The sequence below is a fragment of the Mesocricetus auratus genome, unplaced genomic scaffold, assembly GCF_017639785.1.
Source record: "Mesocricetus auratus isolate SY011 unplaced genomic scaffold, BCM_Maur_2.0 Super-Scaffold_100031, whole genome shotgun sequence".
In the NCBI taxonomy this organism is placed as follows: Eukaryota; Metazoa; Chordata; class Mammalia; order Rodentia; family Cricetidae; genus Mesocricetus; species Mesocricetus auratus.
The window spans coordinates 14,600,345-14,744,523 of NW_024429212.1; the positions used below are offsets into that span (position 1 = coordinate 14,600,345).

The 144,179-nt window shown below is 47.7% G+C and overlaps 1 protein-coding gene and 2 long non-coding RNA genes across 4 annotated transcripts; 1 reads left to right on the forward strand and 2 right to left on the reverse strand.

The window, feature by feature from the left end:
* Positions 1-28,467: 28,467 nt before the first annotated feature.
* On the reverse strand, positions 28,468-33,962 carry LOC121135085. 2 transcript variants are annotated; one of them, XR_005872277.1, is made up of 4 exons: positions 33,622-33,962; positions 33,354-33,402; positions 29,705-32,988; positions 28,468-29,435 (listed from the first exon to the last, which is right to left on the reverse strand). It is a non-coding gene; the product is annotated as an uncharacterized LOC121135085 (long non-coding RNA). The 2 variants fall into 2 exon arrangements; XR_005872276.1 differs by having other exon boundaries at positions 33,354-33,962.
* Positions 33,963-34,061: 99 nt separating this feature from the next.
* Positions 34,062-115,155, forward strand: Lrrc8b (leucine rich repeat containing 8 VRAC subunit B). The gene is given in 6 exon segments (XM_040733377.1): positions 34,062-34,172; positions 82,601-82,655; positions 89,507-89,603; positions 92,607-94,594; positions 94,596-94,772; positions 110,709-115,155. Coding segments are annotated over 3 exon segments (2,415 nt in total). The 5' UTR covers positions 34,062-34,172; positions 82,601-82,655; positions 89,507-89,603; positions 92,607-92,629; the 3' UTR covers positions 110,982-115,155.
* Positions 60,951-68,736, reverse strand: LOC121135084. The gene is made up of 3 exons (XR_005872275.1): positions 68,587-68,736; positions 61,952-62,150; positions 60,951-61,217 (listed from the first exon to the last, which is right to left on the reverse strand). It is a non-coding gene; the product is annotated as an uncharacterized LOC121135084 (long non-coding RNA).
* Positions 115,156-144,179: the final 29,024 nt, after the last annotated feature.

Sequence of the window (144,179 nt, forward strand, 5' to 3'; positions counted from 1 at the left end):
CCACCGCCGCGGTTACTGCTTCGGTTACCGCCTCGGCCCTTGCACTTTCTGCCACTGTGCAGACAACTCAAACCATTAATGAACTATAGGCCACTGTGACCATGGTCCTAGATAAACAGGCCACTGCCAATTCTCAGATACAAGGAGGCCTGATGTTGGTAAACCAACAGATTAATTTGGTTCAGGAACAATTGGATATATTGTGGCAGATGGCCAAATTGGGATGTGAACAAAGTTGCCTGGCCTTTGTGTCACTTAGTACAATATGAGAATTTTACAAGAGCAGCTAACCTGTCAAAAGCTCTGTCTCAACATTTATTACAGAATTGGACTTTTGAGTTTGAGCAGACACTCCGTGAGTTGAGAATGGCGATCCTGCAAGTGAATTCGACGCATCTGGATCTTTCTCTGATGGAAGACCTCTCCCCTGGATTTCATCTGCATTTTCTTATTTTAAGGAATGGGTGGGGGTAGGATCATTTAGCCTAGTTCTCTGCTGTGGAATAGTGTTGATGCTTTGGATGGTGTGTACGCTCAGAGCCCAAACAAAAGGAGAAAGTGGTGGTGGCACAAGCACTTGCTGCCTTAGAACACGGAGCATCCCCTGACATTTGGTTAACCATGTTAAAGCAATAGGTCGCTGGCCTCCCAGCTCTTGCACCCCACGAGGCTAGTCTCATTGCACGGGATAGAGTGGGTAGGCTTCAGCAGCCCAAGGAGTTGCAAGGCTAAGCACTGCACAGGAGAGGTCTGCGGTATAACGACTTTCTCCTGGGAGATAAGTCATCTTGCATGAAGGTTCTATGTCATGATCTCCTTCCCCCAGAAAAAAGACATCGGACTGGTCAGGACCTCCTCTGGGGATAAGACCCTGGAGAGGAGCTTTGTACATGTTCCGAATTTGCACATGGGGATTTGACCTCTATCTCCACTCCAAAGTTGTGGGTGTCCTATTGCTTCAAAAATAAATGAATAGGGGGAGATGTGAGGAGCCGCCCTCGCTATCGCTATTGCCGTTAGAAGATGGCGCTGACATCCACTGTCAGTTGGAGTTAACTGTCGCTGTCAGTTGGAGTTAACTGTCGCTGTCAGTTGGAGTTAACTGTCGCTGTCAGTTGGAGTTAACTGACAGCGACAGTTAACTCCAACTGACAGCGACAGTTAACTCCAACTGACAGCGACAGTTAACTCCAACTGACAGCGACAGTTAACTCCAACTGACAGTGGATGTCAGCGCCATCTTCTAACGGCAATAGCGATAGCGAGGGCGGCTCCTCACATGAGGTGACACGGGTTGAAGTACTTAGGAGTGAGGCATCATGACATCTTAAATTTCTTTTTAAATAGTTCATCAGAAAGAATACTTCAGAAGGTGTCAGGTTCAAACCACACAAATGGCTACAGTGCCTATCAGCATACCAAAGTGTCTGCTGGCCTCCAGGCTCCCCGGGTACCTGTGGATCTTCTCGGTTCTTCTCACCCTGTTCCTACCTAACTTCTCCAGCTCCTGGGCTCCCCTCCCCCAGCTTCTCATTCCTGCTGGCCAAATATTTCGGCCGCCCCTCCCCCACTCTTGTCTTCCCCCTCTCTCCTCTCATGGCCCGTTTCACTCCGCTGGCCCTGTTCAGTCTCCTCTCTTCCTCTCCCTGCTCTGCAGTCTTCCAGATGCCTCTAGCTGTACTCTCCCCTCATACCTACAATAAAAACCTTCCCCCCCAACCACACCTTGGAGCTGCCATGGCTCACCTTACCCAGAAAGTAAGCTTTCAACACACACACACACACACACACACATACACACAATATGTGTGTGTATGCGTATACATAGATATATATATATTAAAGATATGTGAGTGATTATTCTATTTTTTCTACTTTCCTGTATGTTGAAAGCACTTATATTTAAGATGTTGGGAGGAGCAACAGAATTCTTCAAGTGCACAGAGACCTTTCATGTAATGCTAAAAATAGAAAAATGGTTAGGCCTGGTTCTGCTTGCCTTTAATCCCATTAATTGCCTTTAATGCCTTTAAGCACCTGGGATGCAGAGGCAGGCTGGCTTTGCCAGTTCAAGGTCAGCCTGTTCTACATAGTGAGATCCGGGTCAGTCATGGCTACATATTGAAACTCTGTCTAAAAATAAGAAGAAAAGAAAAAGAAAAAAAAAGGATGGTATTGGCTACTGGTAGAGGGAATGTCAGTATTCTTCAGTGGTATAATGGTTGTAGTTGGCTCCCTACGCCCATGTGCCTATGGGTGACACTAAATAGACTCAATGGGTTGTGAAAAAGAAAAAAGGGCTGAAGACATGGGTCACTTGTTTAGGGCTGGTGCCCACAGGGTGGTCAATAACCACCCATAACTCCAGTTCCAGAGAATCCTGTCTCAGAGTTGTCAGTGCAGCCAATAAAGCACAGGCAGGGGTCAGCAATTGTCTGGCTCGGATTAACCATAATTAGTTCTTGGAGGACTTTGCAGGCCAGCTAGAGAGAACAGGAAGAGTCTCAGGAGGAGTTAGGGGGAAGGGATTTCAGGGGCTGGAGGCTCCAGGGAATGTGGAAAGAGGGTCTACCAATCACCCCACTTGGGTTCTTCAGGTCTTATCTCAGTTTCTGACTCTCGAGTTTTTATTGTTCTGGAATAAATTAGGTAATCATTTCATCTGGCAGAAACCAGCGTCCTCTTGTGATTTCTGCAGGAACCGGACGTGTAAGTGGCGAGCATACACACATGCAAGAAAATCACCCATAGACATGAAACAGAAATAAACATGTGAATATACCTATGGCACAAGCGAGACGGTTAATACAAAAATCACTTGAACACAAGCGGTACGTGAGCCAAGCCTTGAGTGGATTCAATCAACTACTGAGCAATTCTCTGTATCAATCCTGTCCCACACTTCTGAGGCCAGAGCGGCAAAGACAGCAAAAGCCCCGATGATTTGGGCCCTGGAAATCATCTTGGAGGAGAACCAAAAGCAAACAAACAAAACAGTGAAGATTAATTTGAGAGTCACTTAAGGCATGAGAGAAATGACAAACAGCAGTGTCTTCCTGATTGAGGTGCTGTGGAAGGTGATCCCTCGATGATGCTGTTGGAGAGAGGTCATGTGTGACAACAGGAACGTAACTGAGTAGTCAAAGCCGTCAAAAGGAGGAACAGGAGCCACGTCTAACGGGTGTGACGTTTCTGTTTGGGTAGAGACAAATTCTTGAGTACGCACAAACAAGGAACAGTAAACAGTTCCAAGGAGCACCCAAACCGTGCCCAACCATTCGGGTGGCCAGGCAATGACTATTTTTGATAGACAACATCTTCTCATAAAAACTGTTAGTAACAATTTTGAAATTCCCCTAGACCCCAGTCAATGAATCCAAAGGTCATCTACTCTTACCCAATCCTGAGCAACCAAGGCACCACGTACCACCCTGCTTCTGGTTTTCTCCTTTATAAACCCCTTGCAATTGAGGCCAAGACCCTTCTCCTGCAGCTGCTGTGCCAGTTTGCTGGACAGGGTCCCTGCCTGCCAAGGCTTGTGACGTCAAACTTTATGCGTTTGCACAGTGAGTCGGCTCCTTGGTGGTCTCTTTTGGGGGGGGGTCTCACGAACTTGGCATAACGGTGTAACATGGTAGAGTCTATGACACATATTTTTTTTTACTACAGTAAAAATCATTATAAAGAGAAAAAGACTCTCACTGAGGTTCTGGGATCTCAGAAGAAAACATTGGAGTTTAGACCTCACTGGGTAGACTGCAAGCTGGTTTGGATCCCTTAGCGTCTGGATGGCCACAAGAGGGCGATGTGCGGTGCCGAGCAGGCTCCGTCCCATTATCTCAGAGGGAAGTCCCTGGCCGGCTCCATCCCTAACTACATCCATTCCCAATTCTCAGCAGTTTTCTGCCCCGGATCACGAGAGGTGAACTGGAAAAATTTCCAGTTAGCAACATGATTTTCCTGTTTGTTGACTCTACTCAATAAACAGATCTCTTTCTGTGTGTTAAGAATTTTGATTGACGTTGAATTGTCAGTTCTAATCAGCCAATGTGGATATATTAGAGAAGCTAGAATGAACTTCTTTCTCCTCTCCCCAGTTATTCAGATGAACCCGAATTCCAAATGGTACAATGTCTGATGGCAGAATTTTTCTAGAACTATTCCAACCTTTCGTAACCATTGTCTGCTACCTACACATACCAGACAATACCACATTATGATACACCCATTATACATGAAAATCAGTGTAGTGGCATCTTGCCTTGCCAGTGAACTTGTAGTGGGGGCCACACCCTTTGGGTGTGGCTTCAGGTGCAGATGTGAACCATTATAAGGTACACGAGGGGCTGGCTGGAGCTGTCTTGGGATTCAGAGAACATCGGAAGGGCAGAGACGGCATCTTCTGGAGCAGGAAGACTGCAGTGGTTATTTACTCTTATCTGTGTAAGTGCTTGCCTAATAAACACCTATTTCTCATTTCTCATTTATCTTGGGTCTGGTGGACTCACCTAAACCCCTTCATCAGATCAATTTAAATCTTGAGACTTTTTAAGGAAAAGCGTGCTTGGCAGGTGTCTTAGTTTGGGTTACCGTTGTGATGAAACACAAAGACCAAAAGCAAGTTGAGGAGGAGAGGGTTTATTTGGCTCACACTTCCACATCCACGGTCCATCAAAGGAAGTCAGGACAGGAAATACATACAGGGCAGGAACCTGGAGGCAGGAGCTGATGCAGAGGCCGTGGAGGAGGCTGCTCACTGGCTTGCCACCCATGGCTTGCTCGGCCTGCTTTCTTACAGAACCCAGGACCAGCAGCCCAGGCAGGCCCCACCCACAATGGGCTGGGCCCTCCCCCTCAATTACTAATTAATAAAATGCTCTGCAGGCTTGCCTACACCCCGGTCTTACAGACGCATTCTCTTTTCAGTTGAGGTTCCTTCCTCTCAGATGACTCTGGCTTGTGTCAAACTGACATAAAATCAGCCAGCACATCAAGGTTCTATAATTACGTGTACTGTGTCGATACACCACATAGGCAATTGTTTCTAATCCTGGGCTTTATGTCATTATATATCTTCCCCCTTAGAATTCACACATTTTCTCCAGAAAAAGAGTTAGCTTGGAATACCTTGAGCCACTCAAAATCAACAGAAGTCAAGAAAGAGGAAGTGTCTGTAATTAGGAAGGTGAGTGACAAAAACCTTTGACCACATATTATCTGGCCACAAATCTCAAGAAGCCACAAGGTGAACCATCTTTGGAGATGTCTGTCTTCACCGGGGTAATGCATGGGCAAGCTCACTGCTGTCAACCGTTTGTTCCGTAGCTTCAGAGACGCAATGCTCCCCTTTCCCTGACTGCCCTCCTGAGGCGCATTGTGAAACGTAGTTAGTGTGACCTAAGCCTTCCCTTGTGCGAGGGCAGGGCTACTTGATCTATATGCCAAGCAGACAGGTCTGCAACTTGTCTATAATAATATTTAAATTCCTTAACCGTCACACAGCTGGAAAGCAGGGGGCCGTGCTCCCTGTGGTCAGGCTGAAAAAAATGCCCACACGTCCTTGCCTTTCCTCCCTTTGGGAGGAAAAGCTTAGTTCCTCTCCTGGTAAGTGTAAGTTTATCAACCCGTCTTAATGATTTAAACACGGTAGGTGCAAGAGAATTCACATCAGTCTTTTCCACTGAGAACACGCTGCCACCCTGGATCCCTGCCTCTGGGAAAGCCCAGGTTCCTGAGCAGCCTGAAGCGATGGCCTAAAGAGGAAGAAGCTGAGCTTCCTGTCCTAGCCGTAGCCACTCCGGTGATTCCAGACACTGTCAGACACCTCAGCTGAAGCCATGAGCCACAGCCACCCCGCTAAGCATCTCCTGGGCTCCTGGCCCACAACCGTTTGGAGGATGGAACCGATGAAAGCCTGTAAGTCTTGAGATGTTTGCACGCCAGCCACGGGTGAGCAGTACCCGGCTGTGTGCCGAAACAATGGAGCGTAACTACAGATCCACGAAGGAACGGCAGGCAGAGCCCACTCTCAGTTCTCCGAGTGCTTAACAAAAAGCAGTTACCAACACAGACCAGGCTACATGCTTTTCCCAACATTGTTTCTGTCCCACTATGGCCTGATGGGGGATGCCCGTGTCCTCCTGTATATGTTTCCCTTGTTGGTTGATGAATAAAACACTGATTATCCAGTAGCCAGGCAGGAAGTCTAGGCGGGGCTACGAGAGGAAGGAGAGAGGGAGCCTCAAGGGAAACACCATGTAGAGGAGAAAGGAGTATCAGGTCCAGACCCTTCTCCAGATAAAACAAGACCATGTGGAAATACTTAGGTTGATAGAAATGGGTTAATAATTAAGAGAGAGCTAGCCAGTAAGAAGCCTAAGCCATGGGCCAGCAGTTTCTAATTAATGAAAGTCTTAATGTGCTTAATTGGGGGCTAAACGGCTGTGGGACCAGGCTGGAAAGAAACTCCAGTTACAACGACCCTTTAAGCTGACAAAACAAAACGTGTGATTTGAAAGTTCTATTAGCAGGGCCTGGAGACATAGCTCAGTGGTTTAGAGCACTGGCTGGTTTTCCAAAGGACCTGGTTCAATTCCCAGCATCCACACAGTGGCTCACAACCATCTGAAAATCTGGAACCAGGGGATCTAAAACTGTCTGCCATGGGCACCAGGCACGCATGTGCTGTACAAATGTACAGGTGGCCAGAACACCCATAAATGTAAGAAAATAATGTGTTTTTTAAATTTAGTTCCCTTAGCCATATGTTTTACTTTGTTATTTTTGAATCAGACTCCCACTATGTAGCCAAGGCTGACTGTGAGCTGGTAATCCTCCTGCCTCCACCTCCAAATCCTGGAATTAAGGATATGCACGTAAACCATGCCTAGCAATGTTTTACTTTGTATATATACACAATGAGGACCTTTTAAGAGCTATAATGTGGGTAAATCCTACAGAGGAGCACAGATGTCACCCCTGAGCTCTATGGGGACAAATAGGATTATAGGGCATTCTAATATTATTAAGATATTTCCAGAAACTGGTATGATAGGATAAGTGACTCATGTATAGGTGACTTTGTTTTCAGGGTCGTTCTTAAATCATGTTCACTGGTTTTGGGCTTTTTAAAAATAGTTAAGTTACCAAAAATAGTGAAGTTTTTATCCCTTTAGTGCTAGCAAGTCAGCAAACAGAAAGGTCATATTCCTAAGCCCTTCTGGTCAGAGTCCAAGAGCTCTATATATCTTTAATTTAGTTTGAAAAACAGTTGTTTCACCGACAGAGAATTCAACACACTATGCTAGACACACACAAAAAAAAATATGAAGAAAATTATGTGTGTCCTCGTTCTCCAAAATAAAGATCCAGTAAGTATTTTACTCGTTTGTTTGCATCTGTGAGCACAACAGAGCATGCGTGGGATCAGAGAACAATCCGGAAAAGCTGGTTCTCTCCATTCGCCTTGCCATGTTTGTCCTCTCCCTCCCATGGGGGTCCATGGATTCTACTCAGGTTGCCAGGCTCAACAACAAGGCCTTCACTTGCTGAGCCCTCTCACCAGCCCCGAATCCAGACATTCTAAATGAAAACTGGTCGCTAAGCACAGTGGCCCACACTAGTGATCCCAGCACTCGGGAAGATGAGTCAGGAGGATCGCAAGTCTGAGGCTAGCCTGGGCTACGTAATGATACCCTACTAGTAGGTGATAGATGATAGATAGATAGATAGATAGATGGATGGATGGATGGATGGATGGATGGATGGACAGACAGACAGACAGACAGACAGACAGATGATATAGATACATAGGTAGGTGGGTAGACAGACAGACAGACAGTGGTACAAAATATGATTGTTGTGATATATCAGTGTCATGATGCTTTATTTTATTTTTCTTTGGTGGTGGCAGGGCTGGGTCTCTTCATACAGCCCTGAATGTCCTGGAACTCTCTAAGTAGATCAGGCTGGCCGCGAACTCACAGAGATAAACTTGCCTCTGCCTCCCAAGTGCTGGGATTGAAGACTTCCACCACCACACCCAACTTGAATTTCTAATGATAAATAAAGAAAAACCCTGATTTTCTTACTATGTATTCCACTGAAGTCTAAAATACTTACCTACTAACCCTCACTCATGAGAGCCTACTTTATTAATGCGGTTTTTGCTATGTGGTGATATATTAAACAATAGACCTCAGTAGACACGCCGCTCCAAACTATCAGCACATTTGCAAATCCTGAGAACCAATCTGGGGACCTTTAAAAGCCCCTCGCCCACGTGGACAGAGTAAACCATTGAGTGCACTTAGGTGGGATTATAAGGGAAAATCTCAGATGTGAGAACTTTGCTTTCAGTGTGCCGAGGTCGTCATCTGGGGGGACGTGGGGACTCCATGCATCCCAGCATTTGCCGAGCACACTGGGGGCCGCTGTGAGGCACAGGTTAAGGACTGTGCTTGGGACGCTGTGACAGGGGGCAAGGGACCAGGCCAGAATCTTGTCAGACTCGGGGACTTTGAGGGCTCTTCCGGTGGAGTCTAAGGAAGAATCTGTGCACAGAGATCCTTTAGGACCAACTGGGCTTTTGGTGAGAGGGCAGGAAGATCCCCAGCAGAGCCCAGGGACCCAGGGGCCGATCTCCGGTCCCAGTGCTGACATCTGGGCCCTTGCCACATGACCCGATTGTGGCGCCTGCTTCTACGGTGTCTCCTCACCGTTTAGTTCTTGGGGAAGTTCCTTCTCAGGACAGTTTGCAGGTCAGCCCCTAAGGGTGGGAGGCCACCTCTAGACGTCAGCCTAGGAAAGCAAGCCTTCCTCAATTCTTCAGTGTGTTTGTTTGTTTGTGTTTAACAAAATGCCAGAACTTGGCAACAGTTTTGTTTCCAACACTTCTTGCGTGGGGCTGACCATAGCCCTGCCAGCCTGAGCCTGTACCCTTCAGTCTCCTGCCAGCCTTCCCCTGTCGGCCAGCCTGAACCTATATCCTACATCACCACCCCCACCCAGCTCTCCTCTGGGGGTCATGACAGAACCTGACCTACCACCTCTTAACAAGCACAACCTGATCAATCTGATGGATGTCGCTAACATACTCTACCAAATCCCAGGACTGATAAGTCGACTTTTATTAACACGGTGTCACGCTCCAGCCCCTGTGTAAAGTGTATTAGTTTACTGAGTTCTCACAGCGTCCCTGAAAGCTAGATTAGGAAGTTGCAGTACACACAGCCGATACAACTCTCCCATTGTTAATTTCCTACGAACGACTGGGGACGGAGCTTGACAAAAGCCATGTAGCAGCTTGGGGACCACTGCTGATTTAATGCATGCACATTCACTAAGGGACAAGCATCAGACTTATCCAGAAATGACACCACCAAGAAACTTAAACCATAGGGGTGAGAAGGGAAGACAGGGGACGTCTGTTACAGAGTTTCCCACCTGGTTCCGCAGCTGCCTTGCCCCAAATGGACACTCAGAGACTTATATTGATTATAATACTGTTGGCTGATGACTAGGGCTTCTCATGGGCTGGCTCTGTCTTAATTATTAACCCATAACTACTCATCTATGCGGGACCCACTTCCCAGCCTTCTCCTCAGCTCCTAGACCCGCCTGTCTTGCTGCCTCATTGGCCTCAGTGTTCTACTCATCCACCAACAGTAGAAGCATATTTACAGAAAGGCATCTCCACCAGATGTCAGCAGAGATTTCAGATCCGCTGAACAGGAGAGAGTAAAGGGGACGTGAAGACTTGGCTGTAGGAGGAAGCCGTGTGTCGCCATTAACCATGTGACTTACTAGAGGCGCATACAGATGAGGTAATAAAAGGGCGGTTTATCGCACAGCTAACCACACCCACTTTAGGCATGACTAAAGACGTATAAGGACGTAGGTGGTGAACTACGTCACTAGCCAGGCCCACTTTTGGGCATGGCTAGGGGCATTACAGAGGAAGGTATATAAGACTGGACAACGGAAGTCTAGCTCTCTTTTTCCGGCCTTCGGCTTCCAGTTCGGCAGTGGAAAACTACTCGGTTCATCTGGGTTACTTGTTTGGTCTCTTGTGAGTAATTTCTACTATAAATACTTATTTTTACTTTCAGTAAGTGTGTCGTTTATCGTTACAGCATCACTTGGAGAGCAGAATTCGGCCAGAGACACAAAGGCAAAGACCTCTGGCTGCCAAAACACTGTGGCGGGGGAAGAGGCTGGACCTGCATCCTAGAGCTGAGCTGCTTAGTACAATGTCAACTAACATTATGATGCAGGATGTTAAGAATTTTCTTGTTTTTTGTATGAATGGGAGTTTAGAAAGGCTTGAGGACCTACCTGGAAGGTACTTCCTACCTACAATGGTGATTATTAGTTTCATAATCAATATAATTTTGCTAAAGAAATGGTTCAAAAATAGAGTGAAACTTATACAGGCCATATGGTCATCGCAGGATGGTTATGAAATCCTAGTACAAAGAATTCAGGAAATGGAAAATTCCTTGCAGTATAGTAAGGAAGGTTTGGTAGAAAATATTCAGGATATTAAAAATGATAATGTAGGTCTGACAAACAGGTTTAAAGAGACAGAACACAAAATTGAATTACTTTCAGGAAAAATGTGTTCAACAGACAGAATAGAAAAAGTGGAACATAATGTTGAAACGTTTAACCAACAAAACTGTTCCATGTTTGATGATTTCACTAGCAAACTACAAAGACTGGAACATAAGATTGAGATGCTAACAGAAAAGATTTGTTCCATGTCTGAGAGCAATGACAAACTAGCTGATAGAATGTCATTTCTGGAAGGCAGTTTACATGCCATTGAGATACTTTCTAAGGATGAGAACACTAAATATTTGGAATCGTGTGTAAATGATGAATGCAAAAAAAATGAAAGATTCCATGATGTCTGTAGAAAATTATTTGTCCCAAGAACTTCAAGAGCTCAGAGAAACAGTGATGAATAGATTGCAGGTCTTAGAAGACGTCTAATCTGATACTTCAGAATCAGACATACAGGCAACATGTCAGGACAAGGGTTTCCCAACACCTCTCAAATACCGGAAAGATCTCCCTAAGGTTGCTATGCATTCACCTATGGTTTTCCCAGTATCTGTAACAGAAAAACTAGCAATGATAAAACAATCAAATGGTCCCATTGCTTATCAATGGGAACCTATACAGATGAAGGACCTAAGTGGAATCAAGGAGGCCATTGTTTCGTATGGTCTTCATTCTCCCTTTGTCAGAGAGCTCCCAACCTCATGGGCTACTGGAAATAAAGTAACCCCAAAAGACTGGGCTCAATTAGCCTCGGCAGTGCATGAACATTCTTGTCATATTCAATGGAGAGCTTTATGGAGGCAAGAGGCGAAAGCCTTAGAGATTCAGGAATTACAGAACGGTCATGAAGTACCCCAAGACAAGATTCTTGGGGAGGGTGCTTACGCTGACCCACAGGTTCAGTCTGCATATGATGAGCACATGTTGTCTTTATGCTGTACAGCTGCTTTGAATGATTTGGATAAGGTTTGTGAAACAGGAGAGATAATGCAACCCTATACCAAGGTAGTACAGGGTCTAAGGGAAAGGATCACTGAATTTTTAGAGAGATTATCCAGAGCAATAGAAATACAAGTAGGATCTAGGCAACTCCTTATAGAATCTTTGCCATATGAGAATGCAAATCCACAGTGCAAATAGGTACTTTGGCCATTAAAAATAAGATCAGCGCCATTGGAGGAATAGATCCTATATACAGCAAACCCTGAATGTAAAAGTCAGGATACAGGAGCTTGGGTAGGTGAAGCTATTTCTACAGGCTTGAGGAGGCACCAGGATGCCAAATACCCTACCAGTGACCATATAGAGGCTGGGTATGGGAGGCAATATCCAAAAATTTTAACAGAAAAAAGATGCCACGTGCTTTAACTGTGGTAAAATAGGACATCTGAGTAGGAACTGTAGACAATGCATTCCTAGAAATAATGCTTTTACCAGGAATGCATCAAACAGAAGGCCTCAGCCTCCTGGTTTCTGCAGGAGGTGGGGAAAGGGGAAACATTAGACCAAGGAATGCTGGTCGATTACAGATAGACAAGGTAGACCTTTACAGCCGGGAAACGTAAGCAGGGGTCTCAGGAAGGCCCCCAAAAGCAAGATTATCCGGTCATTCCCAGTGACAGTGGAGGACAGCCTCTCCCAGGACAATTAGAAGATCCACTGCCCACTGTAAATAATACAGCACTGGATAATACATTAGCTCCAGAGGATGAATCAATTATATCAGGAGGAAATACAAAACGTATATTTTGGCGAACTTCTATACAATATCATAGACCCAAGTTATCAGTTAAAGTAAATAATATGGTGATTAATGGCATTTTAGACACCGGAAGTGACACACCATCATTAATCAGAAGTTTGGCCCCCAATTTGGACTTTAAAAGAGGTTAACTTCAATTCTTAGGGATTGGAACCCTATCTCAAGTTTAACAGAGCGTTAGATGGATTGACTTTATTGGGCCAGAAGGACAGAGAGGAAGTTTGAAGCCATATGTTGCAGACATTGCTATAAACCTCTGGGGTTGTGATCTATTACAGCAATGGGATACACAGATTAACATTCCTCCTGTATCAGCTAGGAATTATAGACAAGCTCTTGGTGGTAAAAAGAATGTAGTATGGCAGTACAGAAAACAGATGCCAAATGTACAGGCTGTACAGAAGCAGGATGCTATTGCCAAACCTACAGAGCAACCAAAAGCTCTACCCTTAAAATGGCTGACAGATGAACCCGTCTGGGTGGGTCAATGGCCTATGACATCTGAGAAGTTAGAGGCTTTGGAGAAGTTAGTTCAGGAACAGCTAGATGCTGGACATATTGAGGAATCAACTAGTGCATGGAATTCACCCTTTTTTGTTGTCAAGAAGAAGTCTGGTAAGTGGAGAATGGTTACTGATCTTAGAGCCATCAACAAGGTAATTCAGCTTATGGGGTCTCTACAACCTGGGATGCTGTTACCTTCTCTAATACCTAAGGATTGGCCAATTATAATTATAGACTTAAAAGATTGCTTCTTCACCATACCATTACAAGAAAACGACAGAGAAAATTTCGCCTTCACAGTACCTACCTATAATAATTCCCAACCAGTACAGAGATTCCAGTGGAAAGTACTACCTCAAGGTATGTTAAATAGCCCAACTTTGTGTCAATATTTTGTGCATAAACCTCTAGAAATAATTCGTAAAAAATTTCCACATTTGTTAATATATCATTATATGGATGACATATTACTGTCTGATTCAAATAAGGATACTTTGGAAAAGATGTTTGAAGCAGTAAAGGAAACTTTGCCTCGCTGGGGATTACAAATTGTCCCAGAAAAAATACAAAGAGGAGATTCTATTAACTAGGTTATAAAATAGATGTTCAGAAAATTAGACCACAGAAAGTACAGATCAGAAGAGATCATTACTGGACTCTTAAGGATCTTCAAAAACTATTAGGAGAAATCTCTCAATTACAGACAATTATTGGTGTAGAAGGGCATGATTTAAAACACCTGAAAATGGCTTTAAAAGGAGATAAAGACCTAAACAGCCCACGAGTACTATCAGCTAAGGCTGAAAAAGAATTAGAATGGGTAGAAAAGAGAATATTAGAAGCACATGTGGACCGTGTGGATCCAAAGCTGGACTGTATTCTGGTTATTTTACCATCTAGAGAATACCCCTCAGGAATACTAATGCAGAGGGAAGACATCATACTAGAATGGGTATTTCTGCCACATAAACAGAATAAAAAATTGAAAACATATATAGAAAAGATCTCCGATTTGATATTAAAAGGTAAGGTTTCATCAACTGACTGGGAAAGACCCAGCTGAAATTATTGTACCTTGAACAAATGAGGAAATTTCCTTCTTATGGAAGGATAATGAGTATTGGCAAATAGCTTGCAGTGACTTTTTGGGAACTATTGGTAACAACTATCCCAAACAGAGAGAATCAAATTCATAAAGAAAACAGTTTGGATTCTTCCGCATATCATGAGACAAACACCTATTTCTGGAGTTCTTACCTTCTACACGGATGCAAACAAATCAGGTAAGGCAGGGTATAAATCAGGACATATAGGTAAAGTAGTTCAAAGCCCTTACAACTCTGTACAAAAGGCAGAGTTATATGCCATTCTCATGGTACTTAAAGACTTTACAGAGCCTCTCAATATAGTCACAGATTCTCAGTATGCAGAAAGAGTTGTATTGCACATTGAGACTGCAGAATTTGTTCCTGATAGTACAGAATTAACCTCATTGTTTTTACAATTACAGGAAACCATCAGAAACAGGACTCATCCTATATATATAACACACATCAGATCCCATACAGGTCTGTCAGGTCCTCTGGCACAAGGCAATGATGAAATTGATCATTTATTAATAGATAATGTGTTAGAAGCTTCAGAATTTCATAAGAAACACCATGTTAACAGCAAAGGTTTAAAGAAAGATTTTTCTATCACCTGGCAACAAGCCAAAGAATAGTAAGAAACTGCCTCAGTTGCTCATTCTACAATCAAGCTCCATTACCTAATGGTATTCCCAGAAATGAACTTTTGCAAATGGATGTATTTCACTTCCCAGAATTTGGCAGTTTGAAATGTATACACCATACCATAGACACGTTCTCAGGCTTCCAATGGGCTACCTTACAATCCCATAGGACAAGCAGTGATTGAAAGATCTAACCAAACCTTAAAAGAGATGCTTCATAAACAACCAGGGAGAACAAAGACCCCTAAACACAGGTTACATAATGCTTTACTAATGTTGAATTTTAATGCTGATGAAAAAGGACAAACTGCAGAAGAAAGGCACTGGACTACAGAGAAGACTTCTGAACTGAACCAACCAGTGTATTTTAAGGATGTTATGACCTCAGTCTGGAAACCAGGATATGTGTTACGTTGGGGAAGGGGTTTTGCTTTTGTTTCCACAGGAGAAGAAAAGCTTTGGGTTCCATCGAAATTAACTAGGATTCAATCAGAACAGAAGACATCTCAGGAGGAGGAAAGATAACAGCTCATCTACAAAATCATATTCTACCATGGGTAAAGTGACCTCCTAAAAGGAAAGAGAAGTGTTTTGTTTTTTGTCTTCACAGGTAAACTCAGCAAAGAATACTGGACATATGGATTCCTGAAGAAGAATGAATAGCTACCCTGAGGACCATCAAACAAACAGTAACTCACTGTGTGGTATCAAAGTCTAAATCTCTCTATATTGTTTTTCATAGTACCCTTTTATCTTTATTTCTTCACATACCTCAGTCCCCATTCATTTAACTGAAGCTGGCTTTGGAGTTGGATTGACTCTCCTACTCTAAATTCAAGCATGTTATTTAAATAAAATTCAGAATTTCTGTATTAGATCAAAGACCCATTGATATAAGACAGAAGAAAATAAAATTAGGGACTGTTATCTGTGGATTTCTTTTTCTGAAAAGTCTAATTTCCTTCAGGTTTACCATGTTCCCTATTGTTACCTCTCCCAGTATGCATACATATAAAAATTAAAATATTTCTTTGTTAACATTAACGTTTGAGTTTTCCAGAGAACAAGGGATTTCCTGACAGCAATCTTCAACTGCTTCAGAAAGAGAATGAGGATCCACTTCCTTGACTTCACCTGATTCCACTGGAGGCATCTGAACTGCCCCACATCATTGACTCCACCTGACAAGCACTATCCTGAAACTGGCTTGAAACTACATCACTCGACACAACTCCTGACCAAGGAACTGAAACAGCACACCTTCTACAATCTGGCCAGAGCTTCAGACGAGAGCTTCAATCAACACTAGAACCCCAGTCAGGAACTTCAAGCAAGCATCTCCTGCCATACAGAGACTGTCTGATCTACTGAGATTTTGTTATACTAACATTTTTCTTCTCACAGGTCCCCATGAGATTGTCATCCTCCCATCTCAGCAGGAAGTAGTTTTGAGAATTCCATGCCCCCTGCCTACTATTGATATTATAGGATAGTTTACACCTGCTAGTGTTAGTTTTCAATTATTTTAGAGTTGGGATTAGAAAGAGGTGTTCAGACTTGGGTGTTTCTTTCAGATAAATTTAGATTTAGATGGGATAGATGTTTGATACATTTGTTCATTGACACAAGTTAGTTGTTTTAAGTTTAAATCCTTTTTGACTAAAAGGGGAATTGTAGGAGGAAACTGTGTGCCGCCATTAGCCATGTGACTTATTAGAGGCACATACAGATGAGGTAATAAAAGAGTGGTTTACCACACCGCTAACCACACCCACTTTAGACATGACTAAAGACGTATAAGGACATAGGTGGTGAACTACGTCACTAGCCAGGCCCACTTTTGGGCATGGCTAGGGGCGTTACAGAGGAAGGTATATAAGACTGGACAACGGAAGTCTAGCTCTCTTTTTCCAGCCTCCGGCTTCCAGTTCGGCAGTGGAAAACTACTCGGTTCATCTGGGTTACTTGTTTGGTCTCTTGTGAGTAATTTCTACAATAAATACTTATTTTTACTTTCAGTAAGTGTGTCGTTTATCGTTACAGCATCACTTGGAGAGCAGAATTCGGCCAGAGACACAGAGGCAAAGACCTCTGGCTGCCAAAACACTGTGGCAGGGGAAGAGGCTGGACCTGCGTCCTAGAGCTGAGCTGCTTCAGAGAATCCAGATCTCTGCCTGGTGAGCAGCTCAGCTCTCTGCAGGAGGCCTCTCCGTTAGCTACAGGAGTGTAGCTTGCCGAGTCCAACCAAAGCTTGGCTCCGTATTCACTTTGAGACATTCAGCTGTTTTATCAGAGGATCCAGGCTAAGTCCCACCAAGGCAACACCCTTGAAATCTTATCAAGCTGTATTAGCTAGCTCTGTGTAGGTAGATCTCTTAAGGGGATGCTTACACCTCAGTGTCTTTACCCGTAAGTACGGTAAGGAGAAGTGCGCAGCCAAGTGACTATGAGAATCTCAGTGTCCTGGCACCGTGTGAAGGCTTGGCAAGTGCTTCACCGTGGTACCACTATGATGGAGGCGTGAGAATGCCATCCTGTGACTCCCCCACCCCAAGGAAAAGGAATGTGTGCTCTTATAGGTAGCTTAAACTTAACTGCCCGGTTCCCAGCTCCTGGCAGACCCTTACACATGGCAGGCAGTCAGCAAACACCTGTTGGATAGATGAAGGAAAGGAAGAAATAGGGCTAGAAAAAGTGCTCATCGGACAAGCGCATTTGCTGTTCTCGAAGAGGACCTAGGCCCAGTCCCCAGCACTCACAATGTAATTCACCACCATCTATATAACTCCAGTTGCAGGGGCTCTGGTGCCCTCTTTTGGCATCGTCTGGTACTGCACACTACATGGAGTGCATCAATAGATTCGAGCAAAACACTCACGTGGAGGGGGTGGGATGAGCTCACCAGACCCAAGATAAATGAATAGGTGTTTATTAGGGACGTGCTTACACAGTTAAGAGTAAATGACCACCGAGGCCTTCCTGCTCCAGGATGCAGTCTCTGCACTTCCGATGCTCTCCGGAACCCAAGAGAGCACGAGCCAGAGCCAGCGCCTCCTCAACCTTGACGGGTCACATCTGCACCTGAAACCATGCCCAAAAGATGTGGCCATTACTACAAGTTCACTGGCAAGGCAAGATGCCGCTACACTCTCGGGTATAAATCAAAAGTAAGTAATTAAAGGAAAACAAACAAATAAACAAAACCCAAATGAATCCTAGCGATGCCGGCTCAGGGTCCAGCGTAAAGTTATTTACAACCACCCACTGGAAGCCAAGAATTCAAACACATGATCCTGGGGTCAAGGTGGGGGTGGGGGTGTCCTCTCATGCAAACCACCACAAGAGGGCACTATATAAAAGCAAACGAAACTGAAGCAAGAGAAGTCCGGCCCTAAATCAAGAGTAAACTAGGGTAGGACTAAATCACGTCAGAAAAAAATGTTTCCGAAAATTCCTTCTCCCCACCCAGAGAGAATGGCGGCATTCATTCCATGTCGGAAAACGACATAAACTCTGCATCAGAACGGACCTCTGGTTTTGAACTCTGTGATCCATTCATAGATAAGAGACAAAAGATTGTTTATACCGATGACATTTGGGGAGTGCTTGAGAGCGGGGAACCATGAGAGCTCACATTGCGATTAATAAAATGCCAGTGGCCGCGATGGGAAGCCTCGTGTTTCCAGAGACCCGCCCTGGGTGCGGGCTGACGCTCGGAGAAGCTAATGCTGGTGCGTACAATGGAGGATGAAACAGATGCCCACATCCATCACGTGCCAGTTGGTGCGAATCCAACTCAAACATCAAGCCAGCCTTCCTACAGGCTGGAACAGAGCGGCAAATCGCCCATCTGTCTGGCTGCGGGCAGCGTTGAGGAGAGGCATCCATTTCCATAAAGGCAGACTTCAATGGCTGAATGAGCGGACACTTGGCAGGGTTCGCTCAGAAAAACCCAGCATTTCCTCTGCCAGGAGGCTGTAATTGATGCAATGAATCACTTTCTTTGTACCCGGTAAAGTTTTTAGCTTTCCAAAGGGCTACATCCATGATTTAAAAGGGACTGAATTGTTTCTACCTTAAAGCCAGATAACTGGAGAAAGAACTTCATCCCAAGCAGCTGCAGAGTAACAAAACCGGCTCATTGTTCTCCAAACAATACTCATTCTTTTCTTCCAAAGTGATGTGCTTTTTTTGTTTGTTTCATTTTTAAAGTTGCCAAAAAATGGTTTTTCTTATAAGAAACATGGAGATGGCTTTGAAGGTGGCTAAGTATGGAGAGCTGGCCACCGGAGCGTGACAGCATTAAGACTGAGCATGGCGTCCCACCACAGGGAAAGGGCTCCAACAAGCTAGCTCATGTATCGGAATTATATCATTGTTCTACCGCCACTGAGCACGGCATCTCACCCTAAGGAGTGGGCTTCAGTGAACTAGCTCATGTACCAGGTTTGTAGTGTGGTTCCGCTGCCAAGGGCCCCTCAGCTAATCCAAGCTTCACAACTGCCTCCCACCCCAGCAGAGAAGGGACCAGGAACAGAGACGCCTCTGCTGCAACCGAGAAGACCCTGGAGAAGGCCACTCAGCTGAGGATCAGATTAGGAATCCTCTATTTGCCATTGGCAAGAGCAGGCTCACAACAGAGGTAGGGGGTCACAAAGGCCAAACGCCACAAAAAATGTCACCGAAGACACAGGCCAGAGGCAGAAGTTTCAAAAGTCTTGGTTCGGCTGATTAAAACAATGTAGCTTTGTGCAAGGAAACCATGAGCTTCTGGAAGCTACAGGTGTGACGGCATGAGGGCGTCCTGTCATCAGGGTGTGGCTAGGTGGGGGGGGGGCTGGAGAACTGCTGGATGAAACATGCGATGGAGTTGGCCGACACTAAAACAAAATGGTGTCACTTTGGGCAGCTCTCATGGAGAAGAAGAGAAACAACTCCTGAAAGTCCTCTGACTTCTGTGCAGGCACCAAGGCACGTGTGCAACTGTGTGCACACACGCATGCATGCACGCACCTCCCTAGAGAAATTAAAAACGTGTGAGCCTTAAAGTCACAGTCACGGAGATGTGGGCTGTACCCTGTTCACTGGCCTCCTGTTAGCCACGACTCCGGATTTGCAAAGCCAATTGAAACCAACCAACCACGAGCTATGCTGAGGCCAAAAGACAGGCTAAGAAAGAATGCTCAGCATAGTAGCTAGAAAGTCAGATTAGCAAGTAAATGTTAGTACCTGTGATGACTTTCTTCTCGCCTCCAACACCCCCTGCTCTGAGAGAATCAGTCGCAATGTTCTCAAGCTTTTTTTCCAAAGAGAATGTGGATGCCTGGGGACACAGTGGGGCAATGGCTGGGTTCCACACAGAGTCCCGAGCCCAGCACTTGCAGGAGTTGCTCTTCTCGCTGCTGCAGTGACCAAATGCCCCAGGAGAAACAACTTAATGGGGGAGGGGCTTGCTTTGGCTCCCAGTTGAGGAGAGACAGCCCCAGCATGGCAGGACAGGCGTGGAGCAGGAGAAAGAGGGGCGTGGCCATGCTGTCTCTACAGTCAGGGAAGAGACTCTGCTACCCACTGAAGAAGAGTGACTTACCTGCTTGGGTGACATGCTGTTTCCTGACGGTTCTGTAATCACCAGATGAGGAACAAGTGGTCACACACATGAACCTGTCGCACCTGCTGAGCAGCCTGCATCCGAGAATGTAGCGAGGTGGTCGGGATAGATGGCACAGAGACCGGTCGGTTGCTTTAAGAAAACTTTATGCTTCCCAAGTCAGCTTAGGAGGAGAGCTCCCCAAGAAAAAAACGCTTCCCTTTTTAAGGACTTCTGCCATCCATCTACATTCAATTCTTCCCAGACTTCTCACCCTCCTGGCTGGTGGTTTAATCTCCGGCCCCAGAATCGGGGAGAAACAGCAGGGGGAACAGGAAGAAGCATCTAGCCATAGGGGTGTCAAAGTCATGGTGTTTCAGTGAGCAAGCCCTTATCTGAGCCCTATCAAGAGCTTTATAGCACTGAATTGTTTTCAGTAAACATTATCTCACAGCTGCCTGCTCCCAGGCCAAAGGGGAAGTGGGTTTCTGCTCAAGGTCTGGTGTCCCCACATGAACCCTTGGGGGACATTTCACAACCAAACCACAACAGCAAAACCAAATTTAGTACTCAACCAAAATGGATGGTTCGCGAAGTGACCCAGATATATATATCTTGGTAGCTGTAATGGCAACCAGCATAGAGCTCAGATTAATGCGCAAGTTCAATTTTAAGATCCATTTATTAGGCCAGTTACATGACTCAGTGGGTGAAGGTGCTCTCTGCCAAGTCTGATGACCTGACTTTGACCCACATAGATGATGGAGCACAGGGACCCAACTCCCTGCAAGTTATCCCCTGACCTCCATCACATATAAATATATATTTAAAGTTAAATAGCTCATGATTTGAAAGAATCCTATGAATTACCTTTGCATAGACTAAATAATCAGTATTAGCTCTCTTCTATAATTCTTGGTTTCTGACTCTTCCATGAATTGTTTCCCCCAAAGGGTCACATGTCTGCATTTCTTGGTAAGCCAATAGCTACATATCATAATGTCAATGGACTTTAAAAGGAAGTGTTGTATAACATTTGTCTTATTTCACACGCAGGACAGCTATTAATAGAAATAAAATGAATTTCACTCATCCAGAGCCATAAGGCCACAATGACATTTTCACTTTCCAGGGACAGCCTTTCTATGGCATAGAGCAATGTGTGTGCGCTTGTATGTGTGCTTGTATGAATAGACATATGTATGCATGCATTTGCAAGTGTGTGGTACACATGTGTGCATTGCATGCATGAGTATGCAGCCGTGTGCCTATGTGAGCACTTGCGTGCATGCATGTGATGTTCTTACATGTCTGCATGCATGTGTATGTGTGCACTTTGTGTGTGCACTTGTTCATGTGAGTCTGTGTGTGTACCTGTACTTCTGTGCGTATGTTTGTAGGGAGTGTGCTTGTGTGCGTACACACACATGTGTTGCTACAACACAGGCTGTAAGCATATAGACTGCCTGGGAGACAGCAGATGTTTGCTGGATTTCCAAGGCTACTTGTCGACTTTTTCAACTATTAAGCAATTTCCAGCGACACTTCTTGAGGTGAGGGAAATGAGTAAAATCCCAGTACATAGCAAAAGGAGGAATAGGAGAAACGGCACAGAAATCTTGATCCATTGACTGTCTGGAGTTATGAGGGCATTGAAGGACAAAGGGGCCATTGAGGACAGACCTGTTGTAAATTAATATACTTGAGGAAAGGCATATACAAATACTAACAGCTGCTATGTGCGTAGTGTAGGTTCTACTTACTGTCTAAGACAACAATAACCCACAGCAACAATAGCGAGCTACAAAGCTAGTGTGGTTTGGTATGCACTGGACGTCCTAGGGTCCTGGAGGACTAGGTGCCAACTAGTAGTATTGTGGCTTCACAGCTGTTCTCAGCCAGCTGTGATTTCTGAATCTATTTTAGTGCTATAGAGCCACCTCCTAAGCCACCCTAGAAACAAAGGTTGAAATGCAAGCTGCTAAAATACATTGTAACGTGACAAAGCTACACAGTGTGAAACCCAGGAGATCAAACTCGGGCTTCAATCACATCGCCATTCTTTGACTCCCACGGAGAAAGCAGGTGGTAGCAGACTTAGTCAGGAAGCCTTCAAATTCCTCCAAATGTCTTAGTTACAATTCCCACAGCATTCACAGGTCAGTGGGGATCTCCGTGACTTTGTAGCTGGAGTTATTAGCTGGTCAACTTACACTGGATCTCTGGGTTTTAGGATGGCAACTCCTGCTTTTAATAGTGGGGTTCTGGTACATGATGAAAACGGACACTTTCCAACACTTCTCTAGCATGCAAATGGCACACCACTTGGAGTGACAATGATGGTCGGTTCTGAGGACTATTTTGAAAATGTTTCTTTCTTGATAATGCCTTTTGAATGAACAAGATAAAGTAAGAAACAATATCTTAAATTGTGTGTGTGTGTGTGAGTGTGTGTATGAGTGTATGTGTGTGTAAGAGAGAGAGAGAGAGTGTGTGTATGAGTGTGTGTGTGTGTGTGTTCATGTGGACATCAGACACAGTTTTCAGTAGCCAGTTCTCTCAATTGTATTATGTAGCTTCCAGGGATGGAACTCAGGTCTCCAGACTTGGCATCCAGCACCTCTGCCCACTGCCCCTAACCTACACATTCCGGATACGACTCCTCAGCAGAGATCTGCCGCGTTTGTTTTTAGCCCTGTCTTTTCCAGTCTTGACATTGACATCTCTGTCCTGTCATCCCGGGCTTATCTACAGAGGATAATAAGGGAAACCTCAGTTGCACAAATGTGCAGAAGCCAACGTTTTGAACACAGGACAGAAAGAGATAAGAGGCAAAGCAATGACCCCTGGCATATAGGCCAGTTCATGTCATATGCCATGCCAGTGAACCACGGCCATGCTGGCAATGTGGAACAATGTGTCTATTTGTCACAACTCGCTCCTAAAATACAGAATTTCTGAACAGAAGTCAAAATCTAACATCTGAAAACCTAACAGGAGAACGTCTGTAGCATACCTGTGTCCACCAGAGGGCGCTGATGCCCTTCACATAGATTGCGTTGGGCCCCACAAAGAAAGGAATTAAGGAAGGAATTGAGGCCCTCTCTCCACACAGCTGGTAAACCCGCGTTTATTCCATTTTAATTAACAGTGTACTGGCCATCCACTGTTTCCACACACCACATTAGGGGACAAGGAAACTCTCGGGGACTTTGTAGTAACCTTGTCAGGAGACAAGGTTACTACACGGGGAGAGGTTTCCCTGTCACCCGGAGGGTGGTGAGGGGTGAGGGGGTGGGGTGAGGGCGGGGTGGGGGTGGAGGTGGGGGTGGGGGGTATAACCTCTCCTCTCTCTCTAATTTACAGGCCCAGAATGGCTGAGTGACTTAGTCAGGAACGCAATCACTTACCTCATTGCCAGAATTTCCCTTATAAGACCCTTCATTTAATTCTCCCTAAAACTCCTTCTTAGACACAGGACAGCTAAGTAACCTGACAAGGGCCAAACATCTCTTTGGGCAAAAGCCCAGACTTTGGTGACTTTGCTGTGGAGCCCAAGTTACCTTTGCATTCCGTCTCTGAAGGTACGAGAAGTTTTGACTTGTGTCTTAGCTTGGCTTAGCTCAAGCTAATCACGTAAGCTTTCAGGGGAGCATTCTAAATCCAGTGCCATCAACGACCAAAGAAAGCTGACGTTTGGAGTCACGAGACGGTCAGCTTGAAAAAGCGATGACATCACGGAGTCATCACACACGGGGTAACGCTGTAGTAAGTCCAATCTTTAGGTCACCCTCAGCAAAGTCAAAGTTAACACCCCCTACACAACTCCTTTCCCCTGCAAGACCTTAGTCTTTGTTTTTAAGGTCTATTTTTTTTCTAATGTGTCTGCGTCAGATCATGGGAAGCTAAAGTTCTGTGCAGGTTGTGGTGATATTTGTTTGTTTGTTTGTAATCCAACAGATGAAACTTGCCTGAGGGTCAGAGTGCAGAGATAAGCCACTAGTTATCCACAGAGGTCAGGCAGTGGTGGCCGCACCTTTAACACCAGCACTTAGGAGGCAGAGGCTGAACTGTGTGAGTTCAAGGCCACCCTGGGCTACATGAGATTGACCCAGTTTAAAAGAGAAAGAGAACCAGGCAGTGGTGGCTCACAGAGATCTGTCTGCCTCTCTGCCTCTGCCTCTGCCTCTGCCTCCTCTGCCTCTGCCTCCTCTGCCTCTGCCTCTTCTGCCTCTGCCTCTGCCTCCCAGAGTGCTGGGATTAAAGGTGTGCACCACCACCGCCTGGCCCGTATAGCTAAGCAGTGTGGCTAGCTCCACACTCTGATCTTTAGGCAAACTATCGGTTAGATCGCAAACAAAATATCACCACAGTAGGTGGCTGTGAGCCATCCTCCACCCCCCCATCCCCCCTTCCCCGAATGGGTGCTGGGACCTGAACTTGAGTCCTCTCTGGAAGACATGCTCTGACCACTGAGCTATCTCTACGACCTGAAAACCCTAATCTTTCATGTGGGCTCGTTCTTCGTTATCTCTCCCAAGTTTGAGGACCACGGCAACTCATGGGGAGGAGAAGCTGGAAGTGTGAGTGTCCCAGTCTCAAATCTCGTTTCAGCCATCCATTCGCCTGTCAGTTCACTGCTGCCTGCTGGGAACAAAACATCAATTTCAAGACTCATGCATCCCGTCCGTCTGACGGCTGTGGCCTTTGGTCTCCTGCGCACAGCTGCACCGCATTCCCCCGGCAGACGTGAGTGCCTGTCTTCCCACCTCACAGGCTGCTCGCTCGCTCGCAGGAGGATCCTTGAGCGGCAGGAGGCTGGAGAGAGTGACTCAGCAAGGCCGGAGGCAGCTGTGGATCCATTGGACCACTCTTAGATACTAGAGCCGGGAGAAGCCACCGTGTGGTGTTCAGGTGTTTGGGGTGAGCCCCACCTTATTCTACCGCAGAAAAGCATTTGCCCGTGGCTGTATTTTGTCGGAGTGTGTCTTTTCTGTCCTCCAGTAACCCAAAGAACAAACAGTCCTGTCGGCTTGCTACGTCGATAAGCAAACTAAATTTTTTGCAAGACTTCCACGTCTCACAATCAAGTCCACCCGACAATAAATATTAAAAAATTAAAGTTTTAAAAAATTGTGACATTTCTACCACCCACATATCTGTTTTCATTCTCCCTACCACTGTTATTCTTCTTGCTTTGTAACCAAGCTGCCTGTAATTTACCTACGCTGACCAAGCCCCCTGACAGCTCCTGAGGAGCTGTCTTCTCTCCAAAGGAGACGGTCCTCTGAGGCTCTCAAGTCTTTAATCACCCTCAGGTTTCAGTTTCTCAAATCTCTCTCTCTCCCTCTCCCTCTCCCCCTCCCTCCCTCTCTCTCTTCCTCTCTCTTCTCTCTCTCTTTTTTCTCTCTCTCTTCTCTCTGTCTCTGTCTCCCCCTCTCCCTCCCTCCCTCCCTCCCTCTCCCTTCCTCCCTCTCTCTCTCTCTCCCTCCCTCCCTCCCTCCCTCTCTCTCTCTCTCTATATCTATCTATCTATCTCAGGCTTACAGTATCTTTCAGGGCTCTGCTACGGGCTGTCCACTCATCCACAGCTCCAGGCTACCGAGGGGCCGCTCCCTTGCGGAACTTTGACGCTTGTGTCTCAGAAGGCTGAATCCCAGATCAAGTCTCGGATGAGCAAGAGGAAGGTGTTATGATGTCATTGAAGGTCTTGACTCACCTCTGCACTTAGAACAGCCCGACTTTCCTGACTCCACGGCTTCCTCAAGGCCTTCGGACTCTGGAGGGTGTTCAAGATGGGAGAACTCCCGGGAGGGGGCGAGCGTTGGACGGGGTAAGAGGCAGGGGGGGTCGGGGACCTTAGGGGGTGCCACGGTTACATCCGCTGCCCTCTTCAACTCTCTCTCCACCTGCACGTTTGTCTCACCCTTCCACATCCCCCCAACCCCCCTCCCCAGTGTGGAGTTCTGTTCCTTCCACCACCTACTGCCCAGCAAGTCTGGCTTCTGCTCCACCCAGAGCCGCAGTCGTCGGTGTGTGGTCCCCATCCCCCCCCCACCCCCGGTCTTCGTCACTGTGCTGAAAAACCCGTCTCGTGGCTCACGCGGCTCCTCGCCGATCAAAGGCATATGATGCACTAGGTCCCGTCAGCCCCAGGACCGAAGGCTCTTCTTCCCCTGGAGGGGAAGCACAGAGGATCAAGGATGCATGGTGTGGTTACCAGAGCAGAGGTCTACAGGCCTCCAAACAGCTCCCATGTCTCGGGACGCCTAACGAGCGAGGGCCTAAACCATCCCTGCCCAGACAAGGGTCCAACGGCTCTTCTATACCCTCTTCCTTAACAATCCGGGAGTCTGGGTTCGAGGTTCCGGCCAGGGTAGATCCCATCCACGGTGGCCCCAGCGTCTGTACCATCGCCTTCACCCACATCGGCTTCCCCGGGCTGGCTGTCCGCAGCGTGGCTGACACTCCGCTTTCCTCTTGCTTTTCGAGGTGAGAGGCTGTCCTCCCCGGAGCAGCCCCGCCAGCCTTCCGGGAGTGGTGAAACGACAGACGGCTTACCCTGGGCACATTCCCAGCTCCCACAGCTGAGTCGAACTCGGTGGTGGTCAGCTTGGCGAGGAAGGAAACCCCTCCAGCTGGCCCAGCTCCAAACTCAGCTGCAAGCGGTCAAGCCTCCTTGGGACGCTTCGTGGACTCGAGCCCTGAGAGCACTTGGGCGTCTCCCACCGTGCCCGCCGTCATCCGCCCCCTTTTTAAGATGTCTTTAACGCTTGTTACACAGGTCAGGCTGGCCTCCAACATGCATCTATCCTCCTGCCCCTGCCTCCTGAGGGCCAGAAGCAGAACAGGCACACCAAAGCCGGACATTTTCTTCTTTTTAGCCTAGTTTTATAATGAGGCAAAGAATATCGTTATTACTCCACCTTTCCCAAAGCATAGCCAGGTCCACGCTGAGTGTTCCTGAAACACGTTTTCTTGTGGAATGATCCAAAACTTGTAAACATCTGCAGGGTCCCCCCTGCAGGTAGAGCGTGGGAAGGGCTGGTCCAGCTGGCCTCTTCTTGGGGGCCGAGCAGGATGGTGAGTGTCGATGACTCAGACCCTCCCCACATTAGTTACCGGGGAGGAAAAACACACACACTGAGTCGGGAGTCTGTTGAAGCAGGAGCTCGATTTATTCCAACAGGCAGGAATTTACATAGGGCTGAGGTAGGGGATGGGAATCTTGGGATAGGATAAGGTGATGTGAGGAGTTAAGGACCAATAGTATTCCACCAAGCAGGCAGGGAGCTAGGCAGGGGGCAGTCTTCTATGAGGCCTTGCTGAGTCATCCCCTCGTGGAGGTTACAGGTTAGAGACAGGTCGCTAAACTCTAGCCAGGCTCAGGAGCCTACACTGGGCCTCGCATCCGAGCCTTTCTCAGGCCCAACAAACATCCTGTTAGAGGATTTCCCAGCCTCTTATATTCGCTTTCATACATTTCCCTCTGCGCTTTTAAGTCCTGAAAACTTCAAGCTTTTTAAAAAGTTGGTGATTGTTTGTTACACAGGGTCTCACTACGTAGACCAGGCCCGCCCCAAACTCACAGAGCCCTGCCTGCCCTGGCCTCCAGAGTACTGAGATTAAGGGTGTGCGTCACCATGCTGCGTAACCTTAAGCTTCTTGAAGGTCAGGGCCGTACTCTCTTATTCTCCAGAAATAGAAAAGACAGTGGGCATAGTGAGCAGACATAAAAACACATGGAAATAAATTAATGCAATTACGATTGCAATTAAATATGTAGGATTCAGAAGCCAAGGTCCAAGGAAATGGTGCTGTGGAACCGTCTAGAAGTTTAGTTGGCTGCAGTGCTTCTTGGTGTATGGAGTCAGTCTCACTGGGTCTGGAACAATGACACCAAACTGAGCTTCTGCAGGGCAAAGGTCATCCTCTAGAAGACCCCAAGCAAGGCTCAGATCTGCCGTTTGTTGTTGATAAATGCGGGAGTCAAATGTTACGGCGTCCGATAATTCTAAAACACGGAGTAAGTCCAGGACAGATAAAACACAATGGAAGAGAGAAACACCCCACTTGTGGTGTCGGCGACTTCTCCCTGAGTCTGGGGACCCAGAGAGCCACCAGGGTGGGTGGGGAGGATGTGATGCACGTATTAAAATTAGCAGACAGTCCGGGCAGTGATGGGGCATGCCTTTGATCCCAGCACTTAGGAAGCAGAGGCAGACTCTCTGAGTTCGAGACCAGCCCGGGGTTCCAAGTGAGTTCTGGGACAGCCAGGACTACACAGAGAAACCCTGTCTCCAATATAAATAAGAATAAATAAATACAGATGGTCTTTTATTGGGCCATAAAACCATGACACAGTTACTGGGGGGAGGGGGATACTAAAGTCCAGCTGAGGCAGAAGTGTCCAGGGCAAGGCCGCTTTCCCAGCACCAGGAAACCTCTTGCCTAGATGTCAGAAATGCTAATGGAGACGGGAATGAATCCCCACAGGGCTCCCAGCAAGAACCACTGTCTCTGGCACAAAGTGCCTTCATGGCGGCAGGGGAGGGCCACTGCTCTGTCTGTAGGCTTTCCGCCTGGCTCCACTCACCGGAATTTCCTTAGGTACCAGCTCCTTTTTTATGGACCAGAGTCAACAAGGGCCTGGCTGCCCCGGTGGACTCAACGCGTGACCCAGATGTCAGCGTCTTTTCTTTAAACGGGATGCATGGGAAACTTAGAGAGGAACATTTGGACAAGTTCCCAGAGGACAGATCAGCGGAGGACATCGGGGCTCTTCCTGCAGGAACTGCGTTTTCTTCCTGGGGAGAGGCCTCGGAGGAGAAGCCGCCATCAAGGCACTGTTCTGAGAAGCACGCAGTTTGGCTGAGGCAGATGGGGCACGCAGCACTGTGGGTGGTGAGCACTCAGAATGGCTGTGACTGTTTTAGGCCGGGGCTACCCTAGGTGACCGGCTCACATGGAAGCGCACAGCCGGCCCCGCACAATGGTGGTCTGGCTTTCTGGGTCAAGCTACCTTATTGCAAGTGCAAATAAGGTAGCCCATTCTCCCTGCCAGGCTGGGGAGTCCTCCCCACGGAACTCACTCTCAAGGCCATTCTCTGAATGCGTGCTACGCGCAAGGAAAGTTCGTCTCTAAACCAGGGTCGCTGAGAGCCTGGAGGAGGTCAGAGTGCCCCTTCAGCCGTGGCAGCATGCTCAGTCCCGTGGAGTTAACCTGGGGGATCCAGCCAGCTTCAGACGTGACACATGACACGATGACACAGCTACCGACGATGCTGTCCCACAGAGGGAATCGTTAGGCTTGTGACTTAAGAGGTTGACTCCGTTTCCCATTCACCTTGGATCCAGATGCTGCAGACGATGGTTAGCAGCTTACAGAGGTACTGATCCACCCCCTTCCCCCTAAAAGGTCCCGTGCAAAGATTCGAAAGTAGGGTGTAGTGCCAGAGCCCTGATTTATATGAGAACCCCTTGCTATGACAGGTGATCTCTAAGTTAACTTGATTAGATCAGTTCACTGAGGGAGGGCATGTAAGCACCATACCTTTGGGTGTGTGCACAGAGAGGGCTTTTCCAGACTAGATTAACTAGGGGGGAAGAGGCCAATCCGGAAGGCTACGCCGTCCCGTGTGCTAGGGTCTGAAATGAATAAAGCAGGCAAAGGGAAAAGCCAGTTGACAACTGAATATTTCTCTTCCTCTCCTTCTTCATCTGCCTGGGTATAGGAAGCTACACGCTCCACCATGCAGCCTCGTAAACTGTGCCTGCCTGTGCTCTCCAGCCTCCATGAGTCAGAACACACCTTCTGTTAAATTACTTGCTGTCAGGTCTCGGTCACTGTGGTGAGTAAAAACAAGTAATAGACCCGACCCGCTGGGCCCTACAGTGCCAATAGTGATGGACAAGCAGGGACAGACAGATAGGGCTCCACTCACAGATGTTCACAAACGGCCCTGCACCGTTCCAGCCTGGATTTCTAGGTAAAGCCGTGTGTGTGTGTGTGTGTGTGTGTGTGTGTGTGTGTGTGCAGCTCACATCTATTTTAGAAGGCAATAAGCTAGCTGGGCATGGTGGTGTATGCTTTTAATCCCAGTGCTCAGGAGGCAGGGTCCAGGTGGAGCTCTGTGAGTTCAAGGCCAACCTGGTCTATGTACTGAGTTGTAGGCCACCCAGGGCTGCATGGTTGAGAGCCGGTGTGGAAGAGGAGTGGGGGGAAGGGGAGAAGACATAGAAATGTCATGCTTTCTGAATATGCCTTCTCCACAGGAGAGTCTCTACAGTTTTAAGGAAATTAATTGCTATAGCTGTCTTGGATCTATGATTAGTACAAAGAGATTTCCCATTATCATAGAGAATCTGAAGAATCACTGTGATGAAAAGACCGATTTTCTAAGGTTTATTAATTTTAAATTATGTGTGTGGGGGGTGAGCACATGAGCACAGGCGTTTGAGAAACTGGGGTTACAAGGTAGTCGCCAGTCAAGTGACACTGGTGCTGGGAGCGTCCCTGTGGGAGAACAGCCACTCTCTTAACCACTGAGCCATCTCTCCAGCCCCTAGAAAAAGAACTGTTACTGTTGCATGTTATCCTGTCTCATAGGTCACAGAAAGTTTGCCCGAGAGCAGAGAAAACTCACCTCAACAAATAATATGGCACTCAGAGAGAGCTTTCTGTTCCATTTGAGGAAATTCACACCAGAGAGAACTGCCAGTCCCTCAAGTTAGGAAATTCCTTCATGGGGGGTCACAGAGTTCGCCTCTGAGACGGCAAACTTGTAGCAATTTACTTATTTTCTAACATTTCTAGCGTTTGTGACTTTGCTTGTGGCACTCGTACAGAGGAACTGACCACACTCCAGGGGCTTCTTCCCTCTGTCACATGACTGTAAAGACCAACCGCCAGCAGGACTTTGAGGCATGGTAGAAATATATATATATATATTTCTCTAATCCACAGCTTTCCAGAGAGAGCCGTCAAGATGAGCCTCCATTTTAAGACAACGTTTGGATAGATAAGACAAAAGGAAGGCAGCCTGCAGTCCACTGATGGGAACTGAGTTTCAACCTCTCTCTCCTTGAGGCTTTGTCTGACCTTCTCTTCAGCTGAGTACACACAGGGTGTGGTTTTCTATGTTAACCTAAATTGTGGCCTGCTGTGGTCACAGACCGAGTTTTGGCTTCTTTGACATCTCCCTTGGTGTCTACCATGCTGCTAGGCACATAGCAAGGGCTTCATATCCATAAAACAGCTTTTATCCTTCTTTTTTTTCTTTTAACACTTGGGCATATTAGGATGTGGAAATCATGGGTGGGTGTTTGAGTTTTCTCTTATGGAAATAAAACCATCAGAAAAATCCCAGAGAGAACCACAAATGCTCTAAACGCATCCCACAGCTCCACAGGTTCTGTTCTCCGGGATTGCTGATTAAACACCAGCGGCACACAAACCAGCCAGTATTTAGATTTCTCATTGCAAACCTACCCCAGGGTGTCAAAAATCTCCAGACACCAAATGTGCTGTTTTCATGGGGCCCAGATGACTTGGACCTGCATGGTATCTAACCCCCCCCCCCAGCAGCAGTGAGGCCAATCGTCTTTCTCCTTACCACGATGCACACAGGGCGCGAACCGGAGAAAGAAGAAAGACCTGAGTGGCCTCCATGCTTCAGCCCAAGTGCGTAGGACACCGTCCATCTTGTTCCTCCACCGTCAGCCGCACTGACGGCCATCGCAAGGGGGCGACTTTGCTGATGGAAATTAGGGTGTACGGATAGTAATCACATTAACGACGGCATCTGTGGGTTTGCCAGCGTTAAACCATTTTTAAAAATGAACTCGGTGCCCGTTGCTTCCTGCTAATAGGTTTGGGCTACCAGACAAGGAAGTCAGCTGGACTGGTATTCGAACTGACCTTCAAGTCTATAATTTCTAGCCGTGGATATGAGGACACTAAGGGGTTAAGTAGCTGTCCCCAAGACACACAAGCAACCTTGTTGCTGTGGCAGAAAGACATAATGTGTTCACAGTCTTGGAAGAGGAAACATCGCTTCTGAAACATTCAGACAAGGTTGTGAAATCAGAGACTTCCAGCTTAAAATGTCCTGATCTTATACCCTGGATCTCTTACAGCACTTAATTTTTATTCAGAATTATATTTAAAAAAGACACTTTGTCCAGTTGGTAACAATTTGAGGGTCATACTTAAGTCTGGAACAGCAGGTGTGTGCATACGAACCTCACACACACAATGTAGTAACAGTATGCTGAGTGTTCAGATGAAGGAACTAAAAAAAAAGGTTGTGTGTGTGCGCCGCACTGTGTATCACATTCGCATGTTACATGCGTGCATGTTACATGTGTGTGTGCCACTTGTGTGGGTGCCATATGTATGGGTGCCACATGTATGGTGTCACAAGTGTGTGTGGGCCATGTGAGGGGGCACATGTGTGTGTGGCCATGTGTGGAGGGCCATGGGTGTGTGGGTGCCTTCAGGGGCCAGGAAAGGGTGTCAGATGGCTTGGAGCTGTCGAGGTGGGCAGTTGTGAGCCACAACGAAACCCTGATCTTCAGCTAGAGCAGTGCTCGCAACTGCTGGGCCGTCAGCCCTCACGGTGATTTCCACACTTACCTGCAGACTCCACTCAACTGCCCCCAGTACAGATTGGATAGGAGCAGAGCAGAGCGGTGACTTGTGGGGTGAACCGGTCTCTGTTGGACATAGTGCAGCCTTATATAACTCAGTCGTGTGTATGGGTATTTGGTGCCCAGCTTGATCCGGTGATCCAAATGCTGTCTTCATCTTACTCCTCTGGGAGTGTCTTGTTACCCCTTTTTGTTAAAATAGGGATGTGAATACCATAGCAACTAAGAGATACAAATCTTGCTGAATTGAATCACCGTGCTAGAGATGACCTGGACAAAGCCTGACCTTTTTGTGTTTGTTGTTTTTCTTTTCTTTTTTCTTTCTGTTTTTAAGGAGTAGGGGTGTGTGGGCAAATTAAGGATTCGAGGAGGACGAAAGGATTAAATCACCCAATTTTCTGGATTCGGATTAGAGTTTTGCTTAACTTGTAAATGATCCCGTTACTCTTCAAATGCCAGGGCCACCTCACAGGGGAGGGAGGAGGGTGGGGCAGGTGGCCATCAACAACGAAATGCTATCACTAGGTGTAGCCACCCTGCCATATTGTTACCTCAAGCCGAAGACAAGGCCACTGGTACCTCATGTGGAAGATAAAGACGCTGGAAATAAAAGCAAGGTTTTGGAGGCCCAGAAGCCAGCTCAAGTAGCCGCTTAGTTTGGCGCTAGTGGAAATCTCCCTCCCAGGAGCCCTGCAACCTTCCCAGTGCCGGGAGGTAAAGAGCTTTGAAGGACTTCACTGAGGCGGGCCCTGCACCGCGCACCCCACCCTTCCTGGTGGCCCAAGTTACGCCAGTAACAAGTTTCTCCGGGGTGCGCACGTGAGCAGGCCGGGGTCCTCTGCTGGGGCAGGGCGCCTGGGGACCAGCCCAGGGCGCCGGTTCCCGGGTTCTTGGCACGCAGCCCCGGCTCCCGGCAACGCGTGTGGCTGCCATGCACGCGTGTGGCCGCATGGCGCTGGCTCGGGGAGGTGGCCGCTGCGCTTTGTCTGCAGCAGGAGGGTGAGTCACGGGGCCCCGCGGTCCGTCCCAAGGCCGGGCGGACGTTCGGGCCCGGCGGCGGCGGCGGCGGAGCGATCTGGGCAGGGGCGGCTCGGAGGCGGCGCTGCGCGTCCCCGGCTCCCGCCCGCGCCGCCGCCCGCCCGCGCGCTCCGCTCCTCCTCCGCCCGGGAACTAAGTCAGCGGTTCGCGCCGCCGCTCGCCCATTGGCCGGCTGCGCGCGCCGCGTCACAATGGAGCGGCTCTGGGGCGGCGAGCCCGGCAGCGCCGGGGCTTCCCGCTGAGCCGCAGTCGCGGGCGGAGTGCGAGCGCCGGCCGCTCGGCGCGCCCCGGCCGGCGGGGCAGCGCGGGTCCCGGGGGCTCTGGGCGCGAAGGTAGGTGGGGGACGGCGGGGCCGGGCGGGGGAAGGGGACGCGGCGGCAGCAGCAGGTGGGGGCCGCAGGGCAGGTGCGGTTACCTGGCCGCGCCTCACCTGGGAGTCCCGCCGCGGGCAGGTGGCACAGTCCCCGGCCGAGCGGCGGCCGCGCGGCTCCCACGCCCCCGAGAGAGGGAGGGCCGGGTCCCCACGCGCCACCGCTCCTGGATGCTGGGGGTCATTCGGGGCGAGAGGAGGGGGCGGCCGCGCCCAGGCGGTGCCTCCGCTGCTCCCGAGGCTGAGCGCGCACCTGTGTGTGTCCTGGGGACCGCAGGGCGAGGACCCTCCTCCTCCACCCGGGGGTCTCGCCGCAGGTGAGTGCGGCTCACCCGAGGGGGTCACATTGGGTCGCCGACGTTTGCCCCCTGCCCTGGCTCCTCCTGTCGACATTTTATGCGCTTGGGTATGTACCGGCCTGCCACTGAGACTTTAGAGTTTGAGCTCGAAGGGGTCAACTAATTTCCATTTGAAGACTTCGGAGGTTCCTCCTCCTGGGCTGCAGGTGCTGACAGGTTAGAAGGGAAGAGGCTCGTTAATCCGTGTCCTCGACTGACTTCCCAAAGTCCGTAGGTTGCCTGAACTGTGTATGACATTTGTGGAAGACTTTGGTGTGTGGTCATGAAAACCACCCCTGGGACCCCTTGCCGCCCCCCCCCAAGAACAAACCTAAATTTGAAAGTCAGTTCCAATGCGTGGATTTCCTTGAATACATCCTACCTTGCCTGAAAACTTAACAGAAAAAAAAGTGCTATGTAAAGATAAGAGTGAAAGTTTATTTCTATTTTATTTGCATTGGTGTTTTTCGGGCATGTCTGTCTGTGTGAGGGTATCAGATTTGTAGCTACGGACAGTTGTGAGCTGCCATGTGGGTGCTGGGAATTGAACCCAGGTCTTCTGGAAGAGTGGTCCGTGCTCTTAACCTCTGAGCCATCTCTCCAGCCCCAAGAGTGAAAGTTTTAAAAATTGCAAGTATGAAGTCAATTTGGGTAATTTGCACAGTGAGTAGCAGGAAGAAATTAGAGACTGAGAGTGTGGCTCTAGGGGACTTAGCAGAGGCAAGGCTGAGGGTTTGGTGACCCAAGAGTAGCAACAGTAACAGTGTGTAGTTTGACTGGATGGCTATGTTCTGAGTCTAACTCTAAGTGTAATACAACAGTTCCAGTACTGTCACATGTGCAAATTCTGCCTCAGGACCCCAAATGTTGTCTTGGATGCCAAAGTCACTTTCTTTTTCTGGGAGCTTTCCTAGTGAGCAGGTCCACTCTTGAAGAGAATAAGAAATAACAATTAATCCCCCAGGCATTTGGGCCTGTGGGATTTAAAACCTTAAGCCCTAACATGTCTGATGCTGCTATGAGCTAAAAAATCGGGCCTAGGGAGGGCCTTGGGTCATGCCCATTTTCTCATGCCCGGTTTCCAAAGCTGATGCATGGACGGACACACACACACACACACACACACACACACACACAAACACACACACACATGTAGTCTTCGTGTTAGAATTAAGCTGAGTGTCCTTTGAAATGCCTGTTTTTGTTTTTTGTTTTTTTCTGACAAGAAGGTTGTTTCAGTATGAAACCAATACACATGTTCACACTGTGAGCAATTGCATTGGACATGCTGAGATTTGTCTTCAAGCCCACTGGCCACCCCCACGGCTGTTTCCATTTTCAGAATCGTTAGTATGGAAACGCCAACGTGAATTAAAGTAAACAAAGCTCTAGACAATAAATTTGGAAAGGACACCAGGTGACCTCAAGTGTTTTAGATGACCACATGGGTATTTGCCCTCAGTGACCTGACACTTTTCCTTTTGGTTTATGTTCTGAATTTGAAAGGGGAGAGGTCTTTTTAAAACTTAGGACCCATTCTTCAGAAAAATCTAACTTGTAAACTTTTCTTGAAATTTTCGTGTAGGAGTCTTTTGTGTTGATTTTTTGTTGTAACCACCCATGCAAAACCCAATGCCTGGTTTTGGGTTAGTGCCTTTCAAGTTGAATTTCCATCTCATCTTCCTCTCTCCCAGCATCCCTCTGTTGCCCTCGGATCTTATCAGAGGTGGGTGTGTTCTGACTCCGTTGTGCTCCTGCACACTGGGGGGACAGCTGCTTGTCTTGCCAGAGAACAAGCAGTCCAGGGACTGAACCCCAGGGACCTGCAGCTGAATTTATTGTTGTCTCCCTGGCCCTCAACTGTATTATTACCTAAGCTCCCTTCACACCTTCATAGATGTAGCAAAACAATACCTTTACCAGACATGATAGCCTGCTTTTCTTTTTTTCTGGATCACTAAGACTGATCTTCAATAAAATTGGACCAACTCCACTGATGTCGCCATGCTCAAATGGTTGGCTGCTCATTTAGAAACTGAGCAACAAGGTAACAGTTGAAGCCCCTCTTGTGAGATTTCCCTTTCTTAAGACTTCTTCTCACTCGCAACACAGTTTGGGTCCACTCCTCCAGTGCTGTTGTGAAAGAGCAAAGGGAATAAAAATGGGTGTCCAGCTTCAACCGCAAACTTTTCTTTTCCCATTTTGACCTTCATGCTGCCTTTGATGTGGGTCACGTGAGTGAGACTCTTTGTCCCTTTCCAGACCGCCTATCTGAACTGCATCTTTGCTTCTGTGAATACAGACCGCTTTACAGGTCTTTCCTGCCCGACTGAGCCACCTCTCCACGGCGCCTCTCTGGAGTGCCCGCCATTAAACACGGGAGCTGCTCACGTACGGGTGGTTTTCTCGTTTTCAGCTCAGAGGTAACTGAGGTTTTGCTTCGCCCATCTCTGGTGGGGGCTGAATTCTTTAAGGTCACATGTCCTTGTGCCTAATTCTGTGTGCAGGATTAAGAGCACGTCCGAACCTTATTTTCCTTCCTTCAGATCTTTTCTTTTTGGCTTTTTGCAACATTCCTCATCATACACACAAAGTCTCCTGCAAATCTAGTCAGACTTTGCCTGAGAGCGTGAACCTTGCGTGCTGGTACACTTGTGGCTGACCTTTGCCATCGTTTTGGATGAGTTGCTGGCTCAGTTAAGATTAGCTCCTAGTTAGTGGTCACAAAACAATGACCTAAACAAAAGTGATGTTTGTTTCCCTTTCACATTGAAGTGAAAGAGTTGACAGACAGCTAGGCATGATGATAGCTTGTAGTCCCAGTGTTCGGGACACTAGCACAGGAAGATTACTACAAATCCAAGGCAGCCTGGGCTGTATCGTGAGTTCTGATCCAGCCTGGGCTGCATAGTAAGACCTTGTCTCATCCCTGACACCCCCTCCCACACACAAACATTACAGATGGACAAGCAGGAGGTGTGTGATGGCACCATTGTCTTCTGGGAATGTTGGTCCCGTTTACTGGCTCTGCCACACAGAGGTGTGTGATGGCACCATTGTCTTCTGGGAATGTTGGTCCCGTTTACTGGCTCTGCCACACAGAGGTGTGTGATGGCACCATTGTCTTCTGGGAATGTTGGTCCCGTTTACTGGCTCTGCCACACAGAGGTGTGTGATGGCACCATTGTCTTCTGGGAATGTTGGTCCCGTTTACTGGCTCTGCCACACAAGAGGTGTGTGATGGCACCATTGTCTTCTGGGAATGTTGGTCCCGTTTACTGGCTCTGCCACACAAGAGGTGTGTGATGGCACCATTGTCTTCTGGGAATGTTGGTCCCGTTTACTGGCTCTGCCACACAGAGGTGTGTGATGGCACCATTGTCTTCTGGGAATGTTGGTCCCGTTTACTGGCTCTGCCACACAGAGGTGTGTGATGGCACCATTGTCTTCTGGGAATGTTGGTCCCGTTTACTGGCTCTGCCACACAGAGGTGTGTGATGGCACCATTGTCTTCTGGGAATGTTGGTCCCGTTTACTGGCTCTGCCACACAGAGGTGTGTGATGGCACCATTGTCTTCTGGGAATGTTGGTCCCGTTTACTGGCTCTGCCACACAGAGGTGTGTGATGGCACCATTGTCTTCTGGGAATGTTGGTCCCGTTTACTGGCTCTGCCACACAGAGGTGTGTGATGGCACCATTGTCTTCTGGGAATGTTGGTCCCGTTTACTGGCTCTGCCACACAGAGGTGTGTGATGGCACCATTGTCTTCTGGGAATGTTGGTCCCGTTTACTGGCTCTGCCACACAGAGGTGTGTGATGGCACCATTGTCTTCTGGGAATGTTGGTCCCGTTTACTGGCTCTGCCACACAGAGGTGTGTGATGGCACCATTGTCTTCTGGGAATGTTGGTCCCGTTTACTGGCTCTGCCACACAGAGGTGTGTGATGGCACCATTGTCTTCTGGGAATGTTGGTCCCGTTTACTGGCTCTGCCACACAGAGGTGTGTGATGGCACCATTGTCTTCTGGGAATGTTGGTCCCGTTTACTGGCTCTGCCACACAGAGGTGTGTGATGGCACCATTGTCTTCTGGGAATGTTGGTCCCGTTTACTGGCTCTGCCACACAGAGGTGTGTGATGGCACCATTGTCTTCTGGGAATGTTGGTCCCGTTTACTGGCTCTGCCACACAGAGGTGTGTGATGGCACCATTGTCTTCTGGGAATGTTGGTCCCGTTTACTGGCTCTGCCACACAGAGGTGTGTGATGGCACCATTGTCTTCTGGGAATGTTGGTCCCGTTTACTGGCTCTGCCACACAGAGGTGTGTGATGGCACCATTGTCTTCTGGGAATGTTGGTCCCGTTTACTGGCTCTGCCACACAGAGGTGTGTGATGGCACCATTGTCTTCTGGGAATGTTGGTCCCGTTTACTGGCTCTGCCACACAGAGGTGTGTGATGGCACCATTGTCTTCTGGGAATGTTGGTCCCGTTTACTGGCTCTGCCACACAGAGGTGTGTGATGGCACCATTGTCTTCTGGGAATGTTGGTCCCGTTTACTGGCTCTGCCACACAGAGGTGTGTGATGGCACCATTGTCTTCTGGGAATGTTGGTCCCGTTTACTGGCTCTGCCACACAGAGGTGTGTGATGGCACCATTGTCTTCTGGGAATGTTGGTCCCGTTTACTGGCTCTGCCACACAGAGGTGTGTGATGGCACCATTGTCTTCTGGGAATGTTGGTCCCGTTTACTGGCTCTGCCACACAGAGGTGTGTGATGGCACCATTGTCTTCTGGGAATGTTGGTCCCGTTTACTGGCTCTGCCACACAGAGGTGTGTGATGGCACCATTGTCTTCTGGGAATGTTGGTCCCGTTTACTGGCTCTGCCACACAGAGGTGTGTGATGGCACCATTGTCTTCTGGGAATGTTGGTCCCGTTTACTGGCTCTGCCACACAGAGGTGTGTGATGGCACCATTGTCTTCTGGGAATGTTGGTCCCGTTTACTGGCTCTGCCACACAGAGGTGTGTGATGGCACCATTGTCTTCTGGGAATGTTGGTCCCGTTTACTGGCTCTGCCACACAGAGGTGTGTGATGGCACCATTGTCTTCTGGGAATGTTGGTCCCGTTTACTGGCTCTGCCACACAGAGGTGTGTGATGGCACCATTGTCTTCTGGGAATGTTGGTCCCGTTTACTGGCTCTGCCACACAGAGGTGTGTGATGGCACCATTGTCTTCTGGGAATGTTGGTCCCGTTTACTGGCTCTGCCACACAGAGGTGTGTGATGGCACCATTGTCTTCTGGGAATGTTGGTCCCGTTTACTGGCTCTGCCACACAGAGGTGTGTGATGGCACCATTGTCTTCTGGGAATGTTGGTCCCGTTTACTGGCTCTGCCACACAGAGGTGTGTGATGGCACCATTGTCTTCTGGGAATGTTGGTCCCGTTTACTGGCTCTGCCACGCAGAGGTGTGTGATGGCACCATTGTCTTCTGGGAATGTTGGTCCCGTTTACTGGCTCTGCCACGCAGAGGTGTGTGATGGCACCATTGTCTTCTGGGAATGTTGGTCCCGTTTACTGGCTCTGCCACGCAGAGGTGTGTGATGGCACCATTGTCTTCTGGGAATGTTGGTCCCGTTTACTGGCTCTGCCACACAGAGGTGTGTGATGGCACCATTGTCTTCTGGGAATGTTGGTCCCGTTTACTGGCTCTGCCACACAGAGGTGTGTGATGGCACCATTGTCTTCTGGGAATGTTGGTCCCGTTTACTGGCTCTGCCACACAGAGGTGTGTGATGGCACCATTGTCTTCTGGGAATGTTGGTCCCGTTTACTGGCTCTGCCACACAGAGGTGTGTGATGGCACCATTGTCTTCTGGGAATGTTGGTCCCGTTTACTGGCTCTGCCACACAGAGGTGTGTGATGGCACCATTGTCTTCTGGGAATGTTGGTCCCGTTTACTGGCTCTGCCACACAGAGGTGTGTGATGGCACCATTGTCTTCTGGGAATGTTGGTCCCGTTTACTGGCTCTGCCACACAGAGGTGTGTGATGGCACCATTGTCTTCTGGGAATGTTGGTCCCGTTTACTGGCTCTGCCACGCAGAGGTGTGTGATGGCACCATTGTCTTCTGGGAATGTTGGTCCCGTTTACTGGCTCTGCCACGCAGAGGTGTGTGATGGCACCATTGTCTTCTGGGAATGTTGGTCCCGTTTACTGGCTCTGCCACGCAGAGGTGTGTGATGGCACCATTGTCTTCTGGGAATGTTGGTCCCGTTTACTGGCTCTGCCACACAGAGGTGTGTGATGGCACCATTGTCTTCTGGGAATGTTGGTCCCGTTTACTGGCTCTGCCACACAGAGGTGTGTGATGGCACCATTGTCTTCTGGGAATGTTGGTCCCGTTTACTGGCTCTGCCACACAGAGGTGTGTGATGGCACCATTGTCTTCTGGGAATGTTGGTCCCGTTTACTGGCTCTGCCACACAGAGGTGTGTGATGGCACCATTGTCTTCTGGGAATGTTGGTCCCGTTTACTGGCTCTGCCACACAGAGGTGTGTGATGGCACCATTGTCTTCTGGGAATGTTGGTCCCGTTTACTGGCTCTGCCACACAGAGGTGTGTGATGGCACCATTGTCTTCTGGGAATGTTGGTCCCGTTTACTGGCTCTGCCACACAGAGGTGTGTGATGGCACCATTGTCTTCTGGGAATGTTGGTCCCGTTTACTGGCTCTGCCACACAGAGGTGTGTGATGGCACCATTGTCTTCTGGGAATGTTGGTCCCGTTTACTGGCTCTGCCACGCAGAGGTGTGTGATGGCACCATTGTCTTCTGGGAATGTTGGTCCCGTTTACTGGCTCTGCCACGCAGAGGTGTGTGATGGCACCATTGTCTTCTGGGAATGTTGGTCCCGTTTACTGGCTCTGCCACGCAGAGGTGTGGGATGGCACCATTGTCTTCTGGGAATGTTGGTCCCGTTTACTGGCTCTGCCACGCAGAGGTGTGGGATGGCACCATTGTCTTCTGGGAATGTTGGTCCCGTTTACTGGCTCTGCCACGCAGAGGTGTGGGATGGCACCATTGTCTTCTGGGAATGTTGGTCCCGTTTACTGGCTCTGCCACGCAGAGGTGTGGGATGGCACCATTGTCTTCTGGGAATGTTGGTCCCGTTTACTGGCTCTGCCACACAGAGGTGTGGGATGGCACCATTGTCTTCTGGGAATGTTGGTCCCGTTTACTGGCTCTGCCACACAGAGGTGTGGGATGGCACCATTGTCTTCTGGGAATGTTGGTCCCGTTTACTGGCTCTGCCACACAGAGGTGTGTGATGGCACCATTGTCTTCTGGGAATGTTGGTCCCGTTTACTGGCTCTGCCACACAGAGGTGTGGGATGGCACCATTGTCTTCTGGGAATGTTGGTCCCGTTTACTGGCTCTGCCACGCAGAGGTGTGTGATGGCACCATTGTCTTCTGGGAATGTTGGTCCCGTTTACTGGCTCTGCCACGCAGAGGTGTGTGATGGCACCATTGTCTTCTGGGAATGTTGGTCCCGTTTACTGGCTCTGCCACACAGAGGTGTGTGATGGCACCATTGTCTTCTGGGAATGTTGGTCCCGTTTACTGGCTCTGCCACACAGAGGTGTGTGATGGCACCATTGTCTTCTGGGAATGTTGGTCCCGTTTACTGGCTCTGCCACACAGAGGTGTGGGATGGCACCATTGTCTTCTGGGAATGTTGGTCCCGTTTACTGGCTCTGCCACGCAGAGGTGTGTGATGGCACCATTGTCTTCTGGGAATGTTGGTCCCGTTTACTGGCTCTGCCACGCAGAGGTGTGTGATGGCACCATTGTCTTCTGGGAATGTTGGTCCCGTTTACTGGCTCTGCCACGCAGAGGTGTGTGATGGCACCATTGTCTTCTGGGAATGTTGGTCCCGTTTACTGGCTCTGCCACACAGAGGTGTGTGATGGCACCATTGTCTTCTGGGAATGTTGGTCCCGTTTACTGGCTCTGCCACACAGAGGTGTGTGATGGCACCATTGTCTTCTGGGAATGTTGGTCCCGTTTACTGGCTCTGCCACACAGAGGTGTGTGATGGCACCATTGTCTTCTGGGAATGTTGGTCCCGTTTACTGGCTCTGCCACACAGAGGTGTGTGATGGCACCATTGTCTTCTGGGAATGTTGGTCCCGTTTACTGGCTCTGCCACACAGAGGTGTGTGATGGCACCATTGTCTTCTGGGAATGTTGGTCCCGTTTACTGGCTCTGCCACACAGAGGTGTGTGATGGCACCATTGTCTTCTGGGAATGTTGGTCCCGTTTACTGGCTCTGCCACACAGAGGTGTGTGATGGCACCATTGTCTTCTGGGAATGTTGGTCCCGTTTACTGGCTCTGCCACACAGAGGTGTGTGATGGCACCATTGTCTTCTGGGAATGTTGGTCCCGTTTACTGGCTCTGCCACGCAGAGGTGTGTGATGGCACCATTGTCTTCTGGGAATGTTGGTCCCGTTTACTGGCTCTGCCACGCAGAGGTGTGTGATGGCACCATTGTCTTCTGGGAATGTTGGTCCCGTTTACTGGCTCTGCCACGCAGAGGTGTGGGATGGCACCATTGTCTTCTGGGAATGTTGGTCCCGTTTACTGGCTCTGCCACGCAGAGGTGTGGGATGGCACCATTGTCTTCTGGGAATGTTGGTCCCGTTTACTGGCTCTGCCACGCAGAGGTGTGGGATGGCACCATTGTCTTCTGGGAATGTTGGTCCCGTTTACTGGCTCTGCCACGCAGAGGTGTGGGATGGCACCATTGTCTTCTGGGAATGTTGGTCCCGTTTACTGGCTCTGCCACACAGAGGTGTGGGATGGCACCATTGTCTTCTGGGAATGTTGGTCCCGTTTACTGGCTCTGCCACACAGAGGTGTGGGATGGCACCATTGTCTTCTGGGAATGTTGGTCCCGTTTACTGGCTCTGCCACACAGAGGTGTGTGATGGCACCATTGTCTTCTGGGAATGTTGGTCCCGTTTACTGGCTCTGCCACACAGAGGTGTGGGATGGCACCATTGTCTTCTGGGAATGTTGGTCCCGTTTACTGGCTCTGCCACGCAGAGGTGTGTGATGGCACCATTGTCTTCTGGGAATGTTGGTCCCGTTTACTGGCTCTGCCACGCAGAGGTGTGTGATGGCACCATTGTCTTCTGGGAATGTTGGTCCCGTTTACTGGCTCTGCCACGCAGAGGTGTGTGATGGCACCATTGTCTTCTGGGAATGTTGGTCCCGTTTACTGGCTCTGCCACGCAGAGGTGTGTGATGGCACCATTGTCTTCTGGGAATGTTGGTCCCGTTTACTGGCTCTGCCACGCAGAGGTGTGTGATGGCACCATTGTCTTCTGGGAATGTTGGTCCCGTTTACTGGCTCTGCCACGCAGAGGTGTGTGATGGCACCATTGTCTTCTGGGAATGTTGGTCCCGTTTACTGGCTCTGCCACGCAGAGGTGTGTGATGGCACCATTGTCTTCTGGGAATGTTGGTCCCGTTTACTGGCTCTGCCGCGCAGAGGTGTGTGATGGCACCATTGTCTTCTGGGAATGTTGGTCCCGTTTACTGGCTCTGCCGCGCAGAGGTGTGTGATGGCACCATTGTCTTCTGGGAATGTTGGTCCCGTTTACTGGCTCTGCCGCGCAGAGGTGTGGGATGGCACCATTGTCTTCTGGGAATGTTGGTCCCGTTTACTGGCTCTGCCGCACAGAGGTGTGGGATGGCACCATTGTCTTCTGGGAATGTTGGTCCCGTTTACTGGCTCTGCCACACAGAGGTGTGTGATGGCACCATTGTCTTCTGGGAATGTTGGTCCCGTTTACTGGCTCTGCCGCACAGAGGTGTGTGATGGCACCATTGTCTTCTGGGAATGTTGGTCCCGTTTACTGGCTCTGCCACACAGAGGTGTGTGATGGCACCATTGTCTTCTGGGAATGTTGGTCCCGTTTACTGGCTCTGCCACACAGAGGTGTGTGATGGCACCATTGTCTTCTGGGAATGTTGGTCCCGTTTACTGGCTCTGCCACACAGAGGTGTGTGATGGCACCATTGTCTTCTGGGAATGTTGGTCCCGTTTACTGGCTCTGCCACACAGAGGTGTGGGATGGCACCATTGTCTTCTGGGAATGTTGGTCCCGTTTACTGGCTCTGCCACACAGAGGTGTGTGATGGCACCATTGTCTTCTGGGAATGTTGGTCCCGTTTACTGGCTCTGCCACACAGAGGTGTGTGATGGCACCATTGTCTTCTGGGAATGTTGGTCCCGTTTACTGGCTCTGCCACACAGAGGTGTGGGATGGCACCATTGTCTTCTGGGAATGTTGGTCCCGTTTACTGGCTCTGCCGCACAGAGGTGTGTGATGGCACCATTGTCTTCTGGGAATGTTGGTCCCGTTTACTGGCTCTGCCACGCAGAGGTGTGTGATGGCACCATTGTCTTCTGGGAATGTTGGTCCCGTTTACTGGCTCTGCCACGCAGAGGTGTGTGATGGCACCATTGTCTTCTGGGAATGTTGGTCCCGTTTACTGGCTCTGCCACACAGAGGTGTGTGATGGCACCATTGTCTTCTGGGAAGGACGAGGCTTAACCCTTGTGGTTTGTTACCACAGCCTCGTTCCAAGTGGGGGAGAGAAAGGGCTGGGAGAGGAGGGGCGGTGTCAGCCTGCAGTCTCATGAGAACACCTGTTGGGAGCTTCCAAATACCGGATCCCATTGCCAAGAACACAATGCCCATCGTCACCACCATGCTTAACACCCAACGTCTGACAGTAGCCACGCCTTAGACCCTTAGGTCTTATGGCTTTAACCTTGGAAGAGTACGTCTTAGAACTCTCTGACCTTAAGCCAAGATGAAGTGAAGCTGTTTTTATGGGCTCCTGACAAGCTTCCAAGAGCCGGGCTTTCTTATTCCATTTTTTTTTCAGATCGTCTCTTGTCATTTCTGCTGTTGCACAGGTCAGTACTCTTGTCTTCACCTCCCTCTTGCCTGGCAGTAGGCTAGCTGGGGTAGGGTGTCTGCATCTGCAAGGAAACACTTAGGTCACCAGGTTGTCCAGCTAAGGCCGCTGACCACTGTCACCCTTCCCCTCTGGTTCCTTAATAAGAGATTCTTAGGTATCTTAGTTATATTTTTTAAAGACATTATCTCACTGTGTAGGTAGCCGTGATTGGCCTGGAACTTAGTACGTAGATCAGGGTGGCTTTGAATTTTCAGAGACTGGCTTGCTTCTTCCCCAAGTGCTGGGATAAAAGGCATGCGCCACCATAACCTGGACTAACATGTTTAATGTGTATTTTCAATCATGAAAGTTCTATAAAAATTTTATGATCTGCTGGATGGGGTGGCACATGCCTTTATTCCCAGCAGTCAGCACTAGTTGGGTCTCTGCATTCCATGCCCGGCAGGGATAGACACATAGTCTCAACTGCATTCCATGCTGGTCAGGGATGGACACATAGTCTCAAAACAAAAAACAAACATGTTAACATAGTGTGTGTGTGTCAACATGTTTCCAATAAGCGTCTGTATAGCCCTACATATTTCTTCTCTATGAACTAGTCCCAAGATGACACATCATTGGTTTCAAATCCTATTTTAAATATTTGAGCATTTGTCCTAGTTGGTGGTTGTCATATTACTGGATAATACCTTGTCCTGGGGCAGGGGGCGGGATATGGGTGTTTGAGTGGCAGAAGCAATGTTTGTTGTTATTTATTGAGATGGGGGGTCTCTATATATAACCCCTGCTGTCCTGGAACTCTCTGTAGACAAGGCTGGCCTTGTACTCACCGAGGTCCGCCTGCCTGTCTTCCGAGTGCTGGGATTAAAGGCGTGCACCACTATGCCAAGCTTAGCAATGTCAGCACCTATTTCTTAGATTAAAAACACAGCCTCGCCGGGCGTTGGTGGCGCACGCCTTTAATCCCAGCACTCGGGAGGCAGAGGCAGGCGGATCTCTGTGAGTTCGAGGCCAGGCTGGACTGACAGCCTCCGAAACAATACAGAGAAACCCTGTCTCGTAAAACCAAAAAAACAAAAAACAAAAAACAAACAAACAAACAAAAAAACCAAAAACAAAACAAAAACAGCATCAATTAAATGGTGTCTCATGAAATCAAGTGGCAGGAACTCTAACTCTGCCAACTCCCTGGGTATAAAGCCTCTCGCTCACTAGGAATATGTAGCCTCTGACTCAGTGGGTATATACAGCATTTCACTGGGTACATGCAGCCTCACTCACTGAATGTACAACCCCACTCCCTGTATACGCAGATTCTCACTCCCTTGTATACGCAGATTCTCACTCCCTGTATACACAGATTCTCACTCCCTGTATACGCAGATTCTCACTCCCTGTATATGCAGATTCTCACTGGGTATGTAAGCCACCCGAGGCTTCCTTACCTGTCAACTGTGGGTAGTAAGGACACATGGAGAACAAGGGGAAACATTTTATATAGAATATGTGAACAAGGGGAAACATTTTATATAGAATGTTTAATACTGTGTCTGGCAAAGGAAGTGTTAACTTTCCCAATTTAATGTGGCCTAGCTTTTTCCATGAACTCTTCCTACAATGAACTGTTACTCTATTTTAAAAGTTCCACTTTTGTTTGGCTGTTTTGTTTTGTTTAAAGACAAGGTTTCTCTGTGTAGCCTTGGCTGTCCTGGAACACACTCTGTAGGCCAGGCTGGCTTCGAACTCAGAGATCCACCTGCCTCTGCCTCCCAGAGTGTTGGGATCAAAGACATTTGCCACTACCAGGAAAATAGAAGTTTTATATATATATATATATATATATATATACTGATTGTTGTAGGTGTCTAAGTGAAGGTCCTTAACTTCTCAGTCAAACTTAAGGAAATGGTCTTCAAAGTCAGTTTGTAACCCAAAGAGCAACAGAATTATTCCTGTTATCATTTCATCAAAAAACCAGCCAAGCCTTCCTATTCCCCAGCCTTGAGGTGGATAATCTTTTTGGATGATCCACCAACGAATCAGAGGTGTTGCTGAACCTTTCCCCTCTTGATAACGTTTCATGGTATCTTTAAGCAACAATCGGTCACTTGCTGCATGCCAGGTGCTATGCCAGGTCCTGGGGTAGCAATGGCAAGCAAAGCCCGCCTGGTCTCAGTGTTCAGGGAGCTGGTGGGTGACTTGAGTCAGACAAGCAGCTGAAGACAGGAGCCTCTCCATGGTGGCGGCTGTCAGGAGGGACACGGAGAGCACGTCCAATGTGCTGTGGTCAGAGGCGAAATGGTGACTTTAGAGGCAAACGCTGGCCCACAGGCTGCAGTGGTCACCAAAGGGGGCGGTGGTGGTGGCTTGAAATTAGCACAGGAGGCGTGGCACTCTGTTTAGCACTCCCATTCTGTCTGTGGAGATGGAGACGTAGTGGCGTGATAATGTGGTGCTTGGCTGTCACGTACCCACTCCTCACCCCCTGCCCTCCCTCACACACAGAGTGTGAGATGAGCGTGTCCAGCTGCACACCTCCACTGTGTGGTTCCAGAAAGGGGACCCACCACCGAGTTCCGGAATAGTCTCAATCTGTTACTGTTCACTTGTGTTGCATTGGCAAACTCTAAATACAGGCGGGCTTTGTGTGTGTGTGTGTGTGTGTGTGTGTTTGACACATCAAGCAGATCCATTCCTAAAATGCCTACAGCCCAGTGGTTGACAGCCCCCCCCCTTCAAAGCCCAAAGCTCCTATGCTTACGGGAGATGCGGAAAGTGGCCTTCAAGTCAGTTGCAAAGGTTGGAGAGACAGTATTTCCCTGAGTGTTTGCTCCTATTTTTTGACGATGCTGGGCAGGACCAGGATAGTAGGGTAAGATCTTTTCAGGGAGTCAGGACTGGTCTGCAGCATCCTTAGTAAGTAGAATTTAAAGGATATGGGCCATTCGGAGACCGCTGTAGAGAGTCGGCTTCTGCAGCTGCACTCAACACGATTAGAGAGTGGTACCCCGCACGCATGGGCGGGATTCCAGAGGGCTGGCTGGGGTGGCCTGTCTCAGGGCCAGTGGTGTCCCGATGTCCAGTCCCTCTGTGGCGTTCAGGTTTGTTTAGGCAGGAAGCAAGCTTGGCAGGGGATGAGATTGGCAGGGAATGCCGTTTGTCCTTGCCTCGTCTAACAGAGCCAAAAAAAAAAAAAAAAAAGGACAGGCGAGGAAATGTCTCTGCATCTGGCTTGAAGGAAACCCTCTCTCCGTACATCTCCCACCATGGTATAGAAGCGGGAGTGATCCTTGCAGGGAGGGTGGGGGGTAGGGGGTGCCTATCAGCCCCTGGACTGCAGGTTCTTTATTTACTTGTTTCATTTAGAGTGGATGCGCTTAAGGTGAATTCTATTAATCTGAAGATTTCTAAAAGTTTATCTCTCTAGGCAAAAATGAGATGAGTTTGTTGCTGGCCCAGATTCAGTGCCAAGATGGACGGCATCCTCAGGCGAGCTATGACTTGTCTCCCAGCTGTGTCTGTGAGTCATGATGCTGTTTCTCAAAGTACCAGATTTAGGAGCGTGTGTGAGCGCGTGTGTGTGCGCATACGTGTGCGCGTGTTGCTCGAGTTCCCAGGATACCCGACACAGGCGATTTATGCTGTGCCCCTCCTGCTGTTCCCAGGTGCCAGAAGTTTGTCCCCGTCCCCCAAATACCCTTGTGGCTGGGGCTTCTTGCTTTGCCCTTCTCCTGGCACCTGGGGCTCCTCCCGGAGGTCCTCTGAGATCTTTGTTCCGTGGGAACTTGCCAGATGAGGCCATCATTCTTCCCTAACGAGTGTCTCCTCTCAGTTGTGACCTCAGAGGCGGGCTTTCACACGTTGGTTTACGGTGGGTTGGTTTGTGTTCTGTCCCCTGTACACCGATGGCAGGATGTCAACTCTGTGGAAACAGACTTTCTTCTATTCTTTTTTTTTTTTTTTTTGGTTTTTACGAGACAGGGTTTCTCTGTATTGTTTCAGAGGCTATCGGTCCAGCCCAGCCTCGAACTCACAGAGATCCGCCTGCCTCTGTCTCCCGAGTGCTGGGATTAAAGGCGTGCGCCACCACCACCCGGCCAGACTTTCTTCTATTCTTGACTGGCTCTTTAGCTTGGCAAATATCGAGCTTCCCGAACTGGCGCGTACACTAGCGGACAAATAAGTTGATCCTATTGATCATTAAATTGGTGCACGGCACCTGCTTTCACAGAGTAGGCAGGCCAGGAGTTAGTGCGCCAATGATTCCCCCCCCCGACAGAACGCATTTACTTTTAGATCCCCCTTTTTTAATATTCCCTCAAAATAGCCAAACATTTCCTGCATTTCTTCATTTCTCTTGCCGTTTCCCCCTCTGTGCTTCCTCTCGTGTCTTCGGCAGCTGGCGTAGTCACTCGGAGACCGTTCCCTTCACCTCCTTCCCCTTCAGCTTCTTCACCGTGAGTCTGCTCTAGGAAGCCCGGTGATGATCTTTCGACCGATAACTGAATCGGAAGCCCTGCCAGTCTCTCCCACCTTCCTGGGGTGCACGCCGCAGGATCTTTCTAAAAGGCTAACCTTGCCGTATCGGGGTGGCTCCTTTTGGCCGGGGTGAGCAGGCGCAGGTGCCCAGGTGTACAGCATCATGAAGCCGTCCTCGGTCTGGCCCTTGCAACTGTTGGGTACCACCCGCTGCCACCCATCCCTGGGGTGCCATGGACATGGTATGGGCACTCCCGCCCCATCTCAAGCTGTTTGTCATACAGGGAGGCTGTCAAGACAGGATGGCCGTGCTCCGCGTTGATGCTTCTCCCTGTCAACTCAGTGCTCTCGATAAACCAAGGCTCATCTTTCAAGCTTGGTTCTTCTGAAGGCCTTGGCTGCCATTTTTCTTCCATCACCCCTGCACCACCCCCTCCCCCATGCTGCCTCTGGGCCTTGTACAGGGTGGATGCGGGGGTGGGGGGTGGGTGTGCGGCCCTACTGTCTGGTTTTACCCACTATCCGGGCTCCTTGAACCAGGCCACAGCCTGACGTACTATGGACATTCCATAAACATCCTCGGGAGAGCCGGGGAAGAAGCCAAGCTTGTGGCACACTCCCCATTCCAGAGACTGACTTCTCGGGCATGCCTTTAAAGGTTAGACGTGCTGTGAGACAACACTGTAGGTGCTGTTCATAGATGTCCTGGTTAGCTTTCTGTTGCTGATATGAAGCAGCTCGGGGGAGAAAAGCGTTTGCTTGGGTTACAGCTGCAGCTCATGTCGAGGGAAGACGGGGCAGGAACCTGGAGGCAGGGGCTGATGCAGGGGCTCTGCAGGGGTACTGCCTTCACTGGCTTGCTCCTGGAGGCTCACTCGGCCTGCTTTCTTAGAGAACCCAGGACCACCTGCCCAGGGGTGGCCCTACCCACAGTGGACTGGGTCCTCCCCCATCGGTCATTAGTCAAGAAAATGCCCACAATCCAGTCGGATAGAGGCATTTCTTCAACTGGGATCTCCTCTTCCCAGGTGACTTGAGTCTGTGTCAGGTGACCAAAATGGCGGCTGGGATGGGTTGTAGGGTCGATGAGCTCACGGTGACTGAACATGAACGTGACTCTCAGGAATGTGACTCGGGGGGTCCCGATTTGGTGACAGGGATACCGTGCACAGCTTTTGTCCCTCTCTTGCACGATCCCAGGCTTTTCTTTCTATGAGAAGTTGGTTTTGGGTGATTTTCCACAGACCTGCGGCTCAGGGGTTTAGGGCGGAGTGCCTTGCTGCCTTTGTCATGTGTGTAAAGATAGAAGCTGACGCTTTCCGTCATTGCTTTATAAGTACAAACATGATATTTCTGGTGACATAAGTGTTGGTTTCTTTTAAAAAGAGGAATAACTTAAATATTCCCGATAGAGGCTAAATCAAATACCAAAATGGCTTGGTGTCCTTCACTGTTTATTTAAAAAAGTATTATTTGCTACAAAAGTCAGGAAATTCATGCAGTTGTTTTGATCATGAAACTCATTTTCTCTGAAGTGGGATCCTGGTGTAACATGCATGTATTTAGAAGTCTTACCTTGGTTAGCATATCGTATTCCTTTTTAGACATACACACAGACGCAAGGGCATCTAATACATATCATATCCTTTTGATGCATACACACAGACACAGTGCATCTAATATGCATCGTATCCTTTTGATGCATACACACAGACGCAGAGCATCTAATACATATTGGCTTCTTTTGACACATGTATGCACAGTACAGCTAATGTATTTCTACAGTTCTTATCACAACTAAGCCTTAATACATAGAATGTTTAAAAGCTGAGTTATTTTACTCATATGCAACTAGCAATCAAGTCTATTAAAACTCTGATGGTCGAGCCGGTGGGATGACTCAGTGGAGAAATGTATCTGCCATCAAGCCTGGAGACCTGAATTTGATCCCTGGAACTGACATGGTAAAAGGAGAGACTCCTAAGTTCTCCTCTGACCTCCACATAGGTGCCCTGGCTATTGGTCAAAAACAGACACACTTTCACACACACCACACATATACACACACTCATACACTCACACTCATTCATATACACCACAAACACACTCATATACTCACACACACTCATATACTCACTCATACCACACATACACAAATACACACACTCATACCACACGTACACACAAACGCACACACACACAGATGAAGTTTTGTTGGAAAACTGTCCCTTCATGAGATAGGTATGTGGGTTTAAAAGCTTATTGTATGTGGTTAAGTATTATTTAATTGACAAAATAAGACTGTGTAATCAAATGCTTAGGAAATTTTGCCACATAGCCGAGAGAAGGGACCAGAGCCATACGGTTCACTCTCTTTTAAAATGGTGAGTGCTTGTCACAAGTTATCCAGTGACTGATGGGGGGTGGAGGGGTTCAAGCCTTGTCTCCCTGCGCTAATAGACTAGGTCCCTCTTCCATACCTGCTCCAAGCCAAGAAATGACAACTTTCCTCCCCCAACTCAGAAGACTCGCTTCTTGGTCAGAGTCTTCATTTCCTCAACACCTGTAACCCTAGGGGAATTTCAAAATGATACCATACTCAGTGACCTGAAAACCGTGCCCCCAAGGCAAGGCACCATGAGCTGACTGCCGAGAACACGGCTTCCCCTTCATTTGTAAGTGGGAAAACGGTGGGTTTGAAAAGGAAATAAAGACAGTAGTTTTGGGGGTGGGGGGGGGAGCCCGCATCAGGCATCAGTGACGGAGACAATTTTAGGCAAAGGTGAACTATCTGGAGATAGAACCTATCAGAATACCTCTCCCTACAAAAATGGCTCCCCAACCTTATACCCACTCTGAAGAGCAGTGGCTTGGATACTTAAAAGCAAAAACCTTCATCACATCAGCTATCACCTCTCAGAGTCAGCTGAAGGGATGGTTTAGAAGTTTGTTCTTGCCCAGCAGAAACTTTCAGTAGGGGCAAGTACAGTCCAGGCTGTTATTCTTTGCAATATTCCCACTGGAACTAAGAGTTGGGTACCAAAGTATTGCTACATCCATTTAAGAACATATGGGAGGCAGAGGCAGGTGGATCTCTGTGAGTTCGGGGCCAGCCTGGTCTACAGAGCGAGTTCCAGGACAGCCTCCAAAACAATACAGAGAAACCCTGTCTCGAAAAACCAAAAAAAAAATAAAAATAAAAATAAAAAAGCATATGGCTAAAATTCATCAGATACTTAGCTGGCAGCCAGCTGGGTCAACAGTTAATTGGTTTCTATAATAATTGGCCCTAAACTCACTGTGTAGACCAGACCAAGCTGGCCTTGAACTTAGCGATGTGCCTGCCTCTGTTTCCTGTTTCCTGAGACCAAAGGCCTTGGTCACCAGGCGGGGTCTCTAAGAATATATCTTAATCCTATTAAAAGGGGGGAAGTTGAACATTTTATCATGAATGTTAACGTATGTTCTCAGGAAGAGGTTCCTAACTACAACATGTGAAAAGGGCGTGGGCCTGCAGGGATCCAGGGCTTTTTCCTTTTGGAGTAATGCAAGCATCGTGGAGAGTCTCGGCGTGAGGGGTGGGGTTTCGGTTGCTGTGAAGAGACCCCATGGCCACGGCAGCTCTTACAGATAAAACATTTACTTGGAATGGTTCACTTACAGTTCAGTCCGTCATCATCATGGCGGGGAGCATGGTGGTGTGCAGGCCGACATGGTACTGGCGGAGTGACTAAGAGCCCTACATCTGGCAGGCGCAGGAAGTTGACTGAGGCACTGGGCAGTATCCTGAGCATAAGAAACCTCAAAGCCCTCCCCCACAGTGACATACTTCCTCCAACAAGGCCATACCCACCCCAATAGTGCCACTTCCTGTGAGATTATGGGGGCCAATTACATTCAAGTTACCACTTGAATGGGGCCTTTCTTGGACCGCCCTCTGGTCCAAGACCCTTGGCAGCTGATCCCAGCCCTCCTTGTCTCAAAAACTTAGAGCAAATCTGTCCTGAATTTCAGGAGCATCACTGATTTTATTTCTGTCACTCCCATTAAAGCATTTACAGCTTGGGTGTGGTGGTGCACTCCTTCAATCCCCGTACTCGGGAGGCAGAGGCAGGTAGATTGTGAGTTCGAGGCCAGCCTGGTCTACAGGGCCAGGGCCAGGACAGCCAGAAGAATGCAGAGAAAGCCTGTCTCAAAAAAAAAAAAAAAAAAAAAAAAGCATTTACCTTCACATTGCTCCTGGTGATCTTGTAATGGCTTTTTTTTTTTTTTTTTGGTCACCTTGATTGCATGAGAAATATCTAAGGTCTTTGACTCCCAGAATTCACAAGTGAGACCCTAACCCCGAAGGTTAGGCTTCTGGGAGATTGGCTCAGGAGGGCAGAGTCCTCAGGAATGGTGTGAGATGAATATCCACACAAGAGAGCTAGTCTGCCCTCCTTCTGTGTCAGGTTACAATGAAACGCCAGTCTTGGGGGACAGGCCCTGGCCAGACCTTCCACCCGACAGCCCTTTCTTAGAGAAATAGAAATAAATCACAACTATTCACATGTCCCAGGAAAGGGTAAGCAGGAACTCAAGATGGCAGCCAGGAAGGAAAAACAAAACAAAACAAAAACACCTCAGGGAGACGGAGTCTTGAGGAAAGAGTGTTGGATTTTGTTTGGTTTGGCTTTTTTGAGACAGTTTTTCTGTGAGGTCTCGGCTGCCCTGGAACTGACTTTGTAGACCAGGCTGGCCTAGAACTCACAGAGATCCGCCTGCCTCTGCCTCCCGAGTGCTGGGATTGAAAGCGTGCGCCAACCACCATTGCTGGCCTGAGAGTGTTTCTTCTGAATGCTGGGCTTTTTGAGGCTTTAAGGGTTAGAAAACCTGAACCCGTAGACGGTAGTAGCAGAGCTGGTGGTGGGGAAAACCACCTCCCTCTTGGGGCAGACACAGGGATTTCCTTCTCATGGTGACACAGAAGTTACCCCCACCCAGGAATTTCCTCTGGGCACATTTTACACGGGAGCTTAGAAGATAAACTTGTCTACAAAGTACTCATCATGCGGCTTATCTTCCTGGCCACGCTTCCTTAGCTGATGCCTCCAGTCTCTCAGCGCTACAAAGTAACCAACAGTTAGAAGTTGCCGTTATCCGCAGCCTTGGATCAGTATGTGATTTCCAAAAGTAGGTAGCAGTTAAAGGTTTTAATTTGCATATTCAAACTTTTAGTAAAACTGTTAGTTTTGTAATCCAAGATGTTTATCATTCTGCCTCCTATAAACAATGGCTTTTACTGAATTTCTTTTTCTTTCTTTCTTTTTTTTTTTTGGAGGCAGTGACTCCACATAGCCCTGACTGTCTTGGAACTCACTATTTAGACCAGACTGGCCTTAGAGATCCAGCTGCCTCTGCCCCCAGAGTGCTAAGGCATGTGCCACCACACCTGGTCTTATATGTAGTTTTGTATTGTTGATTTAGTGGGAACAAAGCCTGCCTTCCCCACTAGACTCACCCTGTAAGGCATAGACCAGTCTGATAGATGAAACTCTACAGCCTTGTTCTCAATGAACCAGGACCTCCTCTCCCATCATCTCCACCCCAAGCGTTTGGAATTTCTAGCCTACTTTTTCATCTGTGTGTGCGCCTCGTTGCCATGGTGATGAGCACAGTCATAATGGAGATCATGGCATATATAATAAGCGTTGTCACGGGTGGCAGAGCTGGATCAACCCACTGGAAGAGATGCTGGGCGATGGGCTGACGCCCTCTGTCCTTTCTCTGCCCAGGAGTGAAGAGGGTGAAGAATGACCCACGGAAGTCTGTGAGGGGTCTTCAGTACAGACATTGGTTAACTCTGCTACTCAGAGAGTCTTTGGGGAAGTTTTCAGTGCTTAACCAGTCATAAACTGTATTGTTTAGCTTCACATTTCCTCAACTCAGCCTTTGAAAGGAGACCTGCCTGCTCTTCAAGGTACTCTGCTTTTATCAGATTTTCTTCTGACTTCATAAAAAGCAGCCCTGGTGACTAATAGTTTATAGTAATTTTCTCCTTCCCCTGAAGTTTTTAAATGCAGTCAACTAATATGCACTTATTTGATGCTTGTTTTAAAATTACAACGAAATAGTTTCTAGGTTTTGTGAAAATTGTGATTTCTGTAAGACCCAGCAACTGTCCACACTTTTGTTTTTAATCTGTGTGCGTAGTCACTCTTTGTACATTGGAATCTTTAAGGATGCTCACAGACTACCCAAATATTAAGCAAAATGACTCAGTTGCTCAGTCCTAAGCAACCCTAGTTGTACATTTATATTTATCATTGTACACGCCATCCAACCAAACAAATATGAACAATACGAAATGTATGTTTTTTGTTTTTTTAGGTGGCAGTGTGCAATGTGAAACAACTCAATTCTGTGTTTTAAGATTATAAAGTCATGGTTCGTCCATTGCAGACCAAGCCACATACACATTTTCATTAGCTTGGCTACAGATGAAAACGAAAGGGCAATGGTAATAAGATAAGCGCTTGTATGCAACAAAAATCAAATACTAGGAAGCAGGAGTGTTAGGAGCACTGAACCTAGAGTGATGCAATAACCCAGTTACGCTTGAGCCACAAAAAACAAAACAGAAAACAAACCAATGAACTGCCGCTCTATGGGCCTGCTGCTCTGTGACGGGAGAACTCGAACCCTTCCAGTCTTGCCTCTTTGCCTTTGGGGCTCCTTCTCACCGGGTGACCTTGGGTTCGTTAGTTGCTTGGATGGTCTAACAAGGCTTGAAGGTGTGTTTGGAGTCCGTGGCACACACAACAGTGCATCCACTTGCCCAAGCCGGCCTGTCCATCCCCCTTTGTAGCTTGACGAGAAGGGAGGCGCTGGGATGGGACCTGGAGTGCCCATGCTGACTGTGGCCCATGCTGACTGTGGCCCAGGCTGACTCTGGCCCAGGCTCGGCCCGAGCCGTGCTTGGAAACACCTTTTTAACTCCGTTGCCCAGCACATGGCTTTCCAAAGAATGGTCCGAGGACAAAAAAAAAGGAGCAGAAGGCGACACCCGGTTTGTTTAGGCAGGTGACTGTGGCAGCCTCGTGGCTGTTCTGGAAGGTAAAGGAAAATCATCCTGAGAGACCCACATGGGATGGAGTAGGAGAGACTAATATCAAAGAAATTTGAGGTGTGTGTGTAAGATAGATTATTCTCTTATATCAGAAGGGTCCTATTTCGATTACTGCCCAATGTGCTGACTGACGTTTAGTATAAGTCCCATGTTTTGTCATCGTTCAGAGGTGGGGTGGCCCAACGCCACGCTGTTCTCCAAGAGGCTCTCTTCTCACAGTCCCGTCGATGGGAAGAGGAGTCGGTTCTCTGGGGGAGAATAAAGAATAGAACTCCCCCCTCCCCCCCCCTGCACAGTGACGTTTGCTGAGACTGGGAAGCTCTGCAGTTGGGATGGCTCGCTGTCTTCCGGGAGCTAGGACACGGTGCACGAGATTGACAGGTTTCATGACCCAGGAGAAAACAGAGGCTGCATTTGTGAGGAGTCTTCCCCTGCCACTGGCCACCGCTCCCTGATACCTTGTGGGTGGAGGGAGATGTCATTGCTTCGATGTTACCGTCGGTGTGGAAGTAGAAGCCAGGCCAGCAGGAATTAATCCTTGTTTGATTAATGATGAAGCTGGCATCCTGAGGCTGCCTATCCTGGCTAATGTTAAGGTGTATAATGGTAGGATGGCTGAGTTCACTTTCAGCCTCCCTGTGGGCATCTGCTGTACTGCGTGTCCAAAGTAGCTCATTTGGGTACTGGTTGAACCAACAGGGTTGGCAGGATGGGAACTCTTTGGAGTTGGTATATAGTAGGGCATGCCTGTAATGCCAACACGTGGGAAGTAAAGGCAGGATTACGGGGTCAAGGTGTTATCTTCAGCTACATCTGGACTTCCAGGCCTGTCTGGGCCACATGAGGCCCCATCTCAAAACAAAACAGGTTGGGAATGTAGGTCAGGTTTTTTTTTTTGTTTTTTTTTGTTTTTGTTTTTGTTGTTGTTTTTACGAGACAGGGTTTCTCTGTATTGTTTTGGAGGCTGTCGGTCCAGCCCAGCCTCGAACTCACAGAGATCCGCCTGTCTCTGCCTCCCGAGTGCTGGGATTAAGGGCGTGTGCCACCACCGCCCGGCTGTAGGTCAGTTTTTACAGAGCCCTGGATCTCTCTCATTCTGTAAGCTGTGGTGCAGCGTGTGCCCACCACTCTTGGAAGATAGGAAGCACAGTTGTCCATTGCTGTCTTCCGGCTATTTGGGGGACTTGGAAAGTAGCCAGGGATAGGCACCTAAATGATAGAGAGAGGTGACTACAGGTAATTTCAGTAACTACTTTCCTGATGTCATCTTTAGTGGTAACCTGTAAAAGAGGCTGGTGTTACAGGGACATGTGAAACTTGGGTGTAGAGCCAGCTGTTGCTGGATACTCAGAGAGGACTGAATGACAATATTGGCTTTGAGCATGCCTTGTTTCATGACTGCCAGGTTGATTCCTGTCCTCGAACCCATGCCCACCTTTAGGTCAGGTTCTAGAGAGAGTCCTCTGCTTCGACACACTAGTGAACTCTGGGGCATGGTCCCTACAGTGGCAAGCCCTTGCCTCCTCTGTAGTGGCTATGCGTCTCAGGGTTACAGAACAGTCCCTCTGCCGGCTGTCCTGCACCTGGGGCTGCGTCTCAGGGTTACAGAACAGTCCCTCTGCCGGCTGTCCTGCACCTGGGGCTGCGTCTCAGGGTTACAGAACAGTCCCTCTGCCGGCTGTCCTGCACCTGGGGCTGTGTCTCAGGGTTACAGAACAGTCCCTCTGCCGGCTGTCCTGCACCTGGGGCTGCGTCTCAGGGTTACAGAACAGTCCCTCTGCCGGCCCTCTGCCTGGAGCTTGGGCTGTCTTGTGCTGATTCTTGCCTTTTCAGTAGTCCCATGGATGTTATACTATGTCATGTTGACTGGTTGTGTTACGTTTTCCTGTAAGGAAACCCCCATGGGGCTGTTGTGAGCGTTCAGTTAATTGCTAGGGAACACAGGGATTCCCACATTTTTATCATCTAATCATAAACTACTCCAGTGCCTTGACTGCACCAAGTTTATCTGCGATTTCTACCTCCCCTCAACGGCTTCTTATTATTGGGTCCTCACACAGGACTTCATTCATCTATCTACCTGGGAGGAGCTAGAAGGGAAATCTCTACCTTGTCTTTTGATCGACATGTCGTCAGTTCAACGAGGCTTTGTCCTTGTCGTTGTGAAAGTAGAACCAAATTACTGCTGTGAAATTAGGCGTGCATACTTGTCAACTGTGGGAAAAATGCAGATACATTGGGTTTGTAAAAGCTTTCAGATTTATTGATTTTATGTGTATGTGTTTTGCCTGCATATAAATGCACTGCGTACATGCCTGGCGCTTGCTGAAATCAGAGTCGGGTGTTGGATCCTCTGGAACTAGAGTCATACATGATTGTAAGCCACCATATGGGTTCTGGGAACCAAACCTGGGTAATTTGCAAGAGTAGCAAATGCTCTTAACTGCTGGGCCGTCTCTCCACAGGCCCCAGGATCAGAGCAGACTAGCCCGTGAATTTCATAGTTGTCTCACAGATGAGGAAGTAAAACATGTTCACTTACTTTCAGTGCATACACTGAGGTGTGGAGATTATAAATAACCTTGAGAAGTATCTGAGGCTAATTGTCTCCATGGGTGTCAGTACTCAGGGTGCTCAAAGAAACATACGACTGGAAGGGTAACATTTTTATTTTCATATTATTTCTTAGATGTCTTAAACTTTGCCTTTTCCCAGTGTGCTTGAGAGGTAGCAAAGTTTTTGAATTGGCCAGTCTCATTACTTAACAGTCTGTGCAAAGAAAGATGGCTATGTGATGTTTGAAATCTGTGTGCTTGTGGAGAATGTGTGTACAGTATGCAGGGACGGTGTGCTGTGGAGTTTGACTAGAAATGTGGAGGAAAGGAAGTTAAGTCCTTGGTACATCTTTTGTCTTTCCTCTCCAGTAAATTATCAGGGTTGTGACATATTATAGTCAAGTCTTTAAAAAATATTTTTAAACAAAATGTTTCCTTCCCTCATAAGGTTTTTATTTTGGTGTTGTATGGGTCCCTGTGCTGGGGTCTGAAAATGTTCTCAGTGTGTTTCTGTGATTTTGACCTGATAATCTCATTTGGATTTACCAGGCTCAACAGCTGTTGTTTTCGTCGACGACTGCAAAGTCGTATTAAGGTCTCAAATTGATAAAAACCCTGCTCAGGGTTGCCCTAGATTATTCAAAGATTTTTTTAAAAAATACAAACCTTGTCTCCAAGCCCTGTAATTGTCATTTTCTTATAATAAAAATTATAATAATGCTAATGATATCCCAGAATATGTATTACATAGGCTAAGCCTCTTTGTTGCTCTCCCATAGAACAGTAGTGTGGTTTGTAAAGTGACATTTTCTGGATAAATCAAGCTTTCCTCCTTTCTCCTGGGGGGTGAAGAGACCTCAGTCTCTTCGTGATGTCAATGGTGTCTGGTGTGGTGTGATGGTGTCTGTGATGTCCGTGGTATCTGGTGTGATGTGGTGTCTGTGATGTCTGTGGTGTCTGGTGGGGTGTGATGTGATGGTGTCTGTGATGTCCGTGGTGTCTGGTGTGATGTCAGTGGTGTCTGTGATGTCTGTGGTGTCTGGTGTGATGTCAGTGGTGTCTGTGATGTCTGTGGTGTCTGGTGTGATGTCAGTGGTGTCTGTGATGTCCGTGATATCTGGTGTGGTGTGATGGGTGTTTGTCGTGAGATCTTAATGATCCTTTGGCTTTAGCAACGGAGAGTCCGATGCTGAGAAGATAGAGCCTTGGTAGTGTCCTGGGGGCGTGTAAGCAGAGTAATAGCATTTCACTAGATTATTCTGCAGCTTTATTGGAAGAAGAAATCAGGTGTTAAGTCTTGCCTTTTAATTTCATTATTTGATGCAACAGGAATGTTTCAGAACTCCTTGGCGATGCCCCTGCCGTCCGTCCTTCAGGTCGCCCAGTTCTAGCATGGTGGAGGGCAGGGCGCTGCCCCGACATTCCTCCTGGTTTGTTTTGTTGGCTATGATACCATCCAGTCTCCGTGCCGTTCCTTTCCCTCTTTTTCCTTTTGAGGGTTTTAATCTGTTCTCCTCCTGTATGCAGGGCCAAAGCAATAGATTTCTTTGTTGTGTGGTGATGCAGCCGGTCATTCCTGCATTTGCAGGGATGGTATGTATGCCTCCGTTTCCGAGCCACCCCCCCCCCCCAGGGACGCAATCACAGTGGGCCATGACAGCTTCGTGAAGGATAATGGCAGCTGCCGCCCTGTTTTTATGGGTAATCTCAGACCCACCGAGTGTACCCTGCACAGCACAAGCCCAGAAGAGAGAGACAGACACATGGCCCCTGAGCTCAGGAGCCCCCTTTCCTTCCCACCATACTGTTTGCCTACCCAAATGGTGTGTGCTTTCCCAAGGCAGTTTTCATACAAGGAATTCAGTCAACATGTTGTGTAAAAATATGCCTAGTGTCAGCAAACTGTAAAAAAAATAATTGTCCACTAATCTCTTCCCTATAATAGTTAAGTCTTGCAATGCATGTATAGTGAGGGAGGTTTCCTGCCTGTTAAGTCAGTGACATTGTGAATGCCCAGCTTGAGAACCGCCCAGCGATCAAGTAGATCAAGCATAAATCTTCCTAGCACAGTTCTTAAAAAAAAATAAATAAATTTCACAATAAAAAGTTTGGGGTTGGTTGGACGGCGGGGTCATGTGACATCTCATCCAGGCTGGAGGTCCTTTCTGCCTTTGCCCCCCCCCCCACTGCACATAATGCCCCGTGGCGGGCTCTGGGAGGCAAACACAATGACAGATTCTTGCAAACTTACATCACAGCCCATCCCCCTCGGCTTAGGGTGCAATAGCGGCCCGAGGTCCTGTGTTCAGAGTGGATGTGTTTTCCCTCTTCCGACTCCCTCCTCCTACTCCTCTGCACTTCCGACTCCCTCTCCTCCTGCTCCTCTGCAAAGGCTTTTCCTTGGAGGCTTGAGAATGGACAGCAAAAGGCCAAAGCCTGGCTGCGGTTCCCTGGAGACATGAGGTGAACAAGGATGAGAGCATCTCATTGCACCCCCAGCAGAGTGAAAGAGCAGGCTGTTATAACCGGAAGCGCCACCCAGCCAGGTCGGACGCCTCCACCTGGGTACAGCTTCGCAAAGCAGATTTCTCTTTCCTGCTTAAATCCTCCACCGGAGAGCGTGGGGGGGGGGGGAGACGTCGGAGGAATCTGGACAAGAATTGCTAGTTATTTCAGTGTGAGTCAGGTATGTTAATGCTAACATGCACCAGCTTATAAAGATAATCCCCTAAGTTTTTACGAATTTTGCAAGCCACTTGTTAAACAATCATTAAAAAAACTAAGTTATTGGACTGGAGAGATGCCTCAGTGGTTAAGAACGCTGGCTGATCTTCCAAGGGACCTGGTTTCGATTCCCAGCACCCGCATGGAAGCTTACAACCATCTGTAACTCCAGTTCCCAGGGATCCACTGCTGCCTTCTGATCTTGGGCACATGGTGTACACACACACACACACACACACACACACACACACACACACACACACACACAGAGGCAGAATACCCATGCACATAAAATAAAAATAATTAGGAAAACCAAGTTATAAAAATATGTGAAGTGTTAAAACTAGTACACACTCATCCCTTCCCAGTTTTAGTGTAATTTGCAACTTCCTGTGTTCTCGAGAGTCTTTGTGCCTGGGCCAGAGGAGATAACTCCATCAAGTTTTAGCACGAAAACCTGAAGCAGATCCCAGCACCATGTGCCTGCCTGTGATCTCAGAGCTAGGGACGGTGGAGATGGGATCCAAGGACCTTACTCTCCGGGTTTAGTGGGAGAGCTTGTCTAAGGTGGAAAGTGATTGGACACATCTGACATGGACCTCTTGCTTCCATGAGACGCATGTGCACACAGGGACAGGTACACATGAACATACCACACATACACACACACACACCACACACACACACACCACACACACACACACACCACACACACACCACACACACACACACCACACACACACACCACACACACACACCACACACACACCACACACACACACCACACACACATGCACACGCACACACGCACACACGCACACACACACCACACACACCACACACGCACACACGCACACATACACACCACACACGCACACACACACCACACACGCACACACGCACACACGCATACACACACACACACATACACACACACACCACACACACACATCACGGCCTTATGCCCAGTATCTCTAGAGTTGAAGTACTGCATAAGGTTGACACATTTGTATGTACATCTCAACTGTGTTTTCACTAGTGGTTTGAAATTAGCCTTAGTGTGAATATTTCACACCATGTAAGAGATTCCAAAGCCGGGGCTTCTGTTTGCTTCAGAAGGTTAGTTAAGTATCTATAGCAAACCACCGGTGTGCTTATGATGCTTTGGTTGTATTTGTCAGGGTCTACGTAAGGTACATTGCAATAAGATAGAAACCGTCTAGAATGTCTTTCAGATGACCCCAAGAGGGTGGGTGTTGTGTTATTACGTCACCGATGGGTGCATGGGCTCTGCTGTGGGCTCACTCTTCTTTTGTGTGTGTGGTCAGAGTTTCCTGTAATAAAAAGTTAAGACATTAATTAAGGTGTGCTATACTGGAAGGAAGCAAGCCGCCCCTGCTCAGTGGTCAGGCACAGGATTCTGGCCCTGCCCTTGTCTGGCCCTTCAATCCGGCTAGGGAAGCTCCTTTGGTAAATGTGCTCCAATTTTGGAGCAAGTGGTTTGTACAGATCGTTGACTTTAAAGATCTGATTCTCATCAATTAAAATCAAGAAGTCACGGTGCAGCTTATGGTATCGGTGAAAGCAAAGGAACCCAGTAGATGCGTCCCCAGGACGTTAAAGGTCTCTGGTTGCAGAGGAGGGATGCACTCGCTGGATCGCTCGCTGGATCGCAGTCCTGTTCGCAAAGCCATTCGTACAGAGGGGAAGCACACATCACGTTATTGCTCTGTGCCATCTGTGTGCTCTTCAGAGTTATTTTCAGCCGCGCTGATTTGAGTCATCACTCATGAGGGGAGAGTCGTCAACTGCTTAGTCTTGGGCACCTCCCTTAGTACCCCTTCCTTACTCACATGCTGGATGCGTTTGGAATTGCTGTCCCGTGAAGGAAAAGAATCGTGATTTCAGGGCTTAAAAAGTTGCAGCCTGCGTTCTTTGTGCTGTCTACGTTTCATAAAGCAAGCATCACAATGTTTTTGTTGTTATGTTTTTTTTTTTCCTAGCATGCGTTGTGGTATCAAACGGAAAGTTGTTACGTCAGTTACTTAAATAAAATGCACCTCTTGGTAAGATTGGAGTTCTCATGTCACTCACAATATGAGTTTGGAGTTATAACAGTTTCTTCCTGGATTTGATTTTGTATAGCAATTCATACGAACTTGATCTAGCAGACCAGAAAAAGATTACACAGCGTTGGCCATTGTGGTTGACCATCAACCAGAACACAGGCTGCTGGGCTTGGTGATGGGGACCAAGAGAAACAATGGTCTTGACAGGAAAAGCCAGCTAAAATATCCACTTTTTAATGTTAAGTTACACAGCTGGCTGCCCTGTGGAAAAAGACAGGTTTAATCATCAATGAAAACAGCAGATGTTAAACTCAGGTACCTGAGGTCAAAATACCAAAAGGAAATGTGACCTAGGGCACATGCCACCAACAGGAAGTGAGAGGGGGAAACCAGAAACCAGTTTAGGGCAGCAGGTGAGGAGCCTCCACAACTCCTTCCTCAGACAGGTGGCCTAGGGAAGTCTGGAGACCCTGGGAACCTTGGTGAGCTCCCAAAGGAGTTTCTTTAGGGTGGGTAGATAGACAGACAGACAGGCAGGCAGGCAGGCAGGCAGGCAGGCAGACAGATAGATAGAAGATAGAAGCCATAGTTCAAAATTAAGTTGGATCATGGAGATTGTGACATGTTTGCTAAAGAAAACACATGACCAGTTCTTAAAGTGGAATGGGCACAGGGCTGTGATTTACCCCACCAAATACTTATTGTCTTGGACTTGGTGGTGGGCAACTCAGTGATTTCCACTGAGAAAATCCTCTCTGTGGGCATGCTCACACCTGGGGCACACCGTCTAGCAGATGGAGACAGACAGACAACGACAGAATAAGCGTCAGGTGTACAGATAACAGATGAGTTCTGTGCAACGAACAAAGAAAGCAAGCCCTTCAAAGCTCCATCGTCCAAGGATACGGTCCCCACCTCAGAGCTACCAAAGAACGTCGATTACTCTCGATGTCGGTGAACTAAATACATCCACTATTTCTATGGCCAGTGGTTTAGGACACAAGTTAGTCAATGTGGTTTGAGAGAAGCCAGTTGTTTTTTTTTTTATACTCAGGTAAAATGAAAAGTGTGCCCCTGCGGGTTTTGATGGCAGTTCATAATCAGGAAGGCAGTGAAGCACGTGCAGCGGGGACACTGGGGGCGGGGTTACTCAGAAATGAGTCTTGATTACTTCCAGTCCTCCTGTTTGCCTCCAGCCTGGTGGCCAAGAAGATGCTTTTTCCTGGGAGGTGCTTTGTAGCGCAATCTCTCTCTCTCCCTCTCTCTCTCTTGTGCATGCATGCACACATTGTGTGTGTGTGTGTATCCTATAAAATATGGAGTTGTGGAGGTTGTTCATTCAGACAGGGTCTTACTATGTAGCTCAGGCTAGACCGGAGCCCATGATTTCGGCTCTTTCCCACCTGCTGGAATTATGTATGTATACCACTATATAAGCAACCAGCCACCTTCATGTCTTACTCTACTAAGCTGTCATAAATAAAAGTTAAGTTGCCTGTCTCTAAATGGGATTCTTTGAAGAGCAACCTGGCAAACGGATTGCTTCATGGAGGCGGCAACGTTTATCCCCAACATCCCAGAGCCATTAGGAGAAACGAGCAAACACATATACATGCAGACACACACCCCTGCCCTGCCCTGGGCTCTGTTTGGCTTTTCTATCTGCCTGTTAATCCTCTGTATCTTGAGAGTCCACAAGCTGTGCAAACTTCTCCTTTTGCAACTCACGTAAGCATAAGCTCTCACTTATGGTTGAGAAAACACTGTGCTTTGAATTTGGCGTGGTGGCTAAAATCTGTAATCCCAGCTCTTGGGAGATGGAGGCAGGAAGGGTCAGAAATTCAGGGTCAGATGGGCTACCCGGTGAGCGCCAGGCCAGGCTGAACCACACAAAACCCCATAGTGGAGCGGAACAAAACCCGGGACAAATCTGTGTTCAGAACTTGGTGTCAGGGTGGGCTCACATCCTTCCCTAGCCACATGTCTGTCTTAGCCATCTTCTTCATTCATGGTTGGGGATCAAACCCAGGACCTTCTGCATGCCAGGCAAGCACTGTACCACCAACCTCCAGCTGCAACTGCAGGTTCTCTCTGAGCTGACATTCTTAAAGCCAAGGGCACGGGTTCCATAGCCACTCAAGACAAGAGTACCCTGTGTCCTTAGGAGTGTTCTGTGTTCAGAGTTAGTCATCTATGCCATGCCTGTTTCCGTTTCCTCTCTCACTGTGCTTCCCATCTTCCCTGACTGTCTCGGCTGTTGTAAGGGGAGACACAAGGTCAGTTTACTTTCCTTGTCCCCTTCAGCCCCATAAGTCAGCAGATGCCCAACAAATTCTCCCGTCAAGTGAATTGAAACGAAACAGCTCTTAAAATTCGAGGCTCTGAAATGAAAGTATAATATTTGATGGGGGAGAAACAGAGACAGGAGAGGGCGTCTAGAGGAAAGGTCATCCAAGGGGCTGGTCTGCTTCTCTTTAAAAAATTGCGTGTGTGTGTGTGTATGAGAGAGAGAGAGAGAGAGAGAGAGAGAGAGAGAGAGAGAGAGAGAGAGAGAGAGAGAGAGGAGAGAGAGATATGGGGTGTCCTTCCGTGTGCTGTGAATATTGTTGCTTTTATTGCTTGATGAATAAAGCAGTTTTGACCAATGGCCAGGTAGAATATAGCTAGGCGGGAAATCCAAACAGAGCTATGGAGAGAAAGAAGGCCGAGCTGGGGAGATGCCATGTAGCTGCTGTAGAAGTAAAATACTAGAACATTACCGGTAAGCCATGGCCACACGGTGATGCCCAGAGTAGTAAATATGGGTTAATTTAATTGTGAGAGCTAGTCAGTAATATGCCTGAGCCATTGGCCGAACCATTAGAGTTAATATTAAGCCTCAGGATGATTATTTAATAAGCAGCTACGGAGACTGGTGGGTGGGAGAGAAACCCGTCCCGTGGGACTAGTCGAGGCAGAGTAAAACTTCCAACTGTGTATGTGTGTGTGTTTATAGGCACATGCTATGGTACATATATGGAGGCGGACAGCTTTCAGGAGTTGGGTCTCTCCTTCTACCATGTGGGACCCAGGGCTTGAACTCAGGTCGTCAGGCTTGGCAGCAAGCTCCTTTATGCACTGAGCCATCTCGCATGCCACTGGCCTGCTCCAGCCCCCGGTCTTCCATGTCTACAGAGAGAACATTTCAACTGAAGCCTGACTCAGGCTCTCCAATCTCTTTGGACACAACGGCAGTACAACGGGCTCAGCGTCTTAGGAGTGGCCCTGCCTGGCAGGACAGGCTGTCAGGTGTTTACTGAACACACACACCATCCATGTGGTTTGCATAGTTCACGTGTGTATGCTCACGTGCAGGCACACTTAGACTTGTTCGTTAGCCACTGCTGATTTTAGATTTTATTCATACTTGTGACAGCGGTGGACTTGCTTTGTGTGTGTGTGTGTGTGTGGGGGGGTGTTCATGTTTCCTTTGTCTCTTTGTAGTGACTGACAGGGGCTAAGGTTGCGGGTCATTAAGGATCCAACTTACTTAGGTTGCTAAGGAATTGTCCATGAAATGTTGCCCTTCATGTATTTAAACTTACTCAACCCTGTTTAAAGCCAGTGAGTGAGAATTCCTTTGGTTTTTCTAGGCCCTCTTCCACGCCCTGTCTCCTAGAATAAGTAGCGTGATTGTAGATCCCAAGAAATGACTGTGCTCTTTAGAATCCATGTCAGAAGGAGAACCTAAAGTTTCGAGTTTTGTCTAATGATACCTTGCACAACGGGATCATCTCACTTTAATTCTTACCGGGCCTGAGTGATCGCATAGACGTTTATAGTTTACAGTCGAACAAAAGATCCAATAGGATCCCAGCAGAACCACTCAGAGAAATAGAAGCTGTTACCTGAGAAAAGCAGAAGCCATTCTTTACAAATTGTCATTGTTTTTAGGAGTTCATTTACTAGCACAGAACGCGTAGCTTCACCCTGCTCTCAGTTCAGCGGGGATGGGTGAGAGTCACTTGTGTATGATATCGGCCAGTCCCACTACAGGAAAATACATTCGCATAAAAGATTAGATCAGTTACCGGACAACAAATTAAAGACTTACCTCTTGGAATCTCTCTTAAGTGTTGCTCTGATTACATTGGCGTTGCCAAGGGATTGGGGCTTATGAGTGAGATTTTAATAGCACTCCAACTAGTTCCAAAGTGTCTTTCATTGCCCTCAGCTCTCACAGTGTGAGCATGCTTGGTTTCACTTCCTGATTTGCCCAGCCCACTCAGCCTGTTCCTGGGAAATAATTTGAATAACAGGGTTAGGAGGGAAAGCCTCGCTGCCGAGTGGAGGAGCCGATTCAGTTCGATTTAGATTTAGTTCACGCTGTCATTCTTTTATTTAAAGTGGCTTTCACATTTTGCCTGTCAAGGAAAGGGTTTATTATAGCATTGTTGTACACGTATGCCATTAGTTTGTTCTGGTTCATTCCCCTCCCGTGGTGCTGTGTTCTTCTGTGAAACCTCCTCTTGATGGTCCTTCCTCCCTATTTGGTGATTTTTATAGAAGGAAATTGCCCGATTCTTTTTTGTTCCCTCCCCCTTTTGGCAGAAATTTTATTATGCATTATAGTGGCCACACTGTACAAAAATGAGTTTTGGAAGTAATAGGTGAAGAAAAAGTTAAAGACAAATAATGTAAGAAGCAAAACACCTTCCCAGAACTTCCTTCCTTCCCTCCCTCCTTCCCTCCCTTCCTCCTTCCTTCCCTCCCTTCCTCCCTCCTTCCCTCCCTCCCTCCTTCCTTCCTTCCTTCCTTTCATCCTTCCTTTTTCTGAACTGAAATTAAAGTTCCATTTACTAGACTGATATTGTATCAGAAATTGCCCAATTCTTAAACTGCTTAAACTCCGTGTGCGAGCGTGTGTGTGTGTGTGTGTGTGTGTGTGTGTGTGTGTGTGTGTACGTACATACATACGTACTTCCACAGAGGTCAGTGTCGGGTGTTTTCTTCAGTTTCTTCCCACCTTATTTTTTTGAGATAGGCTCCTTTACTGAACCAGGAACTCACTAGTTGGCTACACTGCCCAGAAAACCCCAAGGACCTCCTGTGTCTACCTTCTCAGCACCGGGATTTGGGGCCACTCGCTATTTCTGGCTTTTTCTTTTTTAATGTGGATCATGAGGGGCCAAGCTCCTATCTTCATGCCTGCCTTGTCTTGTGGGTTCTTTACTGACAAAGCCGGGCCCCAACCACAGCTGCTTAAACTACAAGGAAAAAAAAAAACTTCCTTAGCAATGAAATTAATTAGGTTGCGTCATCACTTCTACAGAACTGTGTGATTAGGCACCAGTTGTGAAACAAATGAAATGTTGGTCCATCGTTAGAGTAATTGTGATTTGATTTTCAACAGATTTGATTGTAGGGTGAGCGACATAATGCCTAATTTTTCCAATGAATAACACATCCCTGTGTATTAAGGTGATAACTTACTGTACAGTTGATATGATCTGGTGCCCTTGTGTGTGTGTGTGTGTGTGTGTGTGTTTTAAATGACTGTTCGTGCATGTTAAAGCATTGCATGAAATATTTGGCTCTTCTAAAGTAATATGTATATGGTAAAATACTTAATTTACTGAGGTATTCAGGTACCTTCTAGTCTAAAATACCACTTACCGAATTCATTTTTCTTTGAAAAGAAAGCCAGTTAAGACTTTCAGAAAAACTCTGCTTCCTCAAAATCGTTTTGTCTAGTTGCATCACAGGCCAGGCTAATCTGGAAATGTGATTTTTTTTCATAGCACTGTGATTTTTCTGCTTGAAATTTTAATTGTGAAGTCCACTTATGTTTTACTTCTTGAGGTTATCAGACATACTAATATAAAGTTAGACTTCCTGCTCAGTGTCAAGCTTTTACCAATGAATGTTTTCAAATTAATATCCCTGAAATGTTATATGTTCTGGGAGATAGTTTCCCACTATTCCATTACTCAATAACATTTTACTGCACGCAGGAGCCAGTCCAAATTCTTTTTGTATTATGAAAATCTTTGCTAATTCCCAAAGTTATTTTTGCTTTCCCAAACAATAATTCCTCAGGTATCTGTTAGGCTTGGGACTTGGATTTCATTCTGAAAATTTATTATCTTGATGTTTGAGACTTTATTTAATATTTGACCCTAATCTCTCTCTCTCTTTTTTTTTTTTTTTTTTTTTTTTGGTTTTTACGAGACAGGGTTTCTCTGTATTGTTTTGGAGGCTGTCAGTCCAGCCCGGGCTCGAACTCACAGAGATCCACCTGCCTCTGCCTCCCGAGTGCTGGGATTAAAGGCGTGCGCCACCAATGCCTGGTGACCCTAATCTCCTTTCCGTTATGTTTGTCACGCCTGTCTGAAGAATTCCAGTGCACCCTATCTGTTAACCCCTGAGCTCACCCTGACTTTCTGTTCAGATTTTGTTTAGGTCAGTCCCTCGCGATGTCCCCAGTCCCTCGCGGTGTGTCCCCAGTCCCTCGGGGTGTGTCCTACTTACGAGTCCCCTGCTTCTCTGTCCCTCGTCCCTTCATTCCCAGCTGTGCAACCTTGCATACCTTGCAGTGGTCATTACTCCCTTACTTGGGGGACTTAAGACATCTGCGGGCCATTTCTTCACTCTCTCTTTTTTCACCAAAGCACAAACCCTTCTGAGGGCCAGGTTTGGGCTTAGGCCATTGCGTCCCCTTCCTCACCTGGGACAGGACTCACGGTGTCAGAGTCCATGCGCGGTGGGGCATTCTTTCCGTTTCTCTTGGGGCATGACACAAGTTGGTGGCAGATGTGACTCTCATTTCTGCATGCCTGCCTGTCAGCCAGCAGTGGCTCTGTGGTGGCGTTTCCTGAGCCGCTAAGGCTCCACAAAACAAAACAAACAAAACGGTGCTTGGAATATAAGTACGAAAGTATGTCTTACGCAGGGGGTGCAGGGAAGAAAACATTCATGTTCTCAATACAATCTTTCCGCCTTTGGACTTTGGCTGCTGAGAAATTGCTCTCTCAGATTCATCTGCTGTACGCAGAGGAGGAATCCTGCAGACCCTGGGAGTCTCTTGAAGGTGCCGCTCCGCCACCCTCATTTAAAAGTCATGTGTTAAACTCCCAAAGGCGGCGTGTGACTTCGACTCATGGAAAACTGTCAAAGCTAAAATCCTCAAAGAGAACATTGGCTCTTCCCGGTGAAGCTTTGGGGCCCTGCGGAGCTCCGGAGTGGAAAGCAGACTGTGCAGAAGGCGGCCTGTCACCGGCTGGATCTTCTGATTTCCCCGTGCCCTGTGTTGATTTATGAGAAGCTTCCATGTGCTCCCACAGGCCCCTGAGTGTTTCTGATGGTGCTGAGCCACCTGCCCGCCCCGCCCCTTCCCTGTTGATGGGAGGTTCAGCGATTCTTTAGTCTTTGCAGGCAAGGACCTTTGTGCATCGTCTGTAGTTTGGTGAATCGAAGGTGATACGGTGGAAAGATAAGTTGTGGTTTCTGTTCGGGTCAGGACGTCTAATTTTAACCCTTCTATCTGTGCATTAATATGCCACGGCTGCTCCTGCATGGTAAGCCTGGGATACATTAATCAGCATAATATATACTGGCCAGACCTCAGAGCTTATTGCTGGTGGGAGGAAAAACCCTTTAATGGAGTGACTACTTATAGGATAATAGGGACTGTGAAAGGATGAGCAGAGAGCTACGGGAGCCTGTGGGGATCAGAACTGGCCAGGGTGTCAAGAGGAAGGAGTCCTGGGGAATGCCTTTGTGAGTCATTAACTCGGAGCATGGGGACTTAATTGACAGCCTTGTTTGATGGCTGAAGGTGAGTTTGACCTTCTGAGAGAACGTGTTGGCACAGCTTCAAGGGGCAGCCATTTTGAGTAAGTATTGGCCCTCCTGGGAGGGTTCCTGTGCGCACTGTGCTGTGAGGTGCGACACAGTGGGCAGTATGCATTTGTTCTTGGACCCAGTTTCTCTCTCTCTCTCTCTCTCTCTCTCACACACACACACACACACACACACATGCACGCACACGCACAATACACACACATGCCCCCACACTCATGCACAATACACACACAATACAAATATGCACACATACACACATGCGCGCGCACACACACACACACACACACACACACAGGCGTACAGTGATACTCATAACTGAATGATCCTGAGTTCTGGGAATCCCGTTACAGAATTACTGACCTGGAGGAGGGCTCAGACAAGGCAGCCGTGCACGTGGGTAGCAGGGATACCGTCAGAAGCCCGTAGGGAGGCAGAGCCCTAACTGGAAGGAGGTGGTAACCGGGAAAACTGTAAAGGGGGTCCGGTCTACCCTACATGGACGCCAAACGCTTTCACCGTGCCAACAGAGGAATCAGTGGCAAAGGGTTTTGGCCACTAGATGTCCCATTCACCAAACTGGGAAGGCACAGGACACTGATTCAAGAGGAGAGTGGACACTGAATCTGAACCACGCGTGACCGGCGTAGCAGCGTGCTCCTTCGAAAGGGACCCGAGTGTCTCTTGCGGCTTCTAGCCCAACACTTCCCTTCCAACACTTTCTTCTGGGGAGAAGACGAGCTGATGAGATCATCGTGCCGGCTCCCGGCAGTGTTGTGAAAGGTCTCGTCTGGGTTCAGGAGGTAGCAAGCTGGACTACCAGCCGGGCGCCGTGGGCGTTGGTTCTTGTGGTCTGCTGTCCACCCGCTTTCCCGTCTGTGGATATTACCCACCCGCCGTTACTGGGTAGATTTAACTCTTCCTACCCAGGCTCCTGTCTTACCACACAGAACTTTTCCCTCTTCCTTTGTGGGAGGGCCTTAATGTTTACAGGGCGACAGTGGCCACGTTTGTTGTTTGGTTTCCTTGGAACCAAACCGTGTAAATAAAGCCGTGGCCTGAGTTGTGTTGCTTTCATTCACTGTTCCGGGCTGTCTAAGGCTTACAGTCACCAGCCAGAGCTGGCTTGCTGCACGGGATCCGTTCGCGTTTGCCGCTGGCGTGATTTCAGAGGTGTCTTACCTTCAGCATCAGCTCTGAGGCCAGTGAGACAGAAGATGGAGGACCTGCGTGGGGCCCTTGAAGATGGCAGGGGAGGGGCGGGCCTGGGGCGTGGTCCAGGCCACGGGGAGCTAGCCTCCAGTAGGGGAAGCAGGCATGAGAGGGAAGACCAGCAGAGCCAAGACTTGGCCCCTTGGAAATTTATAAATAAAAATGGAGCAGTCTGCTTTGGCCTTCAGGGGCTCCAAAATGTGTACCAGGCCGGGGTGTACAACCTTCTTGTGTTACCCAGAAAAGGCTGTATAGCAGTGACCTTGTGTGAAAAAACAAGGGAGCCCTGTGCTGTAGACTCTGGAGATAAGCTTGTTTCGTACACTGTGGTTCTACCCCTCACACCTTTGTCTGGTGTATCGCAGTACGTGTCCAGGCCGTGATGAAGTGTGGGGCAGCCATAGCCTCACTGGTGAGGAGGTCTGAGTGGTCCCGAGGACCTGTCTGGGCTCTTCTGGAATGACCCGAGATCACTGTGATCTGCCTAGGAAGCAGATCGCCCCCTCCCCCCAGCTTGCAAAGTGTGAGCTGCGAAGTTAAAATGTGCCATCTGGTTACCTTGTTGCTGAATCTCAGTGTGCTACTTTAGAAGCCTGGCGTTGAAGTGGGCGTGGCCGTCCAGGACCCCAAAGCAGGGCTGGAGAGATGATGGCTCAGCGGTTAAGAGCACCCGGTGCTCTTATTTCAAAGACCCCAGGTTCAATTCCAAGCTCCCACATTGTGGCTCACAGCTGTCGGTAACTCCAGTACTAGGGGGTCTGATACCCTCTTTAGACCTCCACAGGTACACATGCAGGCAAAACACCCAAACACTTTTGTTTAAGTGTCTTTTGGATAAATTATGGAATCGTATTATCTTGCTTAACCAAATTCTCCTACCTAAAGACTGTGAGTGAACTGACGATTGGAAAAGTCACTGTTTATTATAGAAACATGTACACCATGGGTACAGCAAGTCTGGTGCACTTAAAATAGTATCTTCACATGTTATGTTTTCTGGAACACTGAGGCTGATTATTTTTTATTTGTGTTATCGTTTTGTGTTTGCTGCAGTGAGAACAGTTTTCTTATTTGGTAAAGAAAAAACATACATGCAAAATGCAAAACTTACTTTAGCCGTTTGCAAGTGTAAAATTGGGTGATGTCTAACACACCATCCCAATGAAGTCTTTTTGTGTGTGGAGGGGCATATGTGTACATTTATGTGTGCATGTTGGAGGTCAGAGGCCAATGTCAGGTGTCTCTCACTTTTTTGTGATAAGAGGTTCTAATTGAACCTGGGATAAGAGGTTTTAATTGAACATGGGACTTAGCGGTCAGCTAGCCTGGCTGGCCAGCAAGTCCCAGGCAGCCTCTTGTCTCTGACGCTCGGCGATGGATTATAGGTGTGTGACAGGGATTAGAACTAGGGACTCATCCATGCATTCTACCTGCTGAGCCTTCTACCCACACCTGGATGAGAGTGTTGCTGGGCTTTTGTCCTTGATGATGGACTTTGGATACATCTCTTTGCCTGGATGACACTGGCCACATCTGGCTGTCCAGCCATCAACAAATTTGGCTGTTAAGATGGGCATTAAATGGCTTGGACCAGTTACATCTTTAACCGTTACAGTTTTCACTTCTGGTCTTTCTTTTCTTATTTTGTTTTGGTTTTCAAGACAGGGTTTCTCTGTGTTGCTCTAGCTGTCTTGGAATTTACTCTGTAGACCAGGCTGGCCTTGAACTCACAGAGATCCTCCTGTCTCTGCCTCCTGAGTGCTGGGATTAAAGGTGTGTGCCACCAATGCCCGGCTGCAATGCAGTACTCTCTTGTCAAGCCCTCAGGAAGGAAGTCTGTGGTTAAAAGCATGGTATGAAGTTATCTTAATAGGTATTTCAGGAAACAAAGGGCATGCGTACATTGTCATTTAAATGACAGCTAAAGGCGGGGTTTTGTTTGTTTGTTTTGTGTTTGCCTTTGTCTTTGTTAGAGTAGCTGTGAGTGTTTTCTCCTTATGGGACTGTGTAAGCAGGATGCTTCCTTGCTCTGGCTATCCGTCTTAATTACTTAGGAGGCAGGCAGGATGGACAAAGAAGTTCCTGCCTGCTTTAATAGAGGAAATACTGAGCCATGGGCCAGGAAGAACCATAAGATTTTATTTGGAAAGTCTCTCTCTCTCTCTCTCTCTCTCTCTCTCTCTCTCTCTCTCTCTCTCTCTCTCTCTCTCTCTGTCTCTGTCTCTCTGTCTCTCTCACACACATACACACAGTTAAAAAACAATACGTTATTGCAGCACCCACTTTGCTTCTTTTGGGGGCAATTACTGTGGGGTGTGGACCCGAGAAAATGCTTCCCCAATACATGAAGAAGGGTTGTGGAGCTAAAGACAGTTAGAGGCAAGTGAGCTCCCTTCCTTCCATGTGAACAAAGGTTACCTACTGAAGACAGTGCTGGACAGAGAGGTGAAACCATACCAACAAGCAGTGCTAACGCAGGGCTAGAGAAGTCGGACACTGATCCTTATTCATCCTAAGGGGATTGTGAGCTGGTTTATGTAATCAGCGTCCCAGATGCCATGGGAACTTACAGAAGGAGACCGGAGGCCCGATAAGAACTGTCAGAACAGACAGCGGGGTAGAACTGTGACTGAATAAAATCAGCACGCAGACCTCTGTAAAAGACTGAGGGCAGCTGAGTAACACCTGCGACCGATTCGCTATCTCAGATGTAGTGTTCCTTCCTCCTAGCCATAGTGCAGAAGCCCAGAGGAGTGAAGGGCATCACCAGGGGAACTGAGTTCCTGTGATCCACCTTGGGGACGGGGGACTCTGGTCTCTGTGATCCACTCTGGTAGGGGTGGGGGAGGGGGACTCTGGTCTCTGTGGTCCACTCTGGTCTCTGAATTTCTTTGGAAGGAAAAGAGGAGGCAAGGCACTCAAGGACAAGACACACCCTGCTTCTCCATCCACGGGCATGCTGCCGTTTTCTCATTTGGTACGGTAGTGGTAACTGTAAGGCCAGTTACACACCTCTAATCATGCCCTCTAATTATCAAATGCCGTATCTGTGACACTGTATCAGTTCAAACATAATGGAAGTCTATGCCTTTCTTCCGTGTGTGCTGTGGCTTGGACTCAGGGTTTTGCTAAGCATGTGGTCTATGAAACTGCGTCATTGCCCATGTCTATGAACATTTTAAATTAAGAATAATTTCCTAAAGTTTCATTTCTGATGGAAACATTGAATTTTCACGTGAAATAGTTATTACATATTTAATAATTATGTTATGAATGATATACACCATTCAATGGAATTTATTTCGTCGTCACATAAAACTACTTCATTTCATCCTTATCACTACTGTGTGTGTGCGTGCATGTGTGTGTGCACGTGCATGTGAAGGCCAGAAGGCAGTGCTGGCTGTCCTTCTTAACCGCTCTGTACTATTTATATTCATATGTATCCATATATGCACACATACATATAAGCATTTATAACATGAACAGGCAGTCCTTACATAGGGGTATACAGGTGGGATACTGCTTCTTACTCATCATAAGGGAGATAGATGAGAGATAGATAGATAGATAGATAGATAGATGATAGATAGATAGATAGATAGATAGATAGATAGATAGATAGATAGATAGATAGATTCTATGCATAGATATATAGATACACAGACATACAGGGTCTCACTGTGTAGCCCTGGCTGGCCTTAAACTCACAGAGATCCATCCACCTGCCTTTGCCTTCCTAAGGCTGGAATTAAAGGCATATGGCACCATCCCTATCTTGCATTTCTTTTATTCATCTATTTTACGGCCTGGCCGCAGCCCTGCCCCCACCCTCCCCTCCTACCCCCCAATCCTCTCCTCTTCCATCTCTATCCAGGAAAGGGCAGATCTCCCATGAGTATCAATAAAACATAGCATATCGAGTTGCAGTTAGACTAACCACCCCCCCTAAGCATTAAGGCTGGGCAAGGTGATCTGGGTAAGGTGATCCAGGAGGAAGAAAGGGTACCAAAAGCTAGTAAAAGACTCAGAGACAGCCCCGTTCCTACTGTTAGGAGTCACATAAGAAGACCAGGCTACACAACTGTAATGTATATGCAGAGAGCCTAGGTCCGTCCCATAAAGGCGTCCTGGTTGTCAGTTCGGTCACTGTGAGCCCCTATGAGCCCAGGTTAGTTGACTGTGACCCTTCCCATGGTGTCCTTGACCCCTCTGGACCTACACTCCTTCCTCCTCCTCCTCCATAGGATTCCTGATCTCCACCTAATGTTTGGCTGGGTCTGCATCTGCCTCTGTCAGTTGCTGGATTATGCTTCTCTGATGACTGCTGGGCCAGGCACCGGTTTGGTCATAGGAGATGGCCACTTCAGGCTACCTGTCCACTATGGTCAGCAGTCTAAGCTGGGGTCCACCTCAGAGACTCTTGGGAGATCCACCTGCACCAGACGTCTGCCTAACCCTGAAATGGCCCCTCCCACAGCAGTGCCCCTCAGCACCCTCCCCCCGCAGCGTCCCCCCCCCTAGCCTGATTGCCCTTGTTTCCATCCCTACCCGCCCTCAGTCCACTCACAAAATCTCTTCAGTTTCCCTTTTCCAGAGAGATCTGGGTGGAAGCCATCTCTTATTTTTCTCAAAAAAAAGCTTGGGGGTGGGAGGTGGGGTGGTCACATTCTATATGGAACTCTGTGGTGATACTTTGTTTATGATCTAACAAATCAAGGTTGCCTGAAGATGGGAGTGTGGAGCTAGCCACAGCCACAGAGGCCAGGTGGTGGTATGCACCCGTTTAAGTTGCCTCTGTCGTGGTATTTCGTCATAGGGACAGAAAAGTAATTTATGCAGCTTTCTTTCCCGTGGAGCCGAGGTGACATTCCTAACACGCACAGGGAATGGTTACCTTGCCTGCCTGGTAACCATGACAGCCCTCTCCACTCAGCAGAGATTATTGAAGACTGTTGTATGTTAGGCCCTGTCCTGCACTCTGAACTCTTAGTTCTAACAGCTCAAAGACTGAGACTGCTAAGCTCGTAGCCAGATTATGTGTGGCGCAGTTTAACAGCAGCAGGATATCTGTGCTCCCGAAGCTAAAGAAGTGTGAAGTGTGGTGTAATGACTGATTTGCGGAAGCTGGGTAGCGGTGTGCTCGTTTTAAAATACCCTTTGTGGGCCGGAAATAATAGCCCAGTCGGTAGAACGCTTGGCCAGCATCCATGACAGCCTGGGTCTGGTCCTCGGCACCACCATCAGGTGAGAGGATACACATCTGTAATCCTAACCCTCAGAGGTGGGGCAGGAAGATCAAGGAGTTCCAGGTCAGCCTTGGCTGTGTATTAAGGTGGAGGCCATTGGGAACTGTATGAGACCCTGTTTCAAAACCAAAAAGAACTATGCAACTTTGTGTTTTGCGGTCACCTATCTGTAGCTGAGCATTAAACCTTTGTATTACTACCTTAAGCTCAGTGCTGGGTTTATTGCAACTTAAAGACATTTAATGTTTGGTATTGTTTCAAGAGTAGACTAAAATTATCCAGAGGACGTGTAACATGGTCTTAGCTCATACAGTTGTGAAATTCCAATGTTTAGGAGCAGATAGTGTTTGGCAGGTTCTGAGATACAAGAAAAGTTCCTGCCATCCCCCACCCCCAATGTATGGTCTTGGAAGAAGAAGACAGGCTAAGAATTAAGCACAGCTTGGCGTGACAGGCAATATTCTGACTTGGATAATCAGGTGTTCTCACGTCATCTCGGGATTTTCCTTCTTGTGTCATAAGGCCAACTCATGCAAAAGAATAATGATGAGATTCTAATGTGTAAGATGTTAAGGTCATTTAGGAATGCTGTGGAACTTGTCCAGTCTCCCATGGCTGATTCAAAGTGACTTGCAATCATTCTGACGCATGCAGTCATGCTGAGTTTGACTGAAACTCTGCTTTCAGGTTTGTGAGATGTCATGTTTACTGAGTACTTGGCCAATGAGTATGCTTCCTGGAGGGTTCGACTCTGCTTCTGTTGACTGCACCTCTGTGGATGGTAAACACCACGGGTTCTGTCATGGCCTACCCTTCCTTTCTCTCCCTTACACACTGTATGTGGCGTGGGCTTGCCTCTGCTTGCATGTTCTTCCGAGAGCCAAGCCATCTTCCTACTCTTGGCTCAGAACTGGGTAACGAAATCCATTACGGTCTGGTGCCATGCTGTCACACGGTAGTGACCCTCTAGAAACTCCGTGCAGCACGGCCAGACGTGGTCCCCACGAGGATGTCTGAGCACTTCTCGCCAGGGCAGACTAACTTCAATGCCACTTCAGACAATTTTTCTATATTTCTTCACAATTAACAAAAAAACCTTTTATTATTTTACGTGTCTGAGTGCTCTGCCTGCATTTTTGTCTGTTCACCCATGTGAACAGAGGTCAGAAGAGGGCATCAGAGCCCCCCTGGAACTGGGAGCCATGATTAAAAATCATGATGTGTGCTTTGAAATTGAACCCAGGTCCTCTGGAAAATCAACTGGTGCTTTTAACCATTGACTCATCTCTCCAACCCCGTCACAGCATTTTCATAGGAGTAGGCAAGACCTGAATGGGAGCAGTCGAGGCGGGGAAACACTTATAACTCCCCCATTTGTCAGTTCTCCAAATCCTAGCTGTCCTGAAGGAACTCATACCTTCTTTGCAGGTTCTGCCAATACCTATTCATCTAGCCATTGAAAAATCCTCTGGGATGGATCCCTGGGACACAAGGAAACAAGAGATTGCATTAGTCCTCAAGGGACTTGAGACATTAACATGTACCATAGAGCAGTATCAGAGAAACAGAGTCAGGGATGTAGCCAGTGAGTTGTGTGCAAGTCACAAAGATGGGGTCACAGGATCTTGGGGCAGGACAGGTGATGGACTATAGACCAGCCTGGCCTCAGAGATCCACCTGCCTCTGCTTCCTGAGGGTTTGGGATTAAAGGCGTGCGTCACCATGCCCAGCTGTTATGTCCCCTTTTAAGTCTTCGCTTTAGAACCTTTCAAATCAGCGATGTGTGAGTCTGATTTTTTGTATAATCAGAGCCTAAAATATAGATTGCAGAAGATAGAGTGTAGCACTGTGATTCCTGCCATTTCTGGAATGCAACGTGCATGGTGGTGTCATAGGAGAGACTGTGAGCTCTGGGCTGGGAATGTACCTCGGTGGTAGAACACTTGCCCAGCCTGGTCAAAGCCTTGGGTTTGACCTCCACCGTTACAAACGGAAACGGCAAAAGAAAGGTGCTTGATTTTTGCTGCAGCTTTCATCTTAACAGTATTTTTGGTTGCACCTGTCTCTGCAAGAAAGATTCAGACACGTGAAAGGCGTGTTTGGATTCCAGGGCTGTGTGGCTGCCCTTTGCTCTACTGCACAGGGACATGCTATCAGTTTCTGCCATCCCTACTGACCAGAAGAGGACAAGAGTGTCCAGACTCCTCCCCTCCTGCAGCCAGAGCCTTGGGGACTTTCCTTTCTATGTCAGAAAACTGATCCTTAATCCTTAGTCACTTGGGAGAATGAGGATTTTCTTCTACATCCCTAAGAAGGAATTTCTAAACCGGGCTTTTGGAAGGTGGGAGGGAAGAGTCTCCGGGCTGTTTTCAAGTTAAAGTATGCGCATGTGTGTCCTCTCTCTGCCGGGGAGTGAGTGGTATGCACGAAGCTAGTTTGGTCACTCATTAGCACAGCGAGCTCTACAGCAGAGCTCCCTGTCTCCGCAGCTGGTCTGTCAGAATTGCTGTGATGGTCTTTGTCCCCATTTTATCCTGCCTAAAGTGGCTGATTTGTGTGCTATTCTGAGCAACGTTGCCATTTAGGATTTTCACATTTCATTCTTCTGGCTCAGTACTTTTGTGTTCTGCTGAGGAGGAAGAAGGGATAACTTTGGCTGCAGTTTCTAAAATTAGTCTGAATGATTTGCTTAGCCTGGGCAAAGAAACTGAGCCACTTGGAGTTGTTGCTTTTGGTTGACAGCGATGATGGCTTCACCCTGCGATGACAAGTCATTGTGAGAGCTTCCACAGAGTGCTGCATCTGCCTCTTCCATGAGAGACATCTCTGGTTTTGGTGAAATTGAACAGAGAAGAGGAATGGGACTCGTTAGTTAATAAACATAGTGGGTGGTGCAACCTACCTTTAAAAGTAGGCGAAGTAAGCTGACAGGGAGATTCTTCTTCATGAGTGGGATTAGTGGGAGGTGGTGTGTGTGTGTGTGTGTGTGTGTGTGTGTGTGGTTTCAGTGATGATTCCTAATCTACTGAAAAATCAACTGATGTACTGCCTACCAGAAAAATTATTGGTGTAACCTGGTAAGGAGGGAGCATCAATTGACATTAACTATCTGAGACTACACGTTTTGTTTTGGCTCAATGCTCTCATTTTAGAATTTTGCACAGAAGAATCGCATGAACAGGACTGAAGAAGATGATGTAGCTCCATGTGCCTGCCTAACATGCACTAGGTTCTAGGTTCAGTTCCCAAAGGGGAAGAAATACGATGGAGGGGGGTGTCCTATGAGCCTAGCCCAGAGATATTTGTAGCATTATCAGTAGTAAACAGGGAATGACTTTGAAACCTGTAACACATTTGTAATGCTCTTATCAGAAATAATACCTGGAAACTTAATAGCATGAAAAGAGCCATAAGCATCAAAAGGAAATCTGGAAATAACGCAATGGAGCTTCACAGTGGTGTCTGTGTCCACTGCAGGTCAGGAGCAACAAAGCAACGAGCTGGGTGGAGAAAACTGTCCCAAGGATATTTGTACCTACACCTCAGATACAATGTTGCATTCTCTGTTAAAACGAACTGCCCGCAATTTGTGTCTCGTGAGTTACTGCCCTGGTGAGCCTGGGGTTTGAGCTCTGACCCACAGTCAGCTAACCTTTTGCTGAAAGATCGGAGGCCATCTCTGACTCATGCTTTTTAAACGTTGTATTTTTGTGTGTTTCACCAAATTCTTAGGTGTGTTGGGGGTTTGAGAGCCATGTAAGTGGAAAATAATCTTGCAGTAACAATATGCTTATGATTTCTCTTCAGGAATTCCTCAGATCAAAACTAATTGCAGAATTTCCGGTTGACCAGCATTCATAGGGTAAGATGAACATTTCCAGTTGTGAACACATGGCAAAGATTATTACAATTTAGTTGGTAGCTTGGGGCAAAAAAAGAATACAGAAAAAGAGTGCCATACTTACAGATGTTTTGAGTAAAATCGCTTTGATATTTTTAATCTGATTAAGCAGAAATTTAAATCTGTGTTATTTTAATTAAAATGTCATCTTATGGGTTTTATATGCAGAAATGTGTATGTTAAGTTTGGTTACTTTTCTTGACCACTAAAGATTGATGGAATATGATAATCTGTGAGAGATTAAGACTCCATGCCTACATATTTTATTTTAGTTTGTTATCCTTTTTGTTGTTCCATTGGTTAATTCATAGAGACAGTCTCTTGTATGCCAGGCTGATCGCAGACTCACTATGTAACCAAGGAAGGTCTTGAACTTCTGACTCTCCTGATTCTGCCTTCCAAGTTCTGGGATTTCAGATGTGTGCCACCATGCCTCTCTGCCCTGTTGGAAATTAGCTGTATGCATCCCGGGTAGACACTGTACCAAGTGAGCTCCCACATTAAATTTAGTCATTTGCCTGTCTTGAGTGGGCAGGTCAGACATACAAGCCCTGTGCATGTTCGCTTCCAGAAGACATTGGTCCTCTTTCTTAATTATGAAAGACTTACTTTACGTAGCTCTGTGGCTGAGCATTTGCCATTAATGTTGGGAAGGGATGTCACTCACTGGCTTCAGCATCAGGACTCCAGAGTATGAATCCAGCACCTTGTCTTAAAAGGGTCACCCGTCGCCGGGCGTTGGTGGCGCACGCCTTTAATCCCAGCACTCGGGAGGCAGAGGCAGGTAGATCTCTGTGAGTTCGAGGCCAGGCTGGACCGATAGCCTCCAAAACAATACAGAGAAACCCTGTCTCGTAAAAACAAACAAACAAAAACAAAAAACAAAAAACAACAAAAAAAAAGGGTCACCCGTCTCTGAACACAGGCAGGGCTCAGGGTCAAGGTTTGAGAGACTTGATGGTAATCCAGTGAGATTGTCTTCGTTCCACACTTTTGTAGACAAAGATAAAAATCCATGCTGTGGGTCCGTGTTTCCACGCCGATTTGTTAAGTCTTTCAAACCTCAGAGAGGGTTTGCCGCTCTGCTGCTTCTGGCCATTTGGTGGCCTCTCCATCCCTTCTGACCTGTTTCATATCCAAACTTTTTTGCCTTGGCTGCAGGCATGCTGCCATTCTGCGTGTCCCAGGCTCCTGGCTTTAGTCCAAGCACACTCCTGTCTGACCCTCACACCTCCCAAGCGTACGGAATCATCTTCCTCGGTGGGGCTGAGTGACGAGCGCTGACTCTCTTTTAATCTCTCTCCTTGAGGTTCCTAGTCTTCATGGTGCTTCTGGTCGCGCCATGTTTCTTGGTTACTGTTTCTTCTCTTCCTACCCAGTAAAACACAGGAGAGCAGAGACCTCATCAACTGAGGGTTGCACCAGGGCCTTGTGCATACCGGGCAAACATTCTTTGGTAGCTCGCTGTCCGTCTTGTGTGCCCGTATTTCCCTAAGACTTAAGGATCTGTTGGGACAGAACAGGCGTTATCTATATTTGGAGCGTGAGCAGCTAAACTCGGAGCTCTTTTTGACTGGTGCTGCTGTTCAGGAATGTTCCATCCACTCCCTTTCTGCATCTTGTTTGCGTAGGAGCCACTTATAGAATCTACTAGGTTTATCCCGTTGTCCTGCTCGTTTGGTCACTGCAAGGTCTGTAGAAGATGGCGTCTCACTTTCCGCTCTCCTCGTCCTCTGCACAGGAGGCTGGCGGTTCCAGGGGGGGAGAGAGGGAATTCTGCTCTTGCCCTCCCTTGTCCTGACGTGCCTGCTCTCCGTAGCCGAATGTACAACTGCTAATCCAGAGAAAGGGTTTATATTGACTGGCTGCGTCTTGCTTTTAAGTATTTTTCAAGTATACTAGTTTGCCTATGCCAGATCTAAAAATCTCTCATTTTTTTTTACACTTTAAAAAGGATGATAACAAATGTTTTCTTGAGTATTTGCAGCTTCATGTTTCTAGGGAAGACGATTACCAATGTTTTCAGGCTCAAGCCTGGGCTGTAACCCAGGTTCTGTTACCTTCTGTCTGTGCAGAAGGAACTCAACGACTCTGACTGTGTTTACTTACTCAGTAAAGAGTGGATTCTGGTTTCTGTAGTCGACGTGACTGCTCTGTGAAGGGTGTAGAAGGATGACATGTCGCCAACTGATGTCCTCCTTTCTCTGCATGGTAACCTAAAAGGAGAATCTGTGACAAGAGAGTGTGGAGGGCCTGGGTGCGGCCCCATTTTATTATGGCTTTTCTTACCCTGGGGGTTTTGGGGAGTTGGCCAGGAAAATATTTTTTTAAATAATGAGAAATAAAAATTCAAGCTTGCCTTCCTATGCCACCTTTGGGAGAATTATCCACCCACCAGTAAACTATTCTTCCACTAATACAGCTCCAAGTTCTGTAATTTAAAACATGTTTTAGAGTCCATATGGTCACACACAACTATCATCCCAGCATTCAGAAAACTGAGGCAGGAGAATCGGGAGCCCCATGTTAACCCTGGTTACATAACAAGCCCATCTCCATAAGAACTCCCAAAGCCAAAAACCAATGTCTTGTTTTAGATTCAGAGTAGATAATATAGTGGCTTACTAGAAGCATTGCCAATTTATGATATTTCCAAAACAAACCGTCCTCTAAAGTTAGTATATGATGTATTCTGCAGCTTGCTGAGACGGGAAAGCAACCTTCCTTAACCTTTAAAACCTTAGAGCTGAGCACAGTTGAGCATTTTAACCCCAGCTCTCAGGAGGAAGAGGCAGGTGGATATTTGAGATCGAAGCCAGCCTGGTCTACAGAGCAAGGTCCAGGCCACCAAAGATACATAGTGAAACCCTGTTGCCAAACAAACAAACAAACAAACAAACTAACAAAAAAACTAACTGAGGTGCATTGGGATTTCAGGATTGTATTCATTCAGTAACTTTAGTTTATATCTTTCATATCCGGCTTAATTTTATTTGTTCAGTACTTTTCTCCTAGAGCTTCCAATGAATACAGTGACTTTTTTTTTTTTTACCTAGAACATTACTTATGATTGCCTAACAAACTCATCAGGGGATTGCGGAATGACCATTACCCTACTCCATTTGCTTTTTCTGTTGACTGACTGAAACTCTGACCCCTGTGCCCACAGAATATTGCCTTCCCTGCCTTTCCCTATCTGACCAGCCCTCCACACCTCAATAGCACTTATTTTACCAGAGTGAAATGATTCCTCTCAAAGAAGTCTATTCCAAGGCCCTGTTCCTGAGCCTGGGTGGCCATGGCATCCCTCGGTGGATTCTGACCCCGTTACTGGTTTCCTTGCTAGCATGATCTCTAAGTAGAGCCTCGAGTGGCATAGGCCTTCTGAAGCCTATGGAAATCAGCTCCATTGATGGTTAGCCTAAAGAACTTCTTGGACGTTGGGAGGGCCTTAGTCAAAAGCCCAGGTTGGGCTCTGGGGTCTCAGCCGTGGTCCAGGTACAGTGCTGTGACTGGGTTACGCTGGGCTTTGCAGACGTCTCAGCAGATCCTACGTGGAACAGAACTGCTCGTCCTTCAACAGAATCGTGGGAAATAATGAAATGCTTGTTTTAGATACTGAGATGCGTGGTGTGAGATGTTTGACAGACCAGATAATGGTGGCAGGAAGTGGTACCTTGAAGGGAGACTAGCTAGCTACCATAATGAAACACGCGGCACCGGCACAGTGTGCAGCCAGCAGGGAAGAGACCTTTAATCTCTGTGAAAATAGTCCTCACGGTGGTCGAGGGCCAGTAAGGAAGCCGTTACTCGAGGATGTAGAACGGCATCCCTGTTTTCCATGGACAGGACGCTCAGCAAACTGTCACCTATGTGGAAAATTAGCAGAGAGCACAGAGGCCCCTTCTCCAGCCACAGTGATCCAAGTGTTGGAGGCAGGGGGAAGGGATTAAGGAATGTTCAGCTTTTAAGCAGGGTTTAGAGGAAATATTTCCTGTCTGAAATTGTCTAGGATCCTAAATAAAATGATTTTTTTATTCTAATCCCTCGATTCTACACCTCACAAAAGGGCTTAGGTTGCAAACATTATATTCAGGGCAACACTGTCAGAAATACCTGATTTCACAGTAAAAAAATAAATAAAAGTAAGGGCTCATGCGTGAGACCCTCAATAGAAACTTGAAAGTAAATTAAGGCAGTGTCCCCTCAGTCCTCTCGGCCAGACGTGAGGCTGCCCTGTAGCATCCTGGGCCTGATTTAGATGACTCTTGGTAGGGTGAAACTTCTGCAGGAGCTTCAGTGTGCTTTGCGTGTAGAAAACATGTAAACCGTTTATGACCGGAAGGTTGCCGGAGCATAGATGGGAATTTATTGCTACAGAAAAGTACAGCCTGCGTCCTTTCCCCTCCTCTTGGGCTAGCCTGAGACTTCCTCGATAGGTGGTTTGAACAGAGAAATGTGCAGGTTCGAGAGTTGGCACCAGCTGCCTTCCTGGTGTATGAGAACATTTTGGGCTGGCCAAAACTGTTAAAGACCCATAAAGATCTCCGTAAATAAACCTCCGTGGGATTTGGGCCGTCGAGATACAGAGGGAAGAACAGTTAGCCTCATGCTCTGCTCCCCGCTCAGGCCATCTCACAGGCTGTGTCACTGGGAGTATGCCCTGCACAAACAACTGAATGTTTTCCCTACACTTTGTCGTATAATTATGTGTTGCATCTTCATGTGTTAAAACCGTATGATCCGTCGGGCGATGGCGGCACATGCCTTTAATCCCAGCACTCGGGAGGCAGAGGCAGGCAGATCTCTGTGAGTCTGAGGCCAGCCTGGTCTGCAGAGTGAGTCCCAGGACTGGCTCCAAAGCAATACAGAGAAACCCTGTCTCCAAGACCAAAACCAAAACCAAAACCAAACCGTAAGATCCTATAATGTCAGAAAACGGAGATCTAAATTTATTTTAACTCCACTGACTGCATTTATTAACTTTCTGTTACTATGACAAAGTACTTAGATTATCATCAATAAAATCTGGGGTCATGTTCCCGGAGGTTTCGGTTCCCGATTGGTGGCCCCACTCACTGCTTTGGACCCAGCGTGCCATGGTGGGATTCTGTGGAGGCAGCCCTTGCTTCACTTGCGTGTCTGAGATCAGAGACCCAGATCTTTGAAATAGCATCAAGTTCTCAGCACGTAATGACTGAATACCATCTGATCATCGCTTGTTTATTTTCACTAGTTATTTTGGAATTGATTTCAAAGTAAAAGAGGGACTGCTGGGAAACCTAGCTGCCTAACTTGAGTGTTGTTGTTCCCATCTTGGAGACAGTGGGATGAGGTTGTCTGATGAATTCATATGCTTTGAAGAGCTTTGATGACTTTTTAATGAGATTTAAAAGCTGAAGGAATGGGATTGGGACCATAAAATCCATTACTCTTCACGTTATTTCTTTGAAGTGATTTAGTGCCTTTGTGTGTTAGGATTGGAGATCTCATTTGGACTGAACCCTCTTCATTGTTGCTAATATGTGGTCTGGAAAAGGTTTGGGGCACAAGCAGTATTCATTGGCATAATGGCTCCAACTCTAAGCACATCAATTAGAGGAATCAGCATTGAATACAGGAGGGCTTGAGACTTTTCATGTATCTGTAAACCCTGGTGCAGTATTTAAGGGTAAAGTCGGTTCAACAGAAAGCATTTACTGGGGAATCTTTAGCTGCGAATGCGTGTTACGTGGTATGTGACTATGTTGCTGGAAAAGTTACAGAAAACAACACTTGCACCCTTGTTTCTGGGACTATAATAAAACTCAGTCCTGATGCAGATGCCGGGCAGAGAGCTAGGCAAAGAGCTAAATAGCCTTTTCTCTAGCTTTTGAGAAAACTGAGACGTGGCATAATTAATTAGATTTGCTGAGGTCATGTGATCTGTGGTCAAGGCTTCTAGTTGTAATTGTTTTTTTCCCTGACAGTTTTGTTACATTGGGCAAGGGGAGTTTTTGTTTGGGCCAGTCTTGTTTTCTATGTTTATAATACATGAAGACCTAGTGTTTACCTCACTGGCTTGTTTCAAGTAGATTCTGTTATCAACTGCAAGGTAAAATAGTATTAACACAAAGGCTGAATATATCAAACGATATCACTTCAGGGAAATACAGCTGTACTTCTAAGCCCTGTGTAAAAATGATATTGTTTTTTTTTAACCTTGTAACAACATAACTTATCAGGCTAATTCTTTTTTGAACACTGTGAATTCTTATTTGAACAGATACATGCTTTTTTTTTAAGATTTATTTATTATGTATACAGTGTTCTGCCTCCAGGTCAGAAGAGGGCACCAGATTTCATTACAGATGGTTGTGAGCCACCATGTGGGTGCTGGGAATTGAACTCAGGACCTCTGGAAGAGAAGTCAGTGCTCTTAACCTCTGAGCTATCTCTCTAGCCCCCAGATACATGGTTTTAAGTTGGAATAGAAATTTCATGGTTCAGTAAGCCACCTGACAAATGCAAAATAAGACGGATTGCGTATGAGGCGGGACAAGAGAGATTAACATATTTAAAATATTTAGTAGAGTGTAAGTGTTAAAGAGAACTTTTAAATATAGCACGCTGAAACTTTGGCAGAAATATCTCCGTGATAAAAAGGAAGTCCAGGGATGTATATAGTCTGAGGCATGTGGGTGGCATCCTGGTATCTGCTGAGCTCTGCCAGGATGCTCTGTGGGTGGACCTGTGAAACACATCTTTGTGTGACATTTGATGGAGAGGGTCTCAGAAAACAGTATCTCCAAGATATTCCTGCTTCCTCTCAGGATGAAGACAGACTCAGAGATGGTGTGTCTAAGAAACTTCAAAAGGTGCAGACCTCCTGATTGAAGTGTGGTTGAATTGATTCATTTCTTCACGATAGTAAGTATAAATACATACACCATTGTTGTTTAGCTCAGTGTTGGCTTGTAGCCTTGGTTGAGCAATCTCTACCCCCTGTCAAATACTTTGGTCATTGCTTGAGCTGCTATCTCTCCCCTATATCAGTCTGAGATATTAAATGACCGTAACTCTCAAGAACTGTAGGGAATGAATAAGCTCATAAACCGAGGCTTCAAAAAATCTTTAGAGATGATATGATTCACTCTCACTTTCCATTACAAGAGATTTGCAGTGTTCCTTCCTGGTGGGCAGTCATTTTATCCATCAAGACCCAGCTAGGGCAGAGAGCTGAACTGTTTAAAGAACATCCACTTATGTGATGTTCCATCAACACAAGAAATCAGATGACTGGCCTCACATGGTAGCACGTAACTGTAGTTCTACCAGAAATTCAAGGCCAGCCTTGACTATATATCAAATTTAAGCCAGCCTGGGCTACATGAGAACCTCCTCCCTAAAATATGTCTTCCTTTATAAACCTTTTACTCATCTAGTTCTACCTCTGAAACAAATACACACATGCTGTCATCCATGAGGTACATCTTGCCACTTCTTAAAGGAGACAGCAAATGTCTGTTCACCTCAGATGAGGTACCAACAGAGTGGAAAAAACTGATTCCATCGAGCCCTGCTTGATAAACCCGGGAGTGCGTTTGGAGTTACTTCCAGGAGGAGAGGCATCATGATAGCTTCTGCATCGTATGCTGAATGCCTACACACTTGGTTAAAATTCATGAAGATGTTCTTTTTTGTGTTATTTCATCCAGTAACGTTCTCTATGATCCTTTTCTGTTGCGTTCTTGGGTTTTTTTTGTTGTTGTTTTATTTTGTTTTTTTACTAGAACGTTCTATTGGTTTCATCTGATCCTTGAGATAAGGGACCAGGGGGTGTTTCCACAAATGAGAGGGCAGGCAAGAAGGTGTGGACTGATGGGCGGGACGTGCCAGGGATGCTGGACTGATGGGCGGGACGTGCCAGGGATGCTGGACTGATGGGCGGGACGTGCCAGGGATGCCAGCCTCCGGGACAGGCTCCTGGGACTCAGATTGTAGCAATCCTGGGACTCAGGGTCGAGTACACATCTCTCTGGGAGGACTAGTGAGAACCAAGGAGACATCGGTGGAGGTATCACTGGTGAAAACGGTACCCAGAAAGTAGCCAAGACCCAGGAAAGGTGATAACCTCATACTCAAGAAGGCAAGAGGGAGCCCTTGGACGCAGGGTAGGTCTGCCCTCCCAGCTACCACGGTTTTGTTGTTGCTGTCCTAGTTAGGGTTTTCTACTGCTGTGGAGAGACACCATGGCCACAGCAGCTCTTAAAAAGGAAAACATGTAACTGGGGCTGACTGACAACAGTCAGGCAGTGGGCAGGCAGACATGCTTGCTGGAGGAGTAGCTGAGAGTCCTACATCTCTCAGGCAATAGGAAGTCGGCTGAGACACTGGGAGGTATTGTGAGCATTGGAAACCTCAAAGCCCGCCCCCACAGTGACATACTTCCTCCAGCAAGGCCACACCCACTCCAACAAAGACACACCTCCTAATAGTGTCATTCCCTGTGAGGTTACGGGGGCCAGTTACATTCAGACTGCCACAGTTGTTGTCCTGCAAACGCTTTGTAAGATCCAACCGTCTCCCTGTGTGGGACACTCTTCTGTCTTACAGGGAGTCTGGATGTTGCTGGTTAGTTTTTAAGAATTTGGCCCTTTAGGGATCTGACCCTTACTTCTCATCCTACCTTACTCTCACTGTGTAGGCACCGTAATTTGTGTCAAGGTGATGTAACCTTGCCCAGCGCCCTAACCCCAAAAGGGTTACGTGAGCTAAATAGAAAATTCTCATCTTAAGTCCCCAAGTTATCATGAACACAACAGAAGGGGGATTCCTAGAAAACGTCACTGATGAGATAACTTACTCTCTCTCTCTTTTTTTTTTTTTTTTGTTTTGTTTTTATGAGACAGGGTTTCTCTGTATTGTTGAGATAACTTACTTTTAAAATGTCAGCTCTTTGCACCTTGCTTTTGAAGAAGGGATAATGAGCAAAGGGGGACACCATTAGCGTGTGTCCCTTACCATTAGCGTGTGTCCCTTACCATTAGCGTGTGTCCCTTACCATTAGCGTGTGTCCCTTACCATTAGCGTGTGTCCCTTTAGCTCTCCGCTGTCACATGAAGTTCCCTTGCTCTCCTTTGGGGCTTCTCTCCGCGGATCCCTTTCTAAACCTTTCCTGTTGTTTCCCCACTTTTGATGCCCTGAAGAATCTGTACAGTCTCTGGTAATTATGTTACATAGTTGAAGGCCTGGAGGGGAGGGAAATTCATGTTGCCATTTGCTTCGTAAGGAATGGGTGGAGCCCTCCAAGCCCGAGGGATACCAGGGGATGATACATTTAGGAAGCAGAGATTGCTGAAAATTTAGGAAGCAGAGATTGCTGAAAAAGCCTCCTGGTGGTGGTTGAAATAACTCTTGGGTGGTAAACAACACTCCAGACATGGGGGAGGTGAGGGGTCAGCCTAGAAAGGGCTTATTCCGGGTTTTAGTGGGCAGGACATGTAGTGTAAGAACAGCTAGCCCAGCCTTGGAGTTAAAACCCCAGGCGGTAACTGGAGAACTGCCCCCGGTGCCCTTTATAGATGTCACCAAATGGTCCCCAAGCTTTACAGTCCACTGTGATTTAAGCCTCACACGCCCGTTGACCAGTGCTTCCTCCTGAGTTTTGCCTGGCTGCTAAAATCCCTGCCAGGTAGGTAAACAAGGATGTTCAGGTATTAGTATTAAATGCATGCACCGTGGCCCCGTGTGGTGGTGCAGGTGTGTAACCCCAGCAACCGGAAGGTGGAAACAGGAAGGTTGGGAGCTTAAAGAGAAGCCTGGGCTGCAGCGTCGTGAGTTTGAAGCCAGCCTGGGCTACCCAAGCACAAAACGCACAGAAAGGTGTGTTGGGATGGTTTCAGCGGGGGTTTCTTTTATTCTCTCTCCCAGTTTCTGTTCTCTACGAGGGAGTCATGATCACACTAACGGAGCTAAAGTACTTAGCGGATGCCGAGTCGTCTTATCACATCCTGAAGCCGTGGTGGGATGTCTTCTGGTATTACATCACCCTCGTCATGCTGCTGGTGGCCGCGCTGGCTGGCGCCCTGCAGCTTACCCAGACCAGGCTTCTGTGCTGCCTCCCATGCAAGGCGGAGTTTGGCAATCACTGCGCTGTGCCTTGGGATCTCCTGAAAGCCAGCCAGAACGTGTCCTCCTCTGATGCGGACGGCAGTGTGAGGCCTCCGCTCCGGATCCAGAACGACCTCCACCGGCAGCAGTACGCCTATGTCGATGCCGTCTGTTACGAGGAGCAGCTTCACTGGTTTGCCAAGTTTTTCCCCTACGTGGTGCTGCTGCACACGCTCATCTTCGCAGCCTGCAGCAACTTCTGGCTCCACTACCCCAGCACCAGCTCCAGGCTGGAGCACTTTGTGGCTATCCTTCACAAGTGCTTCGACTCCCCGTGGACCACGCGCGCCCTGTCCGAGACGGTGGCCGAGCAGTCGGTGAGGACCCTGAAACCCTCCAAGTCCAAGACCTTGCTTTCAACCTCGGGGGGTTCTGCTGAAGCCGATGCCAACAAGCAGGCATTGCCCTACCCGCAGCCAGGCTTGGAGTCTCCTGGTGTAGAAAGCCCCACTTCTAGTGTCCTGGACAAGAAGGAGGGTGAGCAGGCCAAAGCCATCTTCGAGAAAGTGAAAAGATTCCGCCTGCACGTGGAACAGAGGGACATCATTTACCGGGTGTACCTGAAGCAGATAATAGTCAAAGTCATCTTGTTTGTGGTCATCATAGCTTACGTCCCGTATTTTTTGAGCTGCATAACTCTTGAGATTGACTGCTTGATTGACGTGCAGGCGTTCACGGGCTACAAGCGTTACCAGTGCGTCTACTCCTTGGCAGAGATCTTTAAGGTCCTGGCGTCTTTTTATGTGGTGTTGGTGATCCTTTACGGCCTCACCTCCTCCTACAGCCTGTGGTGGATGCTGAGGAGTTCCTTGAAGCAGTACTCCTTTGAGGCTCTCAGGGAGAAAAGCAACTACAGCGACATCCCCGACGTCAAGAACGACTTTGCCTTCATCCTCCATCTGGCCGACCAGTACGACCCCCTGTACTCCAAACGCTTCTCCATCTTCCTGTCGGAGGTGAGCGAGAACAAACTGAAGCAGATCAGCCTCAACAATGAGTGGACCGTTGAGAAGCTAAAGAGCAAGCTGGTGAGGAACTCCCAGGACAAGCTGGAGCTGCACCTCTTCATGCTCAGCGGTCTCCCGGATAACGTCTTTGAGTTGACGGAGATGGAGGTGCTGAGCCTGGAGCTCATCCCCGAGGTCAAGCTGCCCGCCACCGTCTCTCAGCTTGTCAACCTCAAGGAGCTCCATTTGTACCATTCGTCTCTGGTGGTGGACCATCCCGCCCTGGCCTTTCTGGAGGGCAACTTGAAAATCCTTCGCCTGAAGTTTACCGAGATGGGGAAGATCCCTCGCTGGGTGTTCTACCTGAAGAACCTCAAGGAGCTGTACCTGTCTGGCTGCGTTCTCCCCGAGCAGCTGGGCACCACGCAGCTGGAGGGCTTTCAGGACTTGAAGAACCTGAGGACCCTCTACTTGAAGAGCAACCTGTCCCGGATCCCCCAGGTGGTGACGGACCTGCTTCCCTCCTTACAGAAGCTGTCCCTGGATAACGAGGGGAGCAAGCTGGTTGTGCTGAACAACTTGAAGAAGATGGTGAACCTGAAGAGCCTGGAGCTTCTCAGCTGTGACCTGGAACGCATCCCGCACTCCATCTTCAGCCTGAACAACCTGCATGAGCTGGATCTGAAGGAAAACAACCTGAAGACGGTGGAGGAGGTCATCAGCTTCCAGCACCTGCCGAGCCTCTCCTGCTTGAAGCTCTGGCACAACAACATCGCTTACATCCCCGCCCAGATCGGGGGCGCTGTCCAACCTCGAGCAGCTCTTCCTGGACCACAATAACATCGAGAGCCTGCCCTTGCAACTGTTCCTGTGCACCAAGCTATACTACCTGGACCTGAGTTATAACCATCTGACCTTCATCCCAGAGGAGATCCAGTACCTGACCAATCTGCAGCACTTCGCCGTGACCAACAACAATGTGAGTCTGTCCTTGGTTACGTGCGAGCTTTTGGGGTGTGTGACACGGGGGGTGGGGGGGAGTTGGCGGACGGTGGGGGTCCAAGCTAAGCCTTCTCCTGACTGAGCCTCATCTGCCCTGTGACCTTGATAGTTAAGCAAAGCCCTGAGTCTCAGGTTCTTGTCTCGCAGATGACCGTGGAGGTCATATGAGCACATGGGCGTCACCGCACTTCCAAACCCGTAATAGTTGCTCGACGCATGTTCTCTTTATTCTCTTTCCCACCATTTTCTGCACGAATACCACAGTTAAAGCCTTTGAACGTGTTAATTAGTAGTGGTAGAGCTGATTTTTGTTTGAGGAGGTGGTCTTGAGTACCTAGAAAGCTTGGCAAATTTTCCGTTTTACCAAGAATAACCTTTTTAAATTGAGGGAATTATGAACCATTCATAAGTTCTTTTTCATTATGCAGTAAGAAAGGAGTAATTGCAATCCGCATGTATGTCTTAAAAAGACAGTTCGGGGGCTGGAGAGATGGCTCAGAGGTTAAGAGCACTGACTGCTCCACCAGAGGTCCTGAGTTCAATTCCCAGCAACCACATGGTGGCTCACAACCATCTATAACAAGATCTGGTGTCACGTCTGCTGTGCGGCCTGTGTCCGAGAACGTGCGGAGGGTATCGGGGATTGACAACACAGAGACTCGTTCAATGATATAAAGAAAACTTTAAACAGGCTCCAAAAAGGTTCAAGAAAACCTCCTAAGAAAAGCTCCCACCAGAGAAGCTTCTGCTCTCTCCTCTACCCTGGCTGGTTCTGCCCTGACCCAGAGGTGGATGTGTGTGGGTTTTTTGAAGGTGCGGTTAGTCTCTGGACAAGGTCGAGGTCAGGGCGGTTTCCGTGGGAAGGCCTTTCCCAGGAACTTATTGTATCGTTTTTAGTAAACATGTTTTTACTAAACATTGTCTTACAGCTGCCTACTCCCAGGCAGAAGGGGAAGTGGCCAGGAACTTATTGTATCGTTTTTAGTAAACATGTTTTTACTAAACATTGTCTTACAGCTGCCTACTCCCAGGCAGAAGGGGAAGTGGGTCTCTGCTCAAGGTCTGGTGTTCCCACAATTCACCCCTTTTTATTTTCAAATGAGGCACTCCTGGCTTAGGTCAAGTAGGGTCACCCTCCCTTTCCTGTCTTTGGGGGACCTTGAACCCCTGTTTTAGGTGGGAGGGGTCTTCCCCACAGGTTGCCCGTCATCGGAGATACCCCAACCTTAAATCATCTGTAACCAACCTTCATGGCTATCGGGATTGCCATGGGCTAAGCTAAGCAATACTTGCTAACGGATCTCTTGTCTCTGGAACAAGGCACGTTTGAGCTCGGCATAAAGCCAGAATGCCTACCGCCACTGCCACCATTTCCAGGACCCCCATCGACATAGCGCCTCTCCATCACCATACCCATCACCAGATCTGGGCCATAACATTCTACGAGCCTTCGTCTGTTCCAAGGGTAACCTGCATGTGATTTACATTTACAATTTGATAAAGTTTCCAATCGTTCCAAGATCTGCTCAGGAAAGCATTTAGAAAGTGCACTTGCACAGATACATTAGGTACAATCATTGATGTTACACATGTAGCATTATGAAAAATATGAACAATAGTTGTCGCATTAGGCCAAGTTGCATTTCTCCAGAAAAATACACTGGCCTAGTCGTGATTCCAGAAACAGGAACCATCAAGTCTGATATTTCAAGTGACCATGTCCTGTTCAAATACTGAAAAGAGGCTTTTGCCACTCATCATAGTCCATACCAATGTCCAAATGCCTTAAATGGGTCCTTTTTTCTCTGTTGGCTTCATGATGAAAACTCATGGGTCCGGAAGGTTGATGTAGCAGGTCTGTTGAGAAACTGGAAATCTCGAACCGACTGTTTTTTTTTTCTTTTTTGGGCTGTAGATTCGATGACATCAAGGGTCAAGAACACTGATTTAGGAGATCTCACTCAAACTGGCTTAGGTAGGCTCCCATGGTCTCAGGTCCAGTTTTTTTCTGCTCCATGCATCTCACTAAATGGTCTGACAGCTGTCGAAGCTTTATTCTTTTCCTGCAAGAAAACACAAACATGCCCTCCACCCCAAATTAGGGTCTTCTCCACTGTCTAGTGTATGGATGTCTCCATTTGACCTGAGCAATGGTTGTTCAAGTTCCATCATGTCAGAATCTGTCTGAAGCTCACTGGCATTTACATTATAAAATTTTTAAATGAGGAGTGTATTATTTGATGAGTCATGTGGGGACTGGGGGCATTATTCCCCCTTTTTTATTTTTTAAAAAGGTTTTTTTTTTGAACTGTTGAAGCTGGACCATAACAGTAGAAGGATTTGTCTACCCTCCTTGGTTAATTATCTAGGTAAATTGGGCTTACTAAATAACTTTTGAAAATTATTTGAAGTCTGTGAGTAGTCTTCTCCAATCTAACCTGTAGAGCTCTTACTAGTTGACAAGGCCTCATTTGTATCTTAAATTTTTTTTTTAATTAAAACATTAACAGACTGGCTGGATGTTTTTTTGGCTATATTTAAAGCAATTTAGGTAGCTTCTTAACTATTTTTGAAGGGATTTAAGTATCCTTTTAATCATATAAGCAGTTTACACTCACGCATTTACAATTACATTTTATACATACTGGTGTGGCCACACCATACATTTAGAACATATATGTATCTTTTAGTCATCCTTTTTCCTAGGTTATGATTAGTCTGTTGTAATGAAGCTTTCTTAATTGAAATCTATGTAAAAGAACAACTCCAGCCAATCCTTGAACTAAAAAGGTTAAAAAGTCCCATATGTTTTTATCATTCCTCCATTTGAGCTACAGTCATGGGGTACAGCCGTACCTACTCCTTGTAACTCTGTAGATGCAAGGTAGAGAGGCCAGGCTTTTGGCCAAAAGTTTTTAGAGATGACTCACAAAATAGAACTTAAATGTAAACAAAATTTTCCATTCCATATACCTTTGTCTTTGTCTTTTTCTTTAATTAATACCAGTACCAATTTTTTTTTTTGAGTCAGGTTTCTCTGTATTGTTTGGAGGCTGTCCTGGGACTTGCATAAAGGTGTGTTGGGATTAAAAGCGTATGTCGCTGGGAATCTCTTGGATTCCCCTACTTCCTGACCCTGGTATCAGGCTTAGGAGGGGGAAACTCAGAATGTCTAGTTTCTGACTTTTTAATCTCATTGGCAGCAGCCGCTCCCAATGTATTATTGGTGTTATAAAAATTGATGAACAGGGAGCTGGAATGACTAACTGGCATTAACATGGGGGGGAATCCTCACCAACGCCCATATTTCCCTTACCTGAGTGTTCAGCAATGGTTGGATCTTTATCATGGTGAGCATTCCTAGTATCCGGAGTAGTATTGGGGTCGACATGCCTGATGCACCGTTCGGGGACCCAAATGGGCTTCTCACTTCCTGGAGGGAAAACACAAACAGCCCCTCGGACCCTAGCTAGTAGGGGAGTGGGTGGCTGCCATTTTCCTGTAATCAAATCCTTCCATCTGACCCATCCCAAGGACTGGGAGGGTTTGTTCCAATGTCTCTCCATAGCAGACAAATTATTACAGTCTATGGTCAAAAAATTTAAAATGTAAAGTATGGTGGATAACTGAATATTGGGGGAGGTAACATACTCCCCCTTTTTTATTTTCTTAAAATACTGTTTGAGAGTGGCATGGGTGTGCTCCACAATAGCCTGTCCCGTGGGGTTGTGAGGAATACCAAAAGAATGGACAATGTGATGTTCCCTGCAAAAGGCAGCAAAGCGATTGCTGACATAGGCAGGGCCATTGTCTGTTTTTAGGGCATCAGGAACACCCATGTAGGCAAAGGCCTGCAGGCAATGGGAAATAACATCCTTAATCTTCTCTCCTGAGTGGAGAGAGGCAAAAATCAGTTTAGAATACGTATCCACCGAGACATGCATGTATTTTAATTTCCCTGCCTGCGGCAGGTGAGTGACATCCATTTGCCAGAGATGGTTGGCCCTGAGGCCCCGGGATTTACCCCTCATTGGGAGAATTATGATAAGGGGCACAATCAGGGCACTGAGAGGTAATCTGTGTAGCTATGGATAAGGGGCACCCAGTGTGAAATTTAATGGAGCGGGCATTTAGATGATACCTCTCATGGGGCTGGTGGGCCAGCTGCTCCTGAGTAAATAAGACCCTAGGGCGGGTCAAGGAGTCAGCAATTTGATTGCCCTGGGCAAGGGGTCCTGGAAGGTTAGTATGTGCATGAATAAATCCCACATAAGCAGGGTGAATGCGCTGCCAAATAAGATGTTGGAGCTGAACTAATAAGGAACGAACCTGGGAGGTTGGAAGAACATATGGAGAAGTTTCTAAAGGTCTAACAATGTTGGCAACATAAACACTATCAGTATATAAATTAAAGGGCTCTCCCTCAAACATTTGGAAAGCCATCAAGCATGCAAACAACTCGGCGGCTTGTGCTGACATCTGCCCTATGGGTACCCTCTTCTGCACCTGAGAAGAAACCACCACCGCGAAACCCTTGGAGGAGCCGTCTGTAAAGACTGAGCGAGCTCCAACTAGAGGGTTCTCCTTTAAAATCTTGGGAAAGATCACAGGGTGTTGTTTAAAAAAAGACATCAAGGGGCTATTGGGATAATTGTTATCAAACTGGGCGCCTGTAGATGTAATAAACAGGGTCCACCCATCATGGAAGATCTGTAGATGTTCCACCTCCTCCTTACCATAAGGAAGGATAATTTTATCAGGACTCTTTCCAAAGGTTTGAATGCTAAACTTGTGCGCCTTCCACAACACTTGTAAAATGAGATCATAGTAAGGGGTCACTACCTTCTTAGGGGAGGCTGACAAATGTATCCAATAAATAGGACCAGTCTGCCAAAACACGGCAGTGGGCGAAAAGCTAGATGAAAGTACAACCAGAACAAGGGGCTGCCCATAATCTATACGCCGAAGGTGGGCTTGCTCTATACTTCTTAACAACAATTGTAGGGCTTCCCTGACCTCTGGGGTAATCTGTCTAGGGGAAGTTGGAGCAGGGTCCCCAGGAAGAATATCATAAAGCGCTTTAAGAGCCCCTGTTTTAATAGAAAGAGAAGGGCGAAACCACTGCACCTCTCCCAAAAATCTCTGCCAATCATGAAGTGTTTTTAAATTTGAAAAATCCATCTGGAGTCTTTGTGGCCGGAGGCCAGTTTGTTGAATTTGGTGACCCAAATAAGTATAAGGGGGTCTCTTTTGGATCTTTTCAGGAGCCAAAATAAATCCTCGGGCCTCCAGAAGCTCCTGTAGCTCTGCAAAGGCTATGTAACATTGTCTTTCTTCGGCCGCAGCCAAAAGAATATCATCCATGTAGTGGATAATGTAAAGATCAGGGAACTTACATCTGAGGGGATCTAAACAGGCAGCTACATAAATCTGGCATATAGTTGGACTATTAGCCATCCCTTGGGGGAGCACCACCCATTGGAAGCGAAGGGCAGGCTCCCTAAAGTTAATCGCAGGAAGGCTAAACGCAAACCAAGGACTATCTTGAGAATGCAAGGGAATAGAAAAGAAGCAATCCTTTAAATCAATAACAATCAAATGTCAGTCTTTAGGAATGGCCACAGGCACGGACAAGCCAGGCTGCAGAGCCCCCATAGGCTGCATGGTCGCATTCACGGCCCTCAAGTCTTGTAGTAACCTCCATTTCCCTGAAGATTTTTTTATTACAAATATAGGGGTATTCCAAGGGGACGTGGAAGGAACCAAATGACCTGCCTCCAATTGTTCTTGAACTAGCTGGTGAGCCGCCCTTAGTTTCTCCGCTGGTAAGGGCCACTGTTCCACCCATACCGGATCATCTGATAGCCATGTGATGGGTATGGGGGCTGGCGGCGCAACAGTGACCCTCATCAAAAATGGCCAAAACCCTTCCTATCCCCTGGGGCCCTGGTCTCCAAAGGGAGGGATGCCACAGGGCAAACCTCTTCCTGTTCTAGTTTACCTAGTTCCCTCCCCGGGCTCCAGCCCCTCCCTTGCGTCATCTGGGGGCCCCTGCTTTTGGACTTGGGTGCCTGAGTGGTGAGGACCACTCCCATTTCTTGCATGAGGTCCCGTCCCCAGAGGTTAATAGGGAGGCCAGGCAAAACATATGGCTGGAAAAGCCCTGTGTGGCCTTCAGAGTCTTGCCACTTTAAGATTCTGAGGCTTTTTGGGGCACAGCCTGTCCTATTCCCTGGAGGGTCACTGTCCCTTCCTCTTTCGGCCAGGCGGGGGCCAGAATTTATCTGAGAGGACAGAGAAATCTGCCCCAAAATCTAAGACGCCCCTAAAGGACTTGCCTTCTATCTTTAATGTAAGCTGGGGGCGGTTCTCCATAGTGGCTACCCAAAATGCTGCCGGGCCGGTACTTCCAAAACCTTGGTTGCCCCTTTTCTCTTTAATTTTTCTAGCCTCACAAGGAGCTGTAGGGAGAAGGAGTAACTGAGCAATCCGTTCTCCTGAAGGGATGGCAACAACCCCACTGCCCACTGATGTCATTATTTTAATCTCCCCCTCACTATCCTGGTCTATAACACCGGGGTGTACCTGGATGCCTGGAAGAATAGTACTGGACCGTCCCAAGAGTAGTCCAACCATGCCTGGGGGCAATGGCCCATGCACCCCAATAGGGAGGGCCTGGATCCCCATTTCCGGTGTTAGGATTGCCCGGGCGGAGGGAGCGAGGTCCAATCCTGCACTCCCTGAGGTGGCTCTAAGGAGGTCTGAGATATGAAGGGGTTGCTCTGGGGGAGAAAATGAGTCCTGCCACTGCCCGAAGCAGGGTCATTGCCCCGTACACATTGGTTTTGGGGCCCTGGGGCGGGGCCCTCCTCCCGTTTCCCTGATTATTATTAGCAGGAAGGAAATTTCCCTCCTGGTCAGTTTTAGAGTAGCAGTCTTTGGCCCAATGATATCCCCTTCGGCAACGGGGGCATAAACCAGGTCTCTTGAGACCCGTAGTACTATTTTGAGGGCACTCTCTACGGAAGTGTCCCTCCCTACCGCAGCTAAAACATGTTTTTCTCCCTCCCAGAGTAGGTCTTTCTTTCCCCACTTGGGGCCAAATAGCAGCAGCTAACACTTGGCCCTGGATGAAGTTCCCATCAATGTCCCTACAGATCCGGATATAGTCATTTAGACTTTTATTGCGATAGGGGCGAAGGGCTTCCTTACAATATTTATTTGCATTTTCAAATGCCATCTGCTTTATGACTGGCATCGCAGGCCCAATGCCCCCAAATATTCTTTCTGCTACCTGACTGAGACAGTCTACGAAGTCTTGAAAAGGTTCGGAAGGTCCTTGAAGGACTTTGGACAGATGATCCCCTCCTTCTTTGGAAGGCAATGCTTTCCAAGCCCCTTGGGCTGCTGCTGCCACTTGGGCATAGACTGCGATGTCATATTGCATTTGTTGCTGAATGGTGGCGTATTGACCACTCCCGGTAAGCATCTCCACATTTCTCTGGGGCTGTCCGGCCTGTGCATTTCTTTGGGCTGTCTGGCTGCATCTTTCCTGAAACTCACCTCTCCAAATCAAATAATCTCCCCCCCGACAGAGCTGCTCTGCAAAGCTGCTGCCAATCGCCAGGTGTCAAATTAAGAGACGCAAAAGATTCCATTAAGGAAAGTGTAAAGGGAGCCTGTGCTCCATAATTTAAAGTTGCCTCTTTATGTTGTTTTAGATCCTTAAAATTTAAAGGGTTATGACGCCTAATGACCTGTCCAGAATTGTTCGGATCTGGAACTTCCATTACTGGGGCCACCACAGGGCAGCATTGGACCCCTCCTCTGGGTCTTCCCTCCAGGTCCGAGAAGGACTGGGTTATCTCATAGGAGGAGTCCCTTTTTTCAGAGTATGGGGAAGGGTTTCTCTCCCTGTCCTGTCTTTCCTTAATTAGAATCTTTTTTAGTTCTTTTTTAAGGGCCGCGATCTCAGCAAGTAACCGTTCCTTTTCAGACTGTGACGAGTCTGAGTCTGAGCTACTTCCATTTTCTAGGTCTGATAGAGAAGGATATAACCGATTCTGACCGGAGTCCTTCTTTTTGGGTCGTGCCCGGAGATCTCTACCCATTTTTTTGTTGTTACTAAGAGACTCCTCCTCATCCTCACTAACAATGGAGCCTCTAGTTTCAGTCAGGGTCTCTTCATCCTCACTCTCTGCCCCTGAACTCAAGGAGGCTTGAGTCTCCGTCTCTTGTAACTCTAAAAAAGCCTCTTTTATGTCCTGAACTACCTGGCGGTGATGAACCTTATCTGTCAAAAGTGCTCCCCTCACTAATCTCCATAAGGAGAATGTTGTAGGGGGCAAGGACTCAGATCCCTCTTTTCGTAAAAGTCTATGAAGATCACGGCGAACCTCCTCCCAATCTGGAATATTTAAGCTTCCCCCAGTAATGAACCATGGACTGGCTTGTTCGATGGACTTTAGAAAGCCTTCTAGGGTTTTAGACTTGACTGCAGTCCCATGTTATTTAAGTAACTTTTTTAGTTGATACTGCAATGATTCTAGCTTCCCGGAACTATTCCCCATAGTTTCTTAACCCCGTCCACTTACCTCGCTTTCACGATCTCAGTGGGACCTCCAATTGTCACGTCTGCTGCGCGGCCTGTGTCCGAGAACGTGCGGAGGGTGTCGGGGATTGACAACACAGAGACTCGTTCAATGATATAAAGAAAACTTTAAACAGGCTCCAAAAAGGTTCAAGAAAACCTCCTAAGAAAAGCTCCCACCAGAGAAGCTTCTGCTCTCTCCTCTACCCTGGCTGGTTCTGCCCTGACCCAGAGGTGGATGTGTGTGGGTTTTTGAAGGTGCGGTTAGTCTTTGGACAAGGTCGAGGTCAGGGCGGTTTCCGTGGGAAGGCCTTTCCCAGGAACTTATTGTATCGTTTTTAGTAAACATGTTTTTACTAAACATTGTCTTACAGCTGCCTACTCCCAGGCAGAAGGGGAAGTGGCCAGGAACTTATTGTATCGTTTTTAGTAAACATGTTTTTACTAAACATTGTCTTACAGCTGCCTACTCCCAGGCAGAAGGGGAAGTGGGTCTCTGCTCAAGGTCTGGTGTTCCCACAATCTGGTGCCCCCTTCTGGCCTGCAGGGATACATGTAGGCAGAATACTGCATACATAATAAATATTATTGCTAAAAAAACTGATTTAAAAAGACAGTAAGGAATGGAAGGCCTGGCTCCGTAATGCAACCCTAGGGCTCCTTGGAGTTTTCTTCCAGCATCCGTACTTTAAAATGAACCATAACTTGCAGTGGTTAGGGAAAATGTAACTTCGCTGAAACAAGAAATAAAATATTAGCTTCCTGGACTAAAATATGAAGTGGGATGACAAAGGGAAAATGTGCCCTGCAAGTCTGATGAGAGGGGACAGTCGAAATCCAGCCTTGGAGGGTGGGCACTGCCGCCGTCTTCCAGGGCACCCCAAAGTGTTATCTTCTACACTGACATTCCGACGGCATGGATATGAACAAGATGCTGGAAAGCTGGGATGAGAAGGAAGCTCGTGTTGTTTGTCTAGAACGCTGGGATTCATACATAAAAGCAGTGTGCCCGGCCTGTGGCAGGTGAGAAATCCATCACTGTGAGCTTTTAAAGTTACAGTAGGCCGTGGGTCACTGCCTCTGCTTCCGTCGGTTACTGGACGAAGGTTCCATGATGACCATTAGGGCGGTCACTGATCTGATTACAGGGGAGGCCTGTTCAGACACACTCTCCACTATTGCTAGTAGTCTTAGCTGGGGTCGTCTTTGGGCATTTCCCTAGTGCCTGGTTTCTCCCCAACCCCATGATGGCGCCCTCTGTCTGGGTCTCTTTCGCTGCTTCCCTTTCCCATCCCTCCCCCAGCTCGGCCATCCTGAGCCCTCGTTTTTCCCTCCTCCATCCCCTCCCTCTACCACCCTCCCATTTTATCCAGGAGAGCGCGACTACCTCACCTTTCTGGGGCCCTCCTTGAGTGTACCTTTTGGGGTCCCCCTGTTTACCTAGCTTCTGTGTCTTTGTGGTATGCGGGGCTGAGCTCCTGGAGCTTCGTGGAAGAGAGGGAGGAGGGATCATCCGAGCAAGTGGGGGGAAACCAGAGAGACAGCTCACCCTGCCTCTTGGTTCGTAATTCCCACCTGGCTAAATCCTACCTGTCCATTGGCCAAAACAGCTTTATTCATCAACCAGTAAGAGAAACACCTAGTCACACATACAGTGGACATTCCCCATCAAGAGGACTATTGTGATGGATCTCTGGGTGAATGTGACACCTGTAAATGGGTCAGGCACGCTTTCCCCAGAGTCTAAGAAAAGTAAAGAGACTGTGGTAACTTTCTTGGGCCACCACCCCGAACATGAGGAAGAGACTTTTTATTAGTTATGAGTGCTCGGCCTTAGTTTAGTTTTGTCCCACTAGTTCTTATAACGTATTTTAACTTGTTTCTCTTCATCTGGATTTTACCTCAGGGCTTTTTACCTTTCTTTCCTTCTGTATGTTTGCTGGCTGGCCCCTGGTGTCTCCCTCCCTTTCTCCCTTTTTCTCTCTCTCCTGAGCCTAGATTTCTCCTCCTACTTATTCTCTCTGCTCACCAGCCCCACCTATCCCTCTGCTACCTAGCTGTTGGCTGTTCAGCTTTTTATTAGACCAATCAGGTGCCTTAGGAAAGCAAAGTAAAACAAATGCAACACATCTTTACATAGTTAAACAAATACAGCACATCTTTACATAGTTAAACAAAGGCAGTATAAGCAAATGTCACACATCTTTACATAGTTAAACAAATGTAGCACAAACAAATGTAGCACATCTTTACATAGTTAAACAAATGCAGCATAAGCAAATGTAGCACATCTTTACATAGTTAAACAAATATTCCAAAACAAGAATTGTTATTATATTGTCATTTATAATCAGATGGCAATTGGGTATAGACTCTACACACTTTTTTTTCCAAGTTAAGAAAGTTGCAAGTTTTAAATAGCTGGTGGCTGGTTATGCTTTTTAGGACATGATTAGGCACATTTAAGACCATTAGTACCTTTGATACCAAGTTTCCTGACTTCTTGGCCATGTCTGAAAGCGACAGAGAAGTCAGACTTTTGACTATTGTGAGTAAAGGAAGATACTTTACAGCATAAAAAAGTCTTAGGTCAAATACCCAACATGGCCAAAGCAGAATGGTCTATCCTTATGTACTTTGGTCTATCCTTGTATACTTCATCTCCAGCACCTGAGCAGGGCTGCAGAAAGGAAACTTTCTCCACCTGTCTCGGCCCCACTGGACGAGTTTCTCTCCACCCAGCGGGCCCCCATGGCCGCGAGGAAATAACCCCTCAGGGACTTCATATGTATTTGTAATTGTTTAGCCAACGACTTAGGCGTCTTATCGGCTAGCTCTCTATTAACTGTTATCCCCTTCCTACCAATCTGTATAGCACCACGTAGCCTTGGCTTACAAAGATGATGCCCTGGTGTCCTGCCTCTGGCGGCTACATGGTGTCTGCGTCTCTGTCTTCCTTCTCCCTGCCTCTTGGTTCGTAATTCCCGCCTGGCTAAATTCTACCTGTCCATTGGCCAAAACAGCTTTATTTCATCAGCCAATAAGAGAAACACCTAGTCACACATACAGTGGACATCCCCCATCAAGAGGACTATTGTGATGGATCTCTGGGTGAACGTGACACCTGTAAATGTGCCAGGCACGCTTTCCCCAGAGTCTAAGAAAAGTAAAGAGACTGGGAACGTTTCAGGGAGGCGTTTCCCCTTTGGCCCCCCCCACTTCCATGTCATGTGTGTGTATCCAGGCAACCCTAATTAAAGGCGGTAGGTCACCAAAAACAAACAAAACAAAACAAAGGTGTTACAATGGCTCAGCAGGTAACCGTGCTTGCCATCACGCCCGGAAACCTGAATTTGAGCCCCAGAACCTTCATGGTGGAAAGAAAGAAGCGAACGTTGTACAAGTTGTCCTCTGGCCACCACGCTTGTGTGACTTACATGCACCCAACCACATAAACACTCACTCACTCATTCAGTCAATCAATCAATCAATCACTCACTCACTCAGTCAATCAATCACTCACTCACTCACTCAGTCAATCAATGGCACAGAAGTACGAGGAGACTTGAGAAAAGGTGGTTTGGTGGGAGTGGGAAGAGGTAGGAGGATCATGGGAGGGACTTTCATCAAAGGGCCCCGTGTGTCAGAAATCGTGAGAGAGTAAGTCCTTTGTAAAAAAATGCTGTTTTAAGAAGGGAATCACCCACTGATGGGACAGCGTGGCTTGACATAGGGAAGGGAAGGGAGGCAGAGAGAATATTCCTCAGTATTAGTGGTCAGATATTTGAACAGACCTTGTTGGTGACAGCCGCAAGTGTGAGAATAGAAGTCAGAATAAGAGTTCTCATCTGGCCGCAGCGTCCCAGGGGACCGGCTGTGCATTTGATATGAGAAAGGAGCTGACACGTGGCTGAAACTGAGCAGACTCCTTATCGGCCCCCCCAGTGGGGTCACTGTTAAAGAAAGGTGGGGGTCCCGCGTTTCACGTGGAGATGCGGATACCTAGGCACCGTCTCCTCTCGAAGTTCTCATGGTTCTAAGGGGGAAACTGAACTATTTATGAAAATTGTAAGCATTCATAATGGATGTATAAGTAGGCATTGCAATATAAACAAGGTACTTTTTCTAAGAAGCTAGCAAGCATGTCATAGTTTCACTGGAAAGTTAACTCTGCAAAGCCAAACCTGGAGGACAGTCACGGAGAAAGTGAGGCAGACTGTGGGGAAGAGACCAGAGCCGAGATCAAGCACAGGGAGACCCTGCTGATGGCCCTGTCACATCCACGCTGGGCCCGAGCACCATTCTGCATCTGACACTCCTACAGAGAGGCTCCTTGTCATTGTCCTTTCCCCGTGGCAGCCTCCATTCCAAGCTCAAATGTGAGCATCCTACTCTCTTCCCAAATGTCCCATTCTCTAGATGCAGGGGACCGGGGGGCACAAGAATCTGGTAGTGGTATCTTCTGCTTCCCACAAAGCCATGGATAGAGAGTCTCCAAGTCAGAACTGCCCTCAGGGGACAAGTGTTCATGGCAGAGCCCCAGCACAGGAGGGTAATAGGGTTCTCATAGAACACGGACAGTGTTTCTCTTTGAATCCTGTTTTCACCCCGGATTCCTCGGCGCCTTTAACATACGGATACACACTTGCTTCTCCAATAGGAGATTGGACTTGCCACATGTGTTTAAACAAGATAGCTTTTTTCTTAGAAACTCGTGGGAAGCCGGTCCCATGAAACGCACCTTAATAGCTAATGCAAAAATATAGATGTCACGTGTGACTCAGTCTAAAGGGATGTGCTCAAAGAATCACATATAATTTTATGGATCTATTTTTGAAAATAGGACCTCATTTACTCTAGACTTACACCACCAAGGCTGACCTTGAACCCTTCCTGCCTCTATAGAGCTAGCATTACAGGCACATACCACCACACCCAGTTTATGCCCAGCTAGAGATCAGACCCAGGCCTTCATACATGTCAGACAAGCACCCCAACACCCAAGGTACACACCCCCAGTCTCAGATTCATTTCTATAAAGCATGCTGTTCCAAGCCTTATGTGTTTGGTGTTATGAACTCGAAGGTAAAGTATTGTTTTTAATGTATTTTAGTTTAGGATAGAATTAGTTAATTGAAGGAAAAGCTCCCCTTCCTAATTTAGGAAATTTAGATTAAATAGGTAAGTTAGGACCCTGCACCTCAGCTGGGCATGGGTCTCAGCTCACAGAAGTGGGTACTGCCAGCTCTGGCATTGGTCCAGCCCCAGAGACTGTCCACTTCCTCCCTCACGCAGTCTCTCTCCTCCATCGAGGGTCTCGGGGACGTCACAAACACCACACATTCAGAACTGTGGAGGAAGCCTGGGAATCTAGAGGCACAGACAAGAGAGTGGTGAGGCTGTTTTCTTCAGGAGGAGCACCTAGGGGAAAAATAAGTCCAGTTACGTAGTTGGTGACCATGTGGTGTTGGAAGAGGAAGGGGACTATGGAATTCCTGAGCACGGTGGGGGCTGGGCTGCTCTCCTTACTAACTGGGACACGTGCATCCTTGGTGCAGACAGGGTTACTCCCCGGGAGGTGCTCTTGCCTCCTCAGGAGACATTGAGTGTGTTACCGGGAGCCAGGGGTAGAGGCGATAAACATTACAAGGTACACTAGAGCCCCACAGCCAGAATTGTCCTACCCACAAAGTTCACAGCTTGGAGGGTGGGTTGTCACGCAGTCCACCTTACACAGAGAACTTAAGGCCGTGTGTGGGGTTCAGCACTTTATTCCCAGTGCCTGGAAGACATTCAGCGTGCGTTTACCTAACTCCGGGGAACCATGCTGTCCCCAAGTGTCTCTCAAGTCTGTGTCTCTCCTCCCCCCACCCCCCTGAGCAGGTCCATGTGGGACCCAACTTCTGAGTTACAAGGACTGGGTGCCTTCCTACTCTGCCTGCCGTTTTCAACGTTGAGTCCGCATAGGCAACGGTTTACATCCGTGCCTGAGAAGAAATGCAGTAAGCGGGGATTTTCCTAGGTGGCGTAAGGACTCAGGCATTATGCTGGCCCACCCCATTCACCCTGCAGAACACACTCAGGCGGTACTCGGTCAGCCCAGGGTTCCATGATTGCGTAGTCGGCACGCAGGTGCAAAGGACCCCTTTAAAAGATTCACCCTGCCCACCCCGCGCACCTACGCCCACCACCGCCCCCTTTTCCAACTCTCTTCCCACTCTCTCTTTCCTCTCTCTCTTTCCCGCTTTCTTATCTGCAATTCCCCGGGGCAGACAGGACTTTTCCCGTCTCCCTCTTCTCTTCTGCCCTCTCTCTCTCTCTCTTTACCTCTCTCCTTCCCCCAGCCCTTTCCCTTTCTAATAAAACTTCTCACTGAGCTCTGTCTGCCTAGCGTGTGTGTTTGTCCCTCCGCCAAGGTCACCCCAAGGTTCCCCTCGAGCTTTATGCTAACAGGTGAGCCTCCCAAGGCCCCTGTGAGTGACACGTTGAGGGTCTGGGACATGCTCAGCATCTCCCTTGGTGGTCTCCTCATGGTGAATCCTTTGCACCGCACACACAAACGCCGTGCTCCTCATGCGGGGGATCAGTCAGCTGGGGCTGCTCTCAACTTGGCCCAGTTGCGGGTTATTTGCCGTATTTAAATCCACCTCATGGCATTACACAAATCCTGTAATGGGCGTGAGGGCCTAAGAAGGGAGAGTGGCCTCAGTGTGTGTGTGTGTGTGTGTGTGTGTGTGTGTGTGTGTGTGTGTGTGTGTGTGTGTGTGTGTGGAGACGTGAGGCGTGTGTGTATAGATAGATCACCCCTCTTGTGTGCATCTTTCCTTCCGTTGGACTGCTGAATATAAAGCTTAAGTTTCCTTCTCTGAGAAAAGCCGTTTAGAAAGTTCCCTCACCTGCTCTCTGGAGACCCTGGGGTGTTGCTCACCACTGATTGGCAGGGTGAGATCTCTCTTTGGGAGGGACTGGAGAGTAATTTATTTCTGATCCAGGACTGAGTAAATTATGATTCAGTTTACTGGACCGTTTTCTTTAATCTTGGAAACCCTGGATATATAGGGACTTTCTCTTTTAAGACTCACGTTGTGCATTCAGAACCAAGCTGGTCGTACACCCGCACTCGAGAGAGTATAGATGCTCAGTGGCCAGCCATAGTTCCATTGGCTACTCCTGTCCTTTCTCTTTTGTCCTGCACCTCAAATTTACAACCAAGGTGATTTCTTTCCCTGTGGGCCCGCAGGCATGTTTTTTAAGGATGGAAGTGCATGCATTGCTATGGGAGCCAGTCGAAACCGGTTTCACCTGCTTCCTTTCTCCTTGCAGATCGAGATGCTGCCAGACGGTCTGTTCCAGTGCAAGAAGCTCCAGTATCTGCTTCTGGGGAAGAACAGCCTCACGGATCTGTCCCCTCTGGTGGGGGAGCTGTCCAACCTCACCTACCTGGAACTCATTGGGAATTACCTGGAGACGCTGCCTCCCGAGCTGGAAGGCTGTCAGTCCCTGAAACGGAGCTGCCTGATTGTCGAGGACAGTTTGCTCAATACTCTTCCGCTGCCTGTGACGGAACGTTTGCAGACGTGCTTAGACAAATGTTGACCTAGGGATCAAACTCGGAAAAGGCAGTTTTAAACCGGGGGCTTAAAGGAGAATGAACTTTCCCTAAGTCATGTAGATGAAAGAATGGCTGATGGTTATGACACACAGGAACCAAAAATGTGACCGGGTAACCCGGTGTCTAAGTCAAGTAGGAGAAAGATGTCAACACTGGGGTTCTGTGAATAGCTGATCTTTAAATTATTGAGATGTAAAGAAAAAAACGCATCGAGGTGGGCCGAGAGGCGTACGGTGATGGAAACTTTGCCCTCCAAGTTTTCTCTTCAGGACTGTATGTTTTCCCCTCTCCTCTCCTTCTAGCCCATTACTTATGTCACACTTGTTTTCCTGTGACTCTCTAGTTTGATAATGATCACCAGACCCATAAGAACCCATCAGCGTAAGTGCCCTCGGTCATGTTCACCGCTGGCTTTGATTGATGGTCTCCCGGCTTTTAAGCAGGGTGTGTTGTGCTTGGCCCCCTTCCCACTTCCTTCCTCGTTTTTTTTTGCAGGACCATCGTCGTCTGGTTTTCTCTGAGCAACACCCCTGGGAGAATGCTGACATTTGGCATTTGCTGAGGTTAGGAGCCAGGGTTCCTAAAAATATGTATTCTCTAAGTTGTCTCCTTGTCTGTCATCAAAGCCTTTTTTGACATACGTTAAGAACTTTTATATGAAATATAAAATATTTTCTACCGTGTGATCACAGATTCTACATCTCCGAGAACACTTTGTAAGGTACAGTGAACATGGGCATCTCTCAGAATTGACTAATTCTCAGTTTGGGCTGGTTATGATTCTCCTTTTGTATGCGTTCTGCTCCAAAAAAGTTTTTGTACTCTGCAACTAATTAACTCTGGATGACAAAAGGCCTTGTGTGTGTGTGTGTTTTTTCCCCTAAAGTCTTCAAGGGGTTTCTGTGTGAGAGGACAGCCGCGTCATCTACCTCTCCTTGCTGTTGTGCAATGGCACGGGCACACTCCTCAAGTACTGACAAGCTGTGATGGACAGGAGAGGGCGGGGCCTAGACTGGAACATACTCTGCAGAAACTTAGTAGGCACCGGATACAGGTGTAGGTTGTCCCTCTGCAGAAACTTAGTAGGCACCGGAGAGAGGTGTAGGTTGTCCCTCTGCAGAAACTTAGTAGGCACCGGATACAGGTGTAGGTTGTCCCTCCGTCCACATGGTCTCTTGGTATGATTGTGATGGAAGCTGTCTGTCTCCGTCTTAAGTGAGCTCATTTGACTGACACCCAACTCATGCCCTTTTGACTCCTGGGATGCATCTTGCTCCTTTCGACAGAGAACTTTGCTTTTGGCCCTTTTATTACCATGCACACCATTGAGTAAATAAAATGGGCTGGCTCACTCTGGGGACATGAACATCGTAGTGGGTTTTTCTCTGCTGGGGGGCGGGGTCTAGGCATTACGAACTCGCCTCTTTTTGGGCACTAACTGTCAAGCAATCTGTTAACAGCATCTGCACAAAACTGGGAGACACCATGGGTCAGGAAATCTTCTAAAGAGAACTGTGGTGAGATGTGGTGAGGAGTGTTTCTTTGTTCTAGGAAGATGAAAGCGAGTCTTTTAAGTGTAAGAAACGCCTCTTCTCTTGGGTGTCCACATGCCTGGCGTTCAGAGAGAAGAATCTCACAGAGGAAACTGGAGTATTACAAAGAATATGTAGAAGACCCAAGAGTTGCCTAAAGCACTGTGGGCGGCAAGGAATAGATAAATAGAAATAGATGACATCTTGACAAAACTTGCCTTCGTTAGAACGTCCAAGTTCTCAGGGAACCAGGCATGACCAGGGCAGCTGTCTCTGGGACCTCACGGACAGGTCCTGGTTGTAGCCAAGGTCTTCTTTTTACTTTTTTTAAAATGTGAGTTGATGTTTTCAGTAGAATCATCATTATGTGGACCAATTCCAAAGTTGGCTGGAATTTTCTGAAGTTCTGAATATCAATGGTTTATGGGAAGGAGGTTTCAGTATTGCCAACCATACTTCATATGGGGAGAAAAAAAAATATCCCGCCCTCTGTGTAGGAAAGAAATTCAGAACACAGTTCAGATTTTCTAACCTTCACCTGACAAAAGCACACTTCCCCACGAATTGTTTTCCAGCGCAGGCATCCTTGGCTGACTCTCCTGCCTCCTCAAAGCAATTCCCCCGAAGGATCAGCCATGAGGTGTGACCCGCTTTCTCCACACTAGGCTTTTTTTGCTGCTGAAAATCTTGTAGCTCTTAATAACCACAGTTCTGAGATGTCTTTTGTGTCTGCTGCTTATGCATCCATGTTGAGGTAGCTGTCCAAGCTAACGGACACTGAGGCAATGAGCACTACACTACCGCCTGCCTGATGGAGATCCGTGTGAGCACTGGCTTCTCTGCCTGTCTTGATAGTCACCTGACACCCAAGAGAATCTTAAATGAAGAAAATGAAATCTTCCAAATTTATCACGAGACGTCCCCCAGGAAACCCAACGTAAAGGATGGAAAGCAAAATTTAGACATGCTACAGTGGTGTGGGTTCCTTGTATCTGCATCCACACAGACGTCTCATGTTTGCAGTTTTCATTTAGGTTAGTCTAAGAACAGCAACTTTTTAAAAGTTCATTACTTTTAGTCATGAAGTATTGGATTTCCTTCGTGGTGGTGTATTTAAAATCAAACGCTACCTTAGTTTGAAAAGGCGCATGTTCCACCTCATCGACATCAAGGTGGATCTCTGGCAATATTGATGCTCATTTTCATTTCAATCGCCTGTTTATCTCCGTATTTCTCTGTTACTAATAAACATGTTAGGTCAGGGCACCCGAAATCCTTGGGGTCTCAGTGATGTGGAAGCTCGAATTTGTCTGCCGCGATACGCTAAAGCAGCTTGGGCATACAGCGTTATTCCTGGATGGACGTCATGTTTGGTTTAAACATTGTATTAATATCGATGGGTTCACTAAAATAACCAAACCACTTATTTATCTGTAGACTTGACATTATTTCCTTATACTTTCAATAATATTTACCTGTCCATCTTTATAGTCAAGTCGGGCTGGTCCATTCACATCTGGTATATTCGTCCTCACCCACCTCACTAAATCTGACCAGCACGGTATATAGTAGCAGTGTATTTCTGCAAGAGCATTGGCAGTGACACCACCACGCATGTTCAGGACTCCACTGACACTACGCATGCCCAGTCCTTCATTGACGCCACGCGTGCTCAGGCCCTCATTGACACCACGCATGCTCAGTCCTTTATTCCTGCTTTAAGACTCCAACTTCTGGCTCCTTCCTTTTCAGTGACTGTATATTGCGTTAGCAGCTGCATTGCTTCCTGGAAAATAAAGGAGACTAATTGGAGAGAGAAATGGAGATTTATTGTGCATCCTGAAGGGGAAACAAGTAGCTACTGCAGAATGTCCTGGGTGTGATTGTGTCTGTCCGTTGCCTGTGTGGTGTGCTGAAGCAGGGACTCCCCTCGTGTCTCCTGCCCGCAGCTTCTATACCCAGTGACATCTGGCTACTCTGTACCTTTTGCAATGGACTTCGTGAACTGTATTCTCTTCAACTTTAAAAAAAATATATATATATATGCACAGTTTCATCAACGTGGAAGTATTAACAGAGATTATAGGAGCCAAGGTAATGAGTTGAGATGGCTTTTGGTTGAACTTAATTTCTTAAAGTCTTGAATTTAACGCATAAGACACCATAGCTGATAAAAACAATTGCGAATGCCTTCTGCATGTTCATTATTTCTCACAGACAGTGGTGCAATTTTAAAAACACAGAAGTGTAGGGTTAGAATGGGTGTGTCTGTGCTTCTATCTGCTGTGATTCGGGTCTTTAACACTGTACAGTAAGACTAAAATTCTAACTTTCATTGTAAGCAAACAGTCTTGAGTGGAGACACCTCTCTTTTGTTGGCACTCAGAGCAGGCTGGCATTTGTTAACTTCACGGGATATTTGGACGTGTGTACTTGGGTTCTGCTTCTGCAACGAGTTACTAGAAAATGTAAGGTTATGTTCAATGTCTTCGGGCCCCTGGATTTAAACCCCTACATTCTGTAGACTTGGGTAAACACCCGCTGTTTTTACAGTATCCTTTGTGTAAGAAGATTAGATTTTTTAATTATAATAAATGGTGAATGAGATGAATCGCTGGGAGACTAACCGGCCTCCGTTTTGCCTTGTTCTTTCTGGTGGAGCTCGCGTCCAGTGGCCACTGTCACCGCCCACCCCTCTCATCAAGTGTACTGTTCTTGAATAACATGACGGACTCTCACGTTCACAGGTAAATCACAGTCCTTAGGTTCTCTGAGTGTGCAGCAATGGCCATGGAATAGTCAGCCTTGGACTGAGGAGTGGATCCGCTCCGACACATGCAGGAGGGGGGGTGGTTAAGGAGCCTCTGTGCCCACTCAGGAAGCCTCAGGGTTAGATGCTCAGAAACCAGCTCTGGCTCCTCCCTTCTTGTTGGTGCCTGTTCCTCTGTGTGCTGTTAACACCAGCGCTGAGCAGAGTACCAGATAAAGGAGATCCAAGTGACTGTAAAACAGTTCGCAGCAGGCTTAGTGGAAGGGAGAGGAAGCTCAGTTACTAGACAAAATATGCATGTGATAATTTGATGTTTGGAATCGGTGCTTTCCTTAATGGGGCTGGGGGGGAAAAAAGGCTGAGCGGGTAAAGCACTCGCCATCCAAGCAGAGGACCTGCATGTGGGTTCCTGCATCAAGCCACAGCTGTAACCCCGCGCATGCCCTTTCAGATGGGTGGTGGTGGTGGCAGAATGCCCAGAAGCTCAAGGAACTCGGATACCTGAGGCTCCCTGACCTTCACACGAAAGCCGATGTATGAGTATACCTACACACACACACACACACACACACACACACACACACACTAAACTACCTTACTCTGTTACGTGAGGGCACGTTACTACGCTGGCATCTCTGCAGGAATGCGTGAACCCTGAATCAGAAATGCAAGCTGGCCGGGCGGTGGTGGCGCACGCCTTTAATCCCAGTACTTGGGAGGCAGAGGCAGGCGGATCTCTGTGAGTTCGAGGCGGGGCTGGACCGATAGCCTCCAAACAATACAGAGAAACCCTGTCGCGTAAAAACCAAAAAAAAAAAAAAAAAAAAAAAAAGAAAGAAATGCAAGCTGAAGTAACTGGGGTTATACACTGCTTCGGGGCGTGGGCTGCCCTAAGTGTGTAGGAATGGGAAACACAGTTGCCACAGGCTTCCCCAGCCTTCTGGGAAGAAGTGCGTAGGTGAATCGGGGCCAGCAGCCTCCAGGAGCCCGCAGTCCATGGGGCTGCTGCCTGTCCGGAGTTTGCTTCCTTCGGTCAAGAAGGCACCTCAGCCATGTGGTGAGGAGACTAACCAGGGAAGGGAGGCTGTGTGGGCCACACTGGGGCTGGATTTGCATCTCTGGAGCTGCTTCCTTCCCTGGGCTCTGTTCCCACTCGGTGGCCTCTGCTCCTACAAGTAGCCAGAAGGATCACAAGAAGAGCCGTTTTGACGTCTTTAAAAGTTCAGTCCCCATCCGCTCTGTGTTGGCACTCGGTACATAAGTTTTTCTGTCTCGTGACACAGGTTCTACAAAGCCTGCACTGAAGTTTTTCTTAAGTGTTTAATGCTTACACGATGCCTGCTTGTGCGCAGTGAGTGCCCCTGAGAACTTAGCAGGCATCATTTTTTTTTTACTCTCTGCCTCCCCCTGCTGCTGAGAGGAGGGAACCTCAAGCATACTCAGATGCTCTAGACCGGTTGGCTCCAGGTTCCTTTCTGGGGGAGCATGGTTGTTCATGTCAGCCTTACCTAACGGAGAAAACAGACTCCATGCTTTCTGCGAACTCCAAACCTCCCGAGACAGCCCCATTTCCTCGCTAACGTTTTCCTTCAAACCGCTCTTCTACCCCGCTTGCCCCACGGAGTAAGGGCGTCGACGCCGCATGGCAAACCACACCCACGAGGCTAAGCAGCGGCCCAAGCTAGAGAGCAGCCATGTTGGAGGCTAATTTCTTTCCTGGTGCGGTCCTTTAACCAGTTTCCGGCTCAGAGTTAGTTTCCCCTTGCCTTGGTCTTACCGGGTCTCAGTTACTCCATCTCAAAGGAAAAGCACAAAGAAGGCTCTGTGCGGGGGGGGTAGGGGGATGGCTGCTCCTGGCACCAGGGCCACCCAAGCTCTGAGCCCTGAGGGTCATTAAGAATTTGATACCCAATTAAAAAAAAAAAAAGACAAGCATGGTTTGAATAGCCAACGTAGATTTGGTAAAGATGGAGAATTTGGTCTTCTGTTGATAAGAATCGTGGGCTTTGATGTCCTCTCAAATATTATTCTGCAAGCGAAGCCAGAGCCTGGTGGGGATTTGGAGGCAGAGGGAGAAAGAAACCTCCCGTCTCAGCCTTTGCGTGGTCCATTCTCAACTGGCTTTGAGTCATCATCTCCCGGGCCTCGTGGGTAGGCTGCCAGTGGCCTGGCCTTTCCTCCAAGCCTTTCTCGCTCCTGTCCCTCCCCAGATCACATTGGCTGAAGTAACACCTCTCCTCTTCCCCCTCACCACCGCCGCTGGTCGGCCTCATCCTGCCCACATGCCAAGCGTACGCGTCCTTACCCATCACTGAATCCCATCGCCAAGAAAATTAAGGAGATACTGGTCCAAAGAGGAAACTTTGGTTCCCCCCCCCCCGCAAAAAAGAAAAAAATTATTTTCAAGACCCTCTCTTCCTTCAAGGTAGCTCTCTTGCCACATTTTCAAAACGGAAAGAGTAGGATTTGCTCAGTAGGTTTGTTGAATGGGATCACAGCCATTTTTCCTGGTTCCCCTGCTTCCCCCACAAACCTACAGAATTGCAGTCAAAAAGGGGTAGCTAACAAGGCCCCATCTTCCCAATTATTCTGACATTTAGTCCTCCCTCTTGCAGATTAGCAACCCTAGGCACCTGTCCAAATGTTCTAATTGTCTAGTTCAGCTTGGCCTGGTACACGGTAGGTACCTGGTTCCTGGCCACGAAAACTTCCTTCTCAACAGGAATTAGCAAGCAACAAATTAAAAAGCGGTTTTGCTCTTGAAATGCCCCGCAGGTGTTAGGAGTGAAGTCCAAAGGCTTTACTCCCAGAGTTACTCTATTGCACCGCTAGGGGGGATCAAATGCTCATCCGTCTCCCCCCCCGCCTCCCCAAAAATGATTTGGCTTCACATGCCTCCCTTGCTGTGGCCATAGTAGAGCATAGAGTGTTCAGAGCCTTCCGAAGAGAGCAGTTGCCTCTCAGTTTTCAGAGTCAGCCAATCTAGCCTGTTCGCAACCTTCCTTGGGCAGCTGCCCCACAAAAGGGAAAAGCTCAGAGGTCTTTTCCAGTTCCGTGCCCTGGTTTCTGTCTCCTGAGCCAGTGGCGCCAACGCCTTCCTTATCATCCTCCAATCTGTCCTGAAGATAGAGCTTGCTGGTGAGACAGCACCGTGGAGAGATTCCCGAGAAAAGTCACAACCTTGCCCGGAGATCACAGCCCTCCTGTTGATGGACGGATGGAGGGAGCAGTGTCCCGCCTCCACCTCCCGACTGCAGAGCCAGGCTCGCCCCTCACCGGCTCTGGGAAGCACAGCTCAGCTACCACATTGGCTGCCTGGCCAAGTCCAGCGTACTCCCTAACAAGCTGCAGCCTTCCCGTTGGGAACCCAGCTTTTTGAGAACCCCTTCCTATGCAGAGGGCATGGCTGACTGTGGACTCTTGTTCCCATTTCACTCACAAGCAACTCGGCTCTCAAAGACACCTCCAAGAGGAACATTACTGAGAATGTTTGTTCTACACGTGAAAAATAGGTTCCCGCAAGTTGACCACCACACTGGCTTGTATGTTAGAGGGTACAGAAAGCCAACAACACAGCTGGGTTTTGAGTGAGAGATGAAAACTTGCACCTAATCTCTGCCTGTTACACACTAATACTGCTGAGGTGACATGTCTAAGGAGTAGTGAGGTTTTGAATACTCCAGTGCCCTTTCTAATAAGAGGGTTCTGGATGAATATTCCAGGAAATGGAATGCAAGTGCATGCCAGTAGACACAGTTTTAAACACATTTTAGTATAACTATGTCATCCAAGGGACTATTTTTAAGTTGCATACATTGAAGCATGCAGAGCTTTTATTTTGGTGGTTTGACCTGAAGCTTAGCACACACTTGCTGTCATTAGAGGGATGGAGTCCCACTTAGTAGTGAAACCTAGGGCCCCTGTCTACCAAAGAATTGTCACCCCTGTGGTCTTGCCTCCAGTTGCTGAGGGAGCTCCCAGTTTGGGTTTCATTGGAGACGAAGTTACAGATTTAGTCCCTGCAAGCTCTGATTTATTATAGGAAAATGCTGGCAGGCATCTCAGACTTGCAAAATGAATTCCTCACACAGTTCTGCTCCACTACCCCTCTGCCGTGTGGACTCGGCTCCTTGGAGCATGAGGAGGAGGGACGAGCTACACAGACAGTCCTTACTGAATTCATTCCTTGTTCCAGATAAGAAGCCGTGTTCCGAGTGAGCGGAGCTGCAGCTGCTGTGACCCCAGCATGGCCCCCGGGCTGGCTGTGCTGATGGGCACAGAGAGAAAGCAGGGTCCAAGCTCTGGCCCACTGCCAGAGGAAACCCTGTCTCCAACACCCCCTCCCCAAAGAAAAGAGTCCTGTTTCCACCAATTATTCTTGTTACTTTGTGTCTCTGCCTCCTTCCCTCTTCTGGAGATGTGAAGGCCCTTCTGCAAGGATTGAGTCCCTGCAGCTACCCCAGTGCTGCTTCAGCTGGTTGAGTGCAGGAGGGGATAATGAGGGCATCGGGACCTCATCCTCGTGGAAAAGCACCGCACAGGAATTCACCTGGCTCATCAGTGAAAGGATCTGGTGTAGAACACACATAGGGCCTGAATTTATGTCCCTAAGTCCTTAGAAAACCCGAGACAGAATCTGCAAGCACCACTTTAAACATGGCCTTTACATTTTCAGGAAGCACTCATGGCCACAGCATGTCACTAACCCTTTCTGGGCCCCAGTTTACTCTTCTATAAAATAAGGGGGCTAAGTTAGGAGACCTAAGCAGTCTATGGGACCTCTGACAGTGAAACCAGTTTTTATCCCTAATTCACAAATGAACTTTGGGAGTCCATTCCCCATGGAAGTATACTATTTTAGTCCAGATACACAAAGGAGGGCCTAGGCCCTCCTCCAAGTGATGTGACAGACTTTGGTGATCCCCCATGGAAGGCCTCATCATCGTTGGGGATTGGATGGGGCATGGGAGGATGGAAGGGAGAGGGAACTGGGATTGATACATAAAATATGATTGTTTCTAAACTAAATAATAAAAAAGAAAGGTTGATGGAAAAAATAAGGGGGCTAGGACACATATCCCCGTGGCCTCATTTTGGCACTGCAATGCTATGATTACCTGTAGCCTACAAATGGGTTTCCTAACACGGAATCAGTTACACTGGGGAGACAGTTCAGAGGGTAAGGCACTTTCCCCCTGAGGTTGCAAGCCTGTTAGGTTTGACCCCTGAAACCCATGTAAAGGTGGATGGAGAGAATCAGTCCCACTGAGTTGTCCTCCTACCTCCACATGCAAGCTGTGGCAAGCGAGCTCACACACATGCATCGTATACACACATGAACACATACAACAATGAATTTGTGCATTTTCCCTGACTCCAAAAGCTTTGAGACGGTCCTGAGGCCTGCTTGTTCACCCCTGGTGGGTATCGCAAATATGGCCACACAGTCCATTGCCATTTTTGCGAGCTTACTGTGAGTTGCATCTGAGTAGTCTACTTGGCCACATTCCCACTTGCTCCCCATGATCCATGCAGTTCTGAATGTCACCAAATACCAGCCTTGCATGACAAGACTTTCCATTCCAGCTGTCAAACAGATACTGGTTTCAGGCTAGAACTCAGGGTAGAAAACACCTGAAAATGTCTAGGCCCAGGATAAACTCTGAAATGCAGAGTTCCCACCCAGGCTAATGAATAACATTCTGTTTTGGTTTTTTTTAATCCAATCTGTGTGATAACCCCTTTGATTTAGCTTTTATTTGGAATGATCTGCCCGATGCCATTACTCTGCAATACTCAGATCAAGATACAATCTCTTCTGAGTCAGCTACATAGAGCAGACCCTTCCAAGCATAAAGAAGCATCTGTCCTCCATCTGCAGGGCCTAACAAACGGGACTTTCCATCCGGGGCTGTGTAGGGCACCAATGCTTGTAGAGAGCAAGAAATCTTTTTTTTTTTTAAACTAAAATCCTGATAAATGTCAAACAGGATCTTTTCATCTTGCATATCATTTTCCAAAGGCCACTTCGGCTGAGTGATTTAATGAGAATATAAGCTCCACATTCAGCCAAACACTAATCAAATGTTCAGTATATCGTGTACCATATGTGTAATCATATAGTTATTTAACCCTGATAGTTCTTGGACATGTAAAACAGAAAATGCTGGCGTCTTCCCTACAATCTTCCCTACAAGAGCATTCTCTAGGAGACCAGCACTGAGTCCTCACTGCTCTTCTTTTGATGTCTCTGGTGTTAATAGAGAGGCAGAAATCCAGGTCCCTGGTGTAGCTATAAGAACACAAGACTGCTCATCAAGAGATGTCATCTCCAATGACGGGTAGGGCTATTGCACACTCCTGATCCACAAGATCCTCTGACCTAAGACAGGCACGGCCCCCTCAAGGATATACCAGCTTATGGCCTTTTTACTTTATACAAAAAAGGGGGAACCTGTGGAGGGCCCCAGATAAGGATAGCATAATAGAAGCCATCTTAACATTTTACTGTATTCTTAGAGACTAACGCTTAGTTAATCTTCTGTTTCTCTGTGCCTGCTTATCCTCCTGTACAGCATACTTTCAAGGCCTGCAGTCCAGGCTCTCCCATCCTTCTGCCACCTGGCCTGCAGTCCAGACTCCCCCAGCTGCAGACTTGTGTCCTTGGAACACACCCTGCCAAGGAGAACTTCTGCTCCCCCGCCCTTCTGCTACCTGCCTTACTTAAGCCCTGCTGGTACTTTCAGTAAACGAGACTTGATCAGGAAAAAAAAAAAAAACACAAGGCTGGTGATCAGAGGCCTGGGTGTGCGTCCCATTGCTGCCACGGTATAGGATGCTGGGAGAGTCGCGTGCTCCTGAATTCGGCTGGCAAACGAGGAAATAAGTGTCTCTCAGATAACACCAGGAGGCTCAGAGATGATTGCTGGGAGCTTCCTTGGCCAGTGCTAAATTCTGCAGATGTATTCCCGGCTATCCTCTGCCACTACGAACCAGGTGTTTGTGTCCCCTGGAAATTCCCTTGTTGAAATTCTAACTCGACTGTGAAGGTACCAGAAGGCAGGGCTTTGGTAGGGGTTAGTTAGGCTTGGAGGAGTCATGAGGAGGAGGAGTCTGTGGCTGGAAACTAGTGCCCTGATAAGCAGGCTCTCTTTCTGGAGCCTTCTGTCCCTCAGATGGAGGAACTGAATTGCACTTCCCAGCCTCTGGAGTGGTCAGAAGTAAACGTCTGTTCTTTAAGCCACCTGGTCACAGCTCTTGTTATGAAACCATAACTGACTGAGACATGGAGTCACAACCATCGATGAAAAACACATCTGACTTTTTTATATTATTCAAGAATTTTCATTTGCAGCAATGGTTGTGATGAGGTCAAATGATGGTGACTGGTTTCCACCCGGTCACAGCAGACAGCGCACGGACGGATTGAGGACTCTGACATCACTGTGTGCTGTCTCCCATACACCCTCTGCAGACACCAAAGATGCATGCTGTCAAAAGCCAGTGTGCCTGCAGAGTGCGGATCTCCTGGAGCTGGATTTGAGTCCACAAATGCTGATTTTCCTGACTCATCTCCCTTCCAAACATTCAGCCAGGACTCCACTCTCTCTGCCTGCTTGGTCACTTCTGCCCTTTCCTTACGGTGGGAGTCACTACCTCCTCAGGTGTCCAGATGTGTCATCCTAACCAAGCCACAGAAACATTTCACAGGTCGGCTTTCTCAGGGAAGACCAGGGAAGGACTCCCAATGACCCAACACCAAGAGGTCAGTCTCGAAAACCACACACACACACACACACACACACACACACACACACACACACACTGCAACCGTTAAAGAAACAAGACCAAGAGTTTAACAGAGAAGTACAAGGGAGGAAACGGAAAGTAATATATTTCAACGTCAAAAAATGAAGTTTCAAAATGGGTAAGAATGCTAAAACTACCTTTTGGGACAGTTCAGGAGTTAAGAGAGCACACTTACAATTCTCCCTCACACCCAATGTTCTTCCCAGCCTCACTTCCCTTTCTTTGGCGCTCTTTCTATACAGAGAAACGGAAGGAAGGCCCAGGGACAAACACACCCCAAAAGCACTACCCAGTGCCTGCTTCCTCTGAGTAGACCTCACTTCAGTAATCCACTCAGCTATGACTTAATTGATGAGGGAACACAGGATACTGTATTGACTTAGTTAGCTAGTTAGTTATTTTACATCCAGACTGCAGTTTCCTCTCCCTTCCCTCCTCTCCCCCCCCCCGCCACTCCCCTCTGCACCCCCATCCACTCCTCCTCTGTCTCTACACTTTTACTTCGTTGGGCTGTATCATATAGTGGTAAAAAATAACTTCATTAATTTCCTTTTGCCCATTAGAAGGCAGACTCTAGAAAATGCGGAGTCAGCCTGGCTCCCGCTGCAGTTCTCTTGTGAGGTGCTACCGAAGATTGCCCTCACCTCAGCCAACTCCTTAAACCTATAGGACCTTAGAGACCCCATTCCAGTCGCGGTAGCTACTGAGACTAACAATGCCAGAAAGGTGACCTCAGCACATGTCTGTGTGAGCCAGGGCCTGGGCAGCCCTGGAACAATGTAACCGTTTAGATAAACTTCCCCAGCTCTCTGTGTCAGCCAGGGCCTGTTAACAGTTTCTACTAAGTGTCTCATACCCAGCCTTCACAGCCTCTTCTCCTGGAGTCCCATAAGGCCCTCCAAAAGAACATAAGCACTCTGTCTTCTCTATGCCGTTCGTCAAGGAGTGCCCCTTTCTATCTGTAAGAAGAATAAATAATAAACACAGCAATTGGATATATACATAACATAATTCTTTTGAGACAAGGCCTCACTTGGAACCCTGGTTGGCTTGGAATTCACTCTGTAAACCAGGCTGGCCTCAAACTCACAGAGATCCACCTGCCTCTGTCTCCTGAGTGTTGGGATTAACCAGGCCTTGCTGGCTTTTTGCATTGTATGTCTTTCCTTGAGCTTCAACTGTGCTCGGGAAGCCCTTTAAATAGCAGCCCCGGGGCGGGCTGGCACAGCTGTATGCCAAAGGAAGTGCCTGCTCCCGTCTCTCCACAGCATCAACGGCACTGTTCTTGTCTTCTGGAGACAAAGGCAACAGTTTTGCAAACACGGATTGAAGGTTTTGTTGTTGGATGAGTAGTGCAGTGACTCTGAAAATGACTCCCCCAAACTGAAGGGCTCAGACAGAAACTTCTGTGGCCTTCTCCTGGTGGATCTCCCTTCCTTTCTCATCCTCTCTGACACAGGCTACAAACTCCAGACTTTTTCTTTCCCAGCGCAAGCCATAGCAACCATCCTTCCTCTTTTCATAAAGTAACCGTGAAATCTAAAACTATTACCCTAATCTCAGCAATGGATATTTGTTTTTTTAAGTGTCTGGTCCAGGTGGATTCATTGTAGGATCCTGCCCAACACCTAGAACACCTAGAAGTAATGAAAGCTATACAGTATGCATGAGCAGGCAGGCTTTGCTGGAAGACAGACAGGCCTTCCTCCACGGAGTCTGTCACTGTTAGATAACACCCCTCTCTCATATGCAACCACATTGTTACTGACGTCATCAGGGTCAAAACTGGGAGCCTGGCAGTCCTAGCCCCCCCCACACACACACACTTCAAGTCCCTGGCCAACCATGCTAGTTTGGGCAAACTGGGCTTGGGCGCCCGTCCTCAGTAAGAGAACCAGAGGGACAAATGATAGGGAAAAGCAGAAGACAGAGGTGTGTTCATCGTGACCACGCTGGGAAGAGGAACAAGGGTTCAGTGGCAACGCAGCTCCTTCTTTGGGGTCTTGATAATGGGATTAGTAAATGGAGGGCAAGAAGCATTCGTAGATAAACAGTCCTAATCTCATGCGTGGTCCAATTCGTCAGTGACCGAGGACTGTCATGCACCGTGGTCTGACAAGTCGCTGGAGGTATTTCTTTCCACGCTTCCCTTGCTGGCTGATACCACAGTCCCAGGCTTCTCCTTGCCTAGCATGAGATTTCAAGGGAAATTCCCGTTTCTTAGGTTTTGCAATAGTCTGATAGCCAGAGAGAGGGCACAAGTGTCTCCGCAGAGTATCTTCATCTCAGGACAGTCCATCTCTTCAGCCGTCTGTCTTTCACACACTGACACATTGAATAGGCCATCTCCCCAGGTCTCTCTCACGGTGACCAGCGAGGATTTGCCTCCTCTTCTTCTCACACGGAAACATTGAATTTCATCCGCCTGGATTTACTTTTGTTTTTATGTGTGTGGGTCTTTCCTGCATGTGTGTCCGTGTACCATGTACATGCCGGGTGTCCATAGATTAGAGCACGGGCTCGATGACTCCTTTGTCTTGGTCACTCCTCTCTCCGGCTGGTGCAGGAAGGGGCAGTTGAGATCTGACAGGAGGCCACAGGCTGATGTGTCACAGGGAGGCACCAACCGAGATCCAGATCAAAATCCTGCCAGGGTGATTGTGAGCGAGACGGAAACAGCAAGCCCAGGCGGGTTGCTTGACGGGTCCTGAGATCGGGGACCATGGCCTGAAGGCGTCTACCCAAGCGGTTCGACTGTGACTTTTCTGGGATAATGAAAGTAGCATATGTCTATCTCTCTAGGTTCCCATACCAATTTGGAAACTCAACATGCCAGATGATTGCAGCAGATTTCTGCCTGTTTTCATGGAAAAACAACTGCTATGAGCCCTAGGGAAATGAAGGGAAAGCGTGTTCTCTGGTAAATGCCTTCACTCTGTCTGCAAGCAGGTCCCAGTTCGCAGCTGCTGCTCAACATTTCAACTCAAGTGAGATGTCACCCTGCTGGTAGTCAGGGGAGATGTCAGAGGTCAGAGAGCTCCTCTGGCCAGGACACTGTGTCCTGTATTCCAGCCCCACACACACACACTTCAAGTCCCTGGCCAACCATGCTAGTTTGGGTCTCTTGCCTAACAACTACAAGACACGTACTGATTTAGAACACAGCCTCGTCAGCCAGTGTGCCTCAACAGGCTTGAACCCTGGCACCAGTCGGCTGGAAGGTCAGAGGGGACACGCCCCTGAGGATTCTTTCAGTGTCTTGTTGGCTGCCTTCAACTAGGTAGAGCTAATCTGGGGGATGGGGAGACCATTTAATAAAACCCAGCAAACTATAGCCTGGGTGACTGTACCCATGATGCTTCTAGGATACTGGTGAGACTGCTAACGCCTCTCCGAGGACTAGCACCAATTGGCCTAAAGAGATAGTGGGGGGGGGGTTAGAGGTGTCAATGTTGTGGTGACTGGAAATCTGTGACCTACTGTGTTGCAGGATCCCAATGGGTGTCCCTTGGGGGTAGGGGAAAGTAGGCATGACACCAATGACACAGGCATAGGGAACAAGTTGAAACAACAAGCTCAGATTATTCCAGGAAGGGGTGAGACTTATACACCCCTCAACCCTGCCCGGGGAAGGAGATCCACTGAGCTGGATCTGCTGAGGTGATGTGGTCCCTGTCCATAGGTCCATGTCATCTCTCATCAGACTCAGCTGCTGTTGTCAAGGCCCTTTGGCAGACCTAGGCTGGCTGTCAGGAAGTATCTACTGGGCATGCTCTCACTGTCAGTCTAGGCTGGCTGTCGGAAGATCTCCACTGCACATGGTCTAGGCCAGCTGTCAGGCTTAGTTTTCCCACACCACTGGAAGACTGTTTCAGGGCTGGGTTTAGTTTAATGTAGGATTGCTTTTCTTGTTGTTGGGATCAAATGCCTGATAGAAGCAATTTAAGGGAAGAGATTAAGATTCAAGAGGGTACTGGCTGGGAAATAGAGTTCATCATGCAGGAGTTGATTGCAGGGCTCATCCTGGGAGGGTTCATGGTGGGAGAGTGAGTCATGGTGGAGTTCATGGTGGGAGAGTGAGTCATGGTGGAGTTCATGGTGGGAGGGTGAGTCATGGAGCTTATCACGGGGTTTATTATAGTAGAATCCATGATGGCACAGTTCATCATGCGGCAGGGTAAAGGCTGGGACTCATTTCTCCACAGTTTAGGAAGCAGAGAGAGTAATGCCAGCATTTAAATGGTTCTGGTTCTCTCTCTCTCTCTCTCTCTCTCTCTCTCTGTGTCTCTCATATGGTGATACCCAAATGAGAAGCAGTCTAGTGAGCAAGAAATGCACACCATACACATACCCCTCCACACACCTCCACACACATACACCACACACACACATGCACACACACAACACTACACACATGCATGTACGCTTACACACATGTACACTACACACATGCACACACATACACATGTACACTACACACACACGTACACACATGTGCACCATACACGCACATACAGATACACACACACATACACTACACACACACACACACCTACCTTTTTTGGTCACAAGTGCTGGCAACATAATTTTTCTCTCACAATAGCTATCAAGGATGCAAGCAGAGCCCACGATTCCAAATCTCCAGGGTGAACCTGTTTGCATGGAAGCCACCAGCCGCCTTGCTCGCCTGGCCCAGAAAGGATGCTCAGAATAACGGAATGGCAAAGGACAGCCCTGTGGCCTTTTGCCAAAATAAACCGGACTGTGGATCTGTGGAAATAAGAACACAGATAGATTACAATACATCTGAAATGCTGCGCTTTGGCCCTAGTCAAAACATTTTGATTCCTCTGGTCCTCAAGTGACTCATGAGCGGGATTTCTGCACGGGAGGCCGTAGGGCTAGAGTCTGTGTAAGTCACATTAGAGGACACAGCAGGAGCACTTTGTGGTCCTGGGGAGTCAGGCAGTCAGGTTCCATTGCTGTTTTATCACAGCTGTGTTATACAGCATCATGGTCCGTGACAGTCTACTTCTATGGATTCCAGCAACTGCAGTACAGGATTGCATCTGTTTCCAGTTTGACTCAGACACTTAGCTGCCCAGAGTTGGTACAAGCACCTACAGGGGACGAAGAGAAAAGCATCTCCGTCAGACGGTCCCCTCCTCACATGCAAACCGCAGGAAGTCTCTCAGAGTCTCCAGGCCACCCACACTTCTGCCCAACTGGGCTCGGTGAGGTTACCATGACCCCTTTGTAGGCAACAATTCCCCGGGGTGATTCACTGAGCCCAAAGTTTTATTAAAGGACACGCTTGAAGAAGAATCAAACAGACATATAAGGCAAGAGGACAGCAAGCTCCCCACGTCACCCCAGTGGCCACCCCAGTGGTCTCAGGGAGCAAACCCCCCGGTGATGAGAACACACACACAAAACCAACAAAGAATCGGTGCCGACTCGGTCGTTTGTGTCAGAGCAGGGTTGGGGTGAAAGCAAGACATGGAGAATACTAGTTATCGGTAATGTTAGCTGGTAGTTATTAGTAGAACCCCTCAGTCAGGTCTCTGTGGGCAGATGATTCACTGCCGCCAGTTGTCTGGCTGGTGTCCTTTTGTTCTATTCAGATAGGAGAGGCTTCCCCCATGGCTGTCCTTGGCCCCCTTGGTAAGCCTTGCCCTCAGTGTTTGACACAGGGGCAGCTGTGACAGACATAGGCAAGCAACAGCAGGAGGTTCCCTCTAGCGTTAGTGGGCCAGTGCTGACCTGGGGTTCCAGGACCCTCGACTTCATATTCACAAGTGCCACGGCCTCTGCAGGCTCCTCCAGACCACTCAGCGGCCAACATTAGGCTTCTGCTCACTAGACTGCAGGTACCTGAAAAACTTGGCCTGAAGGGCCAGTGGCTCTCTGACTTTTCTAGGGACACACAAAATGGGACAAAGGTAAACACCACGAGCCTTGGGGCAGCACATGGATTAATAGAAATGGCTCTTAGAACTTAAATAGCTCTTTAGTTATTTAAGTTGTAAGAGCTAGTTAGTGACAAGCCTGAGCTATTGGCCAAGCATATGTAATCAGTATAAGCCTCTGTATTTGGGAAGCGATTGTGGAAACACAGAAAACTACCTACAGATGTTTTCTGACTGGCTGCTTATCTATCCAGAAAGGGTTTCTTTGCACCAATCACAGTAGACCTACATGCCAGTGTAGGATTGTATTTGCACCAATCGTGACATTGTCTCTTTCCTACTAGTTACAACAGTTCCTCTGTTATAGAAGCAGTGAAATGTACCCCTTCTGGACTGGGTAAAATTGATGCCAGGATAAGTCTGGAACATGTGCTTCAGGGACTGTAGCTGTGCTACAACAGCAGGTTAACTGTTGGCATGCAACTTCCTCAAAGCATCTATGGAGTGTGAAACAGGTAGAGCAGGAATCAAGCTAACCGCTTAACTGACAGTCCTTTACTCAAGGCATCATGGGAATTGAGGAAGAGTCTAGTAGGTACTCATTAGTGAGCCCAAAGATCATGGGTATCAAAGAGGAGTCTGGTAGGTACTCATTAGTGAGCCCAAGGCATCATGGGTATCGAAGAGGAGTCTAGTAAGTTTGCATTAGTGAGCCCAAGGCATCATGGGCATTGAAGAGGGGTCTAGTAGGCATGCATTAGTGAGCCCAAGGCATCATGGGTATCGAAGAGGAGTCTAGTAAGTTTGCATTAGTGAGCCCAAGGCATCATGGGTATTTAAGAGGAATCTAATAGGTACTCATTAGTGAGCCCAAGGCATCATGGGTATCTAAGAGGAGTCTAAGAGGTACTCATTAGTGAGCCCAAGGCATCATGGGTATTTAAGAGGAGTCTAATAGGTACTCATTAGTGAGCCCAAGGCATCATGGGTATTGAAGAGGAGTCTAGTAGGTACTCATTAGTGAGCCCAAGGCATCATGGGTATTGAAGAGGAGTCTAGTAGGTATGCATTAGTGAGCCCAAGCACCCATCCCAAACATCTTAGCTAATTTACAGGGGAAAATGAGCATAAGAGAGATTGTTTAAAATAATGATTAATCCCTAATGATTAAATAGTGTTGACCAGTGCTTTAACTACACAATATGTCACCTGTACCCCAGGAAAGGTGGGTTATTCGTTTGTCTCATCTTTAGTTCTGCAGACCTGTTTTTGCCAGCCAGAGATCTTCACTGACTCTCAATAAAGAGAGTTTGTACTGGGATTTTTCTTAGATATGGGTCATGGATTAAATCATCGGCCACACTGAAAATCTCAGCCTGCTTCCTTGCACAGTTAGTGAGTTTGGACCTCAGGTCAGTTTGATCCAGAGTTCAAATACTCTAAATCCTTGGTTGGTCTTCATTCTGATCATGCACTGTCCTGAAGTATCTAAGAGTTAACTGATCAGTGTAAGTAGCAAAAATACCCTTATCAGAAATGCTCAAATGTCTTAGCAACTAAAAAAAATAACACTGAACATCATATTTAAAATAGCATGCTGCCCTGTGAAGATGTAAACGCATCAGGAATTTTAACTTGCTATCATTATTATTATTATTATTATTATTGTTATTATTTGAGCAGCTATTACAGATCACCCGTTGGATTATATATACTGAAACAGTGTTTTGGAAGGTAGGTCAGGCAATGCATTGCACGGAGGGTAGGCTGAAGGAAGCTAAGCCAGGAGAAAACCGAGAATAAGGGGCAGGCATAAAGCGATGAGACCTGGACAAGGGGAGCAGGTGGGGAAATGGCAGAGGAGGGCTTGAGAAAAAAAGAAAATTCCAACTGACCTAGCGTTTTGCGTTTTTCTGTTTGTTGAGTATGAAATGTCCCCCCACCCAGGCTCATGTGTTTGGACACCTTGTCACCCGTTGGTGGCATCGTTTGGAAAGACTGTGGAACCTCTGCTGGGTAGAGCTTTGATGGGAGGAGGAAGTCCCTGGAGACAGACATTGAACTTTTATAGTCCCACTTTGCTTCAGGTTCACCCTCTTCTTTCCGCTTGTGGAGATCATGTGACAAGCCAGCTTCCTGTCACCATGGCCCCCTGTCTGCTGCCATGCTTTCCCTCCCACGAGGACTCTGCCCCCCAGAACTACAGGTCAAAATAAGTCATCTCTCTCTTAAGTGGATTTTGTTGGAGTATTGAACTGCATTAGTCAGGGTTACAACTGATAGAATATATCATCGCAGTTCCCCATCAGATGATGGACTTGAACCAAAATAAGGTTCCTTCACTAAATGGCTTTTGTCTGGTGTTCTGCCACAATGGTGAGAAGAACAGCCAACACAGCTGGGAAGGTGATTTTCCAAAGCTCACAGGGTCTGGGAATTCACTTACCCTACATACGTTGCAAAAACACACCACGTAGATTAAAATGGAGGTAAGTCCAAATACTTACCAGTAGGGAGTGTCAATACTTCTGAACTACTCAGCATCCCACAGAAGTCGACAGACACATTCACAGTGGTTTCTCACACCCTCCAGGCGCTTCCCAGATTACAGAGAGGATGCTGTGGCTCTGTTCAGAGGGAACTAAGAGTCCACCGGGCTCTCTCAAAGCTGTTCAGCAAAGACAGACACCCTCAAGGTTTGCTATGAAGGCAGGGGTTGATACCAGGGCACCTGCCTCTCATATATGAGGATTTGCATGTGCTATTTATCTTCCGAAGCCAGGATACTAGACTAAGTTAACATTGCAGAGAGCTTTTTATAAATCACTTTGGGGTTTTCTGGGAGCAAGCCATACATGCTGCATATTGAACAATTCCCTTGTCATCATGAGTGATGGCCATCCAGGATTTTTTAGAGCTCTTTCATTTTGAAACACCCAAAAGTCCCTACCATTATCCCTGGCTCAGTTAGGGTTTCTATTGCTGTGAAGAGACACCATGACCAGGGCAACTCTTACAAAGGAGAGCATTAGGACTGGCTCACAGTTTCGGAGATTTAGTCCCTTATCATCCTGGCGGGGAGCATGGCGGCACGCAGGCAGACATGGTGCTGGAGAAGGAGCTGAGAGTTCTACCTCTTGATCTGCAGGCAGCAGAGGACACCGTGTCCCACACCGAGTGTAGCCTGAGCATAGGAGACTGCAAAGCCCGCCCCCACAGTGGTGCACTTCCTCCAACAAGGCCACACCTCCTCTAAGAAAGCCACACCTCCTGATAGTGCCACTCCTAGGAGCTTATGGGAGCCAATTGCATTCAAACCACCGCAGTCATTGAGGGAAGTCAGGGCAGGGACCCTGAGGCAGGAGCCGTGGAGGAGCACTGCTGGCTCACCAGTTCTCTAGCTCACTGGCTTGACTGTGTTTAGCAAACTTTCTTACAGAGCCCAGGACCACCTGCCGAGGCACGGTGTTGCCTACAGTGGGCTGTGTCCTCCTGCATCAGTTAATAATGAAGACAGCCCCCAAAGGCATGCCCACAGTCCAATAGGAACTAGGCTATTCCTCAGCCTAGGCTTCTTCCCTCAGACGAGTGTAGGCTGTCTGTGACAAGTAACAATGTAACAAGTCTGACTGGAGCACCCAGTCTAAAAAACAAACCAAACCCTATGTTGAACACTAAAAGGCTATCTTCTTAGGCAGCATGGCCAATGATGGGTGCGACTTCCCTCTTAACGTTCTGTAATTACAGTCACTACTCACCACTATTCAGACAGTTCTCACAACTCTGATGCTATAAAGAGGAAGGGGAGATACAGGAGAGTGGGCTTTAGAGTTGGCTGGTGGGCACTCCTGGTTCTGCCACTTGGTAGCAACATGAGCCCAGGCAAGTGGCGTTCCTACCTGTGCCTCAGCCTCCCTGTCTGTGGAGCAGGGATGGTTATAACCATGCTAAAAGGCCCGGCACAGACCAGGTCCTCAACACACAGTGACAGGCCTCCTGTGGTGGTTGGCATCACTGCAGCCATTTTATTAAAAAAAAAAAAAACGTTCCTGGGGTGGCACTGTCCCTTCTAAATTCTCTGCTATTTTTTTTTAACTCACTCAGAACATTTCCTTCAAAGCAGTTGACCGAAGCTTTGTTATAGAAAGAGGGACTCTGTGTCTGGCATAATCAATGAAACAGATAGTTTTGTGTGAAATGAGATCAGACCAAGGTGTCAACCAGCTATCCTGTGGAACATAGCACAGCTGGAGAACAGTAGGAAGGTTTAGAGACACAGATGTTTCTAGTCTCCTGCACGAGGCCACCGGCTGTGTCTCCGCTGTGGTCAGTGTCTCCCCCTGGTCACACGTGTGCTTCATTGTATCTGCATTCTTGTCTTTTCTATTTAAGTGTTTCTTTTGGAAGCAATCTCAAACCAGAAACACACATGCACCACACACACCTGGCGCGCACACTCACAGACACACCCATACACGCCACACACACACACACACACACCACCACCACCACCACCACCACAATCCTTAATGTTAATTGTACTTTCTTTCTATTAGTACTAATTTTTAGAATTGTTATTGTTCTGGATATAAATTTATGGTATATGCTTTGGGCTTTGTTTTGCCTTTTGGGGGGCTTTTCTCCTGTATATTACTGGGGCTTGACTACAGGGCCTGGCACATGCTAGGCATATGTTGAACCTTAAGCTATACTTTTCATTTTCAAAAGTACTTGATTTTTATGTGTATGAGTGCATGCCTGTAGTCAGATGTTCTTTGGGCCGCCAGCTCCCAAATAATGACATGGAGACTTCTTATTAATTATGAAAGCTTGATCTTAGCTTAGGCTTGTTCCCAGCTAGCTCTGACAACTTAAGCTAACCTGTTTATATTAATCTACACACTGCCACATAGCTTGTTGCCTGTCCTCCTCCCGGAGTTCCTATCTCTCTCTGAAAGTCCAGCCTAGCTATTGGATAGTCACCTCTTTACTAAGCCAATCAGAAGGTGCCTTTCACACAGAGTGAACAAATTCCCACAACACATGTCTGTGCACTGCTTGCACACCTGAGGCCTGCAGAGGCCAGAAGACAGCATCTGATGCCTGGAACTGGAGTTACAGATGGTTGTGAGCCACCACGCTGGTACTGGAAACTGAACTCAGGTTCTGCAAGAGAAGTGAGTACTCTTAATCTCTTATCATCCTCCTTTCTGTTGTGGGTCCGGTTTCAGTAAGTTGCTCAGTCTAACCTAGAGCTCCCTCTGCAAGCCAGGTCAGCCTTGATCTTGGAATCTCTCTATGTCTGTTTTCCAAGTAGCTGAGATCCCAGGGATATACCAGGCCAGACTTGGTGGCTTTTCTGTCCAGAGTGCTTCATTTCCAACAGTCCTCTACCAAATCTTCCCCAGAAACACAGATGGAGGGTTATAACTGCAGCAGCTGACCTAGATACATTTATAAGCAGAGGATATCCATGGACCTGAATGGCTAAGGAGGGGGGAAGATGGGAAAAACCATGTTACCCTGCCACTGCCCAGCCATTCCAGAGGAACAGCACAGGAACTGTCAAGTACAGGAAGGGGGTTGAGATACGGTGGCCTTGAAAAGGCCAGAACTCAGTCTGCCACGCTCTCTCGGATGCCGATGAAAGCAGGAGAATCGCGAGTGAAAGAGACAAGAAATCTCTCTATTGACGGCAACCACGGTGTCCAGGAGGCCGGCCTGCTTCTCTTGGCTCCTGAGGCCCCAGCGAGATGGAGGGGGGGCAGGGCATGACACACCTCAGGTACACAAGTGAGTGCATTACAAGAGCAGAACCTTGGGCTGGAGAGATGGCTCAGAGGTTAAGAGCACTGGCTACACTTCCAGAGGTCCTGAGTTCAATTCCCAGCAACCACATGGTGGCTCGCAACCATCTACAATTAAATTTGGTGCCCTCTTCTGGCTTGTAAGCAGAACACTGTATATGTAATAAATAAATTAAAAAAAAAAGAGCAGAACCCCCTTGGGTGGAGAGACAGCTCAGCTGCTAATAGCACTGGCTGCTTTTGCGGGGGTATGCGGGTCCCATTTCCATCGATCAAATGATGGCTCGGAATCATCTACTACGCCATCTCCTGCGAGACCTGATACCTCCTGGCCTCCATGGACACTGCACTACATGTGGCTCACAGGCTTGCAAGGAGAAAACACCTGTGCATGTAAAATAAATAAATAAATAAATCTCAGGGAGGGAGGGAGGGGAAGGAAAGAAGCAGAGGAATCTGCGCCATAAGGGAACGTAAACCTTACAGGACAAGGAAAAAGCCTTTCTGGTTTTCACTCCGTACCATCTGCATTATACTGTCTAGTGAATGTGGGCCTTTAAATGTGAGAAGGAACTGGTTCTTTCAGTGTCATTGTCTTAGTTGGGGTTGCTATTGCTGTGAAGGGACAACACAGCCCCGGCAATTCTTAATGAGGAAAACACTTAATTGGGGCTGACTTACAGTTTCAGAGGTTGAGCCCATTGCCATTGCTGTGGGAAGCATGGTACCACGCAGGCAGACACGGTATTGAGAACTCTACGTCTGGATCAGCAGGCAGCAGGAAGAGAGAGCAACGCTGGGCCTGGCTTGAGCATCTGAAACCTCAAAGCCCATCCCCGGTTATACAATTCCTCCAATAAGGCCATACCTCTTCCAACAAGGCCACACCTAATAGTACCACTCCCTACGAGCCTATGGGGGGGCATTTTCATTCAAACAGTCCACAGCCACAAACCATCACAATGCACTTGAACATTCAGTCTGCAAGAAAGGGCAGGTGCCTGACTCAGCAAATACACAGAAATGCTCTTAAGATTCCCCCAAGGCTGTTTTGCAACAATTATCAATAAATAATTTTACCTTTATCCTTTGAGTTCTCAGGACATGTGTACCTCTCTCCCACAAGTTGCAACTACACATTTCTAAGGGAACATCATAGAATCCACAGGCTGAAAAGCAAATATGTAAATGCAAGGAATATGAGCCTGTGGTGAAGAAACAAGGCTGTATTTTCTATAGGAGCATGGGTCTTTTCTTAGGAGACATTCAGTAAATGAGTTGACAGAGCCTATAATTCAGCTCTTTCTTTTAGCATTTTGAAGATCTCTTTGATTGATAATCTATTGATGGGAGATGCCATTCTGTAAATCTGTCTCTTAGTGGTTGTTGAATAAAGCACTGTTGGCCAATAGGGAAGTAAGATAGGTGGGACTAGGAGTCGAGCAGGATTCTGGGAAGGAGAAACGCAGGGAGTCATCATGTAGCTGCCATAGGGGTAAGAAGTCTGGACCCTTTACTCCGGTAAGAGAAACAGATTAACAATTATGGAGTAAATACTTAAGTCAGAGCTAGCCTGTAAGAAACAAGCAAGGCCAACAGCTTCATAATTAATTAATACGGCGTCTTGTGTGTTATTTGGGGACTACAACGCAGCAGAGCCCAGGCGACTGGTGGGGAGAAACCAAAGCGGCTGGCAAGGAAAAGGCTTCTCTCAACAATCTATATGTGTGTGAATGTGTCTGTGAGTGTATGTGTGATGGTGCGTGGGTAAGGAGCGTGCAGGAGACCCCACTTGCTGGGTGGATGCTGAGAGCCACACTCCAGTCCCTGTAGTTTCTTGGCAAGCACACTTAAACCCAGAACCAGAATCTCTTGAGTCCCAGTTGTTTTGATGGCTCTGTGCACACCAGTCATGCCTCCCTCACAAAAGACTCTACAGCTTTACCAAACGTTCCAACAACTTGGAACTGTGTGTTCAAATACCTGAACCCATTCCAAACCCAGCCCATAACATTTGCTAAATGATCTTTGTTCGAACTTACATAACCCAGAACACCTGGTGACCTTTAGGTGACATAATGTATAATATCCCTTCTAATTCTGCAAATTAACTAGAATTAGCTAGACAGCCAAATTAACTAGACAGCCTGCAAACCGCAGTGGGCTTTAACTTGCAAAAATGTTCTATGTGTTTAAGAAAATACAGAAACTAGCTTGAGAAAGTCAGCCTACTGCAGGTTCTAGCCAGGAAGGGGAACAGGGGCAGGGAGACAGAAGTTTTTCCTAGAACAAATCAGCTCTTCAGCAAACATTGACAGAGTTCTCACGCTGTCTGGAGATAGCCTCTTCCTCCAAATGTTGAGGTGGTCTGAAAGAAAATGGCCCCCAAAGGGAGTGGCACTATGAGGGGGTGTGGCTTTGTTGAAGCAGGTGTGGCCTTGTTGGAGGTAGTAAGTCACTGTGGGGGCAGGCTTTGAAGTTTCATATATTCACAAGCTTCTCTCAATGCGATACTCAGACCATGTCATGTTGACTGAAAGATGTAGGACTCCCAGCTCCTTCTCCAGCGCCGTGTCTGCCTGCACGCCGCCATGCTCCCTGTCATGATGAAAATGGACTGAACCTCTGAACTGTAAGCTGTTGGGGAAGTCCTGTGCATTTGTCAATAAAGACTGTCTGGCCAATAGGAATCTAGATAGGTGGGGCTAGGAATCCAGGAGGATTCTGGGAAGGAGAAACACAAGAGAGCTGAGATGTAACGCCATTGGTGTAGGAAGCCCGGAAAACTCTCCGGTAAGAGACATACTTAGATTAACAATTATGGGGTAATTACTTAAGTCAGAGCTAGCCAGTTAGAAACAAGCAAGGCCAACAGCTTCATAATTAATATAGCCTCCTGTGTGTTTATTTGGGACTGATGCAGATCTGGAACCAGGCGGGCGGGAAGGCTCCTCTCAAGAAAAGCTTCTCTTAACAGTAAGCTGCCACCCCATTAAATGTTCTCCTTTATAAGAGCTGCTGTGGTCACGGTGTCTCCTCACAGCAACAGAAACCCCAAGACAGAGGCCAATCACAAATCGTGGGCTCCCAGATTACCCACTGATTCTACCCAACATGTCTACAGATTCTGTTGTTTGCTAGAACAGCCTGCAGGGTTGAAATGGTTCCTTTCTGGGTGACTAGCTTATGACGAAGGGTAAATTAAGGGACAGTTGACCATCCAGATGAAGAGAACCTGGAGGATTCTGGGAGCAGGAGCTTCACCCCTGTGAAGTTCTGTGAAGCTGTGCCCCACCAGGCATGCAGCCGTTCTCTGGATCATCTCTCTAATGTCCCAATTATGATGCGGTGTCACCGGCTGCCACACATTCTCTTGTAGCTGAAAGCCACCCACACCACCATACCTTCCTACCCTTAAGCAGACTTTGTCAGGTATTCAGGAACAATAATAAGAAAGACATCTGACACGAGAATCACTTCCAGGCCTTGTGGAGGCTTCATTGCGGAGGCTTGACTGATGAACTCCACCCTGGCACTGCTGATGGGTGGAGCGGAAGTCCCTCCCCCCCCCCACAATAAGTAAACCATAGATAGGCTCAGCCCCGCCTGAAAGTCAGTCTCCACTGGCGTGGACTCCTGAAGCCTACCTCTCCAACAGAAGACGGTGTTCAGGTGAAAGGGGCTTGTTATAAATGGTGGCAGACTCCTCCCTTTACAATATTTAATAAGCTGAGGACGAAACCGCAAATATAAAGGATCTCCCCTGGCTCTAATCACTTACAAGGAGAAGTCTGGAAGTTACAAGCCAGAAGACACGAATAGAGATGGAAACATGAGTGTCTTATGAATGGAGATGGAAACACGAGTGTCTCATGAGACCATGGTGTGACGGCTGTGTCATATGAGAACTGCTTATCTATCACTGGCCCACCTGAACGATAATTTCAAGAGCGAGGCTCTCTCCAGGTCTACGTGGCATTTCTTAAACGCTCGGAGCCACACTTCGTGATCTCCCATTAAGAAGTGTGTGTCTTTTTGGCTTTGGGCTTGTGGCTGGAGATAGTTCTCAGCTTCCTGCTCCAGCTGCTCATCTGTGTCTCGCTGTCATGCTTCCCCGCCATGGGACATGCTTACCCCAACTGTAAACCTGAACACAGTCTTCCGTTAAAAAGAAAAAAGCCAGGAGGCGGCGGTGCACACCTTTAATCCCAGTAGAGGCAGGTGGGTATCTCTGAGTTCAAGACCAGCTTGGTGTACAGAGCGAGTTCCAGGACAGCCAAGGCTACACACAGAAACTGTGTCTCGAAAAGACAAAAATAAAAGCAACATCAAATGTTTGTTTTTCAGTTTCCTCCTCATGAGTGTTTTGCTTTTACAGAGTAAGCAGTAAAAGCACCTCTTGAGGGTGCGTCTGGGAAGGGCATTACTGGGAAGAGGGCAAATGAATGCAATTTTGCAGTATGTAGCAAGCTGCCAGTATGTTTGCAGCTACAGTGCTACCATTACCATACTTCACAACGATCCGAGGCTAAGGACTAAGGATGAAAATAAAGGCAAAGACAGCAGCTCATTCTTACAAGGAGAATGGCATTTATTATTAAAAGGGTAGAGCCTTATATACCAAAGTCAGGTATGGTGGAAAAACACCAAGGTCAGAAACCTGCGTTCCCAGGGCCCTCCAGCAAAGGGTGGGCCAAAACCAGGAACTAGCTTTTAGACAATAAACAGGAACTTGCATGCAGGCCTTACTGGGAGGAGGGGATGAGAAGTGTTTTGCTAAAAGCCCCTAGTAACAAACAGTCAACAGACCCCCCTGGGGGAAGGGTGCAGCAGTGGCACCCACGCCACAAGCAAGTCCAAGGTATCAGGAAAAGAAAGACCAGACGTCCAGCTGTTTGTACTAAGAGAATGTATGTGCTGCCTTTATTGCCAGGAGAGAGAGAGAGAGAGAGAGAGAGAGAGAGAGAGAGAGAGAGAGAGAGAGAGAGAGAGAGTGTGTGTGTGTGTGTGTGTGTGTTCATTGCAAGTGCTAAGAGGTCTCTCTCTTATAAGGAGGGAGGAGCCTTATATACAGGTTTACAACACAGTGGAAAAACCCCAGGTGGAAGACAGCGTGTTTTCCTGCTGCTGGATGTTGATGTCAGAGCAGGAAGCCAGGACTAGAAAACAGGATGCACTTAGACTGGAAAACGGGATGGACTTGTTGACTGACCAGTGACTCACAGAGACCCCGTGGGGGCTGGGGCCCAACACAATTTCAAAAACTACTGAATGAGCCTGGATGGCTTATTGGGTGAAGGGGCTTTCACACAGGTCCCATGACCCGAGTTCAGTCCCTGGGTCCCACAAGGATCAGGAAAGAGGTGACTGCATGTGGTAATTTGAATGTAATTTGGCCCCCATGACCCGCAAAGGGAGTGGCACTATTAGGAGGTGTGGCTTTGTTGGAGGAAGTGTGTCACTGTGGGGGTGGCCTTTGAGGTTTCCTATGCTCAGGCTCGGTGTAACACTCAGTTGACTCTGTTGCCTGCAAGATATAGGACTCTCAGCTATATCTCCAGCACCATGTCTGCAAGCTACCATTGTAGGGAAAAAAGTCCAGCCAAAGAAACACACCCTGAGCATAGCCAAAGAAACACACTTTGGCCCTGCAACCACAACCAAAGAAATGCACCCTGACCCTGAAGCCAGTGCCAAAAGAACACACTTTGTCCCTGGAATTAAAGTCAGTGAAAGAAATGGCTTTAAAATTAGAGCCAAAAGGCTTAGAAGGACCAGAGAAAGAAAAACACTTTGGCCCTGAAACCAGAGCCAAATCTGACCCTAACCCTGTACAAAAAACTAACCAATCCTCGAGCAGGAGCTCTAGCCAGTCTGAGCTCAGCATTAAAATCTGACCAATCCCCACCCTGGAAGCCCTATATAAACCCTGTGTTTGTTCAGCTTGTGGCTGTTGGTGCTACCAGGCTGTCCTCTGCCACTCTGGCAGCCACTCTCCTGGATTCTTTCCTCCCAAGAAGCCACTTGGATGAGCTTTGGGTGAAGATCTTTTGGGTGAAGACTTGGATGAGCTTTGGGTGAAGATCTTTTGGATAAAGATCTTCTTTTGCAGCGGGGGGGGGGGGGGGCAGAGGCGACCCTGGGCAGGGCACTGCAAGCAGACAGAGCAGAGCGAGCAGGCTGTAACACTTTTGCTGGGAAAACCTTCCCATGGCAGAGCAGAGTTGTTACACTCGGCTCTCCACTCCCCGGAGCAGAACTGAATTGTTGCAACTTCGCCAGGGAAACCCTCTCCTGCAGAGCAAAACTGCTACACTGGGCAAACATCCCCACTGGAAGACCCTGTCCTGCCGGAGCCGATACACTGCCTTTCCCTGGGGACAAGGCTGTAAGCTGCTATGCTTACTGCTGCCTGTGGTGGTCCTTGGCTCCCAAGGTCTAGGACACCTTTCCATCTGAGCTGTGGTTACTCAGTATTCTGTGGCTCCCCAGTGCCAGAATTACCTGTTCCAGCCCGAAACGCTTACAGCCACGCACCCCGCCATGATGATAATGGACTAAACCTCTGAACTGTAAGTCACCACCTCAATTAACTGTTTTCCTTTATAAGAGTTGCCGTGGTCATGGTGTCTTTTCACAGCAACAGAAGCACTAAGACAATACATGAAACAACTGCACAAAGTTGTCCTCTGATCTCATGTGTGCCATGGCCTATGCGTACCTGCACACACACACACACACACACACACACACACACACACACACACACGCACACTTGCACATGCTAAGTCTTATAAAGAAAACGTAAAAGAACCATTGAAAAGCTACACCACTAGTGGCTGACAGGTTCATCTAAAACACCTATTTCTTTCTCATAAGACTGAGGAGTTATGTATACCTCTGAAGTCAGGGTTGACTAGGGTCACATATAACTCTTTCCATCAAGGTTATGTGACCTTTGGTTGGCTAGAAGAGTTTAATGGAATTTGGCTCATCCTCTGTCAATAGGAGGCACTACCACTGCCTATTTCATGGGGAACGATGGTGTTTTCTAAATAAGTCAATGCCTGTGAGGTGTCTATTGAGTCTGTAGCATGCGCCCCACACATACTAGTTCAAAATTATTTCCAAAGAAAATTTCACAACACAGACTGCACCCAACTCTTCTGTCTTGTAAGAGGTTGATGTTAGAAGAATTTGATCTAGAAGTGTTTTCTTAATTTTGACCCCCTCCCCGTGTGTGTGGGGGGGGCGGTGGGGGGGGGAGTTTCTCCTTCCACTCTGGGCTCCAAGCAGCCACTGCAGATTGCCAGGCTTGGGAGCACTTTTACCAGATGAGCTGTCACCTGCCCTGGGTCTAAAAACTTAGAATCTGGTATATTTAGGTTATTGGACCCATTCCTAGGTCATTTGTCTGGTGCACTTTCAGCTGCCATCACCACATTACCCCTCAGGGAACTGCCTGAGTAGAGGCCATTGCCAGGGGAAGGGTTCTTCCCACTGTTTTAGTGGTTTTGGTGGTGGAAAGTCAGGGATTTCTCATACAGCCAGGAATTCACTATGTGATAGTTGTTGCAACAATGTTAACAGTTGAAACTTAAAACAGGATGCTTTCTGTTAGTTCAGTTCCTTCCCACAAGGCCAGAAAAGTTCTGGGTAGCGGATGCATGATGGCATAGATGAGGATTTGGAGTAAAAATCTGTTGGTGGTTTTGACTTGAGAGCTTAAATTTTACTTTCGTTATTACCAGGCAGGATCAACTGACAGAAAAAGCAAGACAAAATGAAAATAGCAGGTTCACCCTAAAGTGTAATTCAAGCATCGAAAAACATCAGGTGTTATGGCTGGACTTGTGTATAATGCATAATTTTAGTATAACTCTTAAAGTGAGATTAAGATGTTTGAAATTTATTATTTAAGTTAGCATACAAAGTATTAAGTTAGCATACAAAGTATTCATGACAGCAATTCCATACTTATTCTTCACTAAGTATAAATTAGTTACTCACTAGAGTACTCAGATTTCAGAGCCTATCGTATGAGCCAATAGTGAGAATCAGTATAAACCAAAATTTGAAATATTCGTATTTAATAGAAGGTCCTTAGCTACGTATTGGTAGCAGATGTGAAGATGCAAAATTACAGTCCCTGCACCGGGGAAGCTCTTACACTTGATGGTGAAGCAGGCATGTAAAGCTAAACACCGTGAGAACACAAAGAAGAATTATAGTTTCCAGGAAGGTGCAGGCACCTGATAAAGTGATTCTTTAACTATGCCTTCAAAGGATGAGATGATAGTTTAGGGAAATTTTCTCCTGAAGCTAACAATAAAACAAGGCAGCCACATTGCCATTTCCACACCATTGGCAAGACACAGGCCCAGTCTCACCACAGCCCCACAGAAAGGTCTAGGAGAGAGGTGAGGGGCTGAATCCAAAGGAACATGCTAGGAACCACAGAGCTGGTGGCGCAGAATCTGAGCCCAGAAGTGTACACTCCTTACCCTGGACCTTAGCCTTGCCAAGTCCAGAAATAACCACTTGTGCTCCCTGTCCCAAACTGTCTATAGTATCTGGTATCTGTAGAGTTTGCAAGCTCAAATAGAATGTCAGATTGCTCTAGGGTAGAGGGTTTGGTGAAAATGAGGCCATGCGTTCTGTCCCCAGCTCAGGATTGAGAGGAAGGGGCTGGAGACATGCATATAAAGTCAAGATAAAATCCCAGATTAACCAGCCAATAGCAACCTCTTCTCTTACTGAACTCGAATCACAGTTTGAAGATGCAGACTTCAGATTCCACGTGTTTCCATATCCATAACACCCTGGCAGCAACGAACGAACGAGTGCTCCTACCTTTCTAGAGCCTCTAGGACGTCGTACTTCTTGTCGCCATTATGTAAAGAGAAACCTTCCCGCCAGCCTGGTCCCAGAGCCACATCAGTCCCAAATAAATACACAGGAGGCTATATTAATTATGAAGCTGTTGGCCTTGCTTGTTTCTTACTGGCTAGCTCTGACTTAAGTATTTATCCCATAATTCCTAATCTAAGTATTTCTCTTACCGGAGAAATTTCCAGGCTTCCTACCCCATGGCGGTTACATCTCGACTCCCTGTGTTTCTCCTTCCCAGTGTCCTCCTGGACTCCTAGTCCCACCTATCTTGGTTCCCTATTGGCCAACAGTGCTTTATTGACATATACACAGGAATTCCCCCATCACTAGGGTCTTGGTTCTCAACCTGTGGGTTGCAAACCCCTTCAGGAGATGAACGGCCCTTTCACAGAGGTCATATATCAGATAGCCTGCGTATCAGATATTTACGCTGTGACTCGTAAGTTACGAAGTAGCAATGAAA